This window comes from Strix aluco, chromosome 15 (assembly GCF_031877795.1).
Source record: "Strix aluco isolate bStrAlu1 chromosome 15, bStrAlu1.hap1, whole genome shotgun sequence".
In the NCBI taxonomy this organism is placed as follows: domain Eukaryota; kingdom Metazoa; phylum Chordata; class Aves; order Strigiformes; family Strigidae; genus Strix; species Strix aluco.
In genome coordinates this window covers 4,127,085-4,267,107 of record NC_133945.1, presented here as the reverse complement: position 1 = coordinate 4,267,107, position 140,023 = coordinate 4,127,085, and the positions used below count along the sequence as shown (strand labels likewise).

General features: G+C 50.9%; 3 protein-coding genes across 12 annotated transcripts; all 3 read left to right on the top strand.

Annotated features, from left to right (window-relative positions):
- Window positions 1-21,569: 21,569 nt before the first annotated feature.
- Window positions 21,570-57,261, top strand: NHLRC4 (NHL repeat containing 4). 5 transcript variants are annotated; one of them, XM_074841224.1, is made up of 4 exons: window positions 21,570-21,616; window positions 38,035-38,099; window positions 40,190-41,901; window positions 42,964-46,763. In XM_074841224.1, exons 3-4 carry the CDS (start codon window positions 40,280-40,282, stop codon window positions 43,895-43,897), a joined length of 2,556 nt encoding a protein of 851 aa, XP_074697325.1. In that variant the 5' UTR covers window positions 21,570-21,616; window positions 38,035-38,099; window positions 40,190-40,279; the 3' UTR covers window positions 43,898-46,763. The 5 variants fall into 5 exon arrangements, with proteins under 5 accessions (XP_074697325.1, XP_074697326.1, XP_074697328.1 ...); XM_074841225.1 differs by lacking the exon at window positions 38,035-38,099 and having other exon boundaries at window positions 21,590-21,616; XM_074841222.1 differs by lacking the exons at window positions 21,570-21,616; window positions 38,035-38,099 and adding an exon at window positions 28,223-28,347.
- Window positions 57,262-57,344: 83 nt separating this feature from the next.
- PIGQ (phosphatidylinositol glycan anchor biosynthesis class Q) lies at window positions 57,345-95,831 on the top strand. 6 transcript variants are annotated; one of them, XR_012625219.1, is made up of 12 exons: window positions 57,345-57,415; window positions 63,279-63,979; window positions 69,332-69,463; window positions 70,624-70,744; window positions 76,546-76,672; window positions 77,683-77,836; window positions 80,444-80,555; window positions 82,430-82,510; window positions 83,520-83,634; window positions 84,540-84,679; window positions 87,461-87,522; window positions 91,795-91,872. XR_012625219.1 is itself a non-coding variant. In XM_074840596.1 (11 exons), the coding sequence occupies exons 1-11, from the start codon at window positions 57,410-57,412 to the stop codon at window positions 91,945-91,947; spliced, it is 1,764 nt and encodes a 587-aa protein (XP_074696697.1). In that variant the 5' UTR covers window positions 57,347-57,409; the 3' UTR covers window positions 91,948-95,831. The 6 variants fall into 6 exon arrangements, 5 of the variants coding, with proteins under 5 accessions (XP_074696697.1, XP_074696698.1, XP_074696699.1 ...); XM_074840596.1 differs by lacking the exon at window positions 84,540-84,679 and having other exon boundaries at window positions 57,347-57,415; window positions 91,795-95,831; XM_074840597.1 differs by lacking the exons at window positions 57,345-57,415; window positions 84,540-84,679 and adding an exon at window positions 58,889-58,960 and having other exon boundaries at window positions 91,795-95,831.
- Window positions 95,832-100,569: 4,738 nt separating this feature from the next.
- Window positions 100,570-138,174, top strand: RAB40C (RAB40C, member RAS oncogene family). The gene is made up of 7 exons (XM_074840533.1): window positions 100,570-100,676; window positions 100,889-101,199; window positions 120,953-121,013; window positions 123,239-123,299; window positions 132,724-132,801; window positions 133,226-133,448; window positions 135,032-138,174. The coding sequence occupies exons 2-7, from the start codon at window positions 101,046-101,048 to the stop codon at window positions 135,310-135,312; spliced, it is 858 nt and encodes a 285-aa protein (XP_074696634.1). The 5' UTR covers window positions 100,570-100,676; window positions 100,889-101,045; the 3' UTR covers window positions 135,313-138,174.
- Window positions 138,175-140,023: the final 1,849 nt, after the last annotated feature.

Sequence of the window (140,023 nt, the reverse complement as noted above, 5' to 3'; positions counted from 1 at the left end):
GTTTGCTTTCCAGGGATAAATCCATGCCCAGTTGGCAGACACAGGCAGTCTCTGGTTACGCTGGCACGGCTGCTCGCACAGCCCCACACCACCACACGTACTGGCTCATGACCCTTGGAGAGATGATGCTGCAGCATCGGTGCCCTCCTTTTCCCAATGTGGCAACTTCACTGTGAACCTGCCCACGCCAGATGGCCCGGCAGCCACCCCAGCGCCTCTTGGCAGCTTCATAGAGGTATTGCACTTCTCCCCATACCTGAAAAGTCCCCACTGGTAGTGAGCTGGCATGAAACCCACCATGCTTAAAGCAAGGAACGCTGCCTGCTACATCTACCATTCTCTAGCTTGCTTTTGGCAAGAGTATTTGGACAGATGAATGGGAGAGATCTTGGGATTAACTCAGCAGCTTTCCCTCTCGGCCAGGTCCAGGCCTCCTTGGGGCCACCCGAGGTGCCACATCACAGCAGTGGGGAGACCCTGAGGAATTGCTGCCCGTGGCACAGTGCAGCGGCTCAAGGGGGGCTCTGCACAGGACTTGAGGTGGCTGGTGGGGAGCAACCTACCTGCAAGAGACAGTACGGGGCCGATGGATACCCCAGGGCTGCGGGAGAAATCTTCCCAAACCCAGCCCTCTGCCAGGGTGGGTGTCAGGCTCTGGCCAGGGGTGCTCAGTTCCTTTGCACCCCAAGGTGCCCTTTTAGCCATGTGGCTGCAAACACATCCATCTCACCACTCCAGGCACCCACCCCACACATGGTCCAGCTCTCACCCACCGCCCCAGCACCGTGCTGGCTGTGTCCCACGAGGGACAGGGAGCAAGACTGTGGCTGGTCGCACCCCACGGAGCTGCTGGCCGGCTTCCCCGGCATGAGGGGCTGCGGGAGCAGCAAGTGCCGAGCACCAGCCTCGCCGCTGCCTGGGAGGGAGCTGCCGGATGCAGAGGCGGCTGGGGCGAAACAGCTCAGGCAGCACAAATCGACTGTGACAGCCCCAGAAAGGCTGAGCCCGGGGGTGCGGAAAAATACAAGTTAGTTTCCTTTTCCTTACCATATGCTCCCCTTCAGCTGTGGGCGGCACGATAATTACTGCCATCCACCATGCTGGTCTGGCTTGTCACACAGGCTGCCGGCTGCTCCGCAGCGAGGGCTGAGCACAGCAGCAGGTCCGTGAGCAGAGCCTGCCCCTGCTCCACGCGTGCTGGAGAGAGGGATTTGGGTTCCTGGTCCTCAGGTTTGGTCCTTCCCGGCACCAGGGGCCCCAGCCTGAAGGCAGTGGTGTTGGGGACCAAGCTGCAGACCCCTCTTCCCCCAGCAGTGTCTCCTGGGGGCCACATGTCACCTTGCTCTTTGGTGTGGTGCCACTTCTCCGCCAGTCATTCCCCAGCTGCCTTGTAGCTGGGTGTGAGAATCCCTGTCCCCCTTAGCAGGATGCTGCCAGGGAGGTCCCATGCTAGCTCCCATGCCTGGCTGCCAGGAGACTCTCCAGGGCCAACTGCTGCTTGGGCAGATTAGGAGACAAGCTCTGCAGAGTACCCTAAAGATTAGGGAGGGGGTAGGCTTTGAGCAGGAGCTTGGACCAGACCATCTCCAGGATGCAGCACACCCTGAAGAACATGCAGTCACCCCAGTGTGCACAAGGCACAAGCCAGGGCACTGTTCTCCAAGGCAGGAGCAGGCTGGGGGCTGGTAGGAGGGTAGCTCTGTGCCTGGACAGCCCCAGGACCACAAGGTCCATACAAAATAGGATGGAGCTCTGCTCCATCCAATCCTACAGTCCCCTCCAAAACACAGCAGTGACTCTTCAGGCCTCCCAATGCCTCATCAGTGATGTCCCTATAACAAGCCCCCATGCTGGTGTCCTCCAGGACTGTGTAGACCAGGAAGCTTGAAGCATGACTGGTTCTCAATACCTTCAGCGATGTCATGCTGGGGCAGGGACAGGTTTGTTTTGGCCAACCCATGAGTTTCCCTCCCAGCACATGGGTCCAAGTGGATCCTCATTTCCCAGATTATGCCTGGCACGAACACAAGGTTCTTCGGTCCCTTCATTTAGGAAGGGAAGAATGAACCCAATGGCCACATTGCCTCAGTGCCTCTTTGTACCAGAGGTGAACCACGATCCCAGTATAGATGGCTGCCGGTGGTGAGGAGGATGGTTTGTCACCAGAACAGCCCCTCTTTCTGCAGTCTTCACCAGCCAAGCCTCCTAGCTGCAAGGTAGGAGAAGGGCCTTGGTGCACACTCTGCATGTTGTGCTATTTGCTTCTCACCATGGCCCATGGGAGTGGGATGGGGACATAGTGCTACAAATTGGTGTAGTCCTTCCAGACTGTCACAGCAGCATGTGTCCAGCCATGGGCCGTGCTCCCCATTGGCACAGCAGCTCCTTCTGTGGCTCCTCTGGTGCAAACAAAGCCAACAGCTTCACAACAATCCTAAAACCCATTCATCATGACTTTGGATAGCACATGTGCTCAAGCATCTGGCCCCTGCCTCAGTTTCCCCATCACATCAGATCTCTTTTTCCAGCCTCAGGAGCATCCCGCAGGTGCAGGGAGGTGGGGTGCAGAGGGCACAACTACAGCTGAAACACTGAAAGATGCAACAGCTGAAAAAAATAATCCAGACTCTGACAACTTCCCCAGGATCCCATCAGAGGCTGTGATGGAGAGAGGAAAGGATCTGACCCCTGGCTGAGCCGTCCTTCCCCAGCCCTGCCCCGAGGGCTTGGCTTTACAAGGCATACACATGGTAAAGCAGAGTTTAGGAGATCTGGGGTGCCGCAGGCTCGGCACCACCTCGAGGGGTTATTTGGAAGATGAACTTTCCTGAACACTGAGCAGGGATCTTGCTTTCCCTTCTGCATTTCAAAAGGAAAAACCCCAAACCCCATCTTTCCTCCTCTACCCCATCCCTGGGAGGTCTCCGTGCCCCGCGGTGCCCACACCACCCCTGGCTCTGCCCAGCCGGTTGAGTGAATCGCTGACTCTTTAACCGGTTCTGCGGCGAAGGACCTTAATCGAGTCACCACGCCGGGGCTGGGATGCTGATGTGATGTGACAGCCGCCCCGCACACCTCCCCGAACGCGGCCGCTCGGGGCGACGGCCAGCGCAGCACCCCGGTGCCGGGCGCGGGTGGCAGCGGGGCTTTCGGCAGCACAGAGTTGGGGGGCACCTACTCAGGGAGGGCTGGGGGACTCGGGACCAAGGGGGGCTGGGGAATCCTTCGCCATCACCCAAGTGACCCCTGACGTCACTGGAAGGTGGTTTAATATCCGTCAATCGCACGGAAAATCGCATGTTTGGCCCCAGAGCCCTCCTCCCCACGCCCCCCCCCAGCTGCTTGTCCTATTTTGAAGGGCTCATTTTCTCAGTGCTAATGAAAGCGACAGCCGTGCAGGGCTGGTATTTGGGGTTATCAGTGAGAATATTAATGGCTGGTGCTTGGTGTTAACTCTTTGAGAGGCCAGCCAGAGGCCAGAGCTGGGCTGCCTCCGCCACAGAGGCTGGCCACAGTGGAGCCTGGTCTCCCCAGCGCTGTGTCCAGGACTGGGGCTGGGATGGTGACCCCGTTTCCAGGAGGTTTTATTTGCCAGTTTTCAGCCCCGGGGGAGGCTATTGACCCAGCTGCCTCCTGCTGAGGAGGCTGGGAAGGAGAGAGGTGGAGGCTGCAGGGGTGGTGGTGGATGCTGCTACCTGGTGCAGCAGTGAGGGAAGGGCTCAGGGCAGTGGTGGAGGATGGGTGCCTCCAAGGGACCTCCTCAGACTTGAGGGGTAGCCAGGTTCCAGAAGTGACCTGTCATAGCCAGGACGTGGGTAGGGAGAAGGGGTGAACTCACCTTGTAACCAGGAAGGCCCTGGCAGTCTGAGCATGTTCATGTTTGGCTGGAGATGTTCATGGTTGACTGGGACGCAGAGTTCCCCACAAGGGCTTTGCAAACAGCTGCATACAGCTGCTGAAGAACAAACACATCTCAGAGTGCACCCTGTAATCCTCATGGTTTGTACCTCCCTCCTTTGCTCCACCACTGGCATCTCATTTGCAATGCCAATGGAGCTCCCCATGTGAAATAGAGTCGACATAGCGCTGAGGGATCTGGTGTAGTTGGGAACTGTCAATGTTGGGTTGATGGTTGGACTGGATGATCCTCAAGGTCTTTTCCAACCTAGACGATTCTGTGATTCTGTGAAATCAGCCAGTCTCTGACACTCAGTGGGACCTTAAGGTGCTTTCCAGTTGGTGGTCCTGTTGGGCGTGAGCATGTTGCAGTGGTGAGGAGGTGCTTGTGGTGGACACCCCACAGTGCACAGCCTGCAGAGGATGTTCATGTGTGATGGGTCCTTAGAAAGAAAGTATCTCCTTGGGCTGCATCTCAGCAACAGATGATTGTGATTGTGAAGAAACCAGCTGAGAGGTTGGCACATCAGCCTGTCATCACACAGGCTAATCCTGCCAGTGAAGCAGGGACAGGAGAGTTGTACCGTGTCCAGAGACACCAGGCAGCAGTTAGAGCAGTTCCTTTGGAGATTCAGGTCTGGTGTAAACGGGCCAGAGAAAACACAGACTGATTTTATATCAACATCTATCCAAGCTTTGAGTACACCAGGACTCATTTGCAGGTTTCGCGGTTCTGCCATCGGTTGTGCTGGTGTAAAATCAGCCGTGAATGCCAGCGGAGCACGAGCGGTGACAGGTCACGCTGAAGGGAGGATCGTGTTTACCAGGGGAAGAAGCACTCACCATCAGTCTCCAGTTAGGACATGAGGTTTTAGGGCAGGGGCCCCCGCATGTTCGGGAGCTGACTGCTTGTCTCTAAAGCCCTCTCTAATTGGATGCCTCCTGAGCTGTCTTTGTCTCCTTGCAGCCAGCAGGACACACGTCCCTAAAATGACACCAGCTAATTAAGGCCGTGGAAGCCCAAGAACTCTTCCGTGCCTTGTTTGTTATCCGAGAGCCTGAGGCAACACTGAGGCCAGTAGGACCCTGACAGGCAGCTGGGGAAACCTGGTAATGACAGGGCCACCAAACCAGTCAGGGAGAAAGAGGCAGAAGAGTACAGAAATCAGCAACGACAATAACAACCAGCCACTCTAATGGTGCCAAGGCACCTACTGTGCCTTGGAGAGATGGGATCAATGAACCAGAGAGCTTCCTCCCTGCTCCTTACCTTTTTCTGGGCACCTTCAGGCTAAATGGGGTGGAGGGTGGGGGTGGCAGTGGGAGGGCACTGGGGATGGAGTCTGCTGCATGAAGGTCAATAGATGAGTCTCTTGTCAGGCTGTTTTCATGCTTGCTGGGAAAATATAGCAGCATCTCTCTGGCTTGGCTAAAGAACTGTCCCACTCACCAGCTGCCTGGGATGCTAATCTAGCAACCCCTTTCTATTTGCCTTCAGGAACTAGAAGCCAGGGCAGAAGGTACGTGTTTAATATGCACATATATGCAAAGCTGGACCTGGGAGAATAGTTCATAAGAGGACATCACCTTCCTCCCTTCCCTTGAGTATCTCCTGAATGTCCTTGAGCATCAGCACAGAGGCCATGCTGCTGGGAGTCCCCTGTCCATCAGGCAGGAAGAAGGCAACTGATGCCCAGGGACATTGAAGCACATGCACTAACATCAGAACTGCTCCTCACCAAGGTCTGGGACAATCACTCTCACCTCCCCCAGGCCCTCAGTGTCCCCACCCAGACTGGCTTTCACTAATACACTTCCTCTAACACCAGCCCCAGCACAGCAGCCAGCAGATCGGCCACCCCTACCAGCACCCACTGGAGAGCCAGCCACCTTGACTGCCCTTCCCAGCAGCACCTATCCACAGCCTTGTCCCCAAAACCATGGTCCTGACCTGCTGCCACCTCTTCAGCCTCTAGAGGAGAGATAGGACACCTGAAAAGATGGAGCATACCCTGTTGCTGCGGGCTGAGTTTATACTGATTTCCCCAGTGAATACATCAGAGAGTTCATGAACCACATCCTGGAGACTTTAATTATTCCATCTCTGTGCGTCCAGTCTGTCATTCCATTTTCTCTGACAACACCATATCAGAGAGGAGATGTTTCTTGTGTCTCCTGCCACGTCTGTACCATCTGAGCAAATACCAGTAGTGCAATAACACATCATGGTTAATGGCTGTCATGGTCTGCTTGTCCCTTTGGCCATGCTCTGCTGAGAGAGGAGCTGCTGGGGAGTTTGTAGCTTTGGTTTTGAACTGCTCTGAAACAAAGTCAAGGAGAGGTGTCTGGAGAGGTGAGGGCATTCAGGCTTTCTGAAAAGGTTTCTCCGGCAGTATCTCATGGTCAAGAGAAGGTGGTCCTGCAGGGACACATGATTCTATGTCAGCACTCCACCGATCGCTTGAGCTCCACATCTCAGGTCTTGTTTGTGCAGAGGGTGGATGTGATGTGGATGAGATGGTGGCCTGTTGCTAACGCTGGTGGGAACTGGCTGGAATGGTGAGCTCTTTGGGGGTCAAGATAGCCTCATGTCTGAAGATGGAAGGAGGTGCAGAGATCTGTGTGTAGCCAGCATTTTCCCCCATCTGTGACCAGTGTGAGGAGCATCTCTGCACTTGGGGCTGCTTTCAAGACTGTTTCCAGTGATGGTTGTCCATCCCAGTTTCACTGGCGTGAATTGTTATTGGTACCCATAGAAAGAACATTAAATTCGGTGCTGGCCAGAGCAAGTTACTAGAAATACCCAGATTGTACCCAAGTGGGGTGACCTTGAAATAAAGAAGATAGATAGATAAGCAAGGATAGGAGAGGGGCAAGCAGGACTTTCACCAGTACATATGGGCATTCTCCCCTCATGTCGTCACTCTTCCAGCAGAGACCTCACTGCTGGCCCGTGCCGCCCCATTGTACTGTGCTTGGCAAAGGCACCACCAGCACCAAACCCAGGTTATCAGACCCCTTGGCATGCCCTTACCCAACCAACTGTTAGCTCACAAGCACTCTGGGGCTGGATCGGTCCCTCGGGGAGCATTGCACAGCACCGAGCGTAACGGGGGGCTGACCCTGGCCAGCTGATCACGCTGCTCACTCATTGGAAAAGGGACCAGTACCAACTGCTGAGTGTGATCCTGGCCTGGGGAGGGACATGGTGCCAGGCTGATCCAAGTGGCCAGAGCAGACCAACGGACACTAGGGGATTGGAATCTGCAGAGACCTGTTTTGCCATGAAATGCATCTGTATGTTATCATAATAAAAGTGAATTTTGGCTGTTAATCATGACATTTTTTTCTTAGCGATAAGCAAGTGGGGGGGGAAACAGATGTGCTCAGGAGGAACGGATAAAGAAGGGTCAGTGCTGCAGCAAGGTGGTTGTCTCAGCTCTGCGTGTGAGTGCCGTGTCCCTGGAGATGCTCTGGGGAGCCTGTAGCTCTCCTAGGGACCATGTTACATTTTCCCTTTCTTCTTCCAGTTACTTATGATTCTCTGAGCATCCAAAGCCTGGAGTTTACATTATATGACAGAATAAAAATGTCCTATGGGCAAGGGTCTAGGAAATCACACAAATAGCAATTTACTAATTTCATGCTGCCCATGGAAATCCTAAAGGCCTGGGATGTGGAGCTTTTCTCTTTTGGGGCAATTAGTTTCAATCCAGCCTTCCTAATGAGTGAAGGTTCTTGCTCTCCTGAAGGCACTTCAGTGGCCTGCAGGAAAAGGGCTTGGGTCTCTGTGTCACTCAGGTCTCTGGATCATCAAACCTATGTCTACAAGTTGGGCTGTCACGGGCCAGCTCAACAGGGTTTCACCCTTTAAGCTGGTGAAAAGATTCATGATAAAGATGAAGTGAGGAGACAAAGATATGGAGAAGCCTCAACATCCAACCTTTCCATGGAAATTGTGGTCCCAAGTGAGATTGTACAGGCTGCTCGTGGGCTTGGCTGTAGGCTCTACAAACAATTTTTATCCAGGCTTGGACAGTCACAACCAGAACTCACAGCCCATCCAGCAACCACAGCAACAGTGATTCACCCAGGTAAATGAGGATATTTCTCTTCTGACCTGGTGTCCCCAAGGTGCTGAGCTTCCCTGGTAGGAGGCTCAGAGAGCAAGTCCTCAGACTGCTCTCCCTGCATGGAGCAGGACCTTGTGCTTCCCTGGATTTCTAGGACTATTTTCTGAGGAAGGCAAGCAGCAGGAGCCAGCATGCCATTTAGTTTGTTCTTACAGAGGTGACATTCATGGGGCATTGTTTGGAGTCTAAATTTCCTCTGATGCCAGCAAGGGTTGAACATTTGCCTGAGTGAAGACACAATGAAGACTCCAGGATCCTCAGACAAGATTTGGAGGCTGCCTGGGGTGTTGTCTGACATGAGTGTGACCTGGGATCTTTGACCAGACCTGCCTGGGAACCATCCCCATGTGACGCTGACAGCAGACCCCTGGGAGAGACAATTGGAAGGGGTAAGCAGATGCTTTTATGTAGAAGAGATGGGGTGGGACAGATGGACTTTCTTTCCCTTGGCTCAGTGCCTCCCTGAGCCGCACCTCTTGCTCCTCACCACACAAGTCCCAGCAGCAAAGCCCATTTTCTGGGGGTTGTTTCAACTGGCATATGAACAAAAGGCAGTGCCCCAGGACAGGACTTTTGCCCAGGCGAGTGGGAGTGACAGTGTTCCTGCAGCAGAGCTACAGGATGCTCCAACTTCCCGTCACTCCCAGCTCCTTGGTTGCACTTTCACTGTGTTGGCTCCTCCAGGTATTTTTCCTGTGGCTTTTGCCAGGGGAACCACCACGCTGCAGGGATGCTTGGGGTGGCCCAGCTCAGCTCCAGTTGCAGAAAACCAGCTTGCAGCTGCAGAAAAATGTTCCCATCTGTTGCTTTCTCCAGACATTGGCTACAGTGGCTATTGAAACAAACTCCTCCGCACTGTCATAACATTGTCGTGGAGCTGAGGGCAAGAGGGCAGGATCTCACCCACTGATGTGTGGGTTTTTATTCCTTTTCTTTGCTTGAATTTCTAGGAGGCTGAGCCATGCTTTTAGCTAATTTGCTGACCAGCATGTATGTTTTCTTACAGCTGGAAGCATCTTCTCTTCTGGAGCAACTTGCCCCATACAAAGCAGGTTGTTCGGATGAGAAAGAAAGAGCAATGGTGTGCTTGTGCCCCACTGCAATGGGACACTATGCAGATTTTGACCCAAAGACTTCCAAGGAGTCCAGCTTTCTAGGAGAGACCCAGGCTACGAGGTCCTGTGGTTGGCAACAGGATGGGAGCATCCAGTCAGGCAATACCCTCATGGGTGTGGGGCGCCCAGGCAGACCCTGCTGGCTTTGCCTCACCCTCCTCCTCCTCCTCCCCCACAAGGTCACTCTTGTGAGCTTCATTCATCCAAATGTGAGAAGAGCCACCAGGGTGGCACGCTGCAGGAAACACAAACCCAGGGCATGTCCCCTGCCCTCAGGGACCCCGTACTGTCCCCACACATGGTGAGGAGCCATGACCGTCCCCCTCCAGCCCTGCCACTGCGGAACATGCTCCTGCCATCCCAGCTCCCTGCGCTGCCGCTTCCCCCGTGGCCGTCAGCGCTGGGACAGCTGATGGACCCTGACAGTGCTGCTCTTTTTCTCACGCCCCGTCGGCTGGCTGTGAGCGGGGGGACCCAGCCTGCGTGGGTAGGATGCCACCCCCCCTACACCCCCTGCGGGAGGTTGCGTTGCACCGAGCAGCTGTTCCACATCACATCGTGTCACGCTGCCCACGCCGATGGGCCACGGCACTCGTACCACCGACGTGGCACCGGGAACTGCAAAGCCCGGCGGGATGGGGACGTGCCCGGGGAGGACAGCCAGCACAGTGATGGATCCAGCTGTGAGACCTGAAGTGTGAAGGTGCTGCAGAAGGGGTGACAGGAGCAGGCAGGTCTCTGCATGGCATGGCAGCCCTCGCCCAGCCGCTGTGTTGGCCCAACACACTGGTCCCAGCCTGCCTGCCAACCCTCCTCTGTGCCCTGCAAAACTCTGCCTCCCTCCTCTACCTCCAAAGCTGCATCTAAGCACACTGTACCTTTTCTTTGCTATTCTTGGCTCATCCAGCCTACGGCCAGTTCTGGCCTGCAGCATCTTGCTGCTGAAGACGGAGGGTGTCCAGTGCTCTTTGCGTCCGAGCTTACTTTTTTTGCACTCTGGCCCTCCCCTGCAGGGAGCAGGAAGCTTTGCAGACCTGGCAGTGGGTTCACCCTGACGCAGTAGCCTCTGAAGATGGGTGGGACATGAGCCTGGTGTCAGGAGCTACTCCAGCTCCTGGAGAAAGGAGCTGTAAGACAGTTTCCCTTTCAATTCGGATCTTGAGTGGGAGTAATCCAGTGCGATGGGGGCAGCGCAGGTCCCACAGCCCGCCGGGGGCTGCACAGAGTAAGGACATGATGTGTACGCTGCTTTGCCAAGCACAGGCTCGCTCGCCTTGGCCTTCCTTGGGCAGCAAAGCTTCCCGTCCCTGGTGCTTGCAGTAGAACTGCAGTCTCACTGCACAGCTTATCCATTTTTAAAGACCACACCTCATAAATACTTTGTAAAGCACCTTCTAGCCAACGTGCTTTTTTTGATTGGTTTTTTTTCCTTCCCTGGCTGCTTGGAAGGGATGCTCACTCTCCCATTCCTCTCTGGTCTGTGGCTCTTGCCATTATCTCGTACGTGTTTGCTGCTTTGAAGTTACCAGGGCTCTGCCTTCAACACTCAAGGTGAGCAACATGCGGTGCAGCATGTTTTCCCCCATGGTGGGTCACAGTGAAGGATGACAGCTCTCCCCTTCTCTCCCCGCACCCTTCCCAGCACCCTACAGACACTGTTGGTGCCTCCATCGGCCCCGCTGAGCGCTGAGAGCAGCCCAGGTGAGCGTGTGCGGGCTCCTCCAGACCCTCACCCAGACCTTCCTCACCCTTCCCCTCCCAAGGGGCCTCCTTCCCTGCTGTCCATCTTGGGCACCTTGCAGCACCAGGAGAGCGGGACCTGCCCTCTTCCCTTGCTGCTGCTCTCACATCTTCACATTTGCCTCCAACTCTGCCGTTTTTCAGTTGATTTCCGTGTTCGGTTTAAAGAGCAGGTGAGTGGTGGAGCAGGAGAAGATGACAACCCAGACACAACTTGCCAGAGCTAACTCTCTGCACAGGAGATGTTCCCAAGCCAGGGTTTGGCTTGTTCAATGTGCAGCATGTTATTCTTATTTTTTCCTCTTTTCTAAATCAATACATTGCATCGTACCAGACCAGGCACTTCCAAAGCAGCTCACCACCGAGCTATTCTCATCATTGGCCAAACTCCAGCCTCTCCAAAAATGTGCCAGATGAGTTGAAGGAAGACTCTTCTCTGCAGGTTGTGTCAACTAACATGGATTTTTCTCTAATTCCTCGTTGTATGGCTCCAGCAATCCTTGACTTTGCCAGGTGCTGATGTCCGATGAGCAACCTGGAAGCTCCTGCCAGTTCATGCCTGTTCCCTGCTCCCAGCTCCTGCTTATCCACTGGCCCCTCTTCCAGTTTAATTGTAGTCCCATTGTTTTACCTTGATGCCATGAAGGATTAAGGTTTACATAGTCACTCTGGCTGTTTCAGCCTTCAGCTTCCCAGTTGCTTGGTCCTGTTTCAACCAAATTGGACAAAATAGTCAACACCTTAAAAGTGGTAAGAGGTTTTGTGAAGCTTCTTGGCTTAACCCAAGAGAAAGACCCGAAGTGCTGCCCCATATTTCCAAAGAAATGCTGCTGCATGAAGTCACCAGTATCTTCTAGAGCCACCACCAGGCCAACCAATGTGTGCATGGCCATCCAACTAGCACCAGTGTCCCAGGAGATGCTGCCTCAGGTCGCACAGGCAGAGGATACGACAGGGGATAGGGATGGTAAGGTCCCGCTGAGAGGTAGGGGAGGTGGATGAATGGGGCTGGGGGACCGAGTCTGGGGAGTGAAAGTGAGGTGGGAAGAGAGTGGGATGGGAATGCAGGAGAGCAGCTGCCTGGCTGCAGCTCCTCACGTCACAGCTTTTTCTGTCCTTTGTAACCACCTTTGTTGGGCTCTAAGCCTGGTTTCTTCTTCTTACCTGGGTAGTAAAACTGTCCCAGGCAGGTTGTAGGGGCTCTTGCTATTTTTCTGCTTCTGACTTCTTTTTTCTTTTTGTTCTTATTTTTCAGCCATGAGAGTCTCACTCTTGCCCAGAGCCTTGCCTCTCCAGGCTTGGGCACCCCCAGCCCAGGGAGGACTTTCCCAGGCACGAAAGGGACAGCTTCAGAGCCTTTTGTTGTTACTTCTCCCTGCGTTGGTGTTAATGGCTCTTGAAGGCAGCCTGACTCCATAAGGCAGCGCAGAGTAACCTGTGCATCGAGCGGACACCCTCGCCTCCGGGCAGGACCCGCCTGCGTGCAGGGTCAGCTTTGTCGCTGTCACTGTGAGGCATCGCAAGGGTCCATCCCAGTGACCGAGGCTGTCCATGGCAGCAGGTAAGCTGGGGAGGATGGGGTCTGTGGTGGGTGCCCAGGGCTCGGAGCTTTGTTTCTGCCTTGCTGGTGGCCAGGGACCCATCTGCTGTGCTTTTGGTTGGGTTGTTGGGTTTTGGCTGGGGATCCTGTATTTGGCAAGTCCCCAGAAAACTGGGTGTGGGGCAGAAGACAGGAGCAAGGGACACGCACGTAAGCCTGCAGCTGACAGGACATGTTGCAGAGTTTCCCAACTAGGCTGGAGGGAAGCGGTTCTGGAAGGGGATGCAGAAGTGCAAACCCTTGTTTTGTTCCTCTTGTGGCTTTGGGACTGACAAGGAGACCCCTGGAAGAAGGGGCTGGAAATAAGCACATGGAATAGGTCCCTGCTGTGTGACTCTAGGATCCAGCCAGGGATGTCCCCCAGGAAGGACATTTCTTTGCAAGAAAGGGAGGTGAGACCCCAGCTTGGTCCCTCATTAGGAAATCAAACTGTGTGAGATACACTCAGAGAGGGAAGGCAGGGTGAAGGAGAAAGTGCCCTGCCACGCACTCAGCTTTGAAAGGAGACTGGGTATTTACTGGGCTATTGAAAAGCACCTTCCCAAAGAGCAAGTGTGGCAAGATCCCTGTGAAGGTTGTGCTTCTGTGCAAGTGGTGGGAACATCCCAACAGGCAGACAGCAGGATCAGCTCCGTCTGCAGCAAGAGTCCTGCAGAATGGCGGCTCCATCTCTCCCAGCTGCCAAGAAAATGGCCAGGCCACCAAACACAGACCAAAGCTCAGACGTGGGAGAGTTTTGAGGAGAAAGGAAGAGCAAGCAGTTAAAAGACCTGCCAAGAGGAGCATTATTGATATGCAAGTCACATGTCCCCATGAAACCCTGCCAACCAAAGACCTGTGGCAACCAGGACATCTGTGAAAACATTTAACAGAGATGAAACAGAAGATCAGATGGGTAAAAATGTTTCAGATCTCTCTGTCCAGCCTCATCTTTTGGAATATGTGGTACAAATGATGATGCAACCAGGTGAGCTGAACTGGGAAGATGCAGACGGGGTCTTGTGCAAAGCCTCTCACAGCTCCTGTACTCCTGGAGGGGTTTGAAGAGACCCAACCCCTGAACAGAAAAGCAAAACCAACAGTTCCTCTCTCTGAGTCGCTGAGCATGTCTGCACCCATGCTGTTAATGTGCTTTCTGGGCAAGTACATATTCTCCGGTGGTCCGGGCTGCCCAGATTTTATTATGAAATAACTCTGGTTATGTGTCTGATACAGATACAAGATAGAGCAGCTTCACGCAAACAGAATGAAGATTTCAGCTTTCAAATTTTTATTAGTCAGATCATTAGCTATGCCACCTTTTCTTAATTTAGTGTCTCAGACATCTTTGATTAGAGCAGTTCTTACTTTATTGAATTAATGGCACGCTTTCCTCTTGAACGCTACTACACTGTCCTCATTCTTCCACTCTGTTCTTCAGGTTTCCATACCCAAATTAAGATGCCACTCGCTGCTGTTTTGGAAGTCCCTCAAAGATCTGCATATCTATTCTTTGAAACATCTTTGGGAGCCAACTGAAGAGTGAGGACCATCCCACTGATCTGATGCAGCCTGACTCTCCTGTGTTTTGTCCCTAACGCGATCATTTGTACATGTTCAGAATGAATACAGGATGGGGAGGAAGCACTCCACCATCTGAATGTCAGCAAGGCAATCAGAGAAGCTGCAATTTTAATGATATGGAAGAAGTCACTCATTTAGAGCCTGATTCATGATGCTCTATTACCCATGACAGCTTAAGCTGGGACTATATTTGCTTCTGCTCTCACCTTCCCACGTTTCCTTGGATAATTTTTATTCCACAGTTTTCTTTAACTGATCTGCCCTGATTTCCAACTGTCCTTAGTTGACTAAGAAATACAGAATTAACCCTTCTATAAACTGTTTTGCTTTTTCAATGCTTTTGTCCCCTCTGTTCTTAAGTAGAGACTCACCTCTGCCAGAAAAATGTAGCTCTTGGTATCTCAGTCACTGAACTTACTGATTTATCTTCATGTGCAACTCTCCCTCTGACCACCCTGGGTGTTGGAAGCCAGCTGGAAATTACCTGAGTGTCTTTGCTGTGTTTTCCCTATGGAAACACCTTTCACTAGTTTTGTTGGTTGGCAGGTTCTTGTCTCCTAAGTGGTTATAGCTACATTTACTGCTTGGTTTGGTGTTAAGCAATGTTATAAATAAGCACTACTAGAGGGGTTATTGTTCAAATCCAACAGGAGGAGTGTTACATTGCTTATTCTGGCATTTAAATTGGACTGTAACTAGCTGTAATCAGCTCAAATTGCACTGAGTTTTTAGCATCTCACATGACCTTGCATAAACTGTTGAGATCACCGATCCTTGTCACAGCGCTCCCTTTCCCCAGCCGGTGGGTTCCTCTCCCCGGGCAGCCCAGCGCCCTCCTCGCTGCTCCATCGGCTGCACTCCTCCACTCCTGTGAGCATCCCCAGCCCACTGCATGGGGCTGCCAACATGAAAATGTCACTGCCTACGCTTTGGGGGCTTCCTCATCGGCGCTGTAGTGGTGAGAGAGATGTCCAGCTTGCCCTAACTGGTGCCAGGGATTTCATGCCTCCTTTGTTGGAAATGTTTCCTTGAAATTCCAGTGAATTCAGAGGATAAAGGAGCTTTGGCTTGCTGTAGTACCCAGCTCCTGATGTTGAACGTTTGAAAGGACTGCAGTTGGACTAGATGGTTGTTGTCATTCCCTTCCAACTGAACTATTCTATTCCATTCCATTCCATTCCATTCCATTCCATTCCATTCCATTCCATTCCATTCTATTCTATTCTATTCTATTCTATTCTATTCTATTCTATTCTATTCTATTCTATTCTATTCTATTCTATTCTATTCTATTCTATTCAATGGACAAAGTGTTTTACAGTCATTGTGACAGCAGTCAGAGCCAAGAAATACCCCCAGGTTTGAGGAGATATCTAGCCCAAGTTTGGGACCTGGGGTGGGAAACTCATATTTTTATCATTACACAACCCATGGCCTGGTGTTGACAAAGTTTCTTCTCTGCAGCAGGCGTGTCAGGCTGGAAAAATTAACACTGGATATTAAATCGTTCCTGTGCTCCCATCCATGACCAGAAACAACCCAGTTACCATTGTCAACTGAAATTTGGAGTGCATAGGTGAGACCATAATATAGAGATATCTACAGAGAAAGACCCATAGCTTGACTGCACCCTTCTCCTAATTGTGTCCTCCTACCTCCACTGGAAAGAGGTAAGTCTTCTGCCCCCTTCCAAACAGTCCTGAAGATGCCTACACATAGGTTTTGTCCAAAAATGAAGACTGAGCTTTCAACTGCAGAAAGAGTCAGGTTGTTGCTGATTCTCAAGGGCAAGCTGGTGCTGAGACATGTGTCTCTGCCAGAGTAGCTACAGCTGGTGGCCTGGGGTTTCCAGTTCCTTGGTTTCTGGGGTTACATGGGTAATACTTGGAGGAGCTTTCCATTAGGAAGACTCCAGTTCATGCATAATTTAGTAGGTAGCTCCCCAAAGTTGGTACAACAATCCCAAGGTTGTTTTGTGCCCATGATAAATTTGTGATAGAGGATCTCAATAGGTATTATTGGAAAAGCATCAAAAATGCATGCCAAGTGAGGTGAACTGACATTCTTAGCATTAGCTAAAGAGTGAGTGAGTGGTCTGTAAGTACCAACTTTCTTCCAGCCCAAGAAATCACCTCTTCAAGCACAACTGAATGGGATAAGTGGAGAAAATCAAGGTAAGTCGTGACTTCTGTCTTTAACCATATGGTACCTGCTTCAGAAGAATGGTAAAACAATAGCAGTTCCCATGGCTACGATTTTCCATCAGCACCAAATTCACCCAGGATTAAGAATTTAGTGTGGCGGAAAGGACAAGAGGGAAGAGGAGAAAAGGGTAAGATGTTATCCATAGGAGCAGAACAGGGAACAGCTACTCCCATTCCTTGGCCCTGAGCAGCAGAAAGCAGCTGGGGTGGCATTGGGACCACTGCATCCTCTTCCCAGGTCTACTGCACCTTCAGCTATGGTCTTGGATAAGTCCATTTGCCCCCCTCCCTCCACTGTGGTACCATTACTGATAATACCACCTTTTGGAATAGCTTTATGGCATCATTAACGTGTATGGAGAGCTTTTTGGTTCTTGGATTGGGAGAGCAAAGGGCTGTTATTTAGTGGGCATCTCCACAGAGCAGTGGAGGTGCCCACTACACAAGGTCCTGTTTAGGACCCTCGGCCTTGCTGAGTTAACGTGTTGCTGGTCTTCGCCCCTGTTGCTGCTGCTTTTTTCCCCCTCTCTCACTCCCCCTTTCTCTCTCCTCCTCCTCTCCCAGCTCTGTAGCAGTTTCCTCGGGAGTGTTCAGCTAGCTGACACATTTGCCACAGATGGATGGTGCACACGGAGACAGCTGTCACTCCCGATTTGTGGTCCACTGCGTGACAGCGGGACTGATGCCTTCTGAAAGGCCATCTCGCGGAGCACATGCACTCTGACATTCTTCGAGATGAGCCCTACAGACACCTCTCAGTGGACCTCGGGAGAAGCTGGCAAGCAAACCCTTCCCACTCCCCCTCCCCGAAGCAGCCTGCAGGCTGGAAGAAAGCAAGCACTCTGGTGTGCACACACACACGCACACACACCCCGCCAACCTCCTTGGGTAGTGCTGTGCCACTACTGGTCTGCCAGGTCCCAGCCCGGCTGTTTGCTCCTGATGCTGGTGTATGAAGTGAGGCAGGTTGAGATTTGCAAGAAGGAAAGGTCACCAGCGAAGCTGCTCTTTTCCCCTTTTCCGCCTTTTTAATTGCAGGAAGGAGGGATATGGGCTCCAGTTTCATTCTGTCAGAGCATCTGCCTCCAGCCTCTTGAGTTCCTCTGTCACAGCAAAAGCTGATAGACTTCGCAGCAACAGTCCCTTCAGGCCTCTCTGTCTTCTCCATCACTTATGGTGGCTTCCATCACCAGCAATGGTTTCCATCACCTACGATGGCCTCCATCACCTATGACCCACACAGCAAATGGAAATTTCCCCTCTTGGCAGGGGGCTTCCCCCACCTCTCCACCCCAGCATTGCACACTGCAGTGGGCAGGCTGCCCTGATGGGACTCTGATATTTCCTATGGAGGTTCCTCTCCCCAGCTTGAGGCCAGCTGCAAAGGTAAGGCTGACTTAGTCAAGGCTGTCTCCTTTGAGAACAAAGGCTCTGCCCTTAGCCAGGATAAGCCTCGTAGTTTCAGGTCCCAACCACCCACACCTGTCCTATGCACTGACATGCAGACAACTAAGCATTCAAGTCTGAGACCTTCAACAAAACTATTCCGGTGGGACTTTCAACTGGACAGAAAAAACAAAACAGAGGAAACAGTCTTTAGCTCTGGGCAGAAGAACAAAATCTTCCAGATGCTAAACTCCATGGGAATGGGAACTGGTCCTGCCTTCAGTCCTCAGAGAAAAAACTTCCTTCCAAAAACCAGATATACACAGCTGTTAATTGTCCATCTGACCTGTGGAAGGTTGTGGTCAAAGGAATAGTTCTTCCCAAAAGGGAAACAGAGAGTTTGAACTAGATCTAGAGAAAGTCATCTGGGCCCCTCTGGAACTGACCTGAGACTTCCCCATCTTGTTCAGTGTCTGAGCTCTATCCCACATTACACAAGAACCCTGTAGCTGCATAAGGCTGTGCCAGAAGTCCTTCTAGTAAGGTCTCTGGGTGGTGCTCAAGAGTAGAAACCCAGGGGAGAGGGCAAAAGCAGAGCAAACTTATAGGAGACTTCTCTTGGATACTCTCCAAGCTTTTGACCAGTCATAGCTGAGGGACTTTATGAACCAGGCATGATTTCTGTGTATTTAGTAGCTCCTGGTGGAGTTCCCATCCCAGCAGCGCCTGGCTAGGTCTGCTCGCCCATCCCTTCCGAAGCCTTTATGAGCCATTCATGAATGCGGGAAGATTTACAGAACTACAAGGACATTAGTTTCCCTGGCTGCTTTGATCCCTTGACTCCTGTTCCCAGCCCCTCGGAGCAGGCCAGTCTGGTGAGGAGGAGACTGCTCAGCAAGACACAGAGAAAGTGTGAGTTTGCACCAGGACTCCGCTTTCCTGGGTCCTTCAGCAACAAGAATGGTGTCTCCCATCAAGCTAGTCATGAAGGCTGTGTGGTGGTCAAAGTGGTCAGCAGATTACAGGCACAGAGGGTTTGTGTGCAAGTGTGCTGCCTTTGAGCTTTAGGGTTGAATGAAGCTCTGTTATCTGGGCAAGGACACCTCCAGCTTAGTGGGAGGTCATGCCAAGCCTCTCATGCCATCAGCATGAGATGAAGGTTTCTATTCAGATAGGATGGTGATCCTGGGAAGGAAGATGGGGCACTTGCCCAGTGTAAAAGCTGTCAAAGCATCTCTGTGTGTGGCAAAATACTAGGAAAAGCATGGATCCAACAAGAAACTCCATCATCAGGAGTGCAAGTTCAAGATTGCTGAAAGAGTCACTGAAAACCTCAAGAGGCTGAAATGGACCCAAGTGCAGTTGAAACTAAGAAGAAAAGAGCAGTGCCATTTCCCTCTTGATGAGAGCACCCCAGAAAGGCAAAGACCTCCTCTGCCTCTGGAATAAATCACCTGTACCTTTCCATCAAGCCATCTATAAATAGGGCTGTCTGACCCTAGAAGATGGGACCTCCCAGGTCATACGCTAGCAGCAGTGGTTGTGAGAAGGATCCTGAGAGGGGACTGTGCTCCTCTGATGCAGAGAGAGAACTATATGCTCTTACAAAGTCTCAGGAGGTTCTGGTCTCATCTGGTACCCTCAGCCTGCCACATGGCAACGAGTCCCTGGAGACTGGTGGTCCAGGGTCACAGCCTTTACTCTGACACAGCTATTTTAAACGAGGTTGGGAAGACCAGACATTTTGGCATTGCTGTGGGCCCCTCTACAGTAGCACTGCAAGGCTCCAGAACGTGCAGGGACATGAGAAGCAATGATGTTGTGAGAACGTGGATCTCTGGGTAAATCATGGTCCATCTGGACAAAGCATGGTCAGACCAGGCATTGGCCTCTTCAGGACTTTCCCTCTGAGATCCTCAGAAAGATGGGAACTGGTGAAGCTGCATTGCCTAAGGAAGAGCTTTAGCAGGATGATGCATGAACCCCAAGGTAGGAGAGCTCAAGTCCAGCTCTAATGAACCAAAGGCAGTAGATGCAACCCCTGCTAGATGCCTTCTGCCCAGACAGACCCTTCTGTGCAGACACATTACCAGCCTGACCCTTGGCCCTTCAGCTCCTAAGATGGTTATAAAAAAATCTTTGCTTATGACCTCATGAGGCTCAGTGCCAGATGCCACGTAATTAGATGGTCCTATTAGATGCCACCTCAAAGTAAAAATCCCCATGTTTGTGTCAGATGGAGGGTCCCTCTCCCATGTTCAGCTGTGATGTACCCGAGGTTCCAGAATTGTTTCAATTAAGTCGTGTAGCACAATGCTGGTTTTTTTTCCAAATATTTTTGAAGAGATGGAAATGTAGGTCAGAAAAAGATACAGGTTTGCAGGCAGGATCTCGGACCTTGTGAGCACATTGTCAGCCCAGCCAATCCAAGACGGGATGTTTTGGGAAGGGAACAAAACAAGATTTTAATGAAAAATTCTTAGGTTTTGAACCCTAACAAAATACAAATAAAAAGAAAACACCATATTTATAAGAAAAACAGGAAACTTTAATTATAGACAAACGATTCATCTGTGCTGTACGTGACCAAGTCAACCAGAAGATAGCATGCTCCAAGGAAGACTCTGGGTTTGGGAGGGACATCATTGCCGTGGTGTCCCCTTTCCGAGGACAGGCTTGCTTGGCAGGGAGACCAAGTCACCCGCGTGGCTGCTGGGACCACCAAGCCACAGTGCTGGGGAGATGATTCCTGTGTTGACCCAAAGACATCACTCGGGGCGTGCTTTCCCGGAGGAGCTCCAGCTGGGAATGCCCTACCCAAAATGGAGACTGATGTTCTCTTCTCAGAGGCCAAGAGGCACAGAAGGTGAGCAGAGAAGCAGGACTGGCACTTTGCTGTGGGGAGCTGGTGGGGTGGTGGCAGCTGTACCAAGAGCTGAGAAGCCACTGGGTAAAATTTGGTGGAGAAGGTGGTAAAACGGGAATTTCTGCCCACGATATGCAGCCCCTGCTCCACACAACTTGTTGTGCACCCCAGCTGCTGGGGAGGCTGGAGACGGAGAAAAGGGGGGAAACTTCTCTGCTCCTGCCAGAGAAATGTCCTCAAACCATCGGGGACATGTAGCAGGACAGTAGGTGCAGCAGCCTCCTGCCTGTCCTTACTGTCCCCACTGTGGCGGTGGCTGGGACATCCGCGCACACCTGACGATGTGCCAGCAGCTCCCCACCTACACCCCTTTCCCTTGGAGGGGTGAAGGGGGCTGCCCTGGTCCCAAGCACTGCACATAGCTCTTCCTGGCCAGCTCCCCCCTCCAGGAGATGCCATCTCAGCAGCTTTGCACCAGTGTGGTGGCCATGATGCCCCAGGACCTGGTGTGTTCAGGGAAGGATGGTTGGAAAGCCCTGGAAGCGCCCCATCCCTGCCCAGCCTGGCAGCACCGGGGGCATTACTGGGGAGGGATAAATATTTTGCACTCAGAGCTCTAACTGCAGGTGGAAGCGAAGCCGTAGCCCCTCACCTGCTCGGCGGCGAGGCAGGCGTGGGATCAAGGCAAAGGCGCCTTCACATCTCACTGGCCTTGAACAGCAGATGAAAGGGGGCCACTGGGAGCCAGGGATAACAAAAGCAGAGCGAGGAAAGTTCGGGTCAGGCAGGGATTTCTGGCTGGTGGGTTTTCCACTGAGAAATTCTCTCTGCCTCTTTCATGATGATGAAGATCCTTTTAATTTTTTTCTTCCCCCTTTCTCCTCTCCTTCTTCTTTTCCCCTTTCGCCAGGCTGATAGCTGGGAGCTGCGGAGCATGTGATGCATCTTCCATATAGGGGCAGGAGCAAAGCAAGACCAACTGATGGACGCCCTAGGGCCAGACTTGCAGACAATATATAACCTACTGCATGATCTAAAACGCTTCCCACTTTCACAGAGTGAACATCAGGCAGAGAGGAGCTGCGGCGAGGGAAGGGGAGCCCTGCGTGCAGGTAAGTCCTCGCCGTCTCTGTCCCCAGGAGGCTGTCCCAGGGAGGGGGAAGGTGCGAGGGACCCACTCGGCTCCTGCCAGCGCCTGGCTGTTGTACAGGCAGGCAGGATGGGGCAGTTATTAGTGTTATTAGCGAGGGTTTTTTTAACCCTTTTTGGTGCTGATGGTGCCTGTGCAAGTTGGAGTTCAGGACGGTGGTCCGTGTGGGGGAGATTGGGTCTGGCAGAGCCCAGCCTCAGCCTCTCTCCCTGCAAACACTGACGCCGTGAGCTGGAGAGCATCCCGAACCGGCCGCGGGTTCTTTTGCTCCTATTTCTTGCTGTCGACGTCTGCCTGGGTTGTGGGCAGCCCACGGCTGCTGCCTGGCTGCTCGGAGACATCTCCCACCCGGGCACCATCCCATCCCACCCGGCCACATTGGGGGTCCCCTTGCCTTTTACAAAGGAGTAAAAAGAATTACCAAACAACTTTAAAAAGCACTTTTGCTCAGCCTGCTGCCTCCAGTGCCTGCCTGGCTGCCTTCACCTTCCTGTGCTGGAATTTCCTTTGCAAAGCAAACTGTTCCCAGCCGGGGCTGACCGGGAGACATGGGCTGGAGGCAACACAGTGGCAAAATGTAAAACAAAGCGCCGGGCGAGTGTCTGTGTGTGCGTGTGTCTGTGTGTGCGTGTGTGTATGTATGGAGGGGTCTATACAGCCCACCTGCTGCGGCTTTCCCTATACCATATACCCGTCCTCATGGTGGGGGAATTGACTTCGTGCCTGAGATAGTTTGTGTCCTGCTGAATGGAAAATAATCCTAGCAACAGCTACGTGCTTGCTGTGGCCAAGCAGAGTTTATAGCATTTGGGGTTTTTTTCTTGTTTTCTTTGGGGTGTCAGCTGTGTCTGATGGTGATGTGGGGACTGAGGAGCCCCAGCTGTGCTTGGGGCTGGGAATCTCCGTGAACTCCCAGACTTGAGCAAGCCCCTGCGGACCCAGGCAAAATGGACAACCATAAGTAAACGGGTTAAAGAGGGACAAAATCATTAAAATAAATGTTTTGGGGCATTTCTGCTTATACACCCCCGGTGAGTGCACAGATGATAAAAGTGCTCTGTGTGTTCAAGGGAGAAGCCAGGCTGAGGATGTTCCCCTGTTCCGTGCCTCAGTTTCCCTGTCTGTGCACTTTACCTTCCCCCGCTCCTGCCCATCAGCCCTGTGCGCCCGTAACATTCACTGCTGTCCCTCTGTGCGCATACAAAGGGGTCAGCCCAGGGGAGCAGCTTTTTACAGGGGCATCAGAATGTAGCCACAGATTGTAATTAAGATTGTAATTAGGTGAGGGGACTCAGAGAACCTGCAATGTTAAGTCAGAGGCACCTCTGCGAGCAGAGCCAGCTCTGCGGGGTGGTGCGGGTGACAGAGGGATGTCTGTGTCCCCACCACACCAGACCGAGATGGGGTGATGCCCAGACAGCACCCTGCAGCCTGCTTGTGGGCACTGGGACTCTGGGCACGGCTGGAGCTGCCGTTACTGAAGGCAATTTCATGTGACCAAGTTGAGTTACGGACCCAAGATCTGATACCCCCCCTGACACACGGGGCCAGAGAGGTGCGTGGGGGGGCTGGCAGTGGTGGGCAGGGAGCCAGGGGTCTGTGCCAGGCATCCTGCCATGCGGTCAATGATTTGGACCAAACTCTCTCTGCTGCCATGAGCTTTTCCTGGGTGAGGGGGAAAAATCTGATTGCTCTCAATAGCTCAGTGTCACCAGGATCAGGCAGCACAGGAAGAACTGGCAGGGGCTCAGGGAGTCCCTGGTCCATGGCTTAGACCACATCCCTGGGAGAGGAGATGACACTGGCCAGTGCCTGCTGGTGGCTGTGACACCTCAGCTCCGGGAAGGGGATGGCTGATGGACCTTTGAAAACCCTTTCTGGTGGCAAATGGTCTCAGATTTGCCGTACTGAACTGATGGCAGTGCAAACTCCCCCAGCTTTTTTAAGCCCCCTCCTCTCCCCTGCTGAGCCAGTTGTGCTCAGCTTCCCCACTGCAAAATCCTGGCTGTGAGCCAGGCACCGAGCTGTACCCCCGCGCCGGGAGCTGCACATGTCACAGAGGGGGAGAAAAATCAGGTGAAGGAGTGGTTAAGCAGGTACCACCGGGCGCCCCTGTCCTGGTGCCCGCTGGTGAAGCAGGAGGTGCCCAGCGTTGTACACTAGTGCCCAGCCAGAGGGAGAAGCAAAGATGTCAGGGTTTCTTTTCCCCTCATGGGATCAGATCATCCTCATCTCCAGCTGTTTTCCTCCTCACTACTTTTCTTCTCTCCCACTCTTCCCAAATTTCAACTTTGGAACAAATTTCAGGGCACTTTCCGCTTAAGCTGAAGCCTAAAGTCAGCCCTGCCCCTTCTCCCAGACTCCAGTTTTAGCTAGCAGTGTTGGCTTTGGTGGCGGGGACATCGCCAACACAAAGCACCCACTCCAGCGCCATTCCTTGGTGTTCCTGCTCTTGGTGAGCACCATCTGGAGAAGGTTTTACCCCTGCAGTGCCTTGCCCTACTCCAGGGTTTGTACCTCGGGTTTCTCAGTGGCACCTACAGCCCCCAGGCAGCTGCGAGAGCAGCCCAAGTGCAGCTCCAGAGCTGGGAGCAGGACCTGTGTCCCTGCTCTCCTGCCAGCACCAGCGCTTGCTGGACACAGAGATGCCCTTGGCTTGCTCTTTTCATGCCAGGAGGTAGGCTTGGTCACTCACCTTGGTGCTTGGGCTGTCATTTGTTTTTGCATCAGGCTTGGGCTCATTAATATTTGCAATTATTATTTCCGATCTGCTGGAGCAGAGCAGTACAGAGGCGTGGGGCTGGCGAGTGGGTTGACGGGCACAGAGGGCAGAGCCATTGCTGTTCCATAGATCCTTATAATGGTCCCGCAGAGCCTGGGAGACGCATCCTTAGGATCTGGGGAGAAAAGGGAACGTCCCCATTCCCAACGTGCCATATCACAGCGAGCGAGCTGCAAGCCTGGCTGGAGGGAGCCGCAGGCAGGGCAGGAATTGCAGAGGCATCTGATTGCTCTCCAGCATGGGCTCATCTCCGGGATGCGGGGTGGTTTCTTGGGCATGACATCAGCCACCCCAGCCCCAACCCAGGGCAGGCACCGAGCCCGGCACTGAGAGCGCCAGGAAGGGCTGGCAGAGGCAGCGGGGCTGGCACAGCTGTGTGGCTTTCAGAGATACTTGATCGATAGCTTCTTCCTAACACTCCCCCATTCCCCCAATCCCCACATGCATTTTTCATGCTAACCCCTCCTGGGCAAAGGCTGTCTATGCAGGAAAAGAAAAAGAAAAAAATACAAAACACAACAAACCACAACCAAAATCTACTTTTGTTTCTCTAGTCCCCAGAGGTTGTTTTAGTTTAAGGGCCAATCTATAGATTCAGGGCTGGGAATATCTTTGCTCCGTGAACAAAGAGGCATGAAAAAGCTCCCCGGGGTTTTTCTTAAGCCTCTTCAGGCTGGCCCAGAGCTGGAAAAGGGTGGGCTCTGTACAGCGAGGTCAGGTCTAATGGGACAACGTTGTCTGGGCAAGCTGGGGAGACTGGAAATGGGACCTGGGCTCCTCTGCAGCTCTTCTTGGGTTCACAACCCTGCCAAGATGTGCTGGGATGAAGTGGGTAGCAATGGGGTTCTGCAGCTGCCCTCCCTGGGGTACAAATGGGGCTGCTCGCACAGCTGCAAGTTGATCTGCATACGCAGAGCTGGGTCTGGGGTGATCCCAGGCAACTGTGGCCAGGAAGACCAGTGGATCCCTGGGCTGGTCCTGCCTGGCCCCCCAGGACAGAAGAGCTCAGATGAAGCTTTGGGTATTTCCCAGAATTAGGAAGAAAACTGCAGGGTTTAGGCAAAGGGCAATTTTCAGGGCAAATCCTCTTTTTCTGTTTCCTGTTGTCTGTGAGGAGTGTTCTCTTTTTGCTCCTCATTTTTGGGTGGCACCAGTGAGACCCAGGAGCATCCCACAGCCCATGCCTTGCCAGTGTTCCTGTGACTCTCCCTCCCATCACGGGCACCAGCTCAGCCTGTGCAGGGATGCTGAGAGCCCCTGGCAGCTGCCTGCCTGCCCACCCATGTGTGTGCTGAAGGACTGATCCCCTGGGTGAGGGCTTGGTGCTTCCCAGGGTCTCTCCAGACCCACGGTCCCCACTGCACCCCTATCACCCCACATCAGGCATAGCATGACTGCTTCAGCCCCGTTACCTTGGGAGCACGTCTGTGCCCGTGACACCCGGGGCCAGACCCCTCTCCCACAGGTTTTGCAGCAAGGACACTCCAGGAATATCAGGCATGCTGCCTGCATCCCAAAATTCCCATTATTTCCCTGTGCCGGGGCTGAAGCTGACGGCACCCAGCCTGCACACAGCTCTCATCTCCCCGCAGCGGTTTTTCTGGTCCATAAAGAGCCCAGCCGGCGTGGGCAGTGCACGGGCCGTCGGAAAGCATCCTCCCCGCAGCCCTCCCAGATGCCTCCGGGGCCAAGGTGTCAGGGATGCGGCCGCACCGAGACGGCGTGTCCGGGGTCCAGCGGATGGGAGCGCTTCCCCGCTCTGGTGGCGAAAGGGCACAGGCCAGAAATAGAAGGGGGAGGAGGACACTGTGACCTTTCCAGCAGCTGGTGACAAATAAAACTTTCCGGCTACCTGTAGAAAGGCGCAGGGCAGGCTCCGTTATCGTCTCATCAAAGGACAACGTCCCCCGTGAGCAGGACAGCGATTGCCGCAGCGCCCGTGGGGATTCCTGGAATGAACCTGCTGGTGCCCGGCTCCGGTGGTTGTACAGCCCCAGACACACGGTGGGCTCCGGCCACAGCCAGGAGCTCTCGGGATGCTCCCAGAGCTGAGCAGGGAGGGAGGAGGTGATGGCATGAGCAGGAGGGCAGATCAGAGCCATCTTCAGCTCCCCCACCTGCTAACAGGCTCTCGGGGCTACTTGGGGCTGCTCCCCTTGGGACACCCCTGTGCCAGCGCCGGTGCTGTGCCCATGGCTGAGCACGGGGGTTCTGGATCTGAGAGACCCCCCAAAGACACACCTCGACTGGGGTCCACCTCTGCTCCCCTGCACAAGGGGACACCCAGAGGCAGCAGGGACTGTGGTGCTGCAGCCTTTCAGGGGGATCAGGGTGCAGCCGGTCCCTAACCGGGCACCCCACCAAAGGGCTCAGAAACCCCCCCAGCCCCACGGCAGCAGACCCCAAGAGAAACCTGAGTGGGGGCTGCCGCCATCCCCTCCTCTTCCTCCTGCCAGGTGCGGGTGGCAGTGCCAGCATCCTGGGATGGAGTGAGTCAGCCGTGCCCCCCCCCCGGCTGTCTCCCTGCTCGCTGACCCGGGCGGGGGGGGGACAGCAGCCGGCTCCCCCCGACCTCCCCCCTCGCAGATGGCATGGGCAGCCAGCACAGGTGGCCCTGTGCCATAGCAGATTGGGGCCGGCTGCCTGCAACGCGCCTGGGAAGGGCCACGGCTCGGGGACAAGAGCAAAGCCAGAGCCCCCCGCGTGGCAGTTTTAGGAGGGTCCGATTTTAAGGAATTGCATTAAACAATGCAGCCCGACGCGGATGTCTGGGCCAGATCCAGCATCTTGCAAGGGGTTTCTCAGGCTACAGCTGCCCCTGGTCCTCCCAGACAGGGCCAATGCTTAGGTAGGTACCAGCCACCAAAACTGGGTGGCCTGGGGCTCACTATTGTAGGAGAAAGGGACCTGCAAGGGGAGAAGAGGGCTACCCAAGGTCTGGATCACCCCCATGGGTGGCTTCTGTCTCTCTCCACGAGTGATGGTGCTCAGCCCCACACAGAGATCCCAGGGCATGAGCTCCAGGATGGGCATGGGGTGAGGATGATGGCATGAGCTGCAGGATGGGCATAGGGTGGGGAAGATGGTGGGGCTGTCCCAGCTCGAGGGGACCCATCATGTCATGCAAAGTGGGGCGTCTTGCACTGGAGATGTGGTGCAGGAGCTGTCAGGGCAAGGGTGGCGGCTGGAGCAGGTAAATGATTAATGCCGGAGAAAACCAGGCTGGCATCCTGCCCATCACTCGTCGATAGGGAAAGTTGACGTTAGGAGGGGAATTTTCAAGCCTAATCTTCCCCTCCCACCTCTGCCTGCCCCCCGGGGGCAGAAGGCTGGAGCAAGGAGCCAGCCCCGAGCCGCACACGCACCCAGCCCCAAACCAGCCTCTCGCCGAGCACGTTCTCCTCCAGCCCAGCTGGTTTTGCTCCCAGCCTGCTCCGTCTGTGCACATTAAAGCTTTTTCTAGGTCTGAACTGCTTTTGGCAAGCCAGGCTCCTGTTGGCCTATCCCTCTCCCCACCACCCTCCTCATGGCTGGCTCCCCCCCATCCGCTCCCCGTCTGGCTCCCGCTCCCCCTCCCCGGTCGAAGCCCTGCCAGGGACATGGCAAATCAGCGAGAAGCCTGCGGGGCAAATCGGTACAAATGAGACCAAGCAAGAGGGTGGGGAGGGACGGCGAGGGGGGGGGGAATGACTCCTGCGTTGGCGCTTCTGTTCCCGAGTTTGATGTTCCCTGCAAACAAGCCTGTAAATGCTCAGGAGCAGCTTTGGAAGTCACCTGCCCCCCGTCTCGGTGGGGTTTGGGAATGCTGGGTCCCAGCTGGGGGGGACAGCCCTCGCCCTGCTTCCCCAGCCTCCCCACAGCCTCCCAGCCCTGAGCAGGGACCCAACTGGGACAGGAAAGGGGGCCGAGCTGTAAGTCCTGACATTTCAATCTGTTTCGGGTCTGGGTGGAGTGGGTAGGGGGCGGAAGGCACTGGGGGCGGCCGAGGGTCTCACTGCGGGTCTGGGCATGGGAAGAAAAACCCCGCAATGACCTCGAGAGGGAAACATTCCGCCTGTTAAAAGCTGCCTTCTCCCATCAGTTTTCCACTCTCCCCAAAAAATCCCCCAGCTGTCCTGTGGTGCCTGGGGAAGCCGGGTGCTGTGCCTCAGCCAGGGGCTCAGCCGGGGGGCAGGAGCCAGCACCCGGACGGGGCACATGCAAACTGTGGGAATGGCAGAGAAACCACTGGATGCAGGGACGCGATGATTTCCAAGTGATGCTCTTTGATTCAACTCGCCAGTCTCTTTGCAAGCCTCGTAACTCCTTCTTATTAAAGGCGCTCGGCACCGGGGAGGTCATATGGGGCCTTTCTGCTTGGGTTGCTCTCCTAATGACATGTCCGATTGCCTTCGCTGGGAATTTGCTCACGCGAGTCTCTGACAATAGAAAGTTTCTGGTGGATTTTGGACGGTTTCCCCGTGACCGTGTGGTGGGTTGCAGAGGTCTGACTTTTCTTCCTTCTGAAAAAATGAAGCAATGTATTGGAAACCAGCCTGGGCAGGCACAGAGTGCAGATTAATTTTAACGTATTTGTGTTTGTATAATAATCAAGAAGAGCAATTCTTTTCTGCAGGCTTGGAGACGTGATAAGTATTTGCAATTATGAAAAAGAAATGCAGAGGGGAAGGGTGAAATTCAGCAGTAAGACAATATTATCCATATTATCTGGATTTTTTTTTCCTCTAAATCCTTCTTAATCGAAGCGAAAACTAAACTGAGCTGCTGAATTGTTGGAGGAGGTTAATTACTGAAATGTTTAATGGTGTTGACTAGGAATATACCTCTTCACACCAGAGAATGTGTGTTTACAGTAATTCTGGCAATTAAATCAAGAGGTCACATAACGAGGAACAGTTCACAGCAATCAGAGCTTTTTTTTGAAAAAAGGACAAGGAAATCAGGTCAGTAAGTCCCAGATCAGTATCATAGTGGTGGCAAATCCTGGGACTAGGATGGGGAGAGATTTTGGGTATCTGTCGGGTTCTGGCTGCATGGGGTCACCCCGCTCTCACCCCGTCCTGCTCGACCACCTCCACAGGGAGGGTTTGGGTTCCCCTCTGTGAAAATCCATGACGGGAGGTTGTGGATGTGTCACCCTCAATTCCCGTGGGTCTTCTCACCCTTTTCTGGAGCCCCCAGGCACTTCAGAGTCCTGCCCCATCCAGAGGCAGTTTAGGTTTGAAGGGGGGGAGGCAGAAAGTCACACCCTTCCCACACAGGCATCTTTAGGACTTTCACAGCGGCTGCTTCTGACATCATTGGCCCAGAACCCTCCGGTGCTGCCGACACGCGGTGCCGGGCAGCCCGGGACTCGCAGAAATGCGGCTGCACAGCCACTTGCCGTGGTCCCGCAGCACAGCACAGGTTAATGAGCTGCCTTCCCCGCTTTATGCACCAGCTAATAACATCCCTGCGTAAAGTCCCGGTGGCTTTGCCTCAGGCCGTTATTACTCCTCCTGGTCATTCCTTGGCCAGTACAGACCTTGCTGGGTGATTTCGTGGCCAAGTGTTACCTGCCCGCTCAGCATTTCAGCCCCTGCCTTCAGCGACATCCCTGTGCTGCAGCCCAAATGCTGCCCGTGGTGCGGGGCCAGGGTCTGAGCTGCTCTGCCCTTCTTTTTTGGGGGAAGGAGCTGGAAACACAGGGAGCAAGACCACCAGGCAGCATCCCCCTGGGGGCCACCTTGATCTGCGTTAAAAAAATCCAACCAAACACCCTTATCAAGAAACAGGCAGAAGGCAGAGAGGCGTCTGCTGCCTGCAGGTGAGCCCACAGCGTCACAAATGGGACTAAGAGACTAAGTGTGTGTTTGGGGGGGGGGGAATCTGCCTGAAAAGTGGCTGCAAAGAGGAGCTCTGCCTGGCGTGCTCAGGGTGCCCGCTGGTCAGCCTCCTCCCAGGGCCACGTCCCTCCTGCTTCCCTCCTCTCTGCTGGGAGCGTGTTAACCCCCAGGAAAAATCAGAGCTTGTCTCCTGCAGACTTTGCAGGTCTCCCTGCCTGTTGGCCCAGAGCCAGGGTTTTCCCATCCCTGCGAGAGGACTTCTGGCTGGTTCAGCTCCTGCACCTTCACTGGAGTTGATCCCAAACATCTCTTCCTCTCTGCAGTTTCCCCTCTGTTCCCAAGCTCTCCCAACCAACGGTAAACCATTTCCACTTTAGCTTTTTATTTAGCTGCTGGAGTTGCTTGTGCTCACCTAAGGGTAGGGAGGCAGAAGCAGGGGAGGTTCTTAATTGGGGCTGTTTTGAAATGAGTTTTACAACAGGCTGGGTTTAATGGATGTGATCACTAAACTGCACCGGCGCCTCAGTCTGTACTGCACACACCGCTGCCAGGCTGGGGCAGCAACACCCCCACCAGTTTAGTTTATCAGCTTTTACCTTAAATATACTCAGTCCTTTGCAGGTGGCAGCTCCTTGGTGGCTGGTTAGACCTTCTCAGGATTTAAACATTTCCCTTGCTGGCTGCATCCTAAAATTGCCAGTTGCCAGTGCCAGGAGTTGGCAGGCTGAGAGCGACATTCTCTTGGGTTTGGGCACAGCATCGCAACAGCCCCCCCTTTTCTAGGGGTGATTGAAATCATTGTCCCATATTGGCCATGTTTTGGCTAAAAAGAGACCTGCCCTCTAACCTAGGGGAGGGGGGATCTTTTGGAGATTGCCCTGGGACAGCCAGGATCCCAGACAAGAAGAAGGAGGGGTGTACTCTGTCTGTGCCAAGGTCTGTCCCCTACTCCTGTGGTCCCCTCTCCTGCCCTGCCCTGCCCACCCCTGCTCTCCTCAGCTGGCAGGAGGGTCCAGCACGAGGGAGGGAGTGAATGAGTGTGTCTGCTAGTGGGTCCATGTCCCAAGGATGCACTGAGGAAGGCTCTTTGGCTGCATGGGGTGATCCCAAATGAGGCCACCACCAGCAGGACTCTGCTTGGGAAGCCCCCAGGGATGCTGACCCATCTCAGAAAGTCCCAAGAAGGTCAGCTGTGGGACAGCCAAGCAATCCCCTGGGCACTGCTTGCTCCATCCCACACTCTGCTGAGATGTGCAGAGGTCCCTGCAAGGATGCAATGGCCCCTGACTCAAGGTGCCTTGTGGCACAAGTGGCTCAGACCCATCAGGGAGCACCCAGCATGGGCCAGCCTCATCCTGGGCTCTGGGAAGGCTCTGAAGCAAGTCCTCTTCAAAGTCCTTTCCAGTCTCATGAATGACGAGAAGGAGCCAGGGTGAATTTACCAGGCGAAAATCATGCCAGAACCGCATGACTGCCTTCTGCAAGGAGACAACTAGCTGCCTAGATAAGGGGAGAGAAAGGGATGTTGTTTATGTGACCTTAGCAGGGCCCCTGACATGGTCTCCTGCAGTATCCTCATGGCCAAATTGGAAACATAAGGACAACATGGGTCAAAAACTTGCTGGACTGACAGGCTCAAGGGGTTGTGCTCAGCAAGGGGTTGTACAGCACCTGGCTGGAGAAATGGTCTGGCAATGACCTGCTGGAGCTCAGCAAAGAGAAGTATGACGTCCTGCATCTGGGATGGAGTAACTCTGTGAAGCAGGACGTGTTCAGGGTCAACTGGCTGAAAAGCAGCTTTGCAGGAAAGGAGCCACGTCCATCACATGAGCAAAGCCAGAACTTTGTCTGCCAGGAGCTGGACCAAGAGAAGAGAGGATGGAGGAGACCCTGAAGAAAGCAGAAAGCATTGAATGGGGACATGAAGACATGGATGGGAAAGGCTGAGACAAGTGGTTGTGATGTCTATGTGTGCAGATCCTTTTCTGTAGCAAAGGCAACGAGGCAAGTGAGGATACAGCAATGGGCACGTAGTGTTGGACTGCAAGGGAGGAGGTGGGCAGCCAGAGTAGAAGTGAAGGCTCTCTGTCTCCATCCTCAGAGGAAACTAGGTGGATTTGAGCTGGAATAAGGTGAATTTTCTGGTTGAAAGATGGATACTGATTCGGTGGAGCAGGACACCTAAGAAGCTAGTACAACCACAGCAGGTATGTTGTGGAAGAGAGCTCAGGATGTGAGAAAGGTTATATCAAGATGGGAACATTTGGCCACCTTTGGTGTGTCTTAGGAGACACGATGAGAGCTGGGCTCTGCTAGGCCAGCAAAACCAAAGCAGAGATCTCCTTCCTTTCTTATCATTCCCATCCCCAGCACATTTAAGGAGTGTGAACTGTCCAAGAATAAATGGAAAGGGAAAAAGAGGAGAATGTTTCTAAGTATTGGTGCAGAGGAACTTGACTGAAGAGGTTTGGGAAGATCATGGAGCCTTGGGACAAGGGATGACAAAATGCACCTTGTTGTGTGACAGAGCTCATTTCTTTGCAGGGGAGGTGGCAGGGTGCACTGTGTCCATATCCATCCTGGGGACCTGTGCTCGCAATGAGGCAGAAGAGATGATCTAATGTCCGTGTCCACACTGAGGGCCCTCACATGGCTTGGTCTGTGGTGGGAGGAAGAGATGGATTTTGGGAATCAGCAGAGCTGAGCCCCACATTGCCCTGCTCAGACTGCTGTCTGTGTGCCCCAGCACACAGAAGGGGATGGGCCCAGGTGACCAGGAGGAAGGGGCTTCTGGAGATGTGCCACCACCCCCAAAGGTCTGCCCAGTGGAAGGCTGAGAGGGCACCTCCCAGGGCAGTGGTCACAGGCAGTGGGACACCATCCTGGGCTGTCAGGCCAGCAAGAGGAGGAGAAACCTGTAAGGGAAAGAAACTTCAGAGGTCATAGAAACTGGAAGAAGTTATGGAAATGTTTCATATGCAGCATATCATGTCCAGCTCAAAGGTGACTACATCAAACACCCTTCCAGCCCCTGGGAACACTAGGAAGGTAACACTGTGGCACCATTTGAACCTCCAGGAGCCCTGCACATCACAGGTATGACACAGACATTAGCATGTAGGAGAGCTGGACCATGCCTTCTTATTCCAGATGCATGCACTTCTCAGGCACCCCCCATTTCTCTCCAGATGTTCATCTTCTTCCCCTGCTCACCATGCCAGCCTTGGACACCATCGCCTCTGCATACCTTTGAGTGCCAGCCATGTTGCTGACCCCCCTGGTTTGCATACAGCCACTTTCCCCTCTACCCAGCTGCACATTTTCATTTGGAGACTGATGTTGTCTTCATAGATTTGGAGGTCTGTTTGCCATTGAGCCACTGACTGCACGGCTGGGAGCCTGTGATCTTCTGGGGCTCCATTAGCAGGTAGAAGTGGAGGTGGAGGAAGACATAGAAAATGCTTGTAGTGGAGCCCAAGCACAAGCTTGTGCGGGTGGTTGATGTAATGTGGTGAGACAGTCTTACATCTCCTCACGAGGAGGTGTACATCTCTTACCCTGAAGGGCTTGCGGCAGGAAAGGCTGTGGTAGGAAAGCGTTTTGCGGTGGAGGACCCTCACATCTCTGGAGAGTAGCCTGGAGGCTGTGATGGCCTGATCTCATCTCTCAAGGACCCTGTGAGTTGTGCAGTGTGTGTCACAGGCAGAAGACAATGACTCCGACCCATTGTCACTTGGCTGAACACTTGCCACCACGTGTACTTTTCATAGGATGCTGGGGTTGCCCCAGGGAGTCTTCAGGCTAACTGAGATTCAGGGAGAGACAGCTGCTTTTTGGGGATGGAGTCTAGAAGCAGAGAAGCCCAAGAGAGGTCAGAGACATAGAAACACATCTTGGAAAAGCGCACAAAAGGGAGAAGATTTTGACCCAAAATTAGGGAAGACTTGCATGCGTGAAGGTACCGTGGCTCTGGCACACAGCAGGGAGTGAGTTCATCATGTGGCCTGATGTACATTCCAAGGGTGGGCAGGTGGTCCCAGAGACCCCACAGTTCGAAAGGTAGCAGTGCTTACAAAGATGGAGCCACCTCATGTCTGGGCTGGTGTTTGGGAAGGGTTACAGACTGGCTTTGGGTCTGCAGGTGGCCCTCACCAAAAGCTGCCTGTGAAGAGAACGTGAGCTTTTCCAACCAGAAACTCCAGATTCCTCCAAAGGCTAGAAAACTAAAGGTTGGGAATCCAAATGCTATCAGATTTTTAGACCATGACTCTGTCTTTGGCTTGTCCCCAGGGTGTGAAGCACATGGTTTGGTGACTCCACACATAGAGACATGCAACTGGCCATGAAGAACCCTCCTGGCAGCAGAGCCACACTGAGCTATGGGACACGGGTCACAGCCTCTGGGCCTTGCACGCAAAGACGTGGTGGGTGGGCAGACATGAAAAGATTGGCAATTTGGGGCAGATGGGAAACCCCAGGCCCTTCTGGGAAGAGAAGAGATTTTGGTGCAACAACTGAGAGCAAGCCAGAGGAAGGCACATCTCAAGGTGGGAATAGTTTCAAAGCCGCTGATGTAGGGACCCCCAAAGGCAGAGGTAGCAGGATGGCCTCACACAGTCACTTTACCAGAGCAGTTCAGCACACAGCCACCGTATGAGGTGAGGTTTGGGAGGTGCAGAGCTCCCAGGCCCCACCAGTCAAGCTTCCCTCCTCTTGCCAAGTTCCTGCTGCTTTGCCATGGCCAACTGCTCTCATCCAAGCTTCCGATAAAGCTTAAAAGCTCAAATCACACAACCCCAGGCTATGAAAATAAAAAGGGACCCAATATCCACTAATAGCCAAGCAGCCCTTGCGGCAAAAGCATGTAGCGTAGGGAAAGTGTTTTGCATTGATCGGTGGCTCCCCGCTGCCACCCGCTCCCCTCCCCGCGGTGCCTGTCTGCCTGCTCCAGCCTTGGTGCTGGTGAAAAAGGGATAATACCCCATGGGAAGAACCGGAATGGGAGAGTCTGGGTAATGGCAGGAAAGCTATGGCTTGTGGAGTTAGTGTGAGATCCCATAGAAAAGCCACCCTCCCCCTGATCCCCACTGTAGCACTTGTCTAGCACAGTCATCAGCCCTGGGGTGGCAATTGCTGCCAACAAATAGCCATGTTGAGACCACACAGAGCGGCGTGATGCTGAGCCCCAGGAGCATGAGCGACCTGGCAGCCCAGAAGGAAGCAGCTGGGTGGATGTAGGTGCAGGGAAGAGTTGTCCCTGCAGCTGGTGCTGGGCATGCAGGGGACTGCAAATGAATTCCCACCTATGCAGGGTAGGCCAGCTCATGAAAGACCACAGGAGCCTGCAGCTGCAGGACGAGGTGTGAGGCAGAAGGTTCATCCCAGCATCACTGAGTGGAGAAGAACTTCATCACCTTTCTTGAGCCCCTTCCTCCATGCCACGTCCTACGGCCATCTGGGAAAGGTTGAGGGCAGCCAATTTCCATGGGAGCGTTGTGGCTCCCTGGCAGCCTACACACAGCACTGGAGGACTCAGAGGACAGTGGCAAAGAAGGAAGGACATAAGTTTGTGAGATGGGGTCTTTGTTCCAGCCAGAAAAACCCTTGGGGCTCTGCAAAAGCCGATCAGGACAAGTTCACAGTGGCAGAGCTGCGATGGACACACATGCTGCAGAAGACCTGTCTTTGAACCAGACTGCTGCACTTCAGAAGAGTCTTTTTGTCTCTCCCCATCCTGAGTGATGGGTGTGGGTATGCCTACCTATAGGTGGAGATGGCTGCAGTGCTGGTTTTTATTGGTACAGGAAACCTGCCAGACCAAGCCCCTTCCTGCAAATGTCTGCTGCAGTCCGGGAGGAGGCTCAGGGAAGAGGAAAAGGTCTAGAAGGGTTTGACCCTATGTCCAGCTTCAGTCTGGAAAGGACACGGTGAAGCAGGGGTGTGATGGTGAACCACATGGCGGGAGGGTGGACAGGGACCATGGTTGCTGCTTCCTCCAGCCAAAGAGTTAGGAGGCATCAAACGAAACTTGTGGGGACCAGCAAGCTGAAGGATGAAGCTCTGTGTGGTGTGCTGGGAACTCCTCGCTACAGGATGCTTTTGGGGGCTGAACATTTCCACAGCGCAAGAGAAACCTGTGCAGATTCACGGTGGGGAGGATGGGGAGGACCACTGCTGTCTGCTGCAGGTCTGCTGTAGGGATGCGCTGTGATGACTGAGGGTTTAGGAAAACTGGAGCGGTACTGTAGATGCTTGCCCTACATCCTGGGCACCCGCTTTTGACTGTTATTAGGGACATGAGCCAGACGGACTTTTGATGTGATCCAGTTCAGCTGCCGCGATGGCTGCATGTACTTCCCTGCATCCCTGTGTCTGGAGCTCAGGCTGGGGCTGGGATTTTTTCCATACTGGAGCACTGGGGACTGCAGATCTCATTCCTGGGCATCTCTCCCTTCTTCCTTCCCTTTGTCTCTCCCTCTCTTTCTTCTCCCCTTGCCGCTCCACTCCCTCCATCTGACCGTGGCCCCCCTCCCCTCAGCGGTCCCGGGGAGGAGAGCAGGGATGCTGCAATTCCCAGGCACAGGTGCACGGTCCCCGCCGCGCGCTGCCCCCAGGCACGGCCCCCACCGCCGCAGCTGACAGCCCACTGGAAATAATGTGTTGTGGCAGAGAGAGACTCAGCAGACCACAAAGATCTGCTGGTGCGGGAACTGCTCAGCAACCAGGAGCCACAATGCCTGTCTCCCAGCTCCGCAGGGTCTGATCCGGCTCTGGGGATGCCTCCGCTCCGCTGGAGCCTGCCTGGCTCACACACAGGGCACTTTCCCACCCTCTCCCCTTCTTTTTCTTTGCTCTTTCCTCTTCTCCTCCCTTGCTGTTCTTCTCTGCAGCATTAGGGAGATGGAAGGTGCCTGTCCCGTGTGGGACGGCTCCCTGCCATCCCCCGCGTCACCGGGCACAGGAGGTGAACGAACGGCTTTCGCAGCAGCATTGGAGGAGGAGGATCAGGTGTGCAGGAATGGAACAACCAGTTCCAGTCTCCCAGCAAAGATTTAATCTGCCTGTGGCATATAAACAGCAAATGTTTGTTCAACTGACCTGCAAACAGGCGGCATGCATCGCAGCGGGGCCGAGGTGCCCGGCTCCCCGCTCAGCCACTCTTTCTTTCTTGCCCTCTAGCAGGGCAGGTGTACGGGGAGATGGGGCAGGGGACCAGGGCACAACCACATCCAGGGTACTTGGGGCACCCCAGGCTTAGTGGCTGGAGCCAGGGCGTGATGCTCAGAGGGACCCCATCCATAGCTGCTGCTGCATCCCTTCTGCTCCCCCGAGCATCACAGCGGGTGTGCAGAGCTCTCACGGCTCACAGGCGTGACGCACGCAGAAAGTGTCTAAGGGCTCAAGGACAAGCATGTCCCTCCGGGCAGGCGGGCAGGCTGTCGCTCACTGAGGTGAACCTGCAGGCGGGAGGCCCGGAGCTCTGCCTGCACATCCCACTGCGATGGGAGAAATCAGCCTTGGATGCTGCAGGCCAGGTCTGCTCCCTTGGAGCGCCCCTCAAAATCCCAGGGGACACAGGTTCATTACAAGGGGACGTTTTTGCCTATTTTCTGCAAGACCAGATCTTAGTAGCAGGGTCAGCTACCAGCTCAACTGACATGTGGGCATGCAGAGGGCTGTCCCCAAACCCTGCCTGCAGCTCAGCCTGCCCTGCAGGCTCCTGCGCTGCGCTGGGGAAGCCACAGTACAGCTTGTTCCCTGTCCCCATTGCAGGCAGGAGATACTCTCTGCTGTTTGACGACAAACCTCAGGAAGAAAGTGGAAAGGGTCCTGCACAGGTAATTCCCTCTCCCCTCATGCAAATCTTCTAACCATGCTCCCAAGGGAAGGTGATGTTCCTCAGTGCTGGGGGTGAGGAGCCTGGGTAGCAGAGCATGGAGCATCCTTCAGCCCAGCACAGCCACAGGCATGGGGCTGGTGGGACTGTCCCTGGGGCCACTGCTCCTGCAGGGCACGCGGTGTTCCAGGCTGTGGCCAGAGCAGCAATGTGTACCCAGAGTGGGATGCTCAAGGGAGGAAGCAGGGGGCTGTGGGGCGAGCAGCCAGCCCCAAGGAGGTGGGCTCACCGAGGGCAGCTGTCTGCAGCAGGCGTGAACCCAGCCCCAGGAGGTGGAGAGCATCGCGGGGCCACATGGCGACCCACCTCCCGGCATGGTGCTGCTGCCACACAAGCCCCTTCCCTGCCCATCCCACTCTGATCCCAGCTTTTCGGCCCTGCTGTGCCCATCCTCCCCGGGAGCTGCAATGCTCCCCCTCAGCTCCATGGGGAAGACCCCCAAGCCATGTGCAGAAGGATGCAGGCTATGAGCACGCTCCGGTCTGGTGAGGAGCAATGCCCGTCGCAGGGCCTTGAGCCACTGCCTGGACCTGCCCCCGGGCAGCTCCTGGTCCTGGCTGCCCAAAGTCGCAGTGGCCCCAGTGCACAGAGATGTGCTCTTTCCCTTCCTATCCTGCAGAACTTGTCTGTTTCTCCCCAAAAGCCAGGGAGCAGATTGTTTCCCCAAATGGCTCCAGCTGCTACATCGGGGCAATCTGGAGATGCTGCTGCCCCCTTCTCCTTCCCGGGCTGTGCATCCCCACACCAGCCTGGCTGTGTGGTCTCCTGGGGTAGAGCTCTGCCCCAGGACCTGCTGCAGGGCAGGGGAAGGATTTGGCCCTTGAGAAATGAGCCCCACCCACACAGACTGAGCCCTCAAATTCACTACCCTCCCCAGGAGAAATGCAGGTTTTTGTTCTAATGGGGAAGGAGCCAGCAAGTCCCTCCAGGGCAAAGCAGCGTCTGGAGGGGTAGACGCCTGTGTGTGCATTGGCGTTGGGTGCCCTGCAACTGCAAGAGATTGCTGCTTGGCCATCTGTGAAGAAGCCCAATTTTGTGAGTGTGGAGCCTCTGCAGATCCAGCTCCTCTGGGAGATGAGGAGTCGGGGTGCTGTGTCCCCCTGTCTGCTCCCAGGGCAGGCGGGGTGACGGGCTGCAGGACAGGCGTGACTCCACCATCCCCAGGGAGGCTGCAGTGGGAAGCACACAAGGGCCAGCCCTGCGTCGGGGGGCTGCGGGGGACGTTTCCCAGACATTTCAATCTTGGGGAAGACACCTGGAAGTGGGGAGGTGTGTTTTAGCCTGGATTGGTTTTCCAGGCCAGATTACCCCTGTCCTGGCACAGGATGGGGACACAGGACAGGGTCAACCCCACACAGGCAGGGAGGCAGAACTGCCCTTCCAGCAGCCACTCCAGGTTAAAGGCAGTCAGTCCTCAGTCTCTCCCCATTGTCTGTCCATCCCACTGTCCTCTTTGCACCATGACTGCACGTTCATGTGTAGCAGGGTTGCAGGTATCTGCATTTAGCCCAGCTCTGCATCAGCTTTGGTGCATGAGCTTTGGAGTATCTCAGTCGGCTCCAGCACTGCGGCACCCCAGGAGATAGCAAAGCCTCACAGGTCCGTGCCCAGCACAGAGTTCGGGGCTGTGGGCAGGTTTCTCTTTCATTCCTTGCTCTCAGCAGGGAAATCATCCCTGGGCTGGGCAGAGGCTGCCCCAGGGAGGCTCTGGATGGGCATGCAGGTTGCCTGGGCACTTCAATGTCAGCTTGAGGTGGTTTAGTTTCAACACCTTTAATAGTGTTTGTTTTCCTTTTTTGTCTGGGGTGGTTTGACAGAAGAGGGTTAATAATAGGGCCAGCATGTACAGGCACACAATAAGATTTGGGCAAAAATTCCATCTCTGGCCTGGGTTTAAATCCCAAACATGAGACTGCAGACCAAGGCCCCAGCAGCTTCTCTCCCTGCGGCCAGGAGGTGCCCATGGAGCAGAGCCATGTCCCCAGGGGAGCTGCAGACACAGCTCACCAGTTCATGCTGTCCTTCTTCCAGGGCACACAGTGGTTCCTGGAAAGGTGTGGGAAGATTCACACATCGTGTCCCTCCATTCCCACAAGGAGTCATCTCCAGGTACACGCTACCATGTCTAAGGACGACCTGGGCTGCAAGCTGACCTCGGTCTACAAGCACAAGGAGAGGAAGCCAAAAAAGCCTCACTACATCCCGCGGCCTTGGGGCAAGCCATACAACTACAAATGTTTCCAGTGCCCCTTCACCTGCATGGAGAAGTCCCACCTCTACAACCACATGAAGTACAGCCTGTGCAAGAACTCCCTCTCCCTCCTCATCGAGTCTGACTGGCCCTACAAGAAGGGCAATCTGCTCCATCCGGAGCTGCGGCTCCTGCACACAACGGAGACCTCCCGCCTGCGTGGGCGGCGGGATGAGCAGGAGACCTGTGACTCCTCGGCCATGTTGGGAGGGTCAGTTAGGACCAAGCAGGCCTCTGGCAGGGATGGCCATGAGGACAAGCCAATGTCAGGGGTGGAGATCCTGCCTGCTGAAGGGGCTAGTGAAGAAGGTGGCCTGTTCCAAGAGGAGGAGGAGGATGTTGCTGGCCTATTGAGGGAGATGGATGCGGGGGAGAAGAAAGAGAAAAATGAAGAGACAGGTTGCCAAGGTGACCCAGTTGAACCAGAAGTGAACACTTTGGTCTTTGGTTTCAAGAACAAGAGGGATAAGCCTTGCAAGGAGGTAGAGCCTGACTTCATCATCACAGATGTCTTCTCTCTCAAGAACCACGTCATGAAAAGCAGGGAAATGGCCTCCCCAGACCTAGATGCTAAGCCAAAGCATTGCAAAGTGCCAAAGAAATGCCTGGCCAGCAGCGGGATCCTCATGGAGCAGTGGAAGCTGGTGGCAAATGGGCAAAGAAGAAACACACCTGAGGTCTCCCCACCTTGTACTGACAGCAACATCATCCCATGCTACCCTCCTCCAGCCTACAGTGACTACCACGAACCTCAGGGCCTCAACCTCTCACTGCTGGGTATTAACTACCCATTAAACCCCAGTCTCTTCTCCTACCTGAGCCCCACTATGGCCAACAGTGCTACGACACACCCACACTTGGCTCAGCTGCCCTTCCTGGCCTCCACAGCCCAGCTGATGCACCCACATGCCTCCCACTTCCAGCCTCTGCAGAGCCCTGAACGGTCAGCCTTCCTTCCCCGCTTCTACTACCCCTTGCTCTTTGATCACACCTTCGGCTCCACTGAAAGCAAGATGTCCTCCAGCAAGCCAGAAGCCCAGCAGCTGGTGGGTTCTGTCATGCCCACACCACCCCAAGCCAAACCTCCCAGTGAGCCAACCAAACCAGGGCTGCTGAAGGTACCGGTTCTGAAGACAGGTTTTCCTTGGTCCAAAGGTGTCAGAGAGGAACCAGCCTCCGAGCTCAGCCACCCTGCCACGCTGGGGCAAGAAGAAGAGGAGAAATGGCTGTCCCAAGAGAAGGAAAGCAACACACCTTTGGGCCTCAGCAACCTACGCAAAAAGCCAGCCACTGACATCTACCAAACCATGGTGGGGATGAAAGATGGTGCTTTTGCCCCCAGCAGCATCCGGAAGACAGAGTTACCAGTGGTGACCTGTCTGGAGACCAGCAGTCCTCCAGGCAACTCCCTGAAGAGGAAGTTCACTGCCAATGGGCTGGATTTGATAGGACCTGAAAGGCTGATGCCTGGAAAACTCAGCTACCAGAGCAGGTAAGGTGCCTGTGATGTCTCTGCCTCTTCCTCACCGCTGGTTGGCCCTAAACATCATCTTCCTATCCCATCATATTACTGATCCCCCCACTTGCCTCTAAATCATGAGATGAGTTTCCAAGGGCTGAGCACACTCCAGGCTGGTGGTCCACACCAATGCCCACTCAGAGCAGGGCTTTCTGCTCTCCAGGAGCAAAGGACCAGAACAGCATTCAGGTGCGTCCCAGCACCTGGGCTATGTCATCATTTGCTGTCCCTTGCTTTCCCCTGTTTTATACAGAGCCAGAAGTGATGTGGTGTCTGTGCAGTGTGGACCTATGCTCCCCATGCACCAGGAAATCTCCTCTTGGGTCCCCAGATATTCCAGGGTTGCTGGAACAATCATTGCCTATTTTTAAACATACACATTTGCATTCCTTTGATTTGCCTTCTGGCTTCAAAGTCCAGAGGGAGGGTCACATTTCCAAACATTTCCTTTTACCTGGGGCTAGAAATGTGCACAGTTCCTTTTAACAAAATTTCAGTTCCTCCCCTGGTTGTGCAAGTCCAGCTGTGGCTCCAAGAAAAATGTCACTGTAAAACCCACTGCTTTTGGCACCTGGAGGAGCTTTCTCTGGAGAAGCTCTCCATGGTTTTCTATCTCCACCTGCCTCTTCCCTGCTCTCAGGCTGGCTGGAGAGATCCCCTCCAACTGGGCCTTCAGGACTGTGGAATGGTCATTTCCATCAACGTTCTTCAGTGCTCCAAGAAGAAGGAGAATCCAGGTTTGGCTAGCTGAGGTGGCATCACTTATCAGCACCATCTCCCCAGACTGGTCTCTCTGTTGGTGGGTGTCACAAAATAGCCTGTGTCAGGGTCCATCCACCTCCTGGGAGAACAATGCCAAGAGCAGGTCCATCCAGGGCTCTGCATGCTCAGACCAAAGCTCTTCCTGGAAGGGCCTCGTGCTGGCAGCAGGCAGTGGAGGAACTCTGGATGAATCTGGCAATGCTGGCCCTGGAGATATGCCCAAGGATTTTCCTATCTCTTTCCCTACTGATTGTATCCACTTCTTCTCTGCAGTGGTTCAAGGGCCAACCCTGGCCACATCCCCAAAGCCCTGGACCAGTGGCACACAGAGGTCCTCGCAGGCCGGCCTGAGGAACCGGAGAGGGGCAATGACACTGAAGTTCTTCCCTCTGTGGGTGCTGGCCTGGACCATGGCCTCTGCAAGCAGAGCAGACCCCAAGAGACTTCTGCCACCATGACAGACTCTGAGGCCACAACTGTGCTTATCGGGGACCTGTCCAAAACCTTAGAGGAGTACCAAGAGGTGGAGAAGAAACTGTCTGATCTGGCAAAGGAGGACACCCCTGGGCAGAAAGAGCTGAGGGACCAGCTGGTCAAAATCCGAAGGGAGCTCTACCACATCCACCAGGCACTGGAAAAAGCCACCAAACCCCACGAGGGGCCTCTGGACCTCTCGGTGAAGAGATCCTCTGAAGGTACAGAGAAGATCCAGCAGGCCAAGAAGGAGTCCTGCAACATGAGCCTGGGAAGTGAGAAGCTCCACAGCAAAGACCAAGGGGCCCTCAACAAGTGTACGGCCACTGGGGAGGCTGGAGATGGGGAGGGGCTCCCAAACTGCCTCCTGGAGGCTGAGAACAAGACCATCGACCTGCTGATCAAGATGAGCCGCTCTGAGAGCCTCCGGGCATCCTCCTCTGAGGCCCACCTGGGTGCTGTAATCAAGGCTGAGGTCCTGCCACTCACCATGCCCCTGGAGCTCCGGCACGTGATGGAGCCCTACTACAGCCGTACCACCAAGTGCGAGGCAGACTCCAGTGTCCTGCTGTGCTCCGATGGCAGATCCAGCACGACCCAGGGCCCTCAGCTCCCGGTCACCACTGAGGATGGGCCTCTGGGCTGCCGGGCCATGCAGCGCTCCCTGTCCTGCAGCCTTCCCAGCGAGCCAGACGCAGTGTGCGTCCACAGCCCTCTGCATGCTGACCCCTAAGTTCACCTTGCTTGATAGCTCCTGGATCTCACTGACCACCTCATGCTTCACCTTCCTTGCGTCCCACCTCTCCACTCCCCCTCTTCCCCATGGATGAAAGTTTAACCACTGCCTGGCTGGGGCATTGTTGCAGGGGGTCCCAGATAACTCCCCTGGCTGACTCCACAAGGTGTAAAAAAACAGTCCCTATACTACTCCAGTGTCAAGGACGGTGCTCCTGGGCTCTGCATGCTCCACAGCCTCAGCTCCCTGGTCCTGGAGCTCCCTTCAAAAGGGAATTCACTAGCAGGCAAAAAAAGAAAACTGCTAAAAGCACCAAGCTTTCAACAGAAGGCTCATCCAGCCCTCTCATCAGAGACACTCAGGGACTTTTGCAACCCAGCTCCCATGATCTGTGGACAGGGGAGGAACCACAGACGGGGTATCTGCAAGGCCATGGTTGTGCTCAAACAGACTGTGGCTGTCACCTTGTACAGAGCAAAGACATGGTGGCTTTGCCCCATGGTGTCTTGCGGGTCACAGAAGGGAATCGTATGCCCAGCTGGACTGATCCAGAGGTCAAGTACTTTCCGCACTGTGGAGACAAGAACATCTTCCCAGCCACAATGACAAGATGACACGGGAACCACCTTGCCACAGCTCCACATCTGGGTCCTGAGCTCTCCTGCCAAGAGCATTTGCCATGTGTGGGGACTGCTGGGCTGTGGGGATTTGTTCCTACCTACCAGTCCTCCAGTGTCTGGCTCCTTCTGCCTTTACACAAAAAGGAACTTCCCTTCCTCTGCCCCAATGTCCTCTCCCCATGCAGGCATGATGCACGTTCCTCGCAAAGGCCCCAATCCTGTAGAGTACAGCTCCCACAAGCTCCTGTCCACTAGTCCTAATCCCCCAAATGATGACACATGGGACAGCAAAATGGGTGAGATGATGTTGCCACAAACCCCACTGCTCAAGTGGCAAAGACCCTAAAAACAACTGTGAAGGGACACACTTGGCTTGCCCCGAGCTAGAACAATGCTGAGTGTCCACCCCTCAGCCAGCGCACTGGAAAGCCAACCACCCAGGCAGGTGCCTGCTGCTTGTGGGATGAGAACCGGCCTTCCCAAAAGGCCACCTTCTCCCCGTGCTTGCTGGGGGCTCTTGCCTCTGTTGGGCAGGCTGGTACCCACTGCAGGGCAGTCACACCTCCCTGTCCCCTGTCACCCTGCTGAGCAGCATCTGCGCTGGCTCAGGATGTCCCCGCGCTTGGGCCAAGATTTCTTGGACTCCGTCCCACTGTGGCAGATATAATGTGCTCTCCTCAGCTTGGAAAAACCAGACACCCTTTCCTCTCCCATCCCCACTCCCTGTTCAGGAGATGGTGGGGTCTCCTGTTAGCACCCAGGGTCTTCATCAACTTGTTCTTTGTGGCTTGTTCTGTGGCTTTTTCTTTGTGGCTTGTTCTTTGCAATGAGAAGAGCTGGGATGGGGGCCAGGAGGGCAGGACAAAGAGGACAGCAAGCAAAGCCACAAATAAGGGACATACACAGCACAGCAAGGGAGCTTCAGATGCTGGCTCTTCTCTGGGCACAAAGTGGACAATCCTACTGTGGGTGGCTGAAGAAGGCAAGCCCGCACTGGAACCTGGGGCTCCCAAGTACTTTGATGGACCCAGACAACAGGAAGAGTTGACTCTTCTTACCTGATTGCTCTCTGGACAAAGTTTCCACTTCATCAAAGGGGTTTAATTCTCACTCAAGGACTTTGCTTAGGGCACATAAGCCTGTGGAGTTACTGATCTCTTCTCTCTGGATAAAAGTGTGGAGCAGGGGGGCATTCAAAAGGAGAGATGCTGAGCTCAGCACTGTGGCCTTTTTGAGCCAACTCCAGATCTTCCCGATGGACCATGTCCTGCTGCTTCCCAGCATGTCCCTGGCCCCACAAGGCCCAAGCAGAAATCATGAAACCCCACCAGAACAGACCCCAGTTAGGGTGCAGGATCCTCAATCCCAGAGCCCAGGGGAGGTGGGTTTGAATAGTGCTGTCATCTTTGGATGCCATAACAGCGTCAGCACAGCAGGCCCCTCCATACCAAGCACCTTGCTCACATTACCCACTCCCAACAGCCTCCAGCCTCTTCTGCCACCCCATGCCCCTCCATCACCCACCCCTTCCCAGCTCCCTTGCTCACACAGCCCTGGCAGCCGCTGTCCCCCATGTCAGCACCTCCCCATTCCCACATCTCAGGGCTCCCTACTCTCCCCTACACCGGATTCTCTGCGCATCTTTTATCCCAGGACCCTCATCCAGCACACAGCAGGGCACCCATAGGCACAGCCAAGAAGCTGGAGCCCCATTTTCCTGTGACATCCTTCCCTGCACATCCGGCCTTTACCTCCTCTGAGGAACAAGACGTGTAGGTCCCTCCGCCCACCCAGGAGTCCCATCTCCTCCCAGCCCCAAGCATCACGCTGTTTTTCTTAGCAGATCCCCATCTGGACTTGGACACCTTGGAGGTCCAAGACACCAGAGGGGCAGTTGAGCTCTGTGACCAGCAGCTCTGGTCTTCAGCAGGAGATCTGTGCCCAGATCATCAGGCAGTGCTGCCTTTCACCCCTTTTTAGCTGAGATATTGCCTGTACACAAGTCACCTCTCCCTCCCCGGTCCCTGACTCCATTCTGCCACCCTGAGCTGGGATAGTGCCCACACTCCGAGCCAGGCAGATCTGTGAGCAGAACCGGTGCCAGAAGCCCTCACCACATCGCTCCACAGAAAGCCGGGGGGCAAGTGGGAGGTGGAGGCCAATCACACAGTATTTATTGTTCACAGTTTTACGAATGTACAAAACAAAAACCAAACCATTAAAGGGAAAACCTCCGAACAGGAGTCGCTGCTGTCTGCTTTGTTCTTCTCTCCCGGGAGCCCTGTCTGCTCTGACCAGATCCTGTAGCAGCCCCACGCCACAGCTCTCCATCATGGAGCCACGCGCTCCCTGGGTTTCGGAGGCTCAGGGTAAGCCATCAGCAGGATGTGGCCGGATGTCGATGCTGGCTGCACATGGTCAGTATTTAGGGGGTGGGCTTTGGCTGTTTTCTTCTGCTGGATCAGCACTGGGACCCCACTGGCTTGTCCCATGCTGGGGAGAGGGGCAGTCCATTATGTCTGAAGGCAGTCATCAGGAGGAGAAATGCCCTCACAGGAGCCATGAGTGTCCTAATTCCTTCTGCAGAAGTCCCTGAACACACACACACAGCCTTTTCCTTCAGATAGACGCAGTCCAGCTTCCTTGACAAGCTGCCACGGCTGGGCCATGGGGCTGCAGCACCACAGCCTGGGTCCTGGTGCAGGGAAGAGCAGAGAGGAGGGTGCGGGGTCAAGTCCCACGTCCCCAGTGCCACCCTGCCACTCAGCCTTTGCACCTTGTCCCCAGGGGTACTGGTGGCACCCCCACAGAGGGGATGGCTCCCCTCTCTGCCCTGCCATGGGTCTCCAAGGGCAGTCCCTGGCTCAGGGACTCCTGCCTTTGGGCCACCAGGATAAGACTTTCGGGAGATGGCTGAGTTAGTGGCACCATTCCAGTTGAAAAGATGAAAGCAATTACCTTTGCATTTAAATAATGGATGGGAGTTGAACTACCGGGGTGGCTTATCCAGTCTTCAATCTGCACCCCCAGGGCCCTCAGCCCACTCCAGCACAGGGCCCATTACACGGCTATTTGGTCACCCTAAAGGCATCTGATAGTGAGCCATTACCTGTCCTTTACAGCAGGCCCACTCGATAGCCATCTTTCTTGGTCATGGTTGACCAAAGTCCCCCTACTTGCATGTGTCCCCCCCGACTTGGGCCAAGACCAGTCCCAATCGACAGCTGGAGGACCCAGCCAAATCCCTCCCCTCCCCTTCTCCTGGGGCTGGGGGGGTGCGGGGTCACAGCAGGTCCCCAGCACAACTCGGAGCTCAGCAGCTCCTGGTCAATGAAGCTGCACAACTTTTATGGGTTTCTAACCCCAGGTGGGTACAGCTGCTCCTTCTCCTCCAGGTTCAAGAGCAAAGGAGAGCTCAGGGATTGGGAGGGGGGGAAGTTTCCTAATAAACAAACCCTCAGGGAAGGCTTATCTTGGGCAAGGCAGTGGAAGGAAAATGTTTTCAAGGTTTCTTGTAAAAGAGGAGGTCGTTGCTCTCCCCATCCCATCAGCACAAGGATGTGGCCCCAGGGAACAGTAGAGGACACTGAGGGTGGGTTTGCTGCATTCACAAACAATTTTGCAGCCGCAGTGGTGCAGCTGTGAGCTCAGCCTCAGTCCTCTGTTGGGGTTAACAGCAAAGGGAGGCAGTGCAGGGGCAACCCAGGCACCCTGGGACACAGGGATGGGACCACAGTTTGTGGGGAAGGGTGGCAGGATGTCACGTCAAGCTGCTTCTCGTGAGCAGGGCAGCCCCAAGCGTGAGGTGGGAACATTCCACACCCCACAAAACCACCGTGTCCTCTGATTTCCCTGGCTTGGTGGAAAAGGGACAAGGGCAAATTTTGGGGATGGATCCTGTGCTGGAACAGGATGGTCACTGCAGAGGCACAGTCCCCGGGCTGCACAGAGGACAGCAGGGGCTGTGGTGGGCATTGCCTCCTTCCGGTGCACCCCAAGGTGACAGAGCTGCAAACACCCTTGGGGGTTTGCCCACAAGTAAAACATGGGGTAGACCCAACCCTGTGTTCAGGGGAAGAGAGTGCTGCCACACACTGGCAGGGTCCTTGCTGTGGCACCAAGAAACTGGGACATATTTGATGCCAGGGAGAGTTAACTCCTTGCACACACCAATTGGCAGCTGCCTGGGGGATATCCAAGTGATATGGGACCATGCAAATCCAGAGGCCGTGGCTGAAATAACTGGGGGAAGGCAAGTGCTGAGATGCCCTGCCTGCTGCATCTTGCCCAGCTGGCCATGTTGGTGCATCGTGCGACCCACCTGCAGCAGGGCCGGGGAGCTGGGCACTCACTCGTAACAGTGGGCTACCAGATGGAACCAGCTGGGGACAAGAAGTGGTTCCTGCCCAGCACAACCAGTTTTCTCTTACCCCAACGTGGGCAGGCCAGAGCTCGGAGCAGTGGAAAGTTACCAAACGTGGACTAAAGAAGGGCCAAGGTCGGCCAGGAGATTTCTGAGCAGACATGTGAAGCTGCAAAGACAACCTGGAGCAGAACTGCTGTGTCTTGAGCAGGAGGGAGGGAGTGAACAGCTTTGCAGTGGTGGCAGGGCTGAGTGCAGCATGCCCTCTTTCACCGTGAGCCGAGGGCAGATGGAGATTCCAGGCTGGGAAGAATCTGGAGCTGGGAAGACAAATCGGGAGTTGCCCCTAGAGGGTCCCCATCATCCTGGGGACCCTGTCCCAGCCCACCTTGCACTTCCCACCCAGGGAAAGGCATGCATGCAAGGTTTTCTTTCTGCCAAAAGACTGCACAACAGAGGGAGTTTCCCCATGGTGTTAAGGAGCGGTGGTGTTTTCAGAAGCTCCAAGCAAAGTGTCCTAGAAAGTACTAGCAGTGCCAGGAAGAGCACCGTTCTCTTTGCCTCTTCCTCAGTCCTCTTCTCAGCCTTGTCCCTCCCTTTACTTGGAAGTGTCTGCATACTAGGATCAAGGTGGGAGGATGCAAACTCTCCTCGAGGCAGAAATGTCATCCCCAGGGCTGGTGGCACTCCGGGGAAGCAGCAATGTGCTGAGACCTGACCGGGGGCTGATCTGCAAGGGCAATGCAGGCCAGCCTGCGACACTGCCTGCTCTCACTAGAACTGCAGCTCTTGTGGAGGAATCACAAGTCCTCCTCATCCTCCTGTCATCCTCTCTGTGGGAGGAAGAGGAGCAGAGCTCAGGCAGCCAGAAGGCATCACCCCACGCGTTGCCTGTGGCTCATCTTGGATCCTCTGGTCCCAGCTGTTTGTGGTAGCAGCACTACTGCTCCTCACCGCTCTCGCCACCACGACCACCGTGGTGGTGTCACTGCCTCCAGCCATCTCGCCGTGCCCTGGTGACTGTCCCCTGGCTCTGCTGGGACACTGCTGCAGTGTTCTGAGTCTACCACAAACACTTCAACCCCCAGCAGCCACGAACACTGACCTGCAGGGCAGCCCCGGGGGAGTGCAGTAGAGGTTGTATTCTCCATCCCCCCACGGTGTGCAGCCAGCGTAGGAGAGTGCGGAGGAGCAGCTATCCCCTCTCCTCAGCTTTAAGTGAGGAAAAAGAGTACAAAAAGCTACAAAATTTCCCTGCTGTCTTCTCCCCCTGCCCATCTGCTATTGAAGTTGGAGGTTTCCTTTCCCTGACTCTGGATACCTCTGAATGGATCGGATCGTTTCCCTGGATATTTGTTGAGGGCAGAACCATTCTGCCTTTGGAGTTGGATCAGAGGCCCACGGAGGGAAGCGCTGAGGGTTTAAGTACTTAAAAGAGCTGGGGCAGGCAAGGACAGTGCTCTGGCTCTCAGCAAGGCTGGCGCTCCCTGAAGGCAGCCAAACCCAGAAGGGAGAGGGTTTCCCTCGGGCATCAGGCTAAGGCAGGGTGGGATTCCGTCTGAGGATGTTGGATCAGCTCCTGCCTTGCCTGCCCTGCTCCCCTGCCTGGAGGGGGCGTGCAAGGGGGCCCATGCTTGCTGGGACTGAGACAATGCGGGAGATGCCATGTAGTGCTGGGGCATCAGGGTTGGGTGCTCCCTGCTGCTCCACCTTTGGGGTGTGGGGGAAGATGCTGAGAGTCAAAGGGTTGAGAGGGAAGGAGGAAATGTTCCTGCAAGACAGAAGGTGCCTGAAGACCCAGGAGCACCTGCACTGCCAGGTCCGGTGCCTGGGCAGCCCTGGATCCCCCATCCCAGTCAGTGGCCGCTGCAAAGGCAAAACACCCACATCATTTTCCCAGATTTGGGGCAGGAGGGGGTCAAACCCTCATAGCCACTGTTATTTCCTCCCTAGTTTTAGGTGTGGGGTACCCAAGGATGTAGACAGTTTGTGTTTTGGGTGGGAAGGGAGAGCAGAAAGTCGTGTTTCTTCCATGCCTGTCTGTAGCCAGTGCCCACCAGCCTGCAGCACACCGACACGCCAGCCTGCACGCTTCCTCGCCAAGAGCTGGAACAAACCTTCCTGGAAGACCAAATGGCCCGGTACTGTCCATAGGAGGATGTTTCTGGCACATAGCTTTGCTCCAGTAGTACCCGTGGCCCCGGGGTTCACCAGTGCCCCTGGAACTGCAGAGCCCTCCCCGTGAGGCTGAGTACGGGGCTGTGTTTGCAGAAAGCTCCTGTTCATCTCCCACTTGCCGTACAGCCTCGGGATGCTGTCCCCTGCTAGGACATGAGGATGTTTCACTTTCCTCCCACCACCCCCCCTGAAGCCAGTGTGGAGAGGCTGCAGGAGCCAGGCCAGGGCAGGATGGAGGAAGCCAGCCCCAGTGGGACCACTGCCCAGCTCCCATGGCCGCAGGGACAGGCTGGGGAAGGGGGTGGCAATGGGGAAGCTGCCATCAGGGCCAGCTGGGGCTCACCCACGGGGCGGCTCCTGGCAGGGAAGGGGCTTTGTGCCAGTGCCCCGCTGTGCTTCACAGCTTTTGGCCCTTTTGGTCAGGCTCAACAGGGAGATTGATGTCTCAAAGAGGATTAACTTCCTAATCCTCTTGTGAGCCTTGTGAAAGCGGGAAGCTGCGGAGGAGGAACACAGCAAGGGAGAAGCTGAGGCGCCAGTTCAGCCCTTATCAGACCCTGGAGAATCTTCTCCATGGGTTAGCTAACTGGCAGCGGGGATTCTGGGGGGATCGTGCCAGCCAGGGGACCATGCCAGGGCAGTTTTAGGGGCCAGAGTAGTTACAACTTTGCTTTCTGGAGGGATTTTTGTGACACCTAAAGAGGAGCTGAATTCCTGCTCTCACCTCCATGTAACTGGGTTTAGGAAGCCCCAGCCCCAGCCCCAGATTGTGTGTGGGATCAGGCTCCAAGAGCACTGTCCCCCAGTGTCCCCACAAGCCCCCATGTGTCCCCAGCTGGGCACTGCAGGCACTTGAGGGACATTTGGGGATTGCAGCTGGGACAGGGGCTCTGCTCGGGCTGGAGATCATGGTTTCTGCGTGTGGTTGTGCAGCGGATGCTCCGGCTTCCCACCAAAAGCTCTCGTGCAGTCCTGGGACACCACTTTCTGTTGCACACACACACATGCATGCACACACAGTGCACTGCATCTTTTTGATAATTAGTGCCAATCATCCCCTGGGTTGTTTGGACAGATGGAGCCGCCTCACATCTGTGCAAAGCAACGACAAGCCCATGTCCAGCCCCAGCCAGTGGACGCCCGCCCGCCGCTCCGCTTCATCCCCACAACTGCCCGTGTCCGTTTCTGCTCCCAGCAAACAGCACTCGGCCAAAACCTCCCTGTGCTGATGGTGGTCTGGAGCAGGCTGGGGACTGCTGGGACCCTCAGGGCTGGAGCGCTCTGGCATCCAGCGTGGACCTGAGCTACAGCAGGATTTTGTCACACCACAATAATTAACACTCCACTGACACGGTGGCCATCCGTGTCCCCCTGACCCTCTCCCCAGCCGTGGAGGTGTGCTCTAGATGGGGAAATACTCCTAAAGGATGGGTTTGGGGTTTTTTCCACAAGTCTGTGACTAGGTAGCAATGACATCAGCTCATCCCATGGGATCTCCTGCTGGCTGCCAGCACCCATGCACAGTGCTAGGTGGGTGCAGTGTCTGTCTCCCTGGGCACAGGGACTGGCAGAGACCCAGGGCTTGCACATTCCTTGTGGACTACTGTCCCTGAGCAGGGGAGGAAAAGCCACAAGGAGAGAAGTTCACCACTAATGCCTGCAAGTAATGTGCTCCAGGAAAGCCTGAAGTGGACCCAAACTCTTTTCCCCTCGGTCCATCTCCAGCGTCGGCAGCCTGACCATGCCCTCATCCCTGAACCCTGCAGCTCCTGGTGTTGGCGTGGGCAGGGGCTGTGCCAGGGCTCTGCCATGACACAGGTGTCTCCTGGGGTCCGGGGGTGGCTTTCAAACAGGTTGTGACAGAGCCACGGTCCTGGAAAGGTGAACGGGAGCCCCAGGGCCAGGCTGTGTTTGTTTATCCTGGTGATGGAGCACACAACAGCGAAACAAAAGGTCAGACCCTGTTGCCCTGGGAGATGGTTTTTGAAGCTGCCTACCATCCTGCTGGGGCTTGGATGGAGCGGCCCCAGCGCTTGTCATGTCAGGTTATTTTTGTAATTTTGGCTGGTAATAGGTCTGAAGCAGTCTCCCAGACGCTGTGAGCTTCAGGGGTACACTGATACAGGACCAGAAGGGCCCTAAACACACCAAAAGAGAAGCAGCCAGCCCTGGGGCTTTGGATGCAGATCCCCATCCTTCAGCTCCTGCAGCCAGTCAGACCCCAATCTGCTTCCTTTGTTCGAAGGGTCAGGCACACACAGCCCTCCAAGCATCCCAAAAGGTGGGGGGAGTCTTCATCTACTTCATCTACCTTTGGCCCATCTGAGCAATGAAGCGACACAAACTTCTTCACACCTTGGCCAGGCTTAAGGCGGATGCTTTGAGCTCACTGCAGGCAAGGGTGGACTGAGCACTGTCAGCAAGCACTGCCAGGGAGGGAGGGCAGGCTCTGACCAGCCCCTTCCAGGCTGTCCCCAGAGGACTGTGCTTTTACTCCCGACCCTCTTTGTTTGAGCTGACACCATCGTCAACTCCAAACATGGCCTTGCCCAGCATGGAGATGGAGAGGGGGGGCTGTGCCCAGAAGTCCCAGCTGACCTGCCTCTTCCTAGAGCTTCTCCATTGCTGGACCTCAAAGACTGACATGGCAAAAATCACCAGTCTTTTGTAAGTGGGGAGACTGAGGCAGGCAACCACACAATGCCTGGGCTGGGAGCACACAGGGAGGCAGTGAAGAAGCAGTGAGACAAGGCAGGAGTCCTGATTCAAGGTGTGAGAATGGCCCTGTCCCACCCCAGCAGCTGCGTCCCATGCTAAGGATGAGGTGCAGCAAACTGGCCCCTTTGCCTCTACATAAAAAGCCCCAAATCGTTGCTGCAGCTGGGCACCTTGGGGCTTCTCCTCCCTCTGGCAGGAGCAGGTAGGTGAGACTGATCCTGGAGGAAAGGCACCTTCTCTCTGGGCATGAGACCAGCAGGGAATAAAAACCGTGCCTATCAGCCCTTGTCTCGCTGCTTCTGGTTGTCAGCAGCATAAGGAGCTTTTGTGTTTACCCAGACTCAAGGGCAATCGCCCGTCACTAACAACACAATATCCCTCGGCCCCACTGCACTGAGCCCGGTGAGGCAGCAGGACGGAGCTGGTGGGAGGGCAGCACTGCCAGGGAAGGACAGGCAGCCCCCAGGACGTCAGGACAGAGGTACAGGATCTGTTGAGCTGGGCTCGTGGTCACACACGTGGTCGTTGGCCTGAGCTGTGCTGGGGACAGTGTCAGGACCCTCTTTCTGGGATTAGACCCATGAATGAGAAGCTCGGGCTTGGCTCAGGACACACCATCAAGGGTCTGGTGGCAGCTTTGGGTGTCCAGTGCCTGGCAGGCGAGGTGGACACTGCTAGTGCTGGGTGTGAGGCGGCTGGCACGTCGGCTCTCTGGTGCTGACTCAGTTTCCCCATCTGTAAAATCTGGTTTCTTGGATTTTGAACTCTGTCCAGCTCTGAAGGAGGGCCCTGACAAGCATTCACAGGGGGGCAGCGGAGGGGGTTGCTGCCTCGGAGCAGGTCTCTGCTGCTGGAGACACAAAGCACAACCACTTTGGGGAAGACAGTGGCAAAGCTGTTCCCACACTCCAAACCCAGCAGAAAATGGATTCCCTCCGTATTCACGCTCATCCCCACCGTCACGTATTTGCATTTGATAGCTCTGCAAGTATTCAGGGGTTGATTTTTAGACAACTGTGGTATTTGCACGCAGGAAGGACAATTTGCACCCGGTATGCCTTAGCCCAGCACAGCTTATCTCCAGCTGTGGTTTGGGGAAGCGTTACTTTTGCAGGCAGCATGGAGCACATGATACCAGGCAATCATGGGACATGGAGCGATAAAGGTGGAGTGGTGCCTTGCAAACAACTCAGAACAGCCAAGTGTGTCCATTATGATATTAACTATAATCCCATTTAAAGCAAAGTTAACTTCTGCCTCCCCAGGAACTTTAATGAGGCCACATTTCTCTTAACATTTCTCTTACCAGCTCCTGGCTGTGTGCTGTGAGCTGTGCTCCAGCCAGGCCCTGGAGAGCAGACAGCAGAGCCAGGCTGTCATCTCTGCCTTTTGGGGGACTCATTCCTTATGGTTTTAAAACAGAGGGAGAGTGGGCAAAAGAGAAACTGTGGTTTTCATGGCAGCTCTTGCGTCTGAAAAAAAATGTGTAGGTTGAATGTGTACTTCAGAGCAGTACCTCTCTTCTTCCTGACAAGTTGTTGGCTGTTTCAGGAATAACTTATTTGGATGGGGAGGGGGCTGCCTTTAGCAAAGACACACACTGGCCAAGTGTGACATCTGACCCATGTGTGAGTGAAGGAATAGTCATCCTCAGGGTCTCAAGTGTTGGCATGGACTGAGCATGGTTTGGAGAGATGATGCTTACAGAAAATAAGGTTAGTAAGTGTTTAAAGGCCCGAGAGGAGCCACTAATCTCAGAAACTGGAGAGGTGGAAATCCCATTCAGTGTGCTCACACATGGAGCTCTCCTTTACGCATAAATCCTCAGGCCAGATCTGACACCAGCCAAGCTGTCGTTGAAGCTGATGGACCTTTTTGGCTGCTTCCTCCTGCTGCAGATCCAGCTTACTGACTCATTTTTGTGCCATGGTCCTCGTTTGTCTTTATATCCTGAGCACGTAATTAGCTGGCAAAGCTATGATCTGGTCTCTGTCGCATTGGAGTGAATCCAGACTAGCATCAACACCTTAACCCTAGGTAGACAGCAAGCACCTGAGCTCAGGGCATGTCCCCAGAGATGACAGCAGGCAGGGACAGTAATGGTCCTACTGCTTTCCCCAAACAGGGACAAGAGATTTGTCATGGACTACACCCTGGAGGCCAGCCAGCAAAAGGAGAAGCTTCTGAAAACCATCTATACCCTCCAGCTGAAGTCCATTGCCACGCTCCAGACAGCCAGCCCACTGCTGAGCAGCCAGCGTGGCATGGGCATGGTGACACAGCACCAAGTCCACCAGCTGGCAGATAAGGCCAAAAGCCTGTGCAGAGATCTGGACAACATTAAGAACCTCCTCCACTATTGCCAGGACAACCTGGTCCAGCAGATTCCCAACCCCACCGGCAGCCGCTATGGGGGAGTAAGTGGAATCCATTGCTCCCTGGATGGCTCTATCTATGTGACAGCTGAGAGTGCTCCCTGGGTCCACGGCCTCAGCACCACAGGCCAAATTCTGCGGTCCCTGCCCTGCCAGAAAACAGGGTTGGAAGGCAGCACTTTCTTGCCAGAAGATGTGACTGTGACTCGGACAGGAATGGTGGCTGTAGCTGACATGATGAATGGAGCCATCTGGATCTTCAACCCTCACACCAGCCTCTCCAAGGGGGAATGGATAAAGATCAGAAAGGTTGGCTCCCCCAGGGGTATTGGAGTAGACTCCATGGGCAAGATCTTGGTAGCAGACTATGCACAAGGCCAAGTCCACAGCTTTGCTCTGGACCATGCCTTCAAGATGCTCAATATCCACTCAGTCTCCAACCTGCAGGGACCTCGCTACGTCAGTCCAGCACCCAACGGAGGCTTCGTGGTAAGTGAGGAGTGCGGAGACGTCAAGGTCTTCATGAGCAGCCGTAAGCTCCTCTGCTCCCTCAGCAGCAAATACGGACACCAGTTTGGCAACCCAGCTGGGGTCTGCGTTGACGCGGATGGCAGCATCCTGGTGGCAGACGAGCAGCGCCGTACAGTCCACTTGTTCCCAGAGCATGGGGCTCCCATCTGCCTGGTGTCCGCAGGGCTGCGGAGGCCCACCGGCGTGGCTTGCTCCTCCTTTGGGCACCTCTTTGTGGCAGACACAGGGGAGAACTGCGTCAAAGTCTTTAAGTACTGCGTGAGGCCCCCTTACAGCCACGCCAACCCTGGGGCACTGTGTGGTGACCCCAGCCTAACACCCAGGCGGGGAGTGGGGTTGGTTCCACTGCAACTCCACTGAGCTTTGGGTCTGATGGTGGGCTGTGGGCTCCACTGCTCCCATAGCTGGGCACTGTCCCCGTACTTGACTGCCTTATTGCCCTCCAGCTTCTCCAGATGGCAGAAGCAAGGACTAGACCAGCTCTTGGATCCATGAGAGTCGCTAAAGGAGGACCAGGTTACTCAGAACTGGCCAGACGATGGTGCCTTGTCAAACTTATCACCAGGCCCTTGAATCTTTGCGTGTTTTTGCAGAGACAATATAAATATTTCTCTTCCCCACACACCGTTTTTATGTGGCCATGGTTCCACCTTCCTGATGCCAAAGGCCAGGCGGGAGCTGGCAGCCGTGGCCTGTCTGGCAGGCTGGGTTTGCAGCAGGTAAAATGCAGGTAACTCATTCTCTGCGGCATTCTGACCTCTGCAGGGAAGCAACAGCTACTGCACGGAGTAGATTGCACGTAGAATTGCTCACACCAACCCACGTCCTGGGGCTGAGCCGGCCCGGCCGTCCTGTTCTCCCCGTGGAGAGGGCTCAGGGGGCCACAGCCGCTGCCTTTATCAGCAGAGGCCAGGGGGAAGCGGGTGGGGTGTGGTGGCAGAGGGCGTTTTCCTCTCCCTGGTCCAGCCCTCGGCGCGGGCACGTAGCTGCACAACTCCTCGGCCTCTGCCGACCAAGTGCAGTCACCACCTCTCACCCCAAACGAACTCCAGAGAGGACCCTTTCTCCTTCCTGGCCCTGGGACAAGCGCTAAAGTCGATGGACACCCTGTGGTGCCCTCCCAGAGCCCTTCTCCCTGCAGAGCGAGGCAGCCCCGGGAGCAAGCCTGGGGGAGGGAGCCTGTGTGGTCTTAGGAACAAGGATAAGCCTGTCCCATCCCCACCCTTCACCTGAGCTCCCAGAAAACAGAATCACAGAATCATCTTGGTTGGAAAAGCCCTTGAAGCTCCTCCAGTCCAACCATGAACCTCACACTGACCGTTCCCAACTCCACCAGATCCCTCAGCGCTGGGTCAACCCGACTCTTCAACCCCTCCAGGGATGGGGACTCCCCCCCTGCCCTGGGCAGCCCATTCCAACGCCCAACAACCCCTTCTGGACAGAAATACTTCCTAAGAGCTAGTCTGACCCTGCCCTGGCGCAGCTTGAGGCCATTCCCTCTTGTCCTGGCACTTGTGAAAACCAACCTTCCCCCACCTTATTTCCAATTCTGTGGCACCCAACCAAAAAAATCCTAAACCTTTTCTCTAGCTCACCCCTGCGTGGCCAGCACCCCCCACCTCCACACGTGCTCTCCCTTTCCGTGTGGGACCCCTCAAGTTGCCCAGCGAGCTCGCTGGCACCCTCACGGCCCCGACCCGCTGCGGGTCACAGGAGGGAAAGCTCCAGGCACCGGCATCTGCACTCAGGGGGCTCTGCCAGGTCGGGGGCCTGCTGAGACAGCGGGGATGGGGACAACGGGGTCCCGTAGGGAAAGGCGAGTCCCTGGACTTTGGGGATGGGGACAACGGGTCCCGTGAGGAAAGGTGAGTCCCTGGACTTTGGGGATGGGGGACAACGGGGTCCCATGGGGAAAGGAGAGTCCCTGGACTTTGGGGATGGGGGACAACGGGGTCCCGTGGGGAAAGGCGAGTCCCTGGACTTTGGGGATGGGGGACAACGGGGTCCCATGGGGAAAGGAGAGTCCCTGGACTTTGGGGATGGGGACAACAAGGTCCCGTGAGGAAAGGTGAGTCCCCGGACTTTGGGGATGGGGGACAACGGGGTCCCGTGGGGAAAGGTGAGTCCCTGGCCTCGCCCCAGGCCCGGGTGATGGCACGTCTGGGGGCTGGGCGAGCTGGCGCTCCTTATCGGCCGGCTCAGCCGGGGCCCCGCCGCCTCGCCCCGGCCCCGCGGGAAGCCGTTGGGGCGAGTCTCTGGCGAGCAGCGCTGCCGGGTAAGCCGGGGCAGACCCCCGCCGCCGCGGCCCCGGTTCCCGCCCCCGGGCGGCTGGGCGAAGCGGCCTTAAAGAGCAGGGGGAAAGGGGAGCGGGGCGGGCGGGAGAGGGGCAGCGGCCCCGGGCTGCCCCGCAGCGCGGGCGGAACGCGGGAGGCCGGTTCCCGGCGCCGGCCGGGCCCGCCGCGGTGCACAGCCCGGCGCCAGCGGCGTCTCCGAGCAACCGGCGCCCGGAAGCGGCCGGCGCGGCGGAGCGGGCGGTAGGCGGCGGCGGCAGGGCCGGTGCGGCGGGGGGGAGCGGGGCGCGCAGGCCTGCTCCGGCCCGGGGGCCCCGCCTGCCCTCAGCGGCCCGGCCCCGGGGCCCCCTCCCCGCCGAGGCCTGGCGGGGGGTGTCAGCCCTTACCGGCCGCTTCAGCCCGGGGGTAGCCTGGGCTGGGGGCGGCGGCGCCGGGTCCCGTAGGAGTTGTAGGGGCAGCCCGAGGGCCAGGGGCTGGTGGTTAAACCTGCCTTAGGCTTGGACTTGGACTTAGAGAGGTGTCGGGAAGGAGGCAGGGCATTGCCGTTGTCCCTCAGCCCACCCGTGCGCTAAGATCACCTTGAAAACCCGCGAAATTCTGGGTGAGCAAGAAGTCAGTGGGCTTCGCAGGGAGTCAGCCCTGCTCCTGCTGCCCTGCGACAGCAGTGGCCGGCGTGGCCGGGCTTTCTGTACCTCCTGGTGGCCCTAAACCCCGTGGAAAGACCTGGGGATGCTCAGGTGTGGCTTTGCCAAGGGGTCGGCACCCCTTGGCATGGCTGGTGGCGATGTGACAACCCACGTGGTGAGACTGGGGCCACATCCCGCTGTTCACCTTTGCTTTTCTGTCTAAAATTCTGAAATTAATTGGGGTCTTTTCTGCATTTGTTGGTTGTATTAATGTATTTTAGGTGGTGTCCATTGTTGCTTTTGCTGCGACCAAGGTTGTTGTGTTGTTGCTCTGTGGCATCTCAGGGAAAAACTGGGGGTTTCCAACAGAAATAGGCAGGTCTAGAAGACTTTAGGCCCTTTATGAGCAGGGACTAAGCATATTGGTAGGATATATCTGTTAAAATTAGCAGCAGTGAAACAGTTGACTGTGATGACATTTAAAATGTCAACTTTCAAACAGTAGATTTCAAACAGTCTATTGAAATAAATGAAGTGGGACGCACAATCAGTCATGGATTTGGGAATACCGGCTCTGCCGCCTGAGCTCCCAGACCTGCTCCCTGGTTACTAACATATGCCACATTAACATATGAATAGTCGATCAGCTGGTTTTCAACTGCCGAGATGTTTTGTGCAGCCTGAAAAATTGTATCAGAGTCTTCTCTGCCATATCTGCAGCCACCAAAGGGCAGATGATGTGCTTGGCTATTACTTAACCTGAGGTATAGCTGCATAAAACTAAGTTAATATAAAAGGTTGGGGAAGGTGTAAGAAGAACTCACAAACTAGAGAAGATAAGGATGAGAAGTGTTTCTCCTCCGCGAGAAGTTTTCCCACATAACTGTGGCTATCTTTAAAAAAAAAAAAACCTCACTGAAAACTAAATGTTTGAATTAAAAGTTGGCTGATAATTCTCCTCTGAAATGGCGAGTGGATGGAGAGACCTTTAAGAAGGACAGCCATGCAGGGACACTGAAATCTCTTACAGCAATACTCTGAAAAAAACTGTGACATCTCTTGAAGAAAAAGAAGAAGAAAAAATTAACTTTAAAAAGTTATTATCTGTCCTATATTACTGGCTTTGGTAATTAAAAATACTGAAAAACTCCATTCAAGTACTTATTTTCTTAATTTTTCTCTGGGTTCTTTAAAATACTGAGCTTGATTTCAGTTTTTACAGTATTGAGTTATTGATAAACTTAATTTGTAAAGTTTTGGTACTTGTGATATAGCTAGAATGTTACCACTCTAGCTAAATTTATATTATTTTAAATAATTTCTGAGCATATGCGTGTATGTACATTTCCGACATGTTCAATCTGTTATTTTGCCTTTCAGAGCCCCTGTATTTATATAATTTATTTCCTTTTTCCTGGGAATATGTTTTGTGGGTCTTAGGGAAAAAGAACAAAAATTCTTTTTCAAACCTAAAGCTAAATCGTGATGCAAATCTCATCTCACCTGGTAACATTTCTTTAACAACCTGCGTTAGGGAAGTAGGAGAGGTGGTGAAGGGAGCACTATTTTGGCCAGTATCCTTGGACAAACTGCAGTCTTTCTAAAAGAAAGAAAGGCAAAATGTAGGGACAGGTTTTATTTCAAACTTTTTTAAGGACTGATTAATTGTGTCTGTTAGCTGATTTTCACCAAAGTTTCCTGTGTGTGTCAGGAACAACTCTTTTAGGTAGGATGGGTGTCCTTCGATGTCTTTGTGGTCTTCCAGGAAAAATAACACCAAAAAATAACCTGACTCATACCTGTTTCAACAGAAGTGAAAAATAAGCTTGGATGTCTTGTTTTTCAGTCCATTTGGGTCTAATAGTCATTAAACTTTGTCGGGTGAAAGGTGATGTTTTTCAGTTGTACTGTAAGTGGTTTTGGTCTTTCCCACGCCTGGTGTCCTGCACCCTTACAGTCTCAGGGTGTCACATCTGCCATTTTTCTGCCCTTCTTTGATGCATCTTGCTGCTTCCATTCCCTTTCTGGAAGCTTGCAATCCTTTGCAAAAACACATAGTTAAGGTTCTTCTGACATCCTGCTTCCTCACAGACTCCATGTCTCCGAGGTTATCCCTCTGGTCGAAGAGGCAGAGATGGAAGTCCCTCTGTGGCCTCCAAATCTCGGTCTGGGGGGCAGCGAGGGATGGTGCTCGGTGCCCTCAGCACCTGTGAACACTGTGCTGCCAGCAGCATGCTGCGAACAAAAACCCTCATGAGCACCCTTACGCCTGTTTGAGGGGAAGTTTTGGGGCGTACTTTGCAGTTTTGCAGTAAAAGGGAAAATTCAGTCCCAGGAAAAAAAAAAAAAAAACAACATTACTCCTTGCAAATGCAACAACTGCGGTGCTTTTTCCATCGGAGGAGCGAGCTGTGCACCAAGGAAACTTCACCTTGTTGCCTCAAGGAGCTGACAACTCATCCATGAGCAGACATTGCCTACTGCTGCACTTAGCAGGGCTGGGGGGCTGGGAGTAGATTAATCACTTGCCTTTACTGCTTCCCTATTGCCTCCTCCATGCTGTATCAAATTGCCAGATGCTGAGATTTACTAGATGAATTGTCCTGTATTAAAAAGAGAGAAAACCAAAAGCACCAGGGACCTCCACGTTGCGCGTCCTCTCTACTTGTTATAAATACCCTCTGTGTTCCTCTTTCCGACTGACTGGGTCCCTCGCAGAGGAGCCAGCCTCGGGGGCCTGCGGAGTTTTCACATCTCTAACAAAGCACTGAAGGACGAGAAAGGACAACGGGCGCCGGATGCTGACTGTTCTGCGCCAGCGCCCTCCTTACTGCAATTATATTTCTGTTAGAAAACTCTACCTTATTTAAAGAGACATTGTCAACTGCCTCAAAGCTCCTTTTTGTAAAATTCTTACAAAGCCATTGAGTTGTTTTCTTAATGACATGAAGAAAAATATGGTGGATAAAGAACACTGATAAAGCAGAGATGCTTCTCCTTTTTTAGGATCTTGTATTAACGAATTAAAAGCACTATGTAAACTTCAATCAGTTAATCACTATAGTCCCTTCTGACAAAATTATCATCTCTGTTTCCAGATGAGGGAGTGAGACAAGAGGAGATGAGTGGTCTGACCAAGGTTGTTCAGTGAGTTTGTTGCAGAACACAGCTGTGGGTTCCTAGATGATAAAGGAGGCTCTGAAATTATCTGGCTTTATGGCATAAACCAATATTTGATTGTCAGTAATAGGAGGAAATATTCCCCAGAGGCATCTCTGTGTGCTACAATGTAGTCCCTTCCCTAGGAAGTGCTCCAGCAGTGCTCATCCAGTGTCAGATCTCAGATTCGAGGCGGGATGGATTCCTGATCTGGGCCAGTCTGACAGGCTGTGCCTCTCTGTACCATCGTGAAGCACTGCTCCAAGACTGGAAAAAGGGCTTTGCTGAGAAACTCCAGGCTCGACACCCCTCACTTCAAAGACTGCAGATTATCAGGAACCTTGAAATACTTCTCTGATTTGAAATCCCTGTTGGCTGTCACTACTGTCATTATCTAGTTTCAGTGCAAAGTGCTTGGACTTAGTGTTTTAAAACTTGACTGGGCCTCCTCACCACTGACTTTGATCAGCTCAAATTTTTCTTGCATTCTCAAGTTTTATTTCTGTGTTTATTGCAGGTGTACCATCCTTCCAGGATTGCTGCCATGGTACTTAAGGTCTTCTTTCCATCATGCTGCTCTTCAGCAGAAAGTGGCATTTTGATCGGCCGCTGGATCTCCGAACAGAACTCTGCTGTTATACTTGCCGTGGTCCATTTCCCTTTTATTCCTGCCCAGGTGAAGCAGTATCTCAGTGAAGTCCAACGGGTGACTAAAGTCAGTGTCTCTGTGCTCGGCTCATGGAGCAACAGCAAACAGGAGAAAGAAGAGAGTCTGAGTGAGTTCTTGGAAGACCTTGGGACAATATTCTCCCATGAGCCATGGATTCAGATAAGCAAAGAGGGAGACAGCAACTTCTGGAGCTGTTCTACCCTTCAGAAGCACTCTAACAACCCTAAGGAGGAAGAAATCATCTTGGTGTACTATGACCAGCGCAAAGTCATGCTTTCCCATTTACATCCCCCTTTGGACACAGCTGTCTCCACTGACCACCAGGCAGATGATGCTTCAAAGCTCGCTGCCATCTTTGACACAGTGGCGAAGAGTAAGATACTGTTCATGACAGACAGATACGACGATGGGCCCATCAAGTTGACCCACTGGCAGTCGGATGGTGTTGAAGCTAGTATCATCGTGGAGCTGATGAAGCAGGCCTCTGTGCCTGCGTGCATGCTGCTGACATTCCTGCTTTCACTTATCTCTGGGATCTGCAGGAGCAGGTAAGTGGTGCGACATCAGCCTGCTTATGTTTTGCGTGGAAATGTAATTCATGTTTAGGCATTTGCAGGGTTCCTGCTCAACCCCAGTGAGAAATACAGTTGATACAAAATCATTCTGTTGGAAACAGGCTGCTGCAGAGCTGCTGTTAAAGTTTGGGGACCTTCATTGAAAACACAAGGCTAAAGGCTCCCTCAAATACGGTAGAACTCTTCAAGGAGCTGGGAGCTTTTTGGGGGAGGCACTGATCTCCCCATTTGCATCAGGGGTAGCTCAGCCCTGCTTCAGTTTCATCACAGCTGAAACAGCAGGTTTCCAGCTATTCCATGGCTGACAGAATGACATGAGGATCTCCTTACCGGCTTGATAGCTGGGACTCCCTACTACGTTCACTATGAATCCCTCCACGGTGTGAAACATCAGCAAATAGTGTGTCTAAATCCATCATCTCTCTAACAGACGGTGGTGCTGCAACATTGGCACTTCATGGCAGGTTACAAGGAATGCTAGTCTACATGAATCCTTGGTGCAATCCTGTTGTCACAACCGTGAAACTGAACAGGATGTAATGTGTGGTGAGTGCTTGCACTAAAGAGGAATTCTGAGCAGATTTGAAGGGGAGAAGCTTCTGCGTATAACGCTTAATAACACATCTGGTCAGCCTGCCTAGAGAGGTTGTGCCAGAGAGGGGAGTGGAGTTCAGGTTCCAAGCTGCAAGGGCACGCTTCAGTTGATGAAATTTGGATAACAGCTACTACTGTATTCATGGATAAATCCGCTCAAGTACAGCCTAAAGGTGTGGGGAATGGAGTCTTTTAACAGGTTTCCAGTTGTATGATAACTGTCATAAAAGAATGACAGTGAAACTCTTCATATGCAAAGATGTTCTGAACAGTTGAGTTATGCATTTTAGTACACAAAAGGAAAACTGTCTGGGTTTGGACTACTCAATTGGAAGAGATTTAGGGTGAAACCCAAACCTGATATAATCGGGGACCACTGGTTCCTGGGACTGCTCTGTAGACACTGACTATGCATTAATGGTTGTTAACGGTAACTAAGAACTTTGTGTTTGGGTAGAAGATTGGGAGTCAGCTCTGAAGGTCCTTTTTCTGGCTGTCCTTGGACTGTGTGCGACTACCGACAAACGGGATGATCCTTTCCTGCGTAGGCACTTGGTCTCAAGGTCAGACTTGCCCACTTTGATTGGTGCTAGGACTCAGATCAGGCTTAAAGTCAGGTTAAGCCCAAGCCTCACAGGTCTCCAGAAGGCCACAGTCTAAGCATAACTTGGGAGCTCAAGCTCTGTCTGGCAGGTTGGGCACAGATAGATGCTACCCAGCTTATCAGGAGCTATTCTGATTTCAGCTTTTCCTAAGCCCAGTACGGACGTTTTGAGCCAGAGCAGTGGCCAGGCTAGCAGCCAGCTGTACATACCAGCAGGCAGAATGCAGGCTTGCTGTGCATAAACCTAGCTTGAACTTGTTCTTAACCTTGGAAGGTAGACATAGGTTTCTTTCTGTTTTGTTTTATTCACCCACAGTATCAACATTATATTTACCTGTCTTACAGACGTTTTAAAACATCGGTCGTGGACACCACAGATTAGTACCTGGCTTTATAACAAACCTCCCGCTTGACCGTCTAAGTCATTTAATGTCATTTGATTCAATTTAGCAGGTGATATGTGGTACAGCCTCCTTTGTGCCAACATACACAAGGCAGGGAGGGTTCAAGATGTCACATGCAGGTGTCCTTCCAGTCCTTTCCTCCCTGTGCTGGGACAGGACATCCCATAAAATAATAGCTACTAGGTTTTTGCTCCTTCTGGTCAGAGGACTTCTTTCTTGCCTCGGTTTTTGTGACGTTAAGGGATAGTCAGCTTTGAAGAGCTAAAGAGATCCGTGATGTCCTGTCGGGCTGCGGAGGCTTCGGACTTTTTTGGGTATGCCAATTTTGCGTATTTGCACTGGGGAAGCAAGGCAAGCAGCGTTAGAAATCTCAGAAAGTGGGCACTGACATCCATGCAAGCTTACCAAGCCTCCCAAGTCCTGTACATCTCAAATTAAGACATTTCTTCAGCACCACCTTGTGCTAAGGGGTGGCCATTGCAATTCTCTCTTCAGAGGGACTTGTGTGCAGGATTTCCATTACCGCTGAAACTCTCTAGTGTGCTGTGGTGACTAGTTGTGCATCCTACTTCATTTATTTCAATAGACTGTTTGGAATCTAAAGTTGACATTTTAAATGTCATCACAGTCAACTGTTTCACTGCTGCTAATTTTAACAGAAATATCCTACCAGTATGCTTAGTCCCTGCTCATAAAGGGCCTAAAGTCTTCTAGATTTGCCCGTTTCTGCTGGAAACCCCATCAGCAGGATGATTTAGTATGGAAGCAATAAACCCTGTATGCTCCTTTTAAAAAAAAAGTCTGTTTACAAACACCGTGACCTCTGATTCCTCATCCAGAAGGGAGACATTATTCCTGCCCTTTCTAGCAAGGAGCAGAAAGACAGCCAGGGGTTCTGGTTAATGGAACTGTAATATTTGCATGTGATGCAGATTTGAAAAGATTGCTTTTCATCTGATGTCTGAAAAATCCGCTCTCACTCTTGGGAAAAAAATTGAATTGGAAAATCAAGATTTACTCATGCAGGCTACATTAAATTATTGCTAAAATTCCTTATATTTGGAAGCACCCCAAAGATCTCCTGCTGCTTAAATAATGCAATGACCCAACGTCACTGTTTTTTTGTTTTGTTTTGTTTTATTTGGCTGGTTTTCCACTGCACTTCTGAAAATCATTCTATATACTGTGTGGTAAACAAGTGGGAGCATTTATAGCAATGCATAGTCCATATGCATAGAGGTAGAAGACCACGCAAGAAATATTTTTGGCTTTCTTCCTCGGTACTCCTAGAGATGAGAGTTACCGTAGCACATCTTGCAACTATTATATTGAGCTTTTTGCAGTATGTTTGTATTTTTATTTAAGTAAGTATGTGTATGTATTTCGTTTCCAGAGAAACTATGTAAGTGGAATAGAGGTTGTCGTCCTGATGATAAATGAAAAGAAAAGAGAGTCAGTCATAGTACAGACAAGCTCAGACCTCTGACGTGTCTTTTGGGCCCATCCTGTTAATCAAGGAGATGCACTTACCCATTGCAGCCTACAGTGGGTGCACATGTTGGGGGGTGCTCCTGGCTATGAGGCTGCTTTGGAAATCATTCTCGCTTGTGCAAGACATTCCTCAGGCAGAAGAGAGCAGCAGCCTGTCCTTTCCTTTGACCAGGGGTGCCTGGTGGGTGGGTGACCCACACGCTAGCAGCCTCAGGTTTGGGGAGTTATGGTGCGGCAGTGAATGGTAAGAGACACATGTTGCTGGGAGAGGATGAGGAGACTGTCAGCCCCGTGAGTGTTTCACACAGGGCCCCAGAGCCGTTGCTTTCTACTTGAACTGAGATGGTCTGGCAGCTGTTGGTTTGATCAGTAATTTTTCACCTTCAGCCATCTGTACATAACCACACAGGTAGAGCGTTTCTCCGTCCCCTTTCTTTGCATTTCAAGTGCAATTCTCTGCTCTAGCTAAAGGTTGCTACACCAGAATTTGTAACCACTGGGCTGGGATATGATTGGAAGAGAAAACTCGTCTGCAGTTGTGCCTCGGTGAATCTGTGAACACAGGTCTTTTGAGATCAGTGGCCAGTGCAGTCGCCCCCCCATGTCTCCCTCCCCTGCATGGTGCTCTTTCCTCCGCCACTTTAGATATCACCTCCTGACAAGTCAGCTGAAGAACAGTGCTTTCATGTGTCTCTAAGGTGGGAGGCTGTAACGAAGAGCTGAGTAACTCGGAGGCCTCAAATTAAGAAGAATGATTCACAGTACACTGCATGTATTTCAAAACCAATGTGTCTGAAATTTGAGTGGGGAGGGGGAAGGGGGGACTTCAGCACTCTGGTTTTTAAGTTGACAAGCCTTGCACAAAGGATGGTTGAAAGGGCTCAGGAGGATGGGGGGGAGGAAGGAGATAGCAACCACAGTGAACTGAGCAGGATTTTGAACGAGCCATGCCCTTGTGATTTGTATCTGCCCATCCTGTGTTTGATCCTGGCCAGTCCTGAAGACACTCTGCTGCTGGCTGACAGGCTGAAGTCCTCCAGATGAAATGTGGGGGAAGCATGCACGCGTTGCAGGGATATCTCCAGGCCACGCTCACTAATGATGCAAACAGCTGTACGATTTCAAAAGCAAAGCAGGATACCAGGAATAATTTTAGCATTTGGAATGAATGTAAACTGAAGGAACATGCCAAAGCAGTAAGAGAGAGTAGGTGAAGGAAGTGACTAAAAGTAAACATAGATTCCTGGACCCTTAATAAGAAGCAGTGTAACACTGTGAAAGTAGTGAAACAACCATTGTGTACGGGAAAGAAGTGATCCAAATTTTATCTACATCAGCATTTATTCCCCACAACAAACATGGTGCTTTGTGTTGGTGTACAGCTACTGTGCATCCTTTGACCGGCCTGCATCCCGTGGTGTCATTTTAGACTACACTAATTGCCATCATTCCTTTCTTTATAGGTTGTGTGGTAATAAAATAACTCCCAAAAATAATCGAGCATCATTTAGTACTTTTCTTCTGAGTCATAAAAAAAGAACTGTGTGAGTATTTCCTCCCCTACAAGCCTAATGCGGATGTTAACTTCGGAATCTAATTAAATGATAAATGTCATGTTATCTACATAATGCTGGTCACCCTTGGCAAGGCAGTGGAGAGAAGATAGAAATGAAGAGCCTGAGAAAGGAATTTGGAAGTCATAAAGAAAAAAAGAAGAAAAGCATCAAGTGGAAGAAAAAGAAACAGGGTAAAGGACAGAAACTGCAGGGAGAACACAGCTGTTTGTTATACCAAGCTCACACTAGATAGAGACTTGTGATTAGTAACATTGGGATTTGTGAAGCGGTTGCACCATGTTGTGTTGTTGCGCTGTACACACAACTGCCTTGACTCCTGGAGACTCAGAGCAGTGTGCAATCCCGGTGATGTATCCCAAAGCACAGGGTGGAATCAGGATTGCCTTCTGGCTTCCTTGGGGGAGCAAGGCATGTGGTTTTACAGAATGGAAATGAGAGGTTGGGTTGTCTGCTTTCGATGTCTTGGTCTGGAAAGGCTGCCTTAATTCTGTTAACAGAGTAGTTAACATCTGATATTCTTTAATGCTAATACGTTGACACCATCTCTGGTTGCACAACCTTAACCTTGCACTGCATGTCTTGCATGGAGTTTGTATGCTGGACAGCCTGCTATATGGCAAAAGCAAAAGGGGACATTCCCATGGTGTTTCCACAGGGTGCTGAAGTTTTGGCCTTTGTCTTTCTTATGGAGCAAACTCTCAACTTGTGAGCAGCTGGGACATCGCCTGCAGCACCTCCAGGTCATCAGCAGCGATAAGAAGGCTCAAAACCAGACTCAGCTAATGAGGTATGGAGTACACAGTCATGCATGTCTTTGCTCTAGCCCTGTCTCCTCTGGGGAACCCAAACCATGGATCCCGTGTCCGCACAGCGCTGCGGGGTCCTCACTGTACCGTGTCATGTTGCCTTGCTTGCTCTACTCCCTGGTACTTTGCAGATCTTTACCCTGCACTGTTTATATGCCTTTTGCCAGATATATGCCTGAGAAAGGCGACCAGGATATTGCCCACAGAAAGCTTGCGCTGTGCCCATGTGTGTAGTGCTTTGCTATCACTACTCCCACAAGCTGATTGCTTTCACATATGCTGCTGTTAACCAAAAACTGCAGTCAGTATTCACTGACACTTTCCATACAAGCAGAAAGGTTTAAATGATCCCCTCTTTCACCCACTCTTTTGGGGAATCTTTCTTGCATTAACTGCTGACCAGAGACTCCAACAGCAGTAACAAGATCAGCGTCACAGAAAAAGCAAACGTGCAGCACAGTGAGTGGAACAGGGAGAGACAGAGATCTGAGATGGATATTGAATGCCCTGTGGCCATTACACAGCGTGTTTTGTTCTGCATGGTTCTCTGATCCTGCAGTAATACACTCCCAGGGAACACTTAAAATAGATTAGCAGATTTGAAGGCCAAAAGTAACTGTGATTGTTTCATCTGATTTCCCAAATAACTCACGTCATGGAATTTTGTTCAGAAAGTCTAGCAGCGAAGGGACAGTTCAGCAGCCCTTCTGGGTATGTCTGTGTACCCAGAAACGCTATTTATTACATTGACTAAAGTTCAACTAAAGTATACCTCTTGGGAAGCCATCTGATCTCAACATGGATACCCCCAAGCGCTGGTGCCCTTAGTATTGGTAAATCCCTCCCTGAGTGTGTATATACACAATTGTTTAACATTCCTCTTTGTAGCTTCAATCCCTCTCTTCACTCCCTTTACTAAAAAAGGTTTTGCAGGCTCTGAGTGTCTCCATGTTTGGCCACAGAAGTAGCAGCAGACCAGTGAAAGTCAAAAGATCTCTACACCATGCCTCTTCAGGAAATTATCCTGGTGTCCCTGGGACATGAAAGATGCTATGTAAAGCGAAGCCGACAATTGTCATTGAAACATTAAACACTGTCCTTCCTTTTTCTCTAACACTATTTCTCTTTATCCCGCATGCAGGAAAGCCAACATCTTTGTCTCTCTGCTGGTTGATGTGGCTCTGGGGATACTGCTGATGTCCTGGCTGTACAGAAAGAACCGAATTGGTCACCTTGCTGACACTCTTATCCCCGTGGCTGATGTAAGTCTGGCCAAAGCAGTTTCTCTTTCACCTGCTGTGGGTACTGACCAGCTCTTGACGCCTGGGGTAGCTGTAAGGAGGCAATACCTTACACAGAAGATTTTCAGAGACAGGCCTGTCTTAGGTCTCCTCAAGAACAGTGAAATCTTCAAATCAAACCTGCTGGAGCTGCTCAAAGGGAGCACAGCTCTGCTTTGTATGTGCAATGAGTAGTGATTAGATGTTTACTGGAGGGCTGCTCCAGCTCCTAAAGTAACAATTGTGGCTTGGACAGAGCTCTGCAGCTGCAGGTTGAGTGGTTATTGAGCCAGAATGCTTTTATTCTGGAGTTGACAAGAAGTGTCCTCAGGTTGTTGCTATATGGGGCATTTGGGGGAAAAAAAAAAAGTCTGTAACCTGAGTTGAATCTGATAAACTGCTGAAAAGTCAAACTTGATAAGCAGTGCAGCTGTGCTTGTGAAGAGGAATTTCATGGGGGAATCCAAAGGCGTTAGCTAGTCAGGATGCAAACACCTGAAATCCTGTCTAAGAGCTCTGGTGTACAGATGGTAACCTAGGAAAACTTGCTGTGTCCTGTGATTTTTCTCAAACATAACTCCTCTTGCCCACTAAGATCCCTCTGCATCAGCATAAATTCATGAAGAACAAGCGTGACTCATACTGAACTGCTTTTCCAGTGGCTCATTTTAGGTGCAGTACTCCAGTATATCTGTTTAGTGGCAGTAAGGAACATATAATGTACCTCAGAGGCTGGAGACCAGACCAGCAGTCTGAAGTTAGCTCCATTTTAAGAGCTTCTTGTTTTGGGAATACATGTGCAGCCAGTGTTGAGCACTGTCATGCAGCTGCACAGTCTAATCCTTTCTCTGCCCACTTTCCTTTCATTTCTGGGAGAGAAGGTGGATCTTCCCATTGATTTCCTTCTAGCTGCTGGAGAATGTCCTCCCTTTGCTCTTTCTCCAGATTCTTGGTTGGGAGGAATTTTATTCTGATTAGAGAATTCCAGCACCAATTTATTTTTCCTACTTATGCTGTCTTTCTTGGGAAGAGCTCACATTTTCCTTGATGATAATCTGCTTGGTCTATGTCTAACCTTTTAATTGTTACAAGCCATAGATCATTCTTGTACATGCTGTGCTTTCAGAAAGTGTGTATGGAGTGTCCAGCATAGCTGTGGGTCATGATTATTGCTATTTTTGTTATCTTTCATAGTCAAACTTTTAAGGATTGCATGTTTTAAGGATTGCTGCAGACACTATTCAGCAGCAGTGGTGGGGGAGAAAGGACCCCAATTCTTGCAATGCACTTGCTCTTCTATTTGAGCTATACGCTAGAAATATTTTTCTAAGTCTTATTCCTTACAGATATTTAAGATGGAGAAGTTTTAAGTTCTCTAGAGATTTCCCTATGGGATTACTGTAGATGTCCGGCTCTCATAAAGCTGACTCCTTAACAAGTCTGCAAGGAAGTGGCTTTTGGCTGTGTTCCTGTTTGCACAGGTGGCTCCAGGAGGGGTTCCATCTGCCCAGTGTCTTTGGCAGATGGACACTCTCCGTGCTCAAGGTGTATCTAATCCCAGCACCTGTCCTGGGTAGGCTTGCTCGTGGGAGTTGTTCGTTCATTCCTCTTTCTTTTCAGTAATTTAGCTCATCTGTCACTCAACTTACACATCATAGTGTCAGTTATTTTCACCATGTCTCCTACATGTGAGGACTTCATTACCTTGCAGTCACCAAGAGCTGTTTACTTACTCCCTGGAAGTGCTAACTCCTCCTTGTGTGGGTAGCCTGGTAGTCAGTGCCTTTCTTCTCTGATTTTCCAACCTTGTCAGTTCAGGCCACTTACAACTCTTCTTACTTTCCAGACTTACTTTCTTCTTTCAAGCATATTAGATTGTGGGCATAAAATCATTTGGAGTCCTTTTACTGCCTTCAGTGGGCATTGATTTATATGCATTATGTGCAGGCCCTAAAAAATGCAGATCTGAGCGATCCCAAAATATACCAATGACTTCAGCATGTGGTGTGCAAGCCAGCACCACTTCTTTTCCAGTATGACAGCAAAATCTCCCCTTAAGCCATTCAGCAGTAGGTTTCCTCTTCACTGCTGAGTGTCCATCTGGTACACATTATTCCCATCACTTGGGCTTTCTCAAGTGCTTACGTGTTGCCAAGTTCAGTAACACAAACTTTCCCATGTGCAGAATGAGTTAGTTTTCCTTCCCTAGTGCTCCTTGCTATTCTGCTTTTGATATGTGCCCCAGATCTGATGATGGCATTGACCTTACATCTCTGTATCTGTTAGTAAATAGAACATTATAGAATTTATTATAATATATATAATAAGGTTATATACATAACCTTATTTTAACCTTATTGATTTGATTGATTTTAATATTGACAAACCAACTTTATATAGCCTATAACCTTATTGGTTTGGTTCATTTTAATATTGACAAAATTGTAGCTGTGTGGGGACTGGATACAGTGCTCATTTTTCTTCCTAGCAAATATCTCTCTGGAAGGAGGCAGATGCAGGTAGGTTATTTTGGCTCTCAGCAACTGCCAGGGTCATAAGCTCAGCCTGCTGACGTGAGGATCGAGCCGTGTTCCCTTGCCATCATTCGTCATCCCCTGATATAATGGTTCTCAAATCAGCACTTAGCTAGCATTGTTGATGATGCACAAGACATCATTGACTGCAGCTCCCACTTTCACAGCTTGATGAGCTGCCCTGTGCTGACTGTAATAACAAGTTGCTTTTGTCAGTAAATGAGGCAGATGTGATTCAGAGACACCTAGGGAGTAACTGGCAAGTAGCTGTATGCAATACGAAGGGCTGATTTTTGGAGCAAGCTTTCAATTCCAAGAATGGAAAATGTGAATAATCTTCTCCCTGTAGGTGCCCTCACAACTCCTACCCTCCTCCGTCCTCATGCTCCCACCAGGCTTCCCAATGGTTGTCCTTGTTTTTGCCTTCCACAGCAACCTTCTTTCAAAAATACCCAATTCACAGAATCATTCAGGTTGGAAAAGACCCTTGGGATCATCGAGTCCAACCCTCAGCCCTACTCGACAAAGTTCTCCCCTACACCACATCCCCCAACATCTCATCTAAACGACCCTTAAACACACCCAGGGATGGTGACTCCACCCCCTCCCTGGGCAGCCTATTCCACTCTCTGACCACTCTTTCGCTGAAACATTTTTCCCTCATGTCCAGTCTGAACCTCCCCTGTTGCAGTTTAAAGCCGTTCCCTCTTGTTCTGTCACTGATCACCTGTGAGAAGAGACCAGCACCAACCTCTCTACAATGTCCTCTCAGGGAGCTGTAGAGAGTGATGAGGTCTCCCCTCAGCCTTATTCAAAGGGCTACATTTGTCTGTTTTAAAAAGAACTGCTTATAAACCATCTTCTTTTTTTTTTTCTCCTTCACCTCTTTCATCCTTGTTGATGTCTCTTTTTCTTAAGCTGTAATCTCTTTGAAACCGTTAAATATTTATTGTAGATAGTGCCTCCAAAAATGTTACTGGGGCTTAGAGATAATTGGATGTAAGTTCCTATTCAGTCATGTTCTGCTAATCCATAAACAAAGCAAGCAGAGAGGACACTTCCTGGAAAATATTCTTTGATAATATTCAATATACGTAATTGGTAAAATAGTACAACTTAGAGCCCCAAACGCCTCCAACAGATGCAGGGCAAATCTCTCTGGTAGGGAGTGCTTTGGCTCTGCTTGCCCTGACTTGCACTAGATGCTCTGCTCAGGAAGTTTGCCGTGTGCTTCCCAGTGCCCACGGTGCCCACTCACAGTGCTCTGTGTGTCCTTCTCCATCCCTGTCACATCACCATTAGACCCTCTGCGTATGGAGGCTAGGAAGAGGAGCATGACAGTAAAGGAAGTATTTCCACAGTGATCTCATCTAAACCATGTTAGCTTTAGTCTCTCGTTGGTAATGTCCCTACACCCCTTTATGAAACACTTCCAATTCACTCTGTCTTATTAATCCTGCACGCATTCACTATTCATGACTGCAACAGGAGAATTGGACTCCCAGTCACCTTCTCTGATTCAACTTGCTATTGATCAGTCCTAAAATATCTGGCTGGAAAACAACCTGAAAGCTTATGCCTTAGGACTATGTTTTGAAATGCTATGCCCAGCTAAATAATGGCAAGCTAGGGCACCTTCCCAGAGCTGCATGCCCCTGTCAGAATTTAGTAGCAGCTCTGGGACTGGCAGCCTCCAGAAGTATTCAGTGCTGAAAAACAGCCTTGCTGAAGGACTGCTTTCAAGCATTTAAATATTTCATTAAAATCCCCAAATGCTTTTTCTAAGTTACCAATCCAACACTTTAAATATTAAAAACAGTCTATTTATAAAGTAGCTAACACAGCCACAGAGGTAAGATCCATGGGTTCAAATCAGTTCTGACTTGCAGTGAGACAGAGGGAAAATGAATGAAATAAAAAGGCAATCCTTTTGGATAAGTTGAAGATGGAGCCCTTAATTTTGCCAAAAGTAAATGTTTACAATCTCATTTTGCAAGGATCCTGTTGGTTAGTAAATAACATGGAATCATTCCTTGGAAGTAATTTCCCCTTAGGGAAATTATCCATATGAATGATGGGGAAAGTGGGCTGCAGTGCATCATCAGCTTTAGGTAGCAGTCTTGATTCTTCTACACGTGCACCATTTGCAGTGCAATTCACTTGCATGGACTTGACTGTAAGTGGGATTTTCAGAGGTAGAAAGCTTTTACTCCCAATCTCTGTTCATGCAGGACAGTGTGAGAGGTCACTTCTTCCAGGTATGTTCCCCACCTGTTTGCTGGAGGTTACCACTCTCAGCTACCTCAGTTCACAGCCTGGTAAATGGACTTTACTGCTGGTTTCAGCTTAGGTGAGTAGGTCAGGTGCAAACTACCGAGGAGCAGAGCCACCCCATCTTCTGCCCTGTCAACTGCAAGGGGAACCTCCGGCAGAGTAGTGGAGTAGAAAGAGAAAAATCAATAAATAATATCAGCCTGGGATTAAATCACCAGAAATTGTGAGTCAAAGCCCTCAGTGATTTGGGGATGAGCTCCATTAGGCTTTTTTCTCAATGATTCAGAGGACTTCTTTTTTACTGGGATGCCATGGGTATCTCTCCATGAAGCCTTGCACAGAGACACAATAGTGGTGGGCAAGATCAGTGCTATATGGCATGGGTAATCTTGCCTAGTACACCACAGAGTCTCAAGAAAATTTTTTTATGTATGAAATACATTTGTATAATTGTGTTTTGTACCCTGCTGTAAACACATACAGGTTATCTGTAAAAATTCACTTTTGTTGCCCGTGAGTGAGCTGCCATCTTCCCCCTTTTAAAATCCTGACAACCTTTCCTGTAGATAGCTTACTTGCTCAGTTGTGATGTTTCAGTTGACTGTCCAAAGAAGTCAATTTGGGCACCAGCATTTGCCATCTATTTCAAGAACTTTCATTACAGCAAGAACTCATACTGTGCAAGTCTACCAGAGGTGGCCATAAACAAACACTAGATTCGTGTTCCTGGCACTGAGACTGTTTAAGCAGTTCATCTTCCTCTCTGCTGTTATGTTTGGATTCAATAAAGAGTCCATAAAGGTGCATTCCTGATTTAACTAGCTGCCTGTAAAGTGGTTGTTTGGATTTTTTTTTCCGTTGGTTTGAAGGGTGTGGTAAGAATACTGGGGAGGGGGCGGCATGTACGGTGCACTGGACCGGCTCAGGGCGGTAGCAGTCTTTTATCTCAGGTGCCTTACTTCCATGTGTTTGTAGCACGTAGCTGAAGAGCTCCAGGACCTGCTCCAGTGGCTAATGGGAGCACCAGCTGGACTGAAAATGAACCGAGCTTTGGATCAGGTTTTGGGCCGCTTCTTCCTTTACCACATCCATCTTTGGATTAGTAAGTGCAATTGTTTAACTTTCCAGCCTCCCTTTTCATCTCTTCCCTTCTGAGTGTTTAATGTTTGCCTAGAGGTGAACAATGAATCAAGATGCATTACTGCAAGTAAAAACTTGTCTGTGAGTCTTCCTGCTGTGGGAACTCAAGCCAAAGGTGGATTCCCACAGAAGGAAGTCATGCATATTAAATAAAGTGCTTGTATTGATGCTTTGCACGAAGTGCAAATCACAACACAGCTTACTTACTTGGTGCCATTAGTGGTGAGTGTCCAAGGAAAGGCTTTAGGTCTATGAGGCTTTCGTAGTCTTTGCCCTGTAAGAGGCAGCTGATAAGGTAGGGATGAGGAGTGTGCTCTCGGGATGCAAATGGCAACCCTGTCCTACCACTGAGTTCAGCTTAATGCAACTTCATTATTTCAAGTCCCTACTTGAAATAGCAGACCCCTGCTATCCTTGATAAGTGTCTTGATAAAGGAGTACAGTCATGATGGACATGGACTCCTTGGTTCCTAGACTGATTTACTTTGCTCACCAATCAAGTATGGTCTTGTTACTGTGACTTTGCTCCACTTCAGTGATGAAAAAGACTGTATGCCTCCACACTGGTTTGTTTTACAAAAGCCACATGGTAGCTTTTGTGGGAGTAGCAAGAAAATGGGAATGGTTGTAGAAAAGGTTGATGTGTGCAGTTAAAAATGTAATTAGGAACCTGGACGCAAATCTAGAAAAGCAAATTGCGTGTGGAGCAAGGTGACTGCTCTGTTCCAGCTAAACATGTCCTCCCCTTCCTCACAGAGCTGGCACACCTGGACAGACACCCTGGGGGAAAGAGAGTTTTTGTTGTCCCTCCTAAACAGAAGATGGCATCTAAAGGAGTTTCCCAGTTTTGCTTCTGGTTTTTTGTGGCTATGATTTCTGGAGCAATGTGCTAGGGCAGGGGGAATCAGTCTTTTGAGAGTGTCAGCAGGAAGATGTTTCAGTCAAATACTGACACCCTGCAATGTCCACTAGGCTACATCCACCTGATGTCCCCATTCATTGAGATGATCCTCTGGTACGTTGGTCTGTCAGCTTGTCTGGGCCTGACCGTGGCTCTCTGCATCCTCTCCGACATCATTGCGCTTCTGACCTTCCACATCTACTGCTTCTATGTCTATGGAGCCAGGTGAGTTGATCTCTCTTGGCTGTGTCTTGGGTATGTTTGGAGAGAAGGGCCACGTCTTTAATTTGTGGAGCATTCAATTCTGGTGTAGTTCTCTTTAATTCGCAGTTTAGCCAGCAATTAATTTATTGCATTCTTTTCTGCATGTAGAAATGATGACCACAGTAGTAGAAGCAACCTATCTTTCAGTTCTCCTGTGTTTTAAATATTTATTTGTTGTGATAGTGGAAAAATAAAACTACATGACAGGCAGAGGACAAGAAAGCAGTTCACCCCGTCCCTTTGATTCAACCTTATAGTACTCTTTTCAGTTGCACCCTGCCCAGTAAATTTGAGGGAAACTGGAGGAGAGGAGGAAGAAAGGGGAACCCTTGTCCTTCTGGAGAAGCCCCAGAGTCCCTGCCTCTGCCCTGCTTCCGTGGTTCTTGTCTGCATCACAGAGCACAGATGGCAGGTTTGGGGTTACAGCATGGCTGTGACACCATCCTGGTGTCATTGTCTGGACCTACTGGAGGGCCCCATGAGCTGAGAGCTGGGTAGAGGCCCTGAGGGAGCGTGTGGGAGTGCAGGGGGCTTTGGGGCACGTCTGGGGCACGTCGGAGTTACTGTGCAGATGGTGCCCACCAACGTGCTCTCTTCTGCCTCCCATTAACATGTGCTGCAGCAAGGAGTCACACAGGCCACTGGAGGATAGCTGCCCTTGCCAAACAGGTGAGAGAGAAAGTAATAAATAAAGGAACTTTTGACTTATAAACTACAGAATGGTCATCGTTCCTCACCAGGCTGTGAACAGAGGGCTTTACATTGCAAACAGAAGAAACAGTAGAACTTTAGTTATGGATAGTTTAGGGAATGGTTAGAAATACTGAGATATGATTTATGAATCAGGTCTGTTGTGAGCATAGGGCTTACACCCGAAATCAGTAATGTCAGTAATGGGGAGTCTCTTCCCAGCACCTCTAATTACTGGAATTTCTGTTTTGGTCTGTGAGGAGTGGCCTTGCTCCTCCTAATTGTGCAGAGAGTGGAAATAGGAAAAGCATTTTCTCAGCTGATTGCTTTTCCCTTGCGAGCTGCAGGGAGCCAGTCTACCCGCCTCGGATGTTCGTTAGAAGTGTATAGAAGTATAGAGTATGTTATCTTGCTGCTGGCACCGAGCTGCCCCTGCTGTGCCAGGTGCCCCCCGTGGAGAGTCAGGAAGCGATAGCAGTCACCCACATCAACGCAGCCACCACAGCACCTTGCGTTCCTGCAGCTGGCGGAAGAATTTGCTGGTTTCAGGTGCTGGTGAAGCCTGAGATCCCCTTCTGAAACAAACCACAGAGTGAAACAAGAGCAGGCATGTATGTGCAGACAGCCAGGGAAGGTGGGGCAGGTGCTACAGCAGGAACACCCGCTTGGTGTCATGTCAGGGTGTGCGGGGGAGTGGGTGGCCTTAGTCAGAGTCACAGGGCAGGTGTCTACCAGCAACCTGGAGGAGCTGTCCTGGGCACCCTCCTGCCTAGGGATTAGTGCACCAAGCTGTGCCTGCCAGTCTGGGGGCACCCTGCCAATTCCTTGAAGCAGTTGGTGTTCCTCAAACCAGATTTTTCTCTTGGATAAGACTCCTTGCCTCTGCTTTCACAATGCTGCCTTGAAATCTGAGCAGCCTCCACGCCTTAACTAGGCGGGTTAACCAATCTGGCTTTTGTAGCTCAGGCTCCGTTCTGCCCCACAGACTGGCTATGTCCCCTTTCTTTACATCCCTGTACATTGGACACTGCTGCCCAGGGCTCTTTGTGCCTCTTCTCCATGACAGGGACTCTTTCTTCCTCGATATTATTCCGTAGGGGTGTCTCTTTCCCACCCCTTATCACCCCAAGCTTCTCTCACCATTGCCATTTTTCTGGGAGGGAAGTAGCTCCAAGTGTCATAGCACCAAGTCAGGAAAACCTAAGGAAAGGGTGTGATAGGGGCCACCAGCCACTTAGGTGGTCTCTTCCCACTCTTAAGGATGTTCAAAGCTGTGCTTTAGTAAAGAAGGTGCAGGGGCTCCAGTCCTCTCCTTTGTCTCTCTGTGCTGTGGGGCCAAAATTGAATTGCATTGACTCTAGTGTGAGGGGTAAGACTCTGGCCATTCCTGCTGTGGAAGGGTTGTGAAGCAAGGGCAACAGGGCAGTTCTAAGCTGGAGAGACTGAGGTAAGCTTGGGGGAATGAGCTTGCTGCTTCTTTTGCTGCAGGGAAGGTGGTTGCATGGGCCTGGAGATTGCTGCTGCTCATAGGGGCCACCCTCCAGCAGCACTTTCCACTTCCCATATGCCAACCTCTTCATCAAGAGGGGCAGAAATCGAGAGCCTTGCCACAGCCCTGGGACACGGCGTGGCCGTTGCCCTCCAGTGGTCCAGAGCTGTCTGCAGTAGCCTGCTTTGCCTGTGCCAGGGGCGAGCCCAAATCCGGTTGACTGAGCAATTAGTATTTTATCTGCGTCATTCTCGGGTTGATTTCTTTTGCCGCCCTGAGTTCTGCGGCGTCGGTAAGTGAGTGGGCGCAGGGGTGTAATGATGACAGCTGTTTTGTGTTGAAGCTCGGGAACTCGCAGCTCTGATGCACAGCGTCTTCTCTTTGCTCAGGCTCTACTGCCTGAAGATTTACGGCCTGTCATCTCTCTGGCGCTTGTTCCGTGGGAAGAAGTGGAACGTCCTGCGGCAGCGGGTGGATTCCTGCTCCTATGACTTGGACCAGGTAGTGCTGCAGCACCGGGGGCTCGCTGCAGGCTGCTGCCCACGGCAGGGCCATCCTATCCTGCTTTGGCTAACACTGAGACAGAAGCCACGGGAGGCTTTGTGGTTCCCAGAACAAGTGCATGCTCCAGCTCCCTGCATCTGTGGCTTTTCAACCAAATTCTTGGACTCTGCTGCTCCGCAGCACCCCTTCACTTCTCTGCATGTTCAGGGGGCCTAATTCTGGCAAGTGCTGAGCACCTGCAAGGCACCCTGGTGAACTGCAGTGGGTGCTGCAGATGCTCACAGCTCCGGGAGCATGGGAGTGGGTATGGGGGAGGGAGGCAATTTAAAAAGTGGTGCCCAGCAGTGTTGCCACAGTAACAGACATGCCAGCGTTTCTATTAAAAGGCCCCGTTTCATTCACATTGCGCTGGAGCCTGGCCCACACATTCTCACTCAAGCAGCAGAGGCAGTTTTTTGTCAAATGCTGTAAGCTCTTTTTAATTTCTGAAATGCCATGCAAAAGTTCATCAGAGCCTGAACCACTCCACGCCAGCAGTTGCAAACATCACTAAAATAATACAATAATATTTGGTAACTTCCAGGGCCAGCACCTGTCTCTCCATTGCAACAGATAACCTTGAGCTTCTTACACCACAGTGGAGGAGCTATTTTTCTGTTTCTTTGGTGATTGAAAGCTGCTGTGCCAGGAAGACAGTTTGCATCAGGGCTCGGTCCCTGTGTACTTTGAGGAGAGTTGATTTGGCACTTCAGGCTTCATCCTGCTGTTCTGGAGGCCAGTGGGAATTATGTCACTGGCCTGAGTGGGAAGAGACGTTCAAAGCAGACCTTAAAAGACTTTCGGAGATGTTAAGCAACTGCAGTGGAGTGACAGAGGAGGAGAGAAACAACTGCTGTGAAGAGAATGGATTTGGGTTATGATCTATTTCTGGTTATGTGCATAAAGCTGGGTGTTGTTCCGCCTCTGACACGGCTGTCTGGGTTATTTTCTTTCATAATATACCACGGCCATGATCTCTTTTTGCAGAAATGGCAGTGCCCTGTGTTCCTGTGGCCTCTCTGTTCTGAAAGTGGTGACTGAAAATTGAAGAGTCAGATCCCTATTCGTCTTAAATCTGCATTTCTCCAGTTGAAATTTGTTAGGCTTACACCAGCTGGGCTGGCCCAGAATAAAAATAACTTTTTCTGTGGGCAGTGGAGCTAATGACACCTGCTTTCCTATGGATTTTTCTCCTTCATCCTCTGCATATCGCTCCCCCCCACCCCAGTAACTCCAGCTTCTTTCTCTCTCCCAGTTTCCCGCTGAGCAAGAGGCAGAAGTCCTGTGGCTGGACTGACCAGCCAGCTGCTGCTGCTGGGAGTGTTTATCAACCAGATTTTGTCAGCTTTTCACCAGGTGTTCTGCTAAAACAAAGAAGAACAAAAATACGTCTCAATTCTCTCTAAAAAATTCCCTATGAAATTTCTACTTCTTTGTACCCTTTCACATTTTTCTGGTAAAAACTGACCAATGGCTCTAAAACTTATGGGGATAGGCAGTGGAAAAATGGCATGATCATGTAAGTCTTGTTTCCTAAGGAAGCTGACCTGAGATAGGAAATCTTGAGTATTGTCTACAAAGGAAAAAATGCTGTCAGGATCCAACTTACTTGTCTTTCCAAACATAGCCTTGTAATAGGGAATCTTCTGAAAAGTCTCAGTGAGAGAAGTACTGAGAATATTCAAGGTAACAGCATTATTCGCTTAGGGAGTAAAAAACCACATTAATGAGTCTTGCAAACTTTCATTGTCTCACAGTTTCCTATTCTTTTATTTTTATTTTATTTAGCCATTACTTTGCTAGTAATTGCTTGTGTTTCTTTTTTTCCCTAGTTATTTATTGGCACTTTGCTATTTACGATCCTGCTGTTCCTCCTGCCTACAACTGCTCTGTATTATTTGGTGTTTACCCTGGTAAGGTTTAACCCTTGAAGCTAGTCATATACTGTCTTCTGAGATATTAAAAAAAGGTTTCCTAGTCATTTACTGTCATCCACAAAGAAAATACAAATTTGTCTGGGTGTCCCAGGAAGGGTTCTTACACAGCCCCTGTAGACCAAGCAAGTGGAATTCAGGATACATGGTTTTGTTTCTCCAAAGGGAATTCCCAGCAAATCCTGTTCAGCAGGACAAGCTGTTCCCCTCCCTTTCACTCAGAAGTCATTTTTTTATCTTTCCATCCCACATCTGGGGTGACAGCCCCTCTAGTTTGATCCAGAACTTTTTTTTTCCCATGAAATTAGCTTGCCATGTTAAATGCTTTCAGCCAGTTTTTGCTCAGAAGGTTGGACTTCTTTATTTTTCTCTTCTTCCCCCAATATGACTAGTCCACTCTGAGGCCTGTCTGGAGCAAAATTTTCCACAGACAGTGGCCATCACGTGGCTCAAAAAAGATGTTGAAACGCTCTCTTTTCAGATGAGCTTGGCAGCAAAAATAAATGCACTGACAAAAGGAGGTGCTTTAATCGGGGGACAAAAAGCACTGAGCAGGAAGCTCATTTCTGACTGCTTTGCTCTTGCTTAGATGCTCTACATGGGGTTTCGTCAGGCAGAAATAAGCTACTGCAGTTCACTGTTGGAGAGAGAAAAGTTTACATGCACTGACACACAGTGATGGAGTTGGCTAGAAATGGAAGCCTGAATTCTCCTCTTTAGACTATGACTGTTGAAAGTAGAGTAGCTCTCATGTCCTTGCAGGTAACAGCCTCTACAACCATAGGAGCTTCATTTCAGTTACACCCTTAAGCTGAGATTGTCAAGGAGCCTCACAGAGGGTCTGGATGCCCAGCACTTCTAGACGTCAAACCCACTTTGGGAGGCTTTAGCTTAGCACACAACAATGTCAGATTGCAGATCAGCTCATGAATTTGCAAGTGTTGCATCTCCTGTTTCTCTGAGATTTTCTTGTTAAACTTCTTTGTAGCTCCGTTTGCTGGTGGTGATTGTGCAAGGCCTGATACGTTTGCTGGTTGACCTGATTGACTCTCTGCCTCTTTATTCAATCATCCTTCGGCTCTGCAGATCCTACAGACTTGCAGGTAAGTCCTTCAGCACTGCACAGGCAGAAGTTCAAGGATTTTGCGTTATGCATTTAATTTTGATGCAATGGGTAGTTTCTGAATAGAAGGATGCAGGGGGGCAGGAGAGAACCCAAGGCTCAGGTCGTGCAGGTGTCCATCAGTTCCAGCAAGGAGCAGGATGAGGATGTCAATGGAAAGAAATTTGATGCTGACCCAGAATCAGGAGCACGTTTACAAAGCCTGTGGCAACTAAAAGTGACATCCAAACAAGCACTGTATAAATGAGTTCATCTTTTGATTCCAGTTCTAGAGTACCAGGCCATGTAGAACTTCTGAGAGTTAAGCAAGCTGTTAACCTTGGGGATTTGGGCTCTGAAATGAGCCAAATTACAAAAATACTTGGAAGGTCTGCTGTTTCAGAGGGCTGGATCTACAGTGGCTGTGAATCGATGGAACTGCTTCAGTTTTGTGCTGACTTGACTAACTGAAGTCCTGAGCTGAGGTATTTGGATTAACTTCAGAGCTCTGGGCAGATTTCAGATAATCATTCTCTTCTTGAGACTAATCTGTCACCGTTTTAAACTATTCATTGTTTTTCCACTTTTAGTAACCATCAGCCGTGGTTGGCACCAGAGTAAAGGGTCATTTTGGAATGGGTTTAACTGTCAACAGCTGTGGTTAATCTAGTTAAAATCAAGCATGTCTAAATTATTATCTCTCATCCATTTAAAGAGCATGCAGAAGGAATTTAAAATACAAGAAAGAGCTTGATCATCACTAAACCAAAGCTAGTCATCAAATGCAATGGAAGCTTGAGGCAACCCATACCAGCTTTGTCTGTTGGAGCAGTGCCAGGCTTGATTTTGGGAAGGTGTAGCTGAGCCATGTTACCAACTCTGTTGCTTTTCCATGTGTCCCTTCAGCAGGTTCCTGTGAATTTCCTGGCAGAAACTTCTTAACCCTTCAGGGCTCTCTTTGGAGAACAGGAGAAGCTGCTGAAGAAAACTGACCCAGTAAACAGCAGGTCATAGGGCAGAAGGAAATCTTGTTACCACTGAGAGATGTAAGGCCATATGTAAGGCCACCAGTCTTAGATTACTCCTCTGTTTTGTTCAGCCAGCTACCTACTGCAGGGTAGTAAACCTCCACCCAGGCAGAGGATTGTCCTCTCAGTTGAGTTTGTTACCTGACGTAGTTTCTTTGTTGGCTGTTTGTTTGCTCCTCTTAAACATTTTAAGAAAGAGAACACTGCAGTGCCATGCTGTCTGCTAGATGAAGAGGCATCTCTGAGAATTTCTGCAGCCTGTGTTCCTGCCCCAGCGCAAAAACATGTCATTGCAGTCGTAACAGATGGAGCAGTTGAATCAAATTCAAAGGACTTTAGAGAGTACACATCACTTGATGTCCTCACTGCTTAGGTTTTATCTCCCTTTTCAGACACAGAACTTGGATAGGACATCCTCTGGCATATGTTATGGCAGCTGGTTTTACAGGCACCATCAGGATGGTTCTACCAACATGAATGGATAGCTTTTCCTGTCAGCAAGGGGTTAGTGCAGTGTTTAAGTTCAACTCAGTTCAGTCGTGGCATCTGGCCTCCAAGTTCTTTGACTCAGTTTCTGAATTGACAAAATATGACATTGATGAAGCCTGGGCCGGGATAGGTGAAGGATCCATCCACACACGAGAAACAAAATCCATATTTTCTTTCTGCACATCTGAAATGAAATACTTTGGACCTTTAAAAGCCTTTTGCACATATATCAAAGCTGATGTCCTCTGTGTAAGAGTTCTGTCCGCCCAGTGTCAGCTCAAGGGATGCCACCTTGGTTGGGATGGGTACACTGTGATGTCGATTTATGGTCTGAAGTAAGACATAGCAGTGAGGTTCAGGGGTCTCAAACTCTGCCCACACACAAGTTACCAACATACTGTTTGATCATGAACAGGTCAGTTCATTTTCTCTGTATTTCTCTTTCCCCCTTTCCCAATATTCACATCACAAACTTCGGGGCAAGTTTTGTCATGGTTCTGTAGGACCTGTCGTGGTGGTCTCCGTGATTACTGAAATACAAACAAGCAGGGAGCTTGCTTTAGTGTGCTGTCATGTGAAACAAAGCAAACAGGTTCATGTCCTGACCTCTCTTGTGCCATCTATGATGCCTGTATATAGAAAAAGCAGAACCCTGAGCTCGGGAGTTGGCTGGCAATGACAGAATAGTTTAGGGGTTCTCTGCTAGAATGATCTGCAGTAGACTAAGCCTTCCTGCTTTTTCTGTGAAGTGAATTGCTCAGACTCCTCTGAGCATTGTAGTAATCTATAGGTCATTCTAAAATAAATTTATAGTCTTTTTGTGCATGTATTTTCTTAGAAGTTTAAGACTCTTGAACAATTAAATAACCTAAATAAGAGATTGTTGGCTTGCAGCTGTAGAAGGGAAGTGTGTGGCCATGACCTTCAGAAGCAGCATTTTCTGGTCTAATGGGCTGTTCCTAGGATAAGGCTTCAGAGTGCTCGACCTCATACCTACAACTTCAGTGCCCACTTGTTTCTGCCTCTCTCTGACAAATTGCCTGCCTGCAAAGTAGTTCCTGGAATGGCTTAGACACTTCCTCTTAGCCAAAACTCAATGAATCACGTTGAACACTTTTTGTCATCCAGCGCATTTGCTTACTGAGACCCAGGGTACTCAAACATCTTTTTGAAGGCACTGGGCAAGCCCATGTTTCAATACAATCCAGCAAAATGCAGCTAAATCCTTCCTGTCCTGTACAGAAAAGGCTTTACAATTTGATGAGAGAGTTTAAACCAGAGCTCTCTGCTAGACAAGAGTATTCTTTCCCAGGAGTAAACTGTATAATTTTAATTAATTCAAAGCTTGAGGGAAAAGAGAAAATGTTTTGGTTTTTAAATGTGCAAGAGTCACACAGATGCTATAGCGATGGGGCTTACACAGATAAAGAGTTTTATTTCTATTTATACTCCTGAGTCACTCTTTGATCTGTGGCAGATCACTTCATTACTCTTGCCTCATCTTCTGACCTGTAGAAAGGAATAATAAGGGCACATTTGGCTGGTGCAGGTTTGCAGAACACGGATTGGTTTTATTTCTGTGAAGTGATTCAAGATCTTTCAAAGAAAAATGCCTCTCTAGTCCTAGTTGTTACCTTTGTTTGAAACATTGCATTAAATGTTGATGTGCACTACGTCACCTTCGGAATCCAAAATCTTTCCCATTTGTCTCTACAGTATTGGGAATATAGCAAATCCAAAAAGAAATATAAAAGTGGCAGGTTTGATGGGCTTAGCAGCATGTTAAAAACATACGAATTCTGGGATTAATAGGCAGTGATTGCTTTGAAATGTTTTTAATGCCTCTAGGCCAGCCACTTTCTTCCCTTAGTCTGAAAGAGGGAGAGATTTGCACATGTGCTGTATCCACATGAGCACAAATTAAAGGTGAGTTCTCTGCCTGCTGTTAACATGGAGTTCCCATCCTGATGGAAGTTTGGGAACAGAGAAAGATTTTTTCCAGTCCCTTTGTCATCATCAGGTCTGACTGTCTCATTTCTAGGCTTTGTGCTTGTCTTAGGACTGTGTTTTCAAGCTGGAAGTCAGAAGGCTGCTTTTAATGGAGCTAAGAGAAACACATTGTTTGTCATTATGCTTAAAACCGCTATAGAATCTGTGCTTCCTGTTGAAAATGTGTAAGGGTTCACAAATCAAGAAAGGTTGAAGACTCCGTTTCTAGGAAATTAGTGCTCAGCCAACAGAGCTGAGCAGCAAATGGCATGGTATTTTCTCTAAGCATTAATTTGGTTTCCTTGGTTTGTTTCTTTTCAGCCGGTGTGAAGTTCAGAGTCCTTGAGCAGCAGGATGGAAAACCTCTTCGACTCCTTATGCAGGTAAGCCCCTAGTGGCCTCTGTGACATTTTCTGCTGCAGGCTTCCCCGCAGACTGACCCCAAGGTCCTGCTCTCTCCTGTAGCAGTTCTGAAACTGGTCCTACTGAAAGGCCCCACTTCAAAAATTTTGACTGTGAAATGCTGAAACAAGGGAAGTATATTTCACATTGCAATGACTGGCTGCTGCTTTCTCTTTAATACCCTGCTTGAGTCCTCGGTTTAAAGAAAATGCAATGTCCTGTATGGTGTGGAATGAAATGTGAAAGGTACGATAAACACGGCGCTCTATTAATTCTGGAATTAAGACTTCACGTCGTTATCACCTCGCTTCCTGGCTCTATGTAGCTTCACCTAAATAATTGCTGAACACTGAGAGAAGAAAAAGAAAGGCAGCTAAACCATCCAGAGTGAAAGACCAGTAAAAGGTCTTCCCCTCCAGATGTGCTGAAAAGCCTTAGCTGCTCCACGATGCCAGCAGGATGAGCATGTGGGCAAGACAAGAGAGGGAAGGGCCTCCTGTTATCTCCTGAGTCGCTCTGGCAAGGTGTATAGGAAAAGCTTACCTGTGCTTTTGTAACCTCGCATTTCCATGCTCTGTCGTCAGAGATACTAAAGGAAATATTTTTCTGAAGAGAAATGATGTGACAGTAGCAGTGAAGTTCTCATTACGCTTTCAGGAGTGATTGTGAAGTTTCCATTTCCTGACTTTGCTGCCATATCACACGGTCACGTTTCTTGCTCTTTGCATCCTAGGAGGAGAGTCTGCAAGTAGCATATAGAATTTATAAAAAACACTTGGACGCTGAGGGAGTGTGTGGGAAGGAATTAACTGCAGCTTCCCAATTCTTTTTGCTTTTGCCATCACCAGTCCAGCACTATTTCAGCCGAGGTCAGATTAGCATGGAACCAGCACACCAGCTAGCAGCGATTCAAAAGGGAATCCCTTTTCAACAGATGTCTTCTAGGGCAAAACTAGCATTTTCTATGCATGCTGTCTTCCCAGTTCCTGTCTTTCAGCAGGGTAGTGTGTAAGAACCAAAATCTGTCATCCTCCGTGATCAGAAGTACTCCATAAAAAGGAAACCAGACACCAAAGATGAGGCACAGGAGCTGCTGAGCAGAGAATTTGGCATCATTGTGTTTGTGAGATGAGGTGGATAGCTTCTCCAGAGGAAAAAGGTCACGACTTAGAGAGCAGAGGCAGTGAGTCATATGAATATGATGAATTTTCCTTGGACCACTGCAGAAGGATCCTTTTGCCATCTAGAATATAGCATAAGTCATCATATCAAGAGGTAGAAGTGCTTTAGTGGATGTCTCTCTTGGCCTTCTGTTCAAATAATAATGAGCAGAGAGTCAGTAAAGGCACTTTTTTGCTCTCTCTGTGCTGGTGGAAATGAAAAATGGGCTTGTGTCAGAAATCCTGCAGAATATACCACTTTCTGATAGGTCTTCTGAGAGGACAATCTAAAAAGCCTATTTTTAAGTGACATGCTAAAATTCTTATTTATGGTACGTGATGATGCTCCTTTCTAGAAACTTCCCAGTGGCTTTGTCCCCTCCCCATATGGTAGCCCTCTGGAGCCATGCTTGATGGAAGTAAGGCTGTATGCATGTAACTGTGCCCAAAATAATTTAAGCTATAGGTGACTGATACATTCATAGCTGTCCTTTGGGGCACTGGTAATGGATTAGAAATCAATAACGCTGGGTTTGAGCATTCACATTGAGCTTGTGGTTCAGCTGACTGATTATTTTTTATTTTTAAGATAGTGTCACTGGAATGCAAAGTCCAGACACAGAGAAGTGCAGGGTGGGGGATGATATTGTCATTCCAAATGCTGCTTAATTTTCTCCAGGAAGTCTTATATTGTTCAGTAGTTTCATTAGTGTTTAAAATAATTTATTCTGGTGCACAAGAAGGAATATTTCTGGCAGTGTGGCTCAACTGAACTGATAGCCCAGTGAGAAAACATGATGAGTTTGATTCATCTGTATACCTTCTGCTAGAAGTGTCATCTTTCACAGCAATTGCTTTGAAAAGGGTTAAGCAAAAGAGGAAGGGAAAATGGAACATCTCCATTATGAAACAAAGGATGTATATTATATCAGAGTAGATTATAGCTTTGGACTGCAGAAATTGCATAAAAGGAACACATATTGCCACTTCCCTAATAAACGGTTGCTTTTGTTTTGCTTGTTTGTTTCCATTTATAATAGGAGAGGCAGATGCATATATTGCACTGGGCGTAAAACCATCTCTTGTTATTTCTCAGCATGCAAGTGTTACTGCTCGGTATCACCACTCTGCCTAGGGATGATTTTCAACGAGAAATGTTGTGTCCAAACCTTACAGCCCACGTAGCTAATAGTCAAAGGAACATACACTGTGTATCTCCCTGGTATAGCAGCAGTTTCTATCCTCCCCCAGCATGTTTTCACTTGAAACATACTGGTTTGCCTACAGCTGAGGAAATAGGCAGAAATAGTTACTCAGATTTTACTGTTGTTTGTTTTGGGGGCAGGTTTCTTTGGTCTTTTTTGGGGGTTTTTTTTAGCTGGCTGCCTATGACCGCAGCGTGATGAGGTTGGTTATAGTTATGCAGAATGTCCCATAAATGCTGTGGTTGATCCTTGGCCTTTAGGCTGTAGAATGTGTTTGAAATATGAGCTGCATGAGTTTGGGTTAGACATACCTCAGGTGGTATGAGCTCTGCTCTTCCGTTTCAGGTACAAATATTCACTTTGGTTGCATTCAGAACTAGATTGCTGTGAATCTGTTTGGGACCCATTTAATATCTGCTAATGAGTCGGTGTCCCACAGCTGGACCACGCCTGTGCGAGCTGCTGCCCTGGCCTTTTTCTTATATTTCATAGGGATGCTTCTGTGTATGGGCATTTTCTCCTTCTGCTTCAACAATGTTGTACTTTGAAACTAATTTGACAAAGGTCTCCAGGATTAATTCTAATGAACTCTTTGCTTAATCACCCTTTCCCAGAGCTCCATCTTTGTAGGCACTGTGAGTTCATCCTCCCCCTCTCCATGAGCACCAGAGAGAGGTACAGGCAGACTCCCAGAAAACTGGTTGCTCCTCACTGGACAAAAGAAATATTCAGCTTTTGATGAAGTAGTGACTGTCTGTGTGGTTTTTGCTGTGTCTTTCCTTTTTGTGGCTGGATTTTCTGCTGTGAATTATAGTCTCCTTTCACGCAGCTGCTTGGTTGGTTCCAGCATAGCTGGACCCTTTCGCTGGAGGAGGATGTCCTTCCATTTCTCCCCACTGTCCAAGCTTCCTCTAGCTCTGTAAGTCTCCTCACCTTGGCATCTCTCATGGTCTGTTTTCTGAGATCCACCATTTCTATATAATCTGTTTAGTCTTTTGGAAACTATTGCCGTGCATCCTTTTCATGCAACAGATCTCAGCCAGACTGGGTCAGTCCTCTGGACTTCACCTGTCTCTCTACCCTGAAGTGCTTCACTGAAATGAGATTTTTCCAAGGTCTAATGTGCTTCTGTCACCCTTTTTCCAGCTAACACGTCTGTCTGCCTCCCCCATCTTCCAAAAGGTCAGCATAGCAACTTTGTGATCATAATCAGAGACCATGAGCTTTTGTAGGCAGAGACTCCAGACGCGGTCATTCTTGACATGGTGATTGAAATCTAATTAAAAAAGATGAACTCAGCCAAGGAGACTTAATTTAAAATGGTAATGAGCAGCCCTGCGTGCCACTGTGTGGTATGCATCCTGTTCTGCTAGGAGATTCCACTGGGTGGGTATCAGGTGATACCAGGTTTAGCTTAAAGCACAGCTGTGGGCTGAGGGCTTAGCACATTAAAGCAGTAGGCCCATAAAAGATGTGGCCTAACTGGCACATTATAGAGGAGTTGCACCCCCAATGGAGTATTGCTGTCTGTGGTGGGAGGCCCCCATCTCTTCAGCCTCTGCAACCTCCTAACGCAACAAGGCGACAGCCCCACACCCTTGTGTAATGAGCATCACTCAAATCCTGCTGGTGCTTGCATCTGCTTCTCTGCTTGGAAATGATTCTAATAACACTCCTTGCCAAGCTTGATTTGTTAATGTTTCAGGATGTTGTAGAAGACTAAACAGCTTTAGTTAGCCAAAGAGGGATTCTTATGCTTTGTGAGTACCAGTACTGATGTTTTAAGAGAGACCAGTGCTATGCAAAAGTTGGACTTGCCCTCCTCGGCTGCCTGTGTTTCTTACTGCAACATTTTCATTGCTGCTATCCCTCTCTCTTCTCCTCATAGATCAACCCTCTATCCTACGGCAGTGTGGTACAGACATACAGGCTGCCAACCTACAGCTGTTACCCTAAGGATACCTGGACATCTCTCTGCAAGAAGCTGTTCCTTGGAGAGCTAATATATCCTTGGAAACACAAAGGAGAGAAGCAGGACTAAAGACAGCAAAAGAGCTTGAGAAACTTGGTCAGAAAAACATATTGAATCCTAATGCTTTTGGACCAAAGGCATCTCGGAGCCAGCAGCTGCTAGATCCCTTTAATTAATTAGATTTTGGTAACATGGGAGGGGCTGCATTTTTAAAGGCAAGTATTTTTAAACATTATTTTTCAACTTTCCTCTTCCTGTACACTGTGTTTGTGTAATATGCTAATGATTATTTTTGAAGCAAAAGGTTAAACCCATCAGTGCCTCATGAAACCAACATTTAGTGTGATCAAGGAAGTACCTCCTGAATGGTTTGATGATGTTCCTTCCATGTAAGCTCAGAGGGCCATATTAAAATAGCCCTTCGGGTCATTCAAAGCCACAATGCTGAGGTGCATTCTGCCAAAGGGTATTTTGGACCTTTTATGCTTCAGCCTTCAAGCCAACTGATCAAAACCAACATGGAGGATCAGCTTGTAGAGCCGTACACTGAAAACTCTACAGCAGGGTTATCTGGGTTCATGGGATGTTGATTCTTTTCCTTTTGGGTTGGCTTGGATTCACCCCCACTGCAGCACCAGGCGGTGCTAAGCATAGAAACAGCGGGGCTGGAGGCCCAGAAACACAGACTGCTGTATGTTTGTGCCTATATGATCTCATCTACATTTTTTCAAAAGCAAATAGTGTTTTGGGGAGAGCTGAGCCCTGAGCTGACACCAGAACGGAAGAGCAGAGCACACAGCCTCAGACCCCAGACTGCTCAGGTTTACGTGGCAGCGAGCCATGGTAGCTGAGAGCTCGGGGCTCTGCCAAGGCTCAGGGCTTCTTCGCTTAGTCGCAGTGTAAGGCAAACGCAGCTTTGCTGAGTCCAGCTCTGGCTGGTGTGTCTGCCAGAGGACTGCAGCAGCCCAGCTTGTTACACAGCTCAGCCAGCTCAGGGAAGCGTGCACTGTGTCCCCCCTGTTTCTCAGGGCCCAGGTGAGAGCCTCACCATGTAGTGCCTCATCTTTTGCACTTTCTGATAGTCAAGGAGCTTTCGAAGCTATCTTGGATATGAGGCATTTAAAGCCACTTCTTTCCCTGAAACTATAGACCCATTTCTCTTGGGAGAGTTTTCCTGCTTTGGATACTGCCTCCACAGTGCAGCAGTGCTTGGCTTTTCAGTGTCCCAGTTGGATGGTGTGCTCATTTTGATGTGAGCCTTCTATTCCCTCTCTTGGGAGAGTGCCTCTGTGCACAAGAGTGTGATGTCCCACCGGGTACTTTGTAAATGTAGATATTTACATACAATCATTACCCAAAAGTACGCTTTCTCCAGGTCTGCCAGCTCCTCTCGCCCCAGCTGAAACAACGATGTAGTATCGCTGTACCCTGCTGCCACTCTGAGTGCCCGAAGTGACTGTGTTAACTGGTAGGTGAGAGCTCTGGATCCTGACCTTTTCCTCTGTCTGTCCAAGGAAGCAAGGATGGAGGAAGAAGAGGAGGATGTGTTATGGCTGCAGTGCTCAGCTCTTCTCAACAGGGCTGCCTGTGTATTGCAGTGGGAGCAGGTGGAGCCAAGGTGCCCTGGGCTTTAGTAGCCTTCAGTCAGCCCTTCCCCTGGCAGGGTAAGAGTTTCCGACTCCAGCCCCATGTCTCATCCATGTACTTGAAGCTGTCACAGAAGAGAAGGGCTTATGGACCTGCTGCTTTAAGACATCCCTGGCCAGGTATATTTGGTTTGTCTGTAACTGCTCAAAAGCCTCTCATGGTGCAGCCACTGCCTCTTCAGTCATAGCTTGATCAGGAGAAAATGAAGCTCTGTAGGCAGGTGCTTGGTCCAGATGTTCCTTAGCAGGCAAACACAGGGAGTGCCAAGGTCTTACAGTTTTCTTAAGGACGTCATGAAGGGAGGCAGTATTACATGGGCACTGCCACCCAAAGAGGATGCCCTATTACCTTGATCCAGGGAAGAAGGGCACATCATTGAAGAAAGCCAGCGTGGCAAAAGCCCTCCACCACCGTCTGCCGCTGCAGGCTCTGGGTGGGACATCACTGGCTGCAGAAACTGGAGAGACCTTTGTTCTTTAATGATCAGTGCTTAAAACTCATGTACAAATACAGTAACTTCTTCTCTTGCAATATCAATGCCCAGGTATTTCTCTCCAGGTGTGAATAACTCCAGGTTGTGATCCATTTAGTGGATGAATGGTCTGAGTAATGTTTCTCACTTCAGCTTAAGTCAGAGTCTTGGAGACCCATCCTTACCTGGCACTCAGCGGAGCAGATTTACACTTTACCTCCCTCTCATGTTTCCACTGGAGCTACTAAATGATATTCCCCCTGCTTCCTCCCACGCCTGCATAGTTTGGTTTACTCACTGCTATGAGAAACTTTATTATTTCTGATCTTGTGAAAATAATGTTCCTAATATCCTAGCTTTTAAAATCTTTCCATGAGACCAGACAGCTCACAACAGTCCTAATTGTGGCTGTCCTTTGGGATCAAGTGACCTGAAAGCCCCAGAGACAAGACAGAGACATGAAAACCAGCAAATGTGTCCTTCCTATTGGGAACCTGCCAAAGATATTAGATGTTCCAGTGTTGGAACGTCTGTTTACCAAAGGCTGATACTGACTCCAGGGCTGAGTGAAATATCAAACTGAGAAAAAGCTCTTCCTCCGACCCAAGAGCCTGAATCTTCTTTGACACAGAGGACCTTGAGTAGCCCAGCTGAGAAGTGACAGCCCCTTGTGGGTGCAGTTCTCCTGTGTCACACACAAGTGGTGCCTGAGGTTTCTTGCTGTTTCTCATAGTCGTCATTCTCCTTGTCCCTGATGGTATCTGAGCCTGTGAGTTTCTTCTGCTGGATATTTGCCATGTCTCTCCTCTTCCTTTCCAGTCACTGCTGTGAAATAGTCTTCCCCCACCCTTTTCCGATTCTGCGCAGAGACATTACAACTTAGCAGACATCCTGCTCAGGAACATTTGACCTTATGTCATCTCTCTAATTAGAAGTTGGGATCAGCATCATCTTCCACAGCAGCACAGACAGGCCTAGCACTGGCATTTCCTCAGGGAAGAGACTGCTGGTAAGTTTATGGCTCTAATTTATCCTCAGATCCATATTATCCATATCAGTCCTTGGATGAGAAGTAGTTAAAGATTTCAAATCTTCTCTGATTCCTACCACACACCCCTTATAGCAGGCAACAAGCAGTCTTTGCCAACCATCATTCAAAGACTGTAATCTTGCAGACTTTTTTTAATACTGCGTTTCCTTATTATTATTTCTTCCACCTTATGGTTCCCAGTGCTGGCACAACACTCGATGTGCCTCTTTACATAGGCATGTTTTTTGTGAAGGAAAACATGATTCACTGCATACAAAGCTCCATCCTAGATAGAAATTCTGCCTTTGAGAAATACTTTCCTTTCCTAACCAGAATAGCATGTGACGATGCTGGAAGAAAATCTCAGTAATTACACTGTACTGAAGGCCCTGGTTATGGTTTTGGGAGTTTTCCCTGATGCTGGACTGTGCCTTTTTCTGCTGGCATGTGTGAATATACCATCGGGCCCACAGAAAGAGTGTTGCACGTGTGTATAATCCATATGTTGACTTACACTCCCAGGAGTGTAAAAGCAGACTTGCTCCATGCTCATCGCGGTATGGTTTGTGCGGAGAGAAGTGCTGACAGAGCAATGGCGATGCGAGCGGGGCTGGTGTGGCAGGTCCACGCGCAGCTGAGACCAGAGAGGCTCTGCATGTACCACTTGCAGGGCCTTGTGTTTGAGAGTTTAGGGATGGAGATCTTTGTTCTGCTGACAGGTGTGGATTTTTTGGTTAATTAAACCTTCTAATCAGAACTTAAATGGATTTTGATTACACTAGAATAAAGAGCTCAGGAGGAAAATAGAGCTTTTCCAACTCTTGTTTATCTTGCACCTGTGTGGCTGCCTCAGCAGTGTCTGCCACCGCCACGGGGACTGGGCAGGGCGGCTGCTGAAGGCTCGGCTTGGCCGAGCAGGCGGCTCATCCTGGTCCTGAGGCCTGGCCGGGCGGTTACTTGACCTCTGCTCTCCACACACAGAAGGTGTTTCACCACTTGTCCAGCTGAGAGTGTTCTGCTAAGGCCAGACCATGAAGCCCTTGCATGGAGGAGCGCTGATCTGGCGGATCCTGCCTCAGGCCTGGGAGGCAGTTGAGGTGATGCTTCTCCAGCTTGGTTTTTTCCTGTGATTCAGTGAGGGGCTCCTTTGCTTTCTGTGAGCCTGCCCATGCGATGTTGCTGTTCAGCGTGAGGGGCAGGATGGAGGGGACAAGCCTCTGCAGCACTTACGCTGTGCAGTCTGAGCAGGAGCACAGGCTGTGCCTGGGAATGATGGGTGCCTTGTGGCCGCTCCTCACATCAGAGCCATTACACCCTTGAATTCATCCTCATTCCCTTCCCTTCCTTTTTCCTTCTCCTTTTTATTCCTCTTCCTCAGCAGTTTGCACCCAGCTGCCTCTTGCCCAGCTAGCGGCACACAGTCCACCTGCCTTCTGCAGCATGGACTGTTCGAGCAGGCCCAGAGCACCACTGCTTGCTGGTGGCTGTCTGAGGCCATGCAGAGCCCATGTGTGACCACAGCTGGAGCCCTGTCGCCGGCAGAGACCTGGAGGGCTGTTCCTCAGCAGTCAGCAGATTGAGAAGGACCAGCTTCCCCAGGCGCTCAGGCTGGCATCCGGGCTCCCTCGCAGCTGCCGTGTGCCGTGCTGCGGGAGCGCGGCGGTGAAGCGGTGTTGCTCCAGGCCAGCTGAGTGTCAAGCACAGCCAGCTGGATGCACGGCCGTGACAATGTCCCCACGCCCCAGCAAGCCTCTGCCAGGATCACCCCCCTACATCTGCCTCACACTGAGGCTGCTGCTTCCTGCAGTGTCCTGCCATCAGCTCCTGAAACAACCCCACTGCCTTCTCCATGCTACTCCTCTCAATGATTCCCGTTGCTCTGGGCTCTAGTTTGGTTTCCACCATCCCACCAAGGAGGTGAGAAATCACTTGAATGAGTCATAAACCAGGGCTCTGGGGTTGGCCCTGGAGGAGTGGCAGGACTGAGAACCAGAGGCTAAGAAAAGAGAAACAAAATTGAGATTCCTGCCCATCATCCTCCTCCTGCCAACTCCCTGCCACTTTGGATACAATGGACTGGTGGACAGAAATGACAGGAATGGCTTTTCTCCCCTCCCGGGGAACGCGGGCACACACAAATCTCCCCTGTCCACTTCCCCTGCTCCACCATCCAGGGCTGTGCCCTGGGGCAAGAGTTTTTCTGCAGGCTTTACCCTCCGCAGGCTTTACCCTCTGAGCCCCCCTGCTCCCCAGGGAATGCCATCGACAGCGGCTGGGGCGGCAGCAGCTCCAGATAGAGTCAGCAGGACATCTGCTATTTCATTTTGCTTTTATCTGCTATTTCATTTTGCTTTTGCAGAGGCCGGATGAGCTCGGCTGTTTGGGAGGCAGGGGTGGGGAGACAGAGGGGGGCTGTGTTTGGCCCCTGCCATGCAGACAAGCCAAACTGAGCAGCGCTGAGCGGGAGGATACCCTCTCCCTGTGGAGATGCAAACCCCTCATCAAAACAAGCCCCCCCAAAAGAGTTTACACCGCTTGGCTCCAAGGCAGCAAATTGAGCTCAAGCCCTCAGGCCTCAGGAGAGGAGAGGGAGCCAGGCTGGGACCAGGCAGGGGGCAGCCCCTCACCCCAGAGCTCTGCCATCTCCCCTCCCGCTATGAGCATGGAGGGAAGAGCTCTACCATCTGCCTTTCCCCAGGCTGGGCAGGGTCAGAGGGCACCGTGCCCGAGGGGCAGAGGTGATGCACGCAGCTCGCCAGAGCGCAGGGGGGTCCCTTGTCCCCAGAGCCGCAGGCCAGGGGGGTCCTGCTGCCCCGTGGGGTGCTCAGATGAGGCATCTCAGTGCCGAGAGCTTGTGTCTCAGCTGGCTGAGGACTGATGCGTTCATCACCGCCTGGTCCCCAGCACTGCGCATTGCCAGTCCGTCACCTCCGAGGGTGGAAAATCCCCTTGGCTGCCCGGCCAGTGTGGTGGAGCTGCTTGGGCTTTGCCAGCTGCCATTTACCTGGTTTTGGTCCACCCCACTTCAGCCCATTTTACAGATTCCCCTTTGCCAGTCCCACTTTTGGGGGATTTTTGGCAGAGGAGTCAGTGATGGATAACCACACGCCCATGGCCGCAGCTGTCCTGGCCCTTTGCTTGATGGCAGAGCAGTCCCCAAGGGAGGAAGGTGAATCAGCCATGCAGTAAAAGACAGGTTTGGGCAGCAATTAATATTTTATAAAAGCAAGAAGTCTTGCTGCTGCTGCAACTTGAGGAGCGCAGGGCAGGGAGCAGAGCAGGAGGAAGAGGAGGAGTGGAGGCTGGAGGAAAGCAGAGCAGAGGAGCTGACTCACTAGCCCAAGGGAGGGCTGCCATCAGCCCCGCCGAGCCAAGAGCCACGGGCTTTCATGCCACTGGGCAAGGCAAGAGCCCTGATCCTGCGCTGACGAGCTGCAGCACCGGTTGCACAAAGGCTGGGGGGTCTCACACAGGATTGGGCTCTCAGGCTCATAGAAACGGGGGAGACAGAAGGGCAGGGGATCAGGGGGGCAAAGCAGGAGGAGCAGAGGGACCCAGGGCACCAGGACTGCACTGGTGTATCTTTGTAGCAGGGAAGGATGCGATGGATGCTGGGGTCCTCCCAGCACGAGGCAGGCGGGAGGGGATTCAAAACTGGGACAGGAGCAGAGAGGAGGCTGGGCAGAGGGAGGTGGGACCACTGTGCCTGGGGCTGGGGGCTGCAGTCTGAAAGCTGGAAGAGGAACAAAGGTCAGGAGTGCTGGAGCGTGGTGGGGCTGGGTGGTGGGTGCCATCCTGTGCCCCCATCACCGCTTTCACCCTGTGCTGGCCCATCACGATGGAGCTGAACCGTTTGCCAGCATCTGTGGGGTCCCTGCACATCCCAGGTGCGTCCCTGCCCTGGGACCTGCGGTGCCACCGATTTTCACTTACGGCAAAAAGCTGTTTTCTGCAGAGCAGAGGCTCGTGCCGTAGCAGTGCCCCGGTGATGCTAGGAGGGACCCACCACCCCGTGGTGGGACACAACCATCTCCAGTCCTCCTGTGGGACCTCCTCTGCCCCAGGGGAGCCACATCCAGGGCAGTTTGGCAGTGAGGTCAAGGGGAAAAGCATCCCCCCCTCCACCCATCCCCTCTCCCCCCCTCCCCCTCTCCATCCATGAGTGACACCAGCCTGGGTGAGGTGGGGTCCATGGACCCCTCCCCTGGAGCTAAACCCCTTGGGCGGGGAGGGGGGAGCAGGGTGCCTGTGTGCAGGCGTGGGCACACGTGTAGGTGGGAAGAGGCTCCTGGCACCCCATAAAGCTGCAGCAGAGACAGGAGCCCCCAGCCCGATGCTCCCGGCCAAACACGCTGACCCCAACCCACCTCCCGCTCCTCCAGCACATCCACAGGGCTGAGCCCAAATCTTAATCTGCCTTAACGCTGTAGATTCTGCCGCACTCATCAGACCTCTCCGGAGCTCTCGGGCACTCGCAGCCGCTGGGAAGGAGCCGGAGGAGCCGCAGCATCCCTGCGTGCTGATGAGCATCGCCAGTGCTGGCTGGGATGGGGAGGACACATATCGTTTTAAATGGGGCTAACTGGAGGCAGCCAGGTTGGGAACCTAATTAGTGGGCTGCCGGGCTCTAAAAAGATTAGGCAGGATGCTTTGTTCGGCACAGGATTTGTCAGCGATGCCGGCAGGGAGGGGACCCTCGCCCAGCCGGGCACTGGCACATTCCCATGGGGCTCCAGCGGGATCGGGCCCGGGAGTGGCGCCTCGTGGAGCCGGGACCTCCCGGAGGCCACTGCCAGGGCGATACCGAGGGTGTCCGGTGGAGGCTGCCCGGGCCCGCGGAGGTGCCGCTGGGGTGAGTGTTGGTGCCGCAGCCCTTCGTGGCCCCATGGCCGTCACCATCCCCTGGGGACACACTGGGTGTCACCCCTCCGGCCTCAGCCCTGGCAGGGTGCTGGCTGCCCATCAGCCCTCCCCAGAGCCGGCAAGGGGGTGCATGCGCCTCCCACCCCCCTAACCCACACCTGGCTGCCCCCCCATAGCTGGACGCCCCCCAGTACCTGAGTCCCTCCTCCCCCCACGTCCCTGCATGCCTGCCCCACACCTGGATGACCCCCATAAATGGATGTCCCCCCACCTGTATGTCCACTGACCTGGATACCCGCCAATCCGGGATGCCCCCCACACACCGGGATGCCCGGCCCACACCTGGATGTCCCGCCCTACACCTGGATGCCCCCCACACACCTGGATGCCCCCCATACTCCGGCCTGCCCCACGCCGGGCCCCGTCGCGCCCCCCCTCCAGACTCGCTGTCCCATCATGCTCTGCGCCGGCGCGCCCCGCGCGGCAGCGGCCGCCCCCCGCAAGGCACGCCGGGACCTGTAGTCTCCATCTTGCCCCGCCCGTCCCGCAGCCGGCCCCGCCCCTCAGCCCCGCCCCTCCAGGGCCCGGACGGGAGCGCCGGGGCGGGGCCGGCTTTGACGGGCGCGTCGCTGAGCCTATGGGAGCGGCGGTGCCCGGGTGCGGGGCGGGCCCTGCCGCCGCCTCTCCCTCGGCCCGGGCGGGCGCTGCGCGGCGGCGGCAGGCGGAGGCTGCGGCCGTGGTGGCGGCTGCGCGGCCCGGCCCGGCCCCGGGCGCCCCGGCGGTGAGGTGGGTGTGCGGGTGGGTGTGCGGGGCGGCCCGGCCCGGCGCTGGGGCCCGGCGGGGCGGGTTGGGGCGGCGGGGCCTGGCGGGGCGGCGGCGCATTGTGCGGGCGGGCGCGGGGGCTTTGTCAGCGGCGGGGGGCGCTGAGGAGCCGGCGGGGCCGGGCTGCCTCCCCCATCCTCCTCCTCCTCCTCCTCCTTCTCCTCCTCCCGCCGCAGGTCCCCAGCGCGTCCCTCGGCGGAAGATGCGAGGCGAGGCGGTGGGCCGGCTGTGAGCTGCGGCGGGGGGAGAGGCCCGGTGGTGTCCCCGGAGCGGGGCCGGAGCCCCCCCTCAGGCCGGCGGGCGGCGGAGGATGCGGATCGGGCCTCCTCGCCGATGAGAGGGAGGATGGGAACCCAGGGCAGCCCGGTGAAGAGCTACGATTACCTCCTCAAGTTCCTGCTGGTGGGGGACAGCGACGTGGGGAAGGGAGAGATCCTGGAGAGCCTGCAGGACGGCGCCTCCGAGTCCCCCTACGCCTACAGCAACGGTAAGGGGGGGCCGGGGGGCAGCGGCCGGCCCGCGGCCGCGCAGGGGGAGCCCGAGCCGCAGCACTGGCCCCTCCGCACCGGGCAGCAGCAGGGACCCGTGCGAGGGGTCCCTGCCCGTGAGGAGGCCGGCGCTGCGGAGGGAGGGGTTGGTTTGCTTTTTTCTTTGTTTTTTTTCCATGAACTGGAAGCATAGTGTGGTTTATCAGGGGTTGCGTGACTGGCAGCGGCAAGGCCACGGTTGTTGCTTAAAATCGTAAAGATCTGCAGGAGAATTTAGCCAGAGAGACGTCAGAGGGGTCGGTGTCTGATGTAATCAATCCCCTGGATGCGCAAATCCCGCAGCGCGGCTGGACCCTTCCCAAGCAGAGCTCTGCTTGGCGCCCTGCTCCTGCTCCAGGAGCCGAGCTGCTTTCCCGTGGCCGCAGCCGGGGTTAACGCCAGGACCGGGCTGCAGCCAGAGGTAGCAGGGTCTGTAACGCCAGAGCAGGAGCCTTATTTCCAGGCCAGAGCTGCTCTCACTTGGTAGCTGGCTACTGTGAGCGCAGCTTGGTCCGCCTCCTGCAAACATCAAGGTTTCTAATGGAGCCCATGACAGACCATTAACTACAGTGTCACAAGACCATAATTAAGAGCCAAGGAGTGGCGCTGTGCTATTTCCTGCGTCCCCTCGCTGCAGTTAAAGCGTAACATGACCTGGCAGGGTGCAAGTCCTGGGGTGGTTTTCAATCTGTCATCCTTCCCCCCAGCCTCCGTGCAAAAATAATGTCCCCAGGGGCTCGACAGAAGCGATCCCATTCATGCCCTGCATCATCACTGCAGCCGACCCCAGGGCTGGAGCAGGTGGTGCTTAGTTTTGCCTGTAAGCAGGAGTCTGAGGGCATCGGGTGCTTCTCGATGCTCTGTGCTGAAGATGGCTGAATTTAGAGTATAAAGGAGCGGCGTGGCTTGGCTCCTAACTGCGTGCTTAGTCCTCAGAGCTACTACCAGCTTCATAGGAGCTGATGCAAGTGCGCACCTGCTCCGCAGAGATTTACGGAGAGGTGGTGACTCAGAAGTCAGGCTGCTTGTGAAATGAGAGCAGCAAATTCTGGAACTAGAAGGCTGTGGTATCATTCATCTCCCTGGGTGTCTGGATGAGCTGGTGTGGTTTGCCTTCGAGGAGATGCTTGGCGCTTTTAAGCTTCCCTGAAGAGAGTTTGTGTCTCTGAAGAACCTGTCTCATCTGGGAGCTGTAGAGCTGCTCCTTGGGGTTAGTGTTTACTAAGCAGAAAAGGATGAAGAGTGTAACGGAGTTGTTGTTTTAAGTGAACTGTTAAAGTCGGGGTTGTCTTTTGATAGAAATGGTTTTGACCGCTGTTTGAAGCAGGCAATGCAGGAGTAATAAGTATGATTGCAAAATGAGTGTGCGGTAGGTTCTTTGATATATACAAAAAACCCAAAGAACGGTGACTTTGGCTATTGCTATAAAAGCGTTGTCTCTGTACTCACTATAAGAACAAAATACCACCATCTATCTTCTGGAAAAAGAAATCTCAGTGAACTAATATTTTCAGAACCTTCCCCTGTCTTCTGTGGGCAACTGGACCCATTCCTAATTAGAGAATTAGGTCACATACTGTTTTTTCACAGTAATACACACTCTGATAGCCTCTGCTTCTGTTGCTTCTGTGAAGCTATGCGCCTTTTGGATAATCAGGAGGAGTAGCGTTGAGATCTGAGTGAATTTGATACTGCTGATATTCCTGACAGCCTTGGCAATCAAACTCGCTCCGTCTCTGGCGCAGCTGGGTGTGCATACTGACAGGGCACGCTTCTCCACTGGCATGCTTTCACTCTGCCCTGACGGAGACCATCCCATGATGTGAAGGCACTTAAATTTTGTGAACAGCTAGTGCCTGGCCTTCATTTTGCCACGTGCCTGATGCTGTCCCAAAACTGTGACAGTGGAATGTTATGTAGAGGCTCTGTTTGTAAATCTTCTATTTGTAAGTGCATCCTCTTCCTCCTCTCCCAGACCCCATGTTCCAATTTGAAACAAATATTGTATCATCTAATACTTGTTTGATCTGTCCAGAAAACAGAACTTGGTGTTATCGGTGTGAAATACAGTATGCTTTAGTTGATCTTGTGGTTGGGACATCTCATGTCGAGCTCAGATCCCTAACCTCCAGTGGGGAGGGGTAAAGCTGTGATGCCTGTGCTCTCTGTCCTGTTGAGGTCTGCTGCTCTTACACGGGTTTTTGAAATGCAGTGTGAAATGGATTGTCCTTTCAGCTCTGGGAAGGTGTACCTTTAAAAATGACGCTCTGTAAATGAAGCTCTGTAGTGTTACTGCTGCTCTTCTGCTGTACACGTGGCCTCTAGAAAAGGGTTTGAGGGATTCCTCTCTTCTCTCTGGGCACCTGGGTCTTGGAACAGTGGGCAGCCAAGAGATGAGAAAGCCCTTTTTCTATCAGCATTGCTTTTGTGAGCTGTAAGCAGCGGGCAGCCTCTGCTTGCTTGCGTCCAGTATCTGAGAGCCTTGAACACAGTAGGAGCTGTGTCTTTCTTAAAGCATCATAGTTGCTTCTGTCTGTCCTTGGTCAGGATCCCCAAGCAGAAGCATTGCTTCTCAACACAGCCATATAGCTTGGCACCTCACACTGAATCAAGCACGTCTTAAATTAGACACTGTGGTTCCTATTGTGTATAGCAAGACCTTAGCAATGTCCTTTAAATCGCTGTTAGAAATTAATCTGGTCCATATAAGTGCAGGTGGTTGTTACTCCCTGGATGCTCTTGGCCTTTGCGGTAAGAGGCGAATGGTGCCCCTGACCATTGCTGCACCCAAGCTGCAAGAGCACTGGATACAGAACTTCTGGTGACATTAAAAACAGCATTTTGAGGAGGAATTTGAGGTCCAGTTGTCACCTGTGTGTTTCTTAGTAGGTTCATGCTGAAGTTACCGAGTACGTTGGTCTGCGGGAGCATCAGGCCCAGCACTCCCTGTGCAGAGCGGGGAGTTTCTTTATGTCCTGTGACTGGATACTGTCGCCTCCCACTCCAGGAGGGTTAGTAACTGAGTTGGACTTAGATTTTGTGTTCTCCTGGCCAGCTGCAAAAGGCCCTAAATTAAGCCATATTACTAATATTTTGGCAAAAATGTGGGCTTTTGGGAGAACATTATGGTTCTTTCTTCTGGACTTCCAGCATTGTTCTCCTTCCCAACTTTCACCCACCCCACTCCCCAGATCTGCAGTGGTGGAGGCAGAGTGCCATTCTCAGAGCCCCATTGCTACTCTTAACACCTGGAGCACCTCACCCAGGAACTGAAAATCCTGTCTTTTCCCCAGATGCCCTCTCCTCTCAGCACTCGTTCGTTCTCCTGAGGTACAGCGGGAGGGCTGTTCTGGACCCTGTGCTGCATGGCATGGCATGGCATGGCATGCCTTACCTGCAGCTCCAGGTCAACTATACAGATCACTTGTCGTTTCAGTGCTTAAATTGCCCACTTGGGGTCTGTCCTTATCCTTCCCCAAATACTGAAGCAGGGCAGAAATATCTCTGGTTGCAGGGTGGTTTTGAACAATGAGATGTGGTGGAGCTGCGTGTAAAAGTAGGGGCGGTGTACGTGTCCTGCAAAAGGAAGACAAGGCTATTCCTCACCTGAAGGACCTGTGGCCTTGTCACTACTATGTCATACATCCACTCTCAGATATCTAGTTATTCATGTGCTTGTGCTGAAATGATCTTGCCGAGCTGGTTTGTTGGCTTGCTTGAGAAGCCAGCCCTGCTCGGGCTACATCAACACCGGGTGAGTCAGGGGAGGACTCCTTGGGCACGGGAGCCCTCAGCAGGCACGAGTGCCATTGCTGCCGTATGAGACAGTGCCCCGTGTGCACCAGAAATAGGGCCGGGGCTGGTCTCACCACGCAGACATGAATGTGATGTGCTCCATCCTCACGTGATGGAGGGCTTTTTCTGCGGCAGCCTTCCCCCTCACCTGCTGCTGTTCCCATAGGAAAGGAGAAGCGTGTGTTAGGGAAAGAGTGGAGCGTGTTTCTGAGCAGATGGCTTTGATTGGAAGGGGGATGGATTTTTATTTTTTTCCCTGTCCTCAGCTTGTATTAAGAAAGTGATGAGGATGAAGCTTTATGTCTGTGCTCTGATCTCCTTTCAAAGAGCGTGTGAAAGCTAAAATGAAAGCATTGCCCTGCTGCAGGGTTGGTGCTGTGACCAGCCCTGATGCCTTGTTTCAACCCCATCCCTTAGCTGGGGCTTAGCGCCTTTATTCGAGCAGCATCCTTAGGTGCTCTGTTACCCACTGCGTTCCAAAGACCCAAAGAAACGTTAGGAAAAAGACAACTTAAGTGCTCAGTTGCAATAGCTACTGAGGGGTTTTATGGTTCAGATGAAAACTGGATCTTTCCCAAGAGCAGTTCCCCTGTAGCAGAAGTGCAAGGAATTCAGCTTTTGGGCAGGGGTGGTGAGCGCACTGCGGCTCGGTGTCTGTGCAAGGAGCAAGGTCTGGGGCAGTGTGGCTTCATGCCTTTCCCCTGGCTGGGGGGGCAGGGAGAAGTGACATTTATGAAGAGCGGCTGAAGACACTGCTCAGCCCTTGGAGGTGGTCCGGACCCTCCCTGTCAGCACTGTTTGCCTGGGGACTTCATGACTGCTGTTTAATTACCGGGTTATTTGAGTGACGCACATCTTTGGATGTCTTTTCCGTCTGGTTGTTTTTGTACAGCTGTCTAAATTTGGAGGTCCCTAAGCTGTCCCTTTCAAGTCTCTCTTTCCAGCAATTACCCTCTCGGTATGTCCTGTGACCCCTCAGGCACCAGCATGCATCCAGAAACGTCACCTGTAAAACTGCTCTGCTTTGCTTTGTAGCAGTCTTCAAGTTAGTTACTTGCCAACCATGAGATCATCTGTACCACAACCAACATACGCAGGGATGGAGGAAAGGGGACGCCTTACCTTGTCTTCCTCACTGCCACTGAGCGCATGCAAGGGGATGCTTCTTGATGCTTCTGCTCCTCACCTGTCAAGTTTCCAAGACTGACCAGGGAGATTGCGGATCAGAAGCAAGCGGCCGCCTCTGTGTTTGCTGCCGTGTTTGGCTGGAGGTCCTGCCACACTGCTGCAGTGTTTGCCATTGTTGGTTTGCTTTTCCAAAGCCTTAATGAAGCATGTGGCTGAGCAGTTCTGCTTTAAACTTCTGCAGCTTGTGTAGAAGGACCCCTCTCAATACCTGACAGCATCCAGCCTTCCCCTCTTGAGCATACAAGGGACAGTTTCTGGGTGTAGCTGTGTGCCGTAAAGCCTCAGGCAGGGACAGCACTGATGTGGTGGCACCTTCTGGGTGTAGACACGAGAGATACAGATGTTCAGCATGGGCTTGAGCTTGCGGCTGAGTGCTCATCCCAGCTTTGCTGCAGTGTGTCAGGGCTCTCTTTGGCATCAGCGGGGAGGGAAACATTGATCTGGGTGCTGTTTTGCTGCTGCCTCCTCCTCCTCGCCTGGCCACGTGCCGCTGGGCGCGTTCCTGCTGTCTGCCAGAGCAGCGTTGTCCCTGTCGGTGGGAGACACGAGCCATCCAGCTGGGCTGGCCTGCTGTTTCAGATGCTGCACGCCAGTGGAAACTGCTGTTTGTTTTCTGGCACGACTGTATTAATTAGAATAATGTTTTATTTTGAGGTTTTAGAACTCTGATGTAAGGGAGATTGAGGCAAAATGTTGTTCTAAGTGCAGCCTTGCCATCACGTCCCTGTAGTGACTGCAGAATTGATCTGCAGGGAATGCTTCAGCTGGACCACACCGGTCATGCTGCTGGAAATCTCTTTGGAGAGTGGTTGTTGTAGCAATTCCCCACGTCTGCCAGCACTTGCATCAGTGTCCTTCAGGGATGTGTCATCAGGGACACAAAACCGATCTCATCAGAGCACGCTTTGGTGGAGAAACAACTCCAGCATCTCTTACTTCTCCATCTTTTACTACTTATCCTTTGTGTGAAAGATGTTTCCAAATGTAAACTGTTGAACTTCCATCTCTGATTGATGTGGGACTAACTAGCTGTATCTTAAACTTAAAACAAAACAAAGCAAACAGAAGACCCCATCAAAGGAAAAAAACAGACCCCAAACTGAGTGCCTAGCAGGTTTTGGTATCTTTAGCTCTCTCTCAAGTCACGATTAAGGATGCATAGCACCGTAGGAGGGTTGTTTTTGTTGTTTTTCTAAAGCTGGGGAGTTATTCTGTGAAGTTCTCAGTTGCACTGGGCAGTTCTGCCACCTCTAATCCCCTGTATAAAAGCTTTGCTTTTACATGGCTGTTAATGTGTTTCTGAGCCCTGAGTACACAAAGGTGATGTGAACTGAGCAGCAGATAAATCTGAAATGGGTGGAATGTTCTCCTAATAACTGGGATTAAAAGTTTCTCAGTTATTTTTAAAAAGCGAGTAGGGTTTGCTCTATTGAGATCCTGCGATGGCATTGTCCACTTCTCTTGGTGTGTGGAGTTTTTTGCTTGGTTGTTTTGGTATATAAGCCGCATAGGAAAACCCACAGAAAATGTCTCCTCCTCCTCCGCCCTGTCTCCTTCAGCTTTTGTTTCCAGCTGTTCCCTGGCATGTTTTCTTCCGGCGGCCTCCCTCTCTCGGAAGAGCAGAGCATCTTTCCCTTGCACTTGAAAATAGCTATGCTATGAAGTTAGGTTTTGGAGCTGAGGTTTTATAACCTTGCTTTTTAAAATCTCTTTTTCTTTCCCTTTACCCCTCACCTTCCTCTGGCAGCCCAGGCTTGGCACAAAACAAACAGTGATACCGAAGCATTATGTCATACCAGTTGCTATCTGATTGCAGCAGAGGAGGAGGAAGGAAGCTCCAGTGTGAAAATCTTCGGCTCCATTTTGCTAAATGCTGTGGGCTGGGACTCACCTGAAAGAAAATTCTCCTGGGCTGTGGAGAGTTGTGGCTCAGGGCTAAGGTCCCCCATCGAAAAGGTCTTTTTGTTCCTGTAAAAGTTGTAGTTATCTTAAGGTTGCAACATCCAGCTCAGAGATTGTTTGTTCCTGTAGGGCTTCTATTTGCTGAGAACATTTTTACGTAGCCATAGCTTTCTATATTTTCTTCCTCTTTTCTATCTCTGTCTCATTTCTATCACTCCATTGAGAAACCAGACAATATTATATCATTCTAAAACTACTGACACCTGTTCTATAAATATAACCCCTGAAGTAATTAATGTCCTGTATGTGCTATGCAGTGCTGCAACCGTTTCAATATCAGACATTGAATTTGGATGAAAATCCTCATGAGATTCAAACAAAATATTTGCTGTTTATCCATCAGTGGTTAAGAAGGAGACGGGCAGAAGGGGACACTGAAAGGCTCTACTTAACTGGCAGTTTAAGAGAAGGTGCTGTGCATCTTTGGAATAATCTCCTTTTAAAGAAAATGCAGATTTTTTAAAAAAGTTTCTTTTTAGAGATGCCGTTTTAACTTGTTTTCCAGCCCAGCTTCTGAGTTCCCTGGCCCATTTGGGGTTTTATCATACCGCTAAACGACTGCTCTCTTCACACACCCACAGTCATGTACACAGAAATTACCCTGTCTTCTGTTTTCTTCTATACCAGTTTTGACAGCAGCAGGCTATAGTCCCTTTTGCCTGTGGTTCTGGAGGCTGAGTGGACAGGAGACCAAACTAGATGAAAAAAAACCCTGCCAAACAAACAAAAAAACCCACCAAACCAAAAAAAAAACCCCACTATTTTGCCTGTGTTGTTTACTTAATCTTAAATAATTTCTTGTTCCACGAGCTGTTATTTTTCTTATGTTGTCAAGCTGTTTAAGTAACTTGATGGTAAAATCCGTACGGGAGACAGTGCACATATCTGTGCTACGGCATGAGGAGATGAAACTGTGGGGTTGGTCTTACCTAACCTGAGAGCCTTATCTGTGCTGCTCACCATGCTAGCAAATGTGTGTTTGCTGAGAAATGCCTCCTTAGGTTGAGAATACTTGTGTTCTTGTAGGTGTCATCTGAATTACAAGGTTAAAATTCAATACTTCTTCCCTGTTTTAAACATGCAAAATGCTGGCTTTCACCTGGTAGCGGCAAAACTTGTGCTTCAGAGTTTCTGCCAGGGTAGCTGGGGTGAGATCTTTGTCCTGCAACAGCTGTAGTTCAGGAGGAGGAGAGGACTTGGGAGGCTCTAATTTGAGCTGGGTGGGGAGGGTTTGAAAACCTGATTTCAGGCTGTTGAGAGCTGCTGTGGAGCTGCTGCAATGCGGCACGCTTCATACAGGTGTGTAGAGGGGCGCCCGCTCTGCTAGCGGGGCCAGCCGATCCTTTAAGGGCAAGGAGGGACTCTCGAGTGCACGCATATTGTAGGTCAGGTCCCAGGAGAGTTGTTATTGCTGGAAGCAGCACACCAAAATGTGAAACCAGTGTTAGCAGCCGTCCTGATGCTTCCAGTGTGCAGTGGTCCCTTTCCAGCATGGGGCTCGTGGCCAGTGCAGCAAGACTAAACTCAAGAGCCAGTGAAATTCGTGGTGAGTGGTCTCTCTGTAGCTGCTGTGGGAGCTCTGTAAGTACACACACTCAGCAGGCATGTGGTGCTTAACCCGTCTGTGCCCCGCTGAAATGCTGTAGCCTTCTTTCTGAGCGTTTGGGTGTACAGCATCAGTCCGGAGATGGCTGTGACGTTGCTGTCTGCCTCCATTGCGTGTTGCAACGTCACCCTTTAAATGACAAAACCTGGAGATGCCAACCGGCGTTGAGCAGCAGGGGGTGGATGGCAGGAGGGGCTGTGGATGGATGTCCCGCCGATCAGAAACTGCGGCCGTGTACGTCCGGATCCACGTACAGGATCCCCGAGCAGGTGTGCAGCCGTAGGAGTGAGCCCGGCATCTGATGCGCGTGGCGAGCGCGTCAGCCTGGTGGTGATGCCGTGGAGGTCTGATGCTGTACAACAACATCTCCCATGTATTACCCTGCACAGTGTTCAGAAGCATAAATGTGGAGGGTTAACCTCTGCAAGGCCAGGATATTGAAGGTATTTTGGACAAATAATTGGGTTTTTTTGAGTGCTGTGGGTTGTGGGGTTTTTTGTCTCCAAGTGTATCTTGGTGTTTGTCTGGTAATCCATCAACAATGAAGATTGTTATGGTGCCCTCTGATTTTCCTCATAGGCTGTCTTTGTTTCTGTGTGCAGCTGTATAGTTTTTATGGAGATCTGAACTGCAAAGCATGAAGAAACTCTTTTGTTTGTTGTCACTTCTGTGCATAAAATCATTCTTGATTTTCTCCTAAAGCACAAATCCACTTAACAGCCCCAATTCTGGACTGACTTTTGACTGTTTCTGTGGCTTCCTGGGTGTCCACTGAAATTGTTCAAGCTTTAGGAACAGATTTGCTTCTGGCTCCAAATGCTGTTTTCAGATGCAGTTGTCATCCTTAAATGAGCCCGGAACAGAGTTCCTCTGTGTGAGGACCACGTAGCTGCTGAAACGCTGCTGGGCTGTGGAGCAGGCAGTGGAGAAGTGAAGTCTTCTGCAAATCTGGGCTTCCTAGAGGTCTCCAAATGAGTGTTTTTGCTTTTGACTGGTTACAAAACCAAACAAGCAGTTATTTGATCAAGATCCCCAGCTACCAGTCCTTAGCTATAGCTGAAGGTGCCTGGGAACAAACTGACACAAGCAGCCTTTTTGTGAAAGGCTTCCAGTCTGAAATGAGGTGGATGTGAGTGAAAGATGGAGTATGTTTTTCTGGAGATGCTCTACAAATTTGGATAACTTCAAATAATGGAAAGGTGTTTGTTCTCTCTCTGTTTGTACGTGTGTCTCTGTACGAGGTGCTTGGCAGCTTGTCGGCTGTATCGCGCAGAGCTGCCAAGCGGCGCAGCAGCTCCCTTGAGTTGGCAGGAGCTGGCGTGGCGTGCTGAGCTTTGTTCGGGGACCTGGGCTCCCGGCCGTGCGTGTGGGGCTGAACTCCTCGGCTCAGAACAGCTCAAACTCATCTGCTGCACAGTTAAATAATCGGAAGCTCCTTGTTGCCTCCCGTTGAGTTGTGCAGCAAGAGCGGATTTTGTATTTGCCGTGTGAGCAGGAGATGACGAAGGTTTGAGCAGATGGCTTCTATCTACCCCTGTTCCCCAGCCAGCACCCTGCGGGAGCAGCACCGGTCTCCTGTGTGCCTGGTTAGAACTGAGGCCTCTTGATCCTGTTCCCAAGACGTCTGCGCAGCTACAACACAGGACAGGAGTGCAGCAGTAAAAGCCTGTGCTTTGTGACCCTCAGCTCCAGCTCTGCAGGCAGGAGCTGGGGGTGTTTTGCAGTGATGCTGTTCAGGAACTTTTATCACCTTGCTTAAAACAAAGAAGTAATACTGCTGAGGTAAAGGCTAGCACCAAAAGACACAGACCTGGGATGAATCCACCTTTGTTTTAAAGCATATGTTTTGTTGACCCCTGTTATTGATGGAGATAATTTGTTTGTCTATCTAAAGAGTAGGTAATTGAATGCATGACTCAAACTGATGAGCTCATGTGTTGTTTGGAAGGGATTTTTTCTGTGGCTTACAACTCTGAGCTGACTAGCTAAATTGCTGCTGTTAATGTGCTGTTGTACACACTTTTTAAGATCGGATGACTTCATCAGTTGTTATTTGAATAGCTTGAATTCAGTTTTTTCATCAGCTAGTGTTTATGTGCTCATACCACATTTTTTCTGAACAATTTAGCATGACTTACAAATGACAGAGAAAATAACTACTCCTGTAAGTTAATAGTAGGAGCTGCAGTGGAAGATAATGCACTGGTGATGTCTTCTACATACAGATGCTACTGCCTGTTTTTTAAATTACTCAAATCTGAGGATCTCAATACCTGTGTCTTTTGGTTCACTCATTACTTGGGTGCTGGCCCAGGCAGCTGCCTTCTGCCTAGGAGTGAACTTGGGTGTTGGACTAATATGTTTAGTTTTTGCACGCTGCAGTGCAAAACCTGTTTGCTTTGAATGTGCATTCAACAGCTGGCAACTCCTGGCCGGCTGTAATTTCTGTACCCATCTGCCTCATTTGACTAGAAATGAAATAACAAGTCTTTTTGTATCAGCTTTTGCCCACAAGTGAACAATTCTGATATGAGTCTTCAGCCCTGACTGCTGCTTTACTCATAAGCCGGTGAAGGCACCAAAAAAAAAAAACCCCAAAACAAGGCATTTTGAACTACACTCATAATACATCCTGGCTTCGTATTTTGCTTCTTGGAGCAACTTGGCTGCCTGACTCAGTAGCTGTAGGTTGACATTTAATGACATCTCGCCATAAACCGTTCTTAAACGAAAAGGTGCAGGATGTGGGATGCAGTGAGAGGGAGCGTGTGAACGTGGCGATGGGGGGTTAATAACTGTTGTCTTCTTGCGGAATATGATTCTGCCAGAAAATGAGTCCTGGGAGACCAGTGTCCACTTTGATTCAAGCAAAGAGTCTGTGGAGAAGCTGGTAAGTTTGTAGGGTGCTGGCTGTGTTGCAGGAACGGGCTATGAAGCTGTTTGGGAGGAGCACTGTCCCTCTTAGCCTGGCCTTGTGTAGAGCTCCCAGTACAGCCCCAAAACCAGCCGCTGGAGAGGGCGGCTGCTGGGACCGCTACTTGTGAATAATACCCTGTGAGTGGGGGGTTATTTCACCCTGAAATAACCTGATGGGGAGGGTCTTGGTTCAGGCAGTGTTGCGAGCTGCTGTGCCAGTGTCCTTGCTGTCCAAATTCCTGCCGTCAGCCTCCCAAGGGAATGCGGTTTGCTTATGGGGTGGTCGTGGTGGTCTGTGGGGTTTTTACATGCTGAAGCCTGGGAAGTGGGAATGATGCTCTTATTCTGGAGCTGGTCTGCTGTTGTGTCCCAACACAGACCTGGAGCTACTGCACCCACCTTTTGGCCTCAATTTTGTGACCTCCCAGCACTTCTCTTCCCTCCTTTGTTCTCGTCAGCTTGTTGGTGAGGACAGGACTTGGCTGGTTGTTGCTGCTTCTGCCTCTTCTCTGCGCTCGGCAGGGCTGGGGGCATCCCCACTCCTTTGTTTTTGGGGAAATGTGGCACGCCAGCCCCTTGGGCTCTCTGTTATCAGGTGTGCAACAGTGCTGCTGCCCCGTAGGAAACAATTACTGCTTTTCATCATTAACTTGCCCCTATGAAAATGTTGTCCAGGGTCAGTTTGCCAGCTGGTGCCGTTGCTGGCTGCTCTCCCCGTGTGGCACGCCGCAGTCGCTCCAGCTTTCCGAAGGAGCTGGGCAGCCTCGCACAGTGCCTGCACACACAGGGGCAAGGCTTTCCATTTTAAAACCCAGCCATGTCAGTCATGGCTTAGAAAGGTCTAGGTAACATCTGTGACACACAGCCGCTTGGTAGAATAAACAGCCGTCTTCTGGGCACTGCTTGGTTATTGCTGGCATTTGGCATAAATTAATTTCTGCACTAATGGCTTTAGGCTGAACTTATCGGAGCACAGAAGGGCTCCAGTTATGGAGTCTGTTGTACAGGCAGAGACACGGTCCTGTACTGGGTTTTGCACAGATTAATTGGTTAGTTTTTCTTCTTTTATTCCAGCTGGAAGTTTGGCGTGAGCCCTTTGGAGGGAGAGGGAGGGACCTTTCAGCAGCTCGCGTTTTACGCACACACAAGACAGACGACTGCTAGCTTACGTGATAAAAAGCTTGCCTGCACATCCCCAAAAGTGCACCGAGGGACTGTGGCAGCCTGGGGAGCCCCAGTGATACCCAGCCAAGCTCTGCCAGCCCTGCAAGCAGGTCTCGGAGGAGGGGGCACCCTGCCCAGACCCCTCCCGGGGCTGTCCCGGGGACCCCAGCTGGCCGTGAGCCTGGCCAGTAAGGGACTGCCAGGGAGGGGATAGGGCTCTTGTGCGTAGTTAATGTTCTCCTGAAAATTCACAGTTGGCTGTGGTGTTCTTGCTGGCATCCACAGCATTGTCTGAACTGGTCATAAAGGGTTTAAACTAAATTTACCCATCTCTGCTTAGCCACAGCTCTTTGAGTTCTTGCTGCTAGAAGCTTCACTGCAGATTTGTTCTTAATGTTTTCCTTTCGAAAAAGGGAAGGAAAAGATTCTTTACAATCCATTGACCCACTCTAAAGTGTTTCTAGGTGTTTATCTACTTCTGCAGCAGTGAAAACAGTCATTTAAGACCAGTTGCACACTGGGTGATTACGGCTTCTGATCCTTCCTTGTGTATTAAGTAAGGATTCCCACAACACTTGGGTTACAAATTCACCACAATTTGTCTGTAAAGTCCACCACGCTGATTGGGAGGTATTCGCAGTGCTGCCCCAGGAGAAACAGAGTTTGCTTGATGCTCTTGACAGTGTTTGCCTGTTTTATAATCACAGCATGCCTTTAAATGTTTCAGTTATTTATTTGCCACCTTCTCACAGGAACCTACATCACTTTCTCCCGAGGATCTTCTTGAATGCCAAGCATCACAACCAGCCCTTTGTAGCTGGTTACTCAATTTTACTGTGAAATCTCAGCAAGTTAAATATTTGATGTGTATTCTCCATATTTTTTTTTTTTTTTTATTCTAGCCCTGTGCTTTCCCCTCTTCCCAGCAGTCACTGGTCAGTGTGGCATTAAACCTAAAAACCTTTAAAACGACCTTTTAAGAAGTTCTAGAACTTTTTCTGAACTCAGCAGAGCTGATGACCTATAGGTAAACAGAAGAGTCTGGGGGTGCTTTGAGGGAAAATCCAGCATTTTCAGTTTTTGGCATGGTGGCTTAGGCTGTACTAATGACAGTCAGAAATGAAGGTCTGTCACCAGGCTTGCTGGGTGAGGTGCTGTGGTGGCACGAGGAGTGTTTCTGGTGGCTTGTGAGCCAGTGTTAAGATTTCCCCGTAGAGCAGAGTTTCTCTAGGGGTGCTGACAGATCAGGCACAGCTCGCTCCTCAGTCCTCCTCTGAGGACTCAAATGCTGTGGTTACTAGAAGAGTTGCAGAAGCCACTCTGGCTTAATTATGTCTATAGATGAAATAACAATCTGCCAAAAAGCAGCATTAGTCAGATAGATAACCAAAGTCTACTCAATTTATCTTATTTTCTTATTTATATAATGCATTGAGTGTGCCTTGGCACATCATCATTGTACACCTCAAGGTTTGCCTGTTGACCTTATATATCACTTTGCAAATGGTTGACTTCCTTTGAATTATAAATAAATGAAACCCAGTTTAATTTTTTTTAAAAAGGAAAGAAAAAAGCTGAGGTAGCATTATACAGCACATGTCTGTAAGCTAGGGGAGCTGATTGTTTTCTTAATAAAGTTCAAATAACATGCGTTGGTTTTTGTTGTGGGTGGACTAACAGAAAGTGAGGTGGTGGATTCCGAGCTCCCACAAGCAGAAGACAATTCATTTAAGAAATGAGGTGGCAAAAGCATCTTTGGCCAATCTGTTTCATGCAAACTGTAAATGACTTTAAGTGATAAGTAGAGTATCTCTTGGAAGGAAAGAGAGCTTGTCTTAAAACTATATCAATGTTTCACTTGAGTGCATTGATTTTTTTTTTTAATTTTATTTTCCACTGGGAAGAGATTTTTGAGCATCACCTGGATTGTCTTCTGCCCCAGATTTGTGAATAAATTACATTGTTCTTAAAGACACTGCAGATGCAAACTGGAGGTGTTGCTGCCAGCCTCCTGCAGCCCAGCCTTCGAAGAAGGTCACAGGAAAACCTGCTGATGGCTTGCTTTAATGTGGGGCAAGTCTCTTCATCCCTCTGTTGCGGGGCGAGTCCCAGCTGTACCTTTTTGATACTTGTCTAGGTGCAGTGAAGCTGTTAGTTGGGGGTTGGATCATTAGAGCATCTCTGGAGGAGGACATTTGATTTGGATCAATAACCTAAAATGCAGTATTGGCTCTAACATCACACTGAGAGCTGGCATCGCTCTCACCCCAGCACTAAGTGGGGATCACCTTGGAAAGCTGAAGGAGGAAAAAACCACGTGCTGCTCTTACTGCTGTGAGGTTTTGCTCAAATCTGCCTTCTTAAGGGGAGGCGACCCTTCGGGTCCCTTGCCCAGGGGTTAGGGCAGAGTCGTCTGGGGAGTCTGCAACTGCAAAATTTTCTCCTTTTCTCTAAAACAAAGACCTACACAAAGCCAAGAAGCTGCTGTGCTTACTGTAGTAAATATTTATAGAGCCTTGCTCACTTGAGCTATTTAAAGCAATTTTCCTGAGATATCAATCTATTTAAAGGGAGAGCCCAAGAGTAGCATGAAATACTCACCTCCCTTGTCTTTCTACCTTTTCCAGTGCAACTTCCAGTTCCATGTATCTGCTGCCTCCTCCTTTGTGTTTTCGGTGTGCTGCAGCTCGTGCAGGTGCGGTTCAGGGGCCTGGCGGAGCTGAGGGATGCCTTTCTCCAGCCATGAATTCCCAAGAGCAAGGGGGACTGAAAGCCTGATACAAAGTAGTATCGAGTGCTGGAAGAAAATTTTCGTTTCTCTTGGTGGGGTTTTACTTTTCCTGTTCGTGTCAGGTGTAATCTTTTGGGTGAAAGTTTTAACTAAGCTAAGGTTGGGTGGGGGTTTTTTCAGGTCATATTGATGCAAAGTGTGCTGTGCTCTGCGTGAGTAATGTGGAAGAGGTCAGAGTTTCCTATAACACATCCTGTGTATTCCCATGGGAAAATGACTTGCTTTCTTAGGTTTTCCTTATACCAGTTGGCAAAAGAAATAAAGGTTTGGAATTCCCTGGAGTCTTGCCCAGGAGTGTGAAACCTGGCTCTGCGGAGAGGAATCGGGTGTCTGGCATCAGGCTTGGTGACAGCAGATCGCTTTGCAGAGTGTCCTGTGCCAGGTCGGCTCGCTGCTCAAGAAGTGGGGTTGAGATGGCGTCAGCGTAAGTAGGAGTCTAAAGCAGGACTGGAAAAATAGCAGAGGAGTCGGCCTGAATGCTAAATTAGAGAGAGCAGCCCAGACTTGTTTTCCAAGCCTCATTCATTTTGTTGCATCATGCTAGATATTGGTCAAGAAAGAGATCAGTTGATATAAAATAAGCTTTAAACAAGACTGTTTTCTTTTCCCCCAGTGCTGCGTGCCCCGAGGGCCGGGCAGGGTTGCGGAGGCAGCTGCTGGCAGCGAGTCGGCTGGTTTGGTGGTGCTGCCTGTGCCGCAGGAGCATCGCGTGGGGTTTGTAGCAGCGCATCCCTTCCGGGGGATGAAAGCATGTTCTGGCGGAGAATAAATGTCAGTCTCAAAATGAGCTGTACTTGGCTGTGAGCATAGGTGATGCTCAGGTGGGGGAAACCCTGTCAACTACAGAAATTAAATCTTAAAAACTTCCCTTAACTTACTGGTGTCTGAACTGACAAGGCAGGTGAGCAGCCCTGGCGTGGCAGGGCCGGGGCCAGCAGCCTCTGCGGCTGGCGGGGCTGTGGCCCTCTGTCCCTGGGTCCTTGGGATGAGGGGGAAGCCAAGGCTGAGCTTGAGCTTCAGGCTAGGCCTAGGAAAGCGAGCTGAGCTGCTTGGCTTCCTTGTCATCTGTAAATAGGGGGAGTATTGGGCTACAGCTCAGGAAACTGCTGTAGCTGGGACTAAAATAGTAAGGTACCAGCTGTGAGGTGGCCAGTACCGGTGTTAGCTGCTGTGGTGAGTCCTGTGATTTTAAGGGCATCTGTGACCGATGCAAGATTTCTAGCACCAGTATCCATGGCTGTCTTGCACAGCTACGGGAGAGCTGCGCTTGTAAGCTGTGTCCTGCTCAGAGTGCTAACCAGCTAAAAAAAAACAGACCAAAAAAAAAATTACGTTGCGTGCAAGCTTTAAAGGTTTGAGCTGTCCTGATCCACTGAATGTTTATGGAAGAGGGAAGATGAAATTTTCTCAAAAATATTGTAGTTGTATGGGTTTTGTCCTTATCAGTGAGCTTGTAGGTAGAGTTTGCTTAAAAACTGCCCCTAGTCCCAGTTTGAGTGTATGCAAGTTAAAAAGTGCATCACTTCCCTCCAGCCTGTGTTACCAGATACTGCTTAAATGCTGACTGTGGCCTAGAATGACAGGTCAAAACAGCTTTGCTTTTAACTCAAGAGTATGTGAATTCCTCAGGCCAGTTCCATAGCAGTACTGCAGGGGTGCAATCCTCAGGATCCTTTACCCTTCACCTCCAGCGCTCTGATGCCAAGGAGAGAAGTTCTGCGCAAAGACACAGACTGCCCCGAGGCCAGTCAGCAAAACCGATTGACTGGCAGCTGTCTGGAAACGTAAAGTGAGAGATTTGGTACTTTCCTTTCTCCGTGCTTTTGGCATTTGGCATCTGACGTCAAGTGTGGTGGGCAGCACGTGCCCTGAGAGTCTGCCAGAACTGCTCTATCATGGTGAGCTCTATTAATTTCCCACACAAACGATGGGCTGCTGTCCCTGCCTGTCCCCTGGGAAGGGATATCTGCAGGGGCAGGTACAACCGTGCCCTCCTGCTTCCTCCCTTCATCTCTCGTACCTTCTCTTCTGAGCACAGGCATCACTGTGAAGAACATGAAGGACTTCTACTTTGCCTTTTTATTTTCCCTGAGCAGCTTTGGAGCAAGGAGCAGTTGCAGCAGGAGCTCAGGAAGTTTTCCAGTGCTGTCTTCTGCTGGTTGCCCACTTTGGTCATGGCCACATTGTTCTACCCAAAGACCGGCATTGCTCTGGTTTGAAGTATGTGGTGTAGTTTCAGATGGGCACAGAGGGAGTGGGTATTGAAAACATTGCTCTGGTAACTGATACCTGAGTTATGTAAATTTGGGACAGGGAACCCGTGGTCCCCATGTTGGGGATGTAGGCTGGGCAGTCTGTGAGCGTGGAGCCTAACAAAGGCATTTCTGGGTTTGTGTGTTTGGTGTTTCCGTTAATGAGTTTTCTTCTCTTTCCAGTCAAGCTGAACCTCTCTCACTTTTAAAAGCTGATAGTCAAGCAATTCCTTTCACCTCAACGGTAGCAATTTTGGAAGCATGTGCCCTGAAAACTGTCTCTATTTCCCCCTCCTTGGTGCTTTCATGCAACTGCTCCATCCATGGAACTGCTGATAGGGAGGATGCTGAGGACTTACTGCTCGCACAGAGCTCTTGTGCCTAACCAGAAATGGGGCAGTTCTGAATGCAGCAGAGTCTCTGGGGATGTTCCATCAGAAACAGGGCAGTGGGCTTAATTAGCCCCTTCCCTAATGGCCTGTCAGCCTGTGCTGGGGGATGATCCTCGTTCAGGAACTAGGGGGAGAAATGTGTGGATGCTCCCTCCTGGTTGCAGAGCAGACTTGCTCCCTCTACTGCTCGCCATCCCTGGGGATGAAGGAGATTTATATCCGCCTGAAAATAAATACAGATCATTCACTTGTCTCTGGAGGAAGATAAAATGTAAACTGTCTATTTTCTGTGATAAAGTACTGGAAATAGTTGGAATTTAAGATAATTATCTTTATCGCTTTTTATAGCACCCTGTGAAGGCTGAAATCTAATTTGTTTTTCACTAACAGGGAGCTCCAGCTGATGACTCAGAAAAATCCATTTGCCTTATTGACAAACTTGTCTGTTTGGTTATCAGGGCAGTATTCTCCTTGCAGGAGAAGGGAAATACAGGTCCTAACACAATGGTGGGTTTTTAATATGGATTCAAAGTTCGATATCTATTGGTAAGAGCTAAAAATAAAGTTGATCTTATTGGAGCAAAGTGACTCTGCTTTTTTAAAGACGATTGTAAATTAGTTTATGCTTTAGTGGGTGGGCAGTAATGGTGCACGGTGCTTTGTTTAAGCAACTTCAGTACACTTGAAGCTTATTAACTGGAGCTTGTAGAGAAGCTGCTTTTCCTGGGCACCTGATGCCCCTTGGCCATTCCCAAGCCCAGGCTTTGGGGAAGGAGGTGGGAGGTGCGGTCCTGCCTCTTCCCTCCTGTGCCTGGGGCCGTGGGGAGCGGTGTGTTTGGCTCAGTTTGGACATGTTGCTTGCAAGTGGAGTTGCCCCTTTTTTAAACTGCTCTGGATGTGAGACAGGCTCTCAGTTTTTAACAAACTCTTTGTGTATCTGAAGATGTTGGGAACCCCTTGTGTGAATGAGTCGCTTCTCAGCACAGCTTGGAGGTGTGGTTTAGAGGGTCTTCTGCTGCTCTGGTACTATGGCTCTATGAAAAGCAACTGTCTGTGCTGCCTTCTCAACCCTTGATAAAGGGGGTAGTGCTTTTTGCCTTATCTGGCCCTGTATGATACACGAGAGCTGCTCAGAAGAAGAAACTGCATTCTCTGGACAGGCTTTCAGTATCACCCGCCTCCCAAAATGTCCTTTGACTTTTTCAGGCAGTGATGTTTGTTGAGAGATGGTGGAGCTACAGGCTGACTTAGCAGAGATGCTTCTAAATTGTTCGTCTCTCTGGCTCACCCCCCCCCGAAGTCTGTAATTTAACACTGTCACTTGGGATAACGCTACAGACCACTGAATCTCCTGCAGCTTGAGTCATAACAGGTTTTATCCAAGTAAGAGAAGTAAGAAGCAGATTAGGAGTTAACAATATTTTTTAGGGAGGAGGGATACAGCTCCACAAGCGTAGTCTTTGCCTCGAAGCAGGGGTCTATTTCTATCAAGTCTCTAGTCCTCCACAAACATGTAATAGAGCAAGAGGGAGAAACCATCACCCTCTGTAAACATTGAATGATAGATCTGGGTGGGCAGAGCAGATTTCTTGTCTGTCTCTGAAGATCTGCTCAGTGTTTGCTCAGCTTTTATTGGTTTCCTTTCAGGAATTGACTACAAGACCACTACTATCTTGTTGGATGGCAGAAGGGTCAAGCTGGAACTCTGGTGAGTGTTTCTGGGCCACTTTGGCTGCGAGCGCAGGACCGGTGAGCAGGAGCTGTGGTGCTGCTAGTGGGATGCTGTACCAAGCTGCGGAGAGCACAGAGCATCCCCAAGCTGCAGTGAGGCTCACTAGCTGTTCTTACCAGCGAGTTACCCTAACAAACCAGACCTCTTTCCGTTTGTTGATCGAGTAGCACAAACAGCATGCTGTTCTTTGCTGGAATAGTCCCATTTCAGTCTTTCTCTGTCATACCTGACCATGTTCCCATACAGCTCTCAATCACTGAGGAGACAGAACTATTTTGGAAGCAATACTAGATTTTCCTGAAATCCTAGGATGAGAAATACAGCCAAGAGAATAGGAAAGGAGGAGAAAAAAAAATGGGTGAGGCCCTACAGAAGCTAGATATTTCTCAATGACTTGAGTAGAAAATTAAAACAAGAGTAGTGAATGGATCTCACAGTGTCAGAGAATGGTAAACCCCTGGAGAGCAGGACTTACTGGAGTGACCTGACACTGGGATGCAGATGGGAGACGCTGCATGGGAGGGGTGACTCCTGCCTTATCTGTCAGCACCAGAGGGAGATCTGGCGTCCTTCTGGCCAAGCTTTGTCTGAGGTTTAACCTGCTGAGAAGCTGACACAGCAATCCTGTAGGTGAAAGAGGAAGGATAGGTAGCCTGCCCCTGTTCTGGGTTTCACCCAGATCTAGTAGGGAATGACACAGGCCCTAAAACATGAAGTTAAATAGTCCCTTTACCAGTGCTTGTGTCTCAAGTAACGGGAATATTGGTAATCTCTGTGAATTGTTAAATAGGAATGAACGCCATGTTCTCAGCCTCAGTGACTGACTCTAGCAGCGTATAGTTTCATGGTTTAATTATAACCCTGCTCTCTGAAGCTGAATGTCCCCATTTTTCTTACAAAAGAACAGAAGCAGCTAATTTATCTCTTCTAGCTTGTACGTTTATATGTGCCACTTATATTCTTTTGTCTCTCTTGTAAGATGTCTGTTTTAACATTTCAGTCCCAAGGGTGTAGTTACTTACTGCTTACCTCTTGAAACTCTCTTCTTTTTATACTGTAATTCTTGAGCTGGAGAACCAGCACAGGACCTGAAAAGCTGGTAGCATTGGTTTATGATACCTTAGAGTAATCTTTTACCATTACTTTTCTTATGCAACCCTGTATTTGATTGTTGGGGGAGGAAGAGATGTAAGCACAGACTGTTGGATTGCTATCCAGAACCAATAATATGATCCTTGAAAGCTTTAGATCTGAAAGAATGACTGTCCTGAACGTGAGGTCAGTGCCTCTTTTGTATAGCTGGTGCAAATCTGGGGCTGAGGGATTCATCAGGCTTCTCAGTGGTCGTTAATGTGTCTTTTATCCTGGCCCAGTGAATGGATATGACAAACATCATAACGTGTCTAATTACCCTGACACATTTCAGTGTATCCTGGTAAAATCAGTGTGCTGGGCTCTGGCTTACTGTCCCAGATGTTCCTGCAGGCACTGAGAGGTGCTCACAATGTAGTCGAACTTATTTATACCGCATCAAGAGTTGCAGTCAGGACAAGTAATAATGACTGAATAGCCCCTTATTGTTGCAGTGGTCTAGAGATGCTGCTCCCTAGTCCTCTTCCTGAGCTCTCTGTAGGGTATGATCAACTAGGTGTGTCAGAGATCTGGGTATAAAGATACTTCCTTTCATTTTTGGTTAAAACATGTTTGGAAAAATAAGTGAAACTAGACAGTGCAAGACAATTTCTCCTATATTGAGTGGCTATGTTCATTTTACAATAGGTCAGCTACTCTCCATGACTAGGAGAGGTCTACAGTCTCACTCTGACTTTGAACTCCCATAGACTGTAGGGAACTAGGGAGAAAATCCTTTGCCCAAGGGAGTAAAATGACTTACATCCTCATACATCACAAGTAGTGCTGAAGCTGAGTGGTTTTTATTTGTACCTTCTCCATGGGGAGCACGATGACAGCAAGGACCTCTGGAGTGTGTCTGTAACCAAAGGTGGTGATGCACCCACCGATTCTTCCCAAAAACCACTGTGCAGAGCAGTTGGGGTACCAGGCACGTTCTAAAGATCTGACGAGATTAACACTCATTTTTTTAATTTTTTTTTTTTTTTTTTTTTTTTAGCTCCAGTAAGCGATGTGCAGTATGGGATTCGATTCTTCAAATTTCATAGCTTAACTTTTCTTTGTTGCAGGGACACATCAGGGCAAGGAAGATTTTGCACCATTTTCAGATCCTACTCTAGAGGAGCCCAGGTAAGTGCTGCTCTCAGTGCTTTGATGGGACACACTTGCTTTTCCTTTAGGCTGTAAAAATCTTTCATGCCATAGTAAAGAGCCCTGAAGAGGAACACATCAAGCACCAAAAGGGTGGGATTTGTGTAAATGCCAAGAGGTGCTGCATGTCGTCTTGCTGGTTGGTATGGAGTGAAGGACAGACTTTCCTAGAGTCCTGCTGCAGACTATATTCAGAATTAGCTTCTAGAGAAGGGCTGAGAAGCTGGGGTTATAGAGGACAAGGCAGTTCTAGCTCTAGATCTGCCTAAGCTTTAATGTGGGAGCTCGTACTTTCTGAGGTTTGTCAAATTTGTTTAAATATGACGCTGGCTTTCCCAATGGAGTTCTTCGAGTCTGTGTTGCCTTCAAGTCAGTTCCAAAAATAGGGTGGCTCCTACTTCTGCATGTTTGATGCAGACTTGAAACTAGAGCAGCTCAATTGGATCATAAAGTATGTTCCTTAAAACATAAGATGGAGCGTTACATCTTGAGTTTCTTGTTTGGGCCCTGCTCCAGAATAGCATCTAGATTCTGAACAGCAGGAAAATCTTGTGGTCCTCTGAAAAATTGCTGTTAGTGCTTTCTTACAGCTTTACAGTCATCCTTTTAGTGTCATGACAAGGTCCCTCCAGGATAAAGTCTCCCTAAGTTAAATGAACTACTGTTTTTTTCCCTTTTGTTTCCGAATTGGAAAACCTTGGAGAAAATTCCTCCTCACTTAGACACTAAGAGTCGGAAACTATATATCAACCTCCTGACCGTGCCAGTATCCTGGCAGCTTCCCAGCCTTTGGGAAACTTTGCCACTTTTATTCAAGCTCTTGGCTTTTTGCTCCTTGTAGCTGCAGACCTTTGCTTTGCTAACTGGCAAAATCTATCATGCTCTCTTTCTCTAAAACTTCCTGCAAATTCAGTTGTGCTGTAGACATGAGAGCACTTTGCCTGGGATGTGCTGTTGATATCTCCTCTGGTGTCTCATTTATTCTTGTTTGTGCACATCTCTGGGGTTGTGGATGCTTTGAGGCAGCTCCTTTGAAGCAGAGGCCAATTTCCTGGTGCTTGCAGAAGTGCAAGGCAAGGAGTGTTTGACCATGCCTTCTGCAGTGGGAGAGTACAGGATCTCCCATTTGCATGCTCAGTCCCATGTGTGAGTTTAAGTTTCCCTCTGCCCTTACTACATTTCAGAAAAATCTAGAGCTCCAATCCTAATATAACCTGTGGGCTTGAGACCATGTCACTTCCCTTACCAGTTATAAATGAACAGAATCAGTCAGTGTGGTTTTCTGATGACCACATAACTTAGTTTTGGTCAGTCTTTTTCTGAGACCTTGCTGTGTCAGGTGCCCAGACCAAACTGGGATTAGAAAGCAACAGGCTTTCCAGAGCTTTTAACCCTGTCTGCAGCATGACCTGCTTTTCCAAACTGTTGTACAGAAGACTTTCTCCCCTTCATGTAGACTGTGAGCTCCTCAGAGCAAGTGCTATGTCTCCACAGGCCTGCACGCAGCAGAGCTTGCACTCACATGCCAAACTTGTAGCTGCTGCCACCATACAGCGAACTGGGGCAGACAGGAAACGTAAAATAAGTAGTGATGAGAATTCTTGAACGGGATGGAGCGACAGGTACACATCTGTCTAGAAGGGTTCCTGCCCCCTGTTCTCCCTGGCACTACATTTGACACTGGATGCCATAAGGTGTCATTAAGGCTGACCTTAAGCTTGAAATGGATTGCTTTTATCTTTGTTCCTCAAAATAAAGTTCTTGACCCTCTTTGCTTTGGAGGCAACACCTTGCCCTTCTGCTGTATTTATCAGTATTGCTTTAGGAACTCTCACCTAAACATCTGCAAGGCTTGCCTCTTCCGTCTTATCTGCTTAGCCCTCCCAAGGACTCTGTCTGAGAGATGTTCACAATAAACTTCATCAGCCAGGGAGAGGGACCTTTAACGTGAATGCTTTATTGCTGAATGCTGGGGTATGGCGCTTGCGCAGCAAGGTGTAGCTTACGCCTTTTCCTCAAGGCCTGCGTTCTGCTTGTGCAGCAAATGCCTTTTCCAAAGTACCGTTGTGATGCCTGAATCCTGATCTGCCAAAATAGTCAACCCTTACCCTTAAAAACAACAAAACAGCCCTAAACAGCAAGCCTGCCCAGTAGGAGGAGGGGTAATTCCCAAGTGAAATATCTCCACTGCTTTCTGAAAGTGTTCATGAGATGAGCACAGTGAAACGAGGGTGCCTCTTGAAGACTGATGCCTGGAGTCCTTGTACCTGGAGACCTCCAGGTGGCTTGGAGTAAAACTTAGATTGGCTTCAGCATCAAGTGATTGGCTCCCATGTGGTGATACAGCAATATTCCTGTACTAGCAGGAATACAGATATTATCTCTCTCAAATAACTCACCACAACTCTCAATGGAAGAGGAAGTATCTTAACTTAAACTCCTAAGGGTTAACCAAAGCAAGAGGACTGTGTTGAATAACAAATGCCTGTATGACTGCAAGAATGGACTTCAACACCCCCAGTTATTTTCAGTATGCAGAAGCTAACTTCTTCTTGCATAGCATTAGCATAAAGAGAAAAGATGTTCGTGAGTTCTCTTATTTCTTCAAGATGTATTTAATGCTGCGTGCTGTACTGACTTCTTTGCTTCAGCTGTCTGCTTTCCTCTCTTGGTATCATCAGACTTCAAGACTTCTGCTGTAGGAAGCCTGATGCAAATCCAGTTGGAGGAAAGAGAAGCAGCTTTTTTAACCTAACAAGCCAAAAGCTCAGGAAGAATAAATACAACAGAGAAGAGAGGTGGTGGGAAAAGTTCTATTTAAAGTGCAGTGTGGTACAAGAATGGCTTGGTCTAAACTGGCCACGAGCACCTTCACACTGAAGATTAGCAGAAGGCTTTCACTGAATAGAGGACTGAGACTGAGCTGAGCTTCCTGTAAGGAGCACAAGTGGAGCCTGAAGAGTGAGTTTCCAAAGAGGACTTTGGCAGGTTAGCTGTGGGAGCAGGAGGCTGACCTCAGCAACCTGGCAGCCCTTACAGGGGTGACTGAGAACAGGGTGGGTCTATCTGAATAGCCAGTGCTTAAGAGAATACTTGATATGAAAAGTGCCTTCAAGTGAGGGAAGCACACCTGACTTCCCCCCACACACACCTTATTGTTTCTCAAGTGTAGTGATAAGAATTGAATCTTCTGAGGTAAACCCTGGAGAGGTTGCAAAGTAGAAAAACAGTCTCCAAAGAGGGAGCAGACCTTCTCAGGAATTTTCCTTTCCCCCACAGCACAGCCTCATGCATTGCTCAGTCTGGGCTTAAGGCTAGTCCCTCCCCAGTGAAAGGACTCTCCTTGAGTACCTTGATGCCTTCCTCAATTTAGGCTCTACACCACTTGCCTGGGTACATAGCCATGTGGCTTTCATGTTCAGCAGGAACTTCTTCCCCTGGAAAACATCTAAAGTCAAATAGCTTCACTGTCCTTGATGAGCTGGCTTCAAATGAGGACCAGTCCCTTCTTTCAGCCAAGGCAGACCAGCTGTGTTTGCCTCAGGATTTGCTGTGAGGATCACAAATCTGTTTTGCCATTTTGCCCTGCCTAGCTGATCTGATCTCATTAGGGTTATAATGAGCAGTTTGGCTCAAGGTGGAGGCTTGTGGCGTACTGGTGTGCCTGGGACCCCCTTCCTTTTCTCTTCTTGCTTCCCTGGGGTTTGAGTTTCTGCTTTCTTATCACAGCTGCTTTCATCATCCCTTCCCTCTTAGGGTCTGCTGGGCCAGCATGTCCTGAACATGCTGCTTCAGGTTCTTGCTTTGGGGCAAAAGAGGAGCAGTTGTGTCAGGGATAGCAGAGCACTGGCCTCTAGGCAGATAGGGCAGGGAGAGTGTGCAGGCCCTGTCATAGTGACTGCAGGGCCAGGGGAGGGAGGGATGGAAACCCAGGAGTGTTGCAACCTGCAGAAGAAACTTGGGGAGTCTGGAGCGTGCTGTGTTGCAGAAGGATTTTTATATTGGCACAGTGTAGGGCATGGTGAAAGGTATTTAGTGATGCTTAAAGGTGCTTCAGAAAGCTTCCATTTTGCTTTTGGACTTCTGCTCTTTGGCTTTTTCTGCTTGGCTTTAAGGTCTCAATCATACTGACAGCAGAGCTGACATGCTGATCTCAACTGTTGTGTGCAGGCATGGCTCTTCTGACTGCTGTGAGCAAATGTAAGCTATTCCAAGAGTCATCACAGAGGGGAGAAAGAGAGTTGTGGTGGTGCTTTCTGATCTAGCAAGGAAGAAGCAGCGCTAGTGTCATTCCTGATGTCCTCATGTGCCAGTGATTTAAACTGTTTCTGAAAATGTGGCTTGCCAACTCTTCCCAGACAGTGTGATACAGAAGGTATCAGACTATCTACAGGAATCGTTGAAAAATGCTCCCATCTTTCTGCAAAGCTGCAGCCCTAACAGAATAGTGAATATTGTTGAGTTCTGCTTAGGCAGGTGATTTGGGTAGCTGCTGTTTATCCTGTTCAGGGCTTCTTAATATGCAGGGAGGTGGTGGCTTTTTTGGCAGCTCAGCAGACTCTGAGATGTAGACTCTGCTCTACCTTATGGCTTTCTTTTTTGCAGTAAATACCTTACCTGCTCCAGATCATTTTGGTGGGGTTGTCCAGCTGCTGGAGAAGTTCCCCCTGCCTGCCAAAATGTTTATTGAAAGCTCAGTGATAAATAAACCCCCACGATGTGTTATGCTGTTGGGAAATGGTTTGGCAGCAGGATGGAATTGCCCATGAGCCAAGGTCCAGGGTGCCAGCTGGAAAGGCATGACCAAACGTAGCTCTGAAAGAGCAGCCAGGAAAGACAAAGTGTTCTGGAAAGTGTCATCAGCAACTGGATCTTTTGTTTATGGTTTACTTTGTCCTGTGAGCCAGAGAAATCTAGTCTGGGGGGGTCTTCCAGGCTTCTTGAACAACAGAATGGATGGAGAATACCAGCGAGTGACGCTTTCCTGGCCACGCTGTCACCTGCCTGCACTGAGCTGAGTCTTTTGCAGTTGTGTGAGCACTTGCTTCCTCCCAGCAGTGTTCTTGCGTGCTTGCGCGAGCAGCTGGACATCCAGCTCCGTAAAGCATCTGAGAAGCCTTCTCGGAGAAGTCTGCTTTGCACTGATGGGTGAGCATGCTGCTTCTCTCTCACCTTTAAAAGCTTATTGCTTATAAATCTGGTCTAAACCTGCAGCAAGCAGACAGAGGTGGTACTTCCCCCCCACACACCCCCTTGGTTATGTGAACAGATCTTTGTGTAAACTCCTGTTGAAAACAAGTTTGGGTTTTGGGAGAGTAAGTGTCCACATGTGCTGCTAGATACAATAATGGATTATCTGTCTGTGTTCCTTGTTTACTACACGATGTACTCATGTGGAAATTTCTGACACTGATATGCTTAGGATCATGCCAATCCCAGTAGTGTGAAACAAAAAACAGAGTGGAAATGAACTTTGAAAATCAGTTGTGAAAAGACCCAAGACAGGTCTGGGGATGAGTCCAGTCATCTTCCACGTCACGCAGAAGCCTGTAGGCAGGTTAAGGAGAAAAAGAAGAAAGGCTGTTGGAGGGTTGGTGGGGGTCCAGAATACTCTTGATCTGAGAACCTGGGTGTGCAGCTTTTCACTCCATGTTGTGGGAACATGGAGTGCATAGTGCTTACAAAGGTGCTTTGTGAACCTAAAAATTGAGAGGTATGGAGATACTATGGTGTTGACAGCCATCTAGGCACTTAGAGAACAATTTAGGCTGCGAATGGGAAACTGTTCATTTGTCTAGTTGAGTAAATTAAAATTCTGTGCACATTAGTCCAAAGGAGACTTTTTAAAAAAGACTGAAAAAAACGACAGCTCTTATTTGGAACTGTCTGCAGAGCTGGAGCCAGCTCCCTGTCTGCATGCATGGCTGCGTACTGTTCTCTCTAGGGGAGAAAATGGTAATGACAAAGTGTATTTGGGATGTGTGCTCTAGAAATGTGGTGTCTGGAGCATGCCAGCGCTACTTGGAAGAAATATGAGGTTATCTGGCAGCACCGTGAGCTGGCCAGAGGTTTTTAAGACTGCTTCCTCCATCTTCCACTGAGTTACAGTAAAGCTGATCTTAATACCCACGCTGGGGAGGATGAGGACAGAAGCAAGGCATTAGACAACTTGGCCTTGGTGTCTTCTGACCTTTGGGAAGCTTTCCTTTCCTTAACTCTAAATGTCATGGAGCTGTGCTGTGACTCGGAGGGTATGCTGGCAGACAGTGTGTTGTTTCTTGCATTTAGAAATCGTGGTCTTGACCTTCCACCCTGCTCCTGAGAACTTGGGGCTGCATTTTTGCTGATGTTTTATCCTTATTCCTATTTAAAGAAGATCCAGGCTGCAGCTGCCAGCAAGCTTAAAAACTCTCTCCTCCTAGAGCATATTTCTGGCAGAAGCAGTCTTCACAAAGTAGGTCTTGGGTCTGTTTCTCTTGGCTAAAGGAACTTGTCAATCCAGAAATAAAGTAAGTAGACTTTATTTAACTTACTGGCAGTTTGTCTTGGAAGGGGGTCATCAAACTTTTTGCTTTGTTATTTCCTGACTCTCATTCATTCACATGTGCGGCCTTGGAAGTTAGAAGTCAAAACAAATATAACAAAAATGAAATAAGCTCAGAGTCTTTTTCCTTTTTTTTTTTTTTCAAAATGCACTTAAAATGTGATGTATCCTGGTAGTAGATGTTTCTTGATTAGGTTCTTGAAAACAGTATCTTTGGTTTTGTGGTATTTTTTAACTATAGAAAATCATTACTTCTTATTTTTTCCTGTGTAAACCTAGGAGAAACCAATTCTCTTCTCATCCAAAACAAAAACAACCTCCAATTCTTTTTGAATATGAAGTTTTTTGACTGTTCTAGAAATGACACTGCAAAAAATGATGGACTAGGCATGAGCTTCAGACTTTCCTTGGAGAAAGATGAAGATGCATCTGCTTTCCCCACCCCACAAATACTTCTGCAGTTATGAAAAATCATCATCAGGTCCCTCAGAACAACCTCAAACCCAAACTTTGAAGGGATTACTCTTCACGTTGGGCTGTCAAACATGAAAACCAACCCACCGCGCATGACTTGCCTTTTGTAGCCTCTCCCCTTCTGTTTTTGTACATTTGAGCCTTTCTGAAAATGGTACAAATGCAGATGCGTAGATGTTGGAGGGCCAGCAAGGACAGAAAATCTTTGCGTGGAGAATGTCTGCCTGGGGTGGAAGAGCTGTGCAATGAGGTTGGGGATAAAGCTCAAGAATCAGAATTGTTCTGACCAAGACTTTTAAAAATGATAAAACTGGGCGGGCTTTGTGAGAGCTACTTGTTCTGACAGAGCTGTGAGAGAAAGGCAAACAATGTTGAGGCACACCCAGCATACTCAGAGAAAAGCTGGTTTTCCAAGTTGGGGGAACACTTCAAGTGCCAGCTCAGTGTCTTTATTATGAGGATTCAAGTGCCTTTGTGGCTCAGATGCCCTGGCGTTTATCATTCCCGCGTGCTCCAGATCTCATGCAGATGATTATTTTTTCATAAACTTGAGGTGTATCACGTACGTGGCTTCTATACAGGCTTCCCCCAGTTCATCACAGGCTTTGGCAGAAGCAAATATTGTAAAGCTGTGTTCCAGGAGGGCTGCGTAGTTTGTGTTTGCCATCTGTGTAGTGGATCTTCCATTTCAATGAACAAAGGAGCGACTCCACTGGTACGTGAGAGGACTTGATGGTCTCTGACTTGTACCAGGACAGATGCTGTGCAGTTTGTCAGCTCGCTCCTTCACTGTGCTGTATCTAGGTATCTCCTAGGGAGGAGTAGGCTGCCAGCTGAGATTTCCCTTTGCCAACTTAAGATCTCTTTTGCTTGCGCTGGGGACTTGCCGTAGGGACGGCTGTTCCTGGAGGATACCCCTGATTCAGAGAAGACTGGTTCTGCTGAGCTTGTTGCTAAATGATCTGTTATCCTGGAGGCTAGCGCAGGCTGGTTTGTTTTGCCCTTAGCTCAGTCCTACTGCTGCTGGGTTACCTTTCATCCGTCGCTGCGTTCCCAGCTGGGGTGCCTCCTCTCGCAGTGTGAGATCATCTGTTCTTCCTTAGTTCCCATTTCAGGGCATCTTCAACTGCGATTCTGCGAAGTAACCTTGAAGTGCCTGTTGTCACTTGAAATGTCCTTGATTGCAAAGAAGAGAGTGACAAGAAGTCAGAAAAATAATGGGAGGGTTGCAGAAAGGCTGCTGCTTAAGACAATTCTCTAAATGCTTTATGTACCCAACTGGTACTGAGAGGCAGCTCCTGATGTGTTGACTTGTGTGCCTGCAGGGCTGTGCATAGCCTACTTTCCTTGTGTCTGTCCTCAGAAATACTTTGATTCAAGAAAAGCTCCCTTGGAAGGAGTTGCTGTGGACCTGAGTGGTGGCCAGCAGTCTGGTCGTGGCCCCAAGTCCTGCTAGCCGGGCTTGTTGCAAGGGTGGAGGCTCTCCAAGGCACTGCTTCGTGTCATCATGGCTGCAGGCACAACAAAACAGCTCTGCCTTGAGTTGTGCCTGTCCTGGTTGCTAGCATCATTGTGCTGCACCTCGAGAGGTGACTGGGAAGTGAGTCGTGGATGTGGGTGGTGTTCAGGAAAGATGGCTGTGGGCCTGAGGATGCTGTAGGTACCTCTCTTTCCAGAAGAAAGCCGGGGGGAAGGTCCTACAGCGAGACCTTTGATCTGACCCTCTGGGGGTTGCCAGCATCACTGTACTAAGTTCATTCTCTGCCGGTGGGGCAGTGACAGCAACACCGGCTGCCTTCGGCAAAGCCCGGCGTGGATCCTGGTCATGAGATCTCAGTCCTGCAGAGATGCTGTGTTGCTTATTGGCATCACTCACCTTTTTCCTTGCCAGCAAAGGGATGACAGAATGAGGCAGGTTCTGGAGAGGGAAAACGTGTTGAAGATGGGTGTGCTTTATTAACTTCATGTTCCGCTAACATCCTACCACTGAATGCAGCTGTTCTGCATAAGGGGAAAAGAAAAAGACTGTTTCTGCCTCGGTGAGTTTGTATCAGATTTGTGACAGGAGGAAGGCGTGTTTTGTTCCTTCAGATACAGTCATCAAGGCAGTTCCTCCTCCTTTGTAGAGACTGCTGCTTTGGAAATTATCTGGGGGATGTTCAAGCCAAAACAGGAGTAAAACCTGCCCTAATAGTCTGGGACTAAGTTAGTACAGACCTGTTGTCTCAATTCTTGCTCTAGCAAGCACACAAAGAGTGCAGCTGGAGTAATGTTCTGTCCCTTACCCTGTTGGTTTCTGCATATGGAGGTAGTCTCTCAGGTGTGTCTCCCTTTCATTTTGCCTGCTGTGAAACTTCCTGATTGCTCCTGATTTTCTTCCACCAGGGAATTCTCTTGGTGTACGACATCACTAATCGCTGGTCCTTCGATGGGATAGACCGATGGATAAAGGAAATAGATGAGGTAAGTTGAATGGAAGAACACATGCTGTGATCTTTAGCAAAAATTTGGGGAGGTATCACCTGAGGTGCCACTTCTGATACAGGGACAACAGTGGCTCCGCTTTGGAGAGGAAATGATGGCAGTCTGCTAATCAGCAAAGCAGGGGGATAAGTGTCTGCCCTCCACCTCTGTATAAATCCGGAGTGGTAGGAAAGGGCTTGGGAATGGTCTAGCAAGATAGGAAGGTCCCCTCTAAAATGGACTGTGGGAGGGGATAAATTAGTCATCTTTGTCATGTTGTAGTACTGCTTGGCAGTCCCTCTCGGTCACAGAGCAGTTTCTACTTCTTTGCCCTTCACTGCTATTGTAGCTAAGCAGAATGTTGGGTGTAGGCTGCCCTTGCTAAGGACAAGCCATGATTTCTCCACTCCTTTCCTTTTTCAAGCATGCCCCAGGTGTCCCTCGGATCCTGGTGGGAAACAGGCTTCACCTTGCCTTCAAGAGGCAGGTGCCAACAGAGCAGGCCCGGGCTTACGCAGAGAAGAACTGCATGACGTTTTTTGAGGTCAGCCCCCTGTGCAACTTCAACGTCATAGAGTCCTTCACGGAGTTGTCCCGTATCGTCCTCATGCGGCACGGCATGGAGAAGATCTGGAGACCCAACAGAGGTGAGTGGTGAGGAAGATGCTCCGTGTGGGGAAGGCATGAGAGCTGTTGGGGCTGAAATGGAGGGATAGGACCGACTGCCTAGGTGGGAGGTGTGTTTATTAGTAACTGTGGGATCTGAAAGCACCTGACATGCAGAAATGCTTCAGGCCAGACAAGCTGAAGCTGAGCCACAACAAGCTGCCTGTGCTAGTGCAGGCACCCGGCAGGCAGCGGTGAGGGATGGCAGCTCCAGAGGGCAGTTCAGCGTGTCTAGGATCTGAATTGCTCCGGGGCATCCTACACCTCTCCGCTTATTCTGGATGAGGCTGAGGGCAATTAAGCTCACAACTTGAAAGTACTTCAATCAAAAGGCTGTGTGGGATGAATCCACGCTTAAGCACTTCTGTCCTTACCCTTGCCTGAACCTGTGCCTCCTGTTTTGGAGGGGCATGGAAGCAGAGTGAGCCCAAGGAGCTGAAAGGAACTGAATCACATCCCTGCTGTATTCCATGTATCCAGGCACGTGTGCTGCAGTGTGGCAAACCATGAGCAGACTCCATGTTACGTATCAGCCTGTTGTGTTTGAAGCAAAATAGTCTTAGGTGCCACGTTCCTGGCTGGAGGTAGCAGTGTGCCCCGCTGGCAGTCTGAGCAGCAGGGGAGCTGCACTCCTGGGTGACCTGCCTTCATATGGATCCTCAGCTACTGCTCTCGAGGAAGGGAAAACCCTGTTTGCCAGCCCCAGTCACCAAATTGTCTGCCTGGGCTCCTGCCCCAGACCTGACTGCCGTGCCACTGTCTCCAGCTCACAGAGGGATGGCGAGCAGGAGCTGGCTGCACTTGAAGGCATCTGAACCTCTTCCAGAGGCAGAACTTGTAACTGCTGCCTGCCCGAGGTGGGGAGGTTAGGGGCTGCCTGCCTGCCCGGGGAGGGGGGTTAGGGGCTGCCTGCCTGCCTGGGAGTAGCAGCGTGGCTTTCAGGACAGACTGGAGGTGAAAGCGTGCCCTCGTGTGGCCGCTTGCTGGGAAATCCCCTCCAAACAGACTTTCAAAGCAGGCTCACATGATATGCGCTGAGCTGAGAGGATGCTGGGAAGCCTGAACGGGCAGAGGAGTCTTCTGGCTTGGTGGGATCTCTTGCAGCAGGCACGCTGCAGAGAGCCGGCCCCATGGCTGCTGCTCCCTGAGCAGGTCCCAAGTGAGACTGTCCTGCTTTGGGCCTTGCTGACCCTGTTGCTTCCTCCCCTGGGCACGTCCTTCTGGTTGCCAAACGATGGCACGAGAAGCCAAGTGTCTGGCAGAAATGTGGGCAGGGTACTGCCTGCCCTGGGCACCGTTCAGAGAGGAGGGCTGGTGGTGTCTAAGCCCTGTGTTGACACCAAAGTTGGTGTCTCGCAAAGCACTAGCCTCCAACGGCAGAGCTTACCTTGGGTTTCCCAGGCTTTTGTCCTAACTAATCTGCTCCTTATTCAAGGCTCCTGTGCAGTCATTATTATCATCTCCCCAAAGGAGCAGGAACTGCACAGCGTAAGGAATAGTTGTGGGGAGATGGCAGCCCTTGAAGTCCCTTGGCCCTTGACCATCTGGTCCTTTCTCCCACCAGTGTTCAGCTTACAGGACCTGTGCTGCCGAGCCATCGTTTCCTGCACCCCAGTCCACCTCATCGACAAGCTGCCGTTGCCTGTCACCATCAAGAGTCACCTGAAATCCTTCTCGATGGCCAACGGGATGAATGCAGTGATGATGCACGGCCGGTCGTATTCCTTGGCCAGCAGTGGGGGTGGGAGCAGCAGCAAAGGTAACAGCTTGAAGAGATCCAAATCAATTCGTCCGCCCCAGAGCCCCCCACAGAACTGCTCACGCAACAACTGCAAGATCTCTTAGCAGGATGGACGCGCCGTGAGCTTCTAACGTATCCACACCCACCCACCGATGTACAGCTGTTTGCACACTTAACCCTTTTCGACTGGATCCTTTCGGATGGGCCGCGGTTGCTTTTCCGATGGCACACACAAGCGTTAGGAATGTGCTCACGTTTTGGCTTCACATGGGAAGCGTGGTGCCGGCTGGATCTCGCAGCACTGGCGGGGAGAGGACTCTGCCAAGTGACCCTCCAAGAATGCTTTGGGCTTTGCCTCTTGGCCTGGGGTGGAAAATTCAGCAGCTGCTGGGTTGGGGAGGGGGGAAGGGGAAAAAAGCTCATCCAGTCTCAATGGAGAAATGGATTTAATGGAAGATTGAGAGGCTTAAGGGAGTAGGCAAGGAGAGTCTGTGCTGCAACTTTAACTCTTGGACTCCTGAACAGATTGCTGGTGCAATAGTGATTGTTGGATGTAGGAAAAAAAAAAAAAAGAAATGGGGACAGGGGACTAATGACAGTTTTCACCGGGCTGTTAACCTGCTGTTGCCAAAAAAAAAAAAAAAGAACCAAGGCAAGAGTTGGCCAATTAGAAAGGGGAAGGAAGCAGTCTGCTTGCCTTCTTCATTTATTTATGTAAATATTATACATATATATATATATCACTTGTTTTTTAAGGTTTTTTTTAAGAAGCAGTCAGGGAAAATTTTATGCAGCCATGTAAATACAAGCACTGGATTAACTTTCCCAGTGTCAGCAAATGGGGAGAAGTGGAGGATTTTCTGATGAAAATACACAAATGCTTTAAGAGATTTTCAATCACCACCTGGGCTCGTGCTGGGTTTTTTTAAATACTACGTATGCAGAAGGAAAGAACAATTAGTGTGTAACGTACCCCAAGCTGCTTTATTCCGATCATTCCCTAAAACTTGTGCCGAAGGCAGGGTGGGCTGTAAATGGATCGAGGGGCAGAGTGGAGAGGCCAGGGTCTTGGGGTTTGTTTTTGGCAGGCAGGAGGAAGAAGCAGCTCTGAGATCAGATGATGCCTTGCTTGCTTTGCACCTTCTGATGCGCAGCTGGTTGGGAACTGAGGAGCAGAGGATAGAAGCATCGCGCCTAAAGCAGAGGAAAAATGCTGAATTTTGTCCCTTATTGCTGCAAAACCTCAGCCATTGTTTCCAGAGCCCTCCATCCACGACACCACCCCGCGCAACAGCTCCTGAATCCTGGCTGCTTCTTGCTTTGCTTTTCCAAAGACGTTCTGCCCGAGCTAGCGTTGCTGCGGCTCCTCCTGGATGAAAGTGGGGAAAGGACAGAAGCAGCTTTTCCCACTGGAGTGTGAAGGAGCTGTGGACTGGGAAGGTGAAAAGAGATTTGTGGGGGGAAACAGCAGACCCCAGGTCCAATCACGGCGAATGCGCTTGGCTTTTGTGGCAGTGCCAGGACATTGGGAAAGCAAACTGCTTTGCTCTGTAGGACCACACGTGGATTTTAGAGGGAATGTGTGCTCAGTGGCAAGAGCTTGAGATGCGTGGCATGCTGTGGGAGAAGGTCCTGTGTCAAGCAAGGGCGTGTGCTGCTCTGGCTTCGTCCTGTGGCTGATCTGTGCTGGAAATTCACCTGGAAACTTAGAAATAATGCCTAGCCCTTACTGCAAAAGGTGAGCGGGGCTTGGCAGTGGGACTAAGCTATATCAACAGATTCTCATAGGTGGCCAGGACGTGTAGATTGTGAGTAATGTGGTAGAAGGTGAACTGCTTTTCCTTGTGCTGGTCGGGTCACCTCCTCAGCAAGGAGACCAGACGGTATGGTGCTGCCATCTTCCTCCTGGTGTTAGCAACTCCTCGAGGCCTGGCCTTGCTCTCCTCCCCCCCAAGCAGCTTGTGGCATTGCATGGGCAGAATGAAGCCGCAGCAGCTCCTGCGCGGCCGACGGACCCGCTTTGTTCAGGCAGCACTCAGGGGCGCGTCACTCCACGGGGGACATCGCCTTCCCCTTGCTTCTGAGCCAACCTGGGAGGTGAAGGAGCCTTCCCCCTCCCCTCTCTGTAGAACAAACTACAATACAGGGGTAGGTCTCTTGGCTCGTCTCTAGCGTGCTTTATTGCCCAGCTCAAATGAGCGAGGAGAGAATTAAACCCCAGGCAGATGGAGCAGGGAGAAGAATCCTTTGTAGTGGTGGTTTGGCTCAAGAGCAAAGCTGCAGCCGAGCTCGGCGCGGTGGCGCGAAGGCCGGGGGATTTCGAGAACCTGTCTGGGATGGCTGGCACCTGTTTCCCATCACTTAACACGCAGCAGAAGACAATCGCTGGCTCAGCAGCCCGGGGATATACGGCCAACAGGTGATCGGCACCGCAAAAGGCTTCTTCTCCCAGAAAACACCATCCGGGCACCGCAGGGCCCCTCGCCAGCCTGCTCCCAGGCACCGGTGTGTGGGCTGGAGAGGGACGAAGGTTTCCTTCCTCAAATCACAAAGCTGCTGCATGTCTAGAAAAACTTGATGTACCTCTGCTTGGTTTGGCTTTGCCACGTGTGACACCTCCTTGCGCCTTTTTCCCTGAGGTTGATTTTTTTTTTTTTTTCCCCCCCCCCACCCTATAAGGTCTCAACAGATCCTGTCTGTAGTGAGGATGAAAGATTTATCTGGAGTGATTGCTCAGCAAAAAACTTCGGGTTTTTTTTTAATTTAAAAGGAAAAGATTCTTGCATCTGATGTCAACACTAGTGTGTAGCTGCTCTCCAACACTTGTACCATTCCTGAGTTGTTTTTTTGGACTATCCTTTTATTTTTTTATTCCTTTGTACAGTCAATGTTGTTCAACTGATTATACATGGTTTTGTTTTGTATAAATTAAAGTCTTTTTTTTTGTTTTGAACTTCTAATTGAAAGGTGGAGAAGTTGTATCAGTTTTCCTGTGGACTGGAAAGAGGTTGAAGGGAAAAGGTGGTACTTTTGCCTAAAACTGGGACCTTTGGGGCTGCTTGTGGTGCAGGTGTGTGTTGCCACTTCCAGATCATCCACAAAATAACTCATATAGCATTTTCTGGAGAGTCTTGAAAGTCATGATTCCTAGCCCTGGTGGATTTTTGCCCTTCTCTATACATGCAGAAGCTAAATCTGTTCTTACTAAAGGCTTGATTCTCACAGAATTGCTGATTTTTGGGTAGGGAAGCTCTAAGAAAACACAGACTGGTCTGCAACACATCTAGCGTCGTAGGTGGCTGTAGGAAGCCAGGCTCCCCAGCGCCTTGCGTGGGCTTGCGTGCAGTCCCTGGTACACGGGAATGGGTTTTGCAAGTACAGTCAAAGCCTTAAATCGCCTCTTTGGGTCTGGGCGGCCCTGGGGAGCGAGGACCGAGTGCTGCGGCAGCATTCACCCATCCTACCCAGACTGCAACAAGCTGAAAGTCAGCCTGGGATAAATGTGACTTTGAAATGGAGAAGATGCCGCAGGGAGCTCAGAGCACCCGTGTCACATTGGGCTGTCGCTGGGGTTGGTGTTCAGAGGCACTGGCTGGGGCTGGGAGCCCCAAAGAAGGGGGGTTTGCTCCTGGGGTGGAGGGGAACTTCTTTCCTGATCCTTTTCTCTCTCTCGCTCCAAGCCCACCTCCCCTTGACCTCCCTTTTCCCCTGCCTCCTCGCTTCCCTAGGATCAGATTTTCCACTTCGTACCAGACTGGCCACGCTTGTTTTAACAGCTTAAGTCGTAATTGCCGGGGCTAGGAGGGGGCAGGGGGGGAAATGAGATAGTGTCTGCAGCCTGGAAAACCCTGGAGCTAAGGTGAAAGCCTGGTCAGGGAAGAGTCATGGAGATTTTTTTTTTTTTTTCCTCCTTTTCAGGGGGGTTCTGGAAGTGTCTGTTCCCTCTCGGCAGCAGAGCCGAAACAAAGGCTGTGTGTGGTTTCAGGTGGGGTGCGGACAGCCGGAGCCCATTACGCTGGAGCAGCAGGGGCTCCCTTCCCTGCAGCTGTCTCTGCTCGGGGAGAGCAGGGCAAGAAAACAGTGCGCAGCCTGAATGTTGGGGGAAAGGCCAGAAGAGCTTTAGGGGTCCCTGTTCCTTGGAGAAAGAGGAGGGAGCAGGTTGCTCTGGGCTGGTTCAGGTCTTTCCTAGGTGAACGTGTTTCTCCGAACCCACCTTCCCAATTCGAGGGTGTCTTGGGTTGGTCCCGCTGTCCCCTGCGGGGTTGTACCATGCAGGCTGTGAAGAAAAGGTGACCTTCATCTGACTGCACCCCAGATGCTTGAAAATGAGGATGCGTCACCCCATGGGTGTGTTGGTGGGGTTGGAACCCTCCCTGGGTGCAGGGTGTTAGTGGAGGGGGCACATGGTGCTGCGCCCTTCTCTCCAGGACGGGGTGCTGAGCCCCTTCCTGCGCTCCCTTGTCTTGAAGGGAGAAGATGAGCCATAAAACTCGCATCCGTGTCTGGGATCTTTGAGGGTGACCCCAAGAAATCCCTGTTTTGGGGTGTGGCAGGTGCTTGGACACATGGAGGTGAACAGTTTGGGAGAGACTGAAGTTAGCGTGGTGAAAGTCTATCGTGGGCTTGCTCCAGGGTGGGGAGAGTTGTTTTTTCTTTCACCTTCTGCTGAAGAAGCACTAGAAGAGGCTGGGTGGGGGTCCCCAGGCATAGGTGAGGGTCTCGAGTCAGGAGCTGCATTTCCAACCACGTGGCATCCAGCATCCCTCTGGCCACCCTCGTGCCACCGAGGCAGAAGTTCCCAGCAGGTGCTTGTCC

Excerpts from the sequence above, each read along its gene's own strand:
- PIGQ (XM_074840596.1), top strand. Across the intron at positions 82,511-83,519 it reads ATTATTTGGTGTTTACCCTG|CTCCGTTTGCTGGTGGTGAT; the intron begins GTAAGGTTTAAC and ends ACTTCTTTGTAG. Across the intron at positions 83,635-87,460 it reads CAGATCCTACAGACTTGCAG|CCGGTGTGAAGTTCAGAGTC; the intron begins GTAAGTCCTTCA and ends GTTTCTTTTCAG.
- NHLRC4 (XM_074841224.1), top strand. The coding sequence starts at position 40,280 with ATGTCTAAGGACGACCTGGGCTGCAAGCTGACCTCGGTCTACAAGCAC. Across the intron at positions 41,902-42,963 it reads AAACTCAGCTACCAGAGCAG|TGGTTCAAGGGCCAACCCTG; the intron begins GTAAGGTGCCTG and ends TCTTCTCTGCAG.
- RAB40C (XM_074840533.1), top strand. The coding sequence starts at position 101,046 with ATGAGAGGGAGGATGGGAACCCAGGGCAGCCCGGTGAAGAGCTACGAT. Across the intron at positions 132,802-133,225 it reads GGATAAAGGAAATAGATGAG|CATGCCCCAGGTGTCCCTCG; the intron begins GTAAGTTGAATG and ends TCCTTTTTCAAG. Across the intron at positions 133,449-135,031 it reads GATCTGGAGACCCAACAGAG|TGTTCAGCTTACAGGACCTG; the intron begins GTGAGTGGTGAG and ends TTCTCCCACCAG.